At 49.3% G+C, this 142906-nt stretch overlaps 2 protein-coding genes across 5 annotated transcripts in view; one reads left to right on the top strand and one right to left on the bottom strand.

The window, feature by feature from the left end:
• Window positions 1–31088, bottom strand: part of LOC142000726 (protein-arginine deiminase type-1-like) — a 40065-nt gene extending 8977 nt beyond the window's left edge. Inside the window, exons 1-10 of the mRNA XM_074975214.1 lie at window positions 31000–31088; window positions 17356–17536; window positions 15984–16056; window positions 13762–13823; window positions 12143–12260; window positions 7435–7560; window positions 5261–5439; window positions 3351–3454; window positions 2455–2578; window positions 1450–1557 (exon numbers count right to left, since the gene is read on the bottom strand). Of these exons, the coding sequence (XP_074831315.1) occupies window positions 1450–1557; window positions 2455–2578; window positions 3351–3454; window positions 5261–5439; window positions 7435–7560; window positions 12143–12260; window positions 13762–13823; window positions 15984–16056; window positions 17356–17536; window positions 31000–31088 (1164 nt within the window). The remainder of the gene's footprint in view (window positions 1–1449; window positions 1558–2454; window positions 2579–3350; window positions 3455–5260; window positions 5440–7434; window positions 7561–12142; window positions 12261–13761; window positions 13824–15983; window positions 16057–17355; window positions 17537–30999) is intronic.
• A 44695-nt stretch (window positions 31089–75783) lies between these two features.
• LOC142000809 (protein-arginine deiminase type-2-like) lies at window positions 75784–140328 on the top strand. Of its 4 annotated transcripts, XM_074975393.1 has the most exons (17): window positions 90256–90519; window positions 91091–91148; window positions 92970–93153; window positions 94174–94246; window positions 104993–105054; window positions 107989–108106; window positions 110454–110579; window positions 115667–115845; window positions 118785–118888; window positions 120145–120256; window positions 122050–122157; window positions 130250–130401; window positions 131296–131440; window positions 133842–133935; window positions 136612–136697; window positions 138619–138747; window positions 140071–140328. In XM_074975393.1, the coding sequence occupies exons 3-17, from the start codon at window positions 93118–93120 to the stop codon at window positions 140302–140304; spliced, it is 1758 nt and encodes a 585-aa protein (XP_074831494.1). In that variant the 5' UTR covers window positions 90256–90519; window positions 91091–91148; window positions 92970–93117; the 3' UTR covers window positions 140305–140328. The 4 variants fall into 4 exon arrangements, with proteins under 4 accessions (XP_074831493.1, XP_074831492.1, XP_074831494.1 ...); XM_074975392.1 differs by lacking the exons at window positions 90256–90519; window positions 91091–91148 and adding an exon at window positions 75784–75987 and having other exon boundaries at window positions 133845–133935; XM_074975391.1 differs by lacking the exons at window positions 90256–90519; window positions 91091–91148 and adding an exon at window positions 75784–75987.
• Window positions 140329–142906: the final 2578 nt, after the last annotated feature.

Here is a 142906-nt window from a genome sequence, read left to right as displayed (position 1 = left end):
ACACACACATACAAATTCATCACACACTTCCCCCCGCTCTAATCTGAACTAACACTTGCATTGGCTTGATGTACCTAGCTTGTTGGAAATCAGCTTTATAGTCCCTTGACTCCACCCCCTTTTTAGTTTTATCCAATCATCCCCCTCCAGTGGAGCTTCCCCCCCCCCCCCCGGGATCCCCTCCCCTACCTTTTTTAAAAAAGTGCTTTTGTTTTAGCCATCAAAACAAGCGGCCCCCTTAGCGGCCCCAGGCGAGGACAGAATATGGAGCCCCCAGCACCAACCGCCCATGAACACAACAGCCAAGAATATGAGACCAAATCAATCGAAGGTCAGGCAGTTTCAATGTGGGGCTGTGTTCCTGGCACAGGTGGGGTGCTGTGTGGGAGGGTATAAAGATCCGTAGTCACAAGCCCCCTTCCTCCCATCCCAGGACGTAGAAAGTTAGTCTAGTCTCCATGAGCAAAATGCACCTGGCGGCATCGCAGAACACGCCCACCAACTTCCCCCGCAGGTCAGAGTGGCCAGGCCTCTGCTTTGTGTAACGTAAGTGCGAAAGGAAAGAGCAAAGCAACTCTGCAGCCGGATTCTGCTTCTAACTTTGCCCAGGGCTTGGTCTTGTGTTCAGCAAAGTGCCATTTGGATTGATCCTTGAACAGCCGGGCTTTCTAGCCCTTTCTGGAGGATGGCTCCGTTGCAGTAAGACGGAGATTTTTTTTCCAGCGAGAAGCCTATGCAGAAAGGCTGGGGGGGGAGGAGGGGCGGGGGGGGGGGGACATAGTGGTTGATGGTTGGCGTTGTTTAGAACCAGCCATCCAGGGCAAACTCTCCTGCTGAGTCTGTAGGTTCAGGCCTTGCAGGGAGTGAAGCCAGATGTAAAACACGAGTGATTCCGTCCTCTGGCATCAAACTGGGACATTAGAGGCTAAACTGGGAGTGATTCCACTGTAGTCAGTGCGGTTGTGGCCCTGTACAATGGAGGTAAGCAAAAGGAGACTGCTGCCCTGCGTTTGATTGTCAGACTCAGCTATTGCAAGTGGCAGGTTTTTTCTGAGGGTTAGAGCAATGGTGCTTTAATGGATGCTAGTTGCTTATCGGCCGTGTGCTGGAATTAATGTGTGCTGAATGGTGCTTCTGCATTTGAAGCTTTTAATCTGCACATGTTGGACACCTGACAAGTAAACTCACCAAAGTCAGAAGGAACCCGCCAAGCAGCCCCCAAATGAGCAACAGCCCCTCTCCAGGGCGGTGAGCTCCAAGAGACTCGATGAAGTGAGCTGTAGCTCACAAAAGCTTATGCTCAAATAAATTTGTTAGTCTCTAAGGTGCCACAAGTCCTTCTGTTCTGTTTAAGAGACTGGATGACACTGAGCGGCCAAACCTCGCCCCAGGATCAGGAACACCCTGGAGAGAGTCTGTTCTCGGCCGTTTAAAAAAATAGTTACTAACCAGAATCCTTCTAAAAGCAAAATCCTTCAGGCCTCTGTCCCGGGGGGAGTCGAAGACCACGGGGAACATCTTGTGGGGAGCCTCCACGTAGCCAAACTCCATCTCGTCCTGTTGTGGGGAGAAAGCGGGGAGGAGGTCTCTTACAGCAGCAGTGCTATCAGTTGCTGACTAGCGGGACCGGGTGGTGCGGGCTAAGCGTGCATGGGGGGTATTTGGGTGATGGCTCCCCTGGTGGTGGACACGCCGGGGATTGAACTGCAGCTCTCCAGAGCTGCTACGACGTGAGCTTGCACACGTAGCTGGGGGCTGCAACAATTCCAGGGGGGCCTATAATACCTGCTCACCAGTGGCTTACGCTTGTATACACCAAACCTTACTCTCTCCTCCTTCAATCCCATCCTTAATCCATGCTGTTCCTGCAGGGCCTATGAACCCTCGTCCTTCCCCTTCAGGCTGCGTTAACTAAGCAGAGGATCACAAGTATGAAATAGGCCCCCCATGACAAGGGGGCGTGGTTTTCCTTTCTCCCCCAGTGCCTGCAAAATGATGCCTTGGGTAATGCCAGCTGAGAGAGTCATTGCTGAGACAGCGAAGGGGCGGTTGGCAGGGTCTAGCTACCTATCTGGCGTCATTTGTACCGTCCCGATTGCCGTAGTAGCCAACCGCTGATCAAAACGCCACCTACTGATGAACGTCGCCAGTTTTATTTATGTGATTCTGGCCCCATATAAGGCTCCTAGTCCCTGTTGGCTCGATTTGGGGTTTGAGGAAGCAGTGTTGACACAGTGATGGGCTACGCAGTGTGTTCTAATGGCCTGAGCAGTGGCCTGGGACTTGAAAGACCTGGGCTCTGTTCCCAGCTCTGTCTCTGGCCTGTTGGGTGAGCTTGGGCAAATCACTTTGCCTCCCCGTTCCTCAGTTTCCCCATCAGTAAAATGGAGATCATGATAAAGCGCTTTGGGATCTACTGATGAAAAGTGTTAGGTAAGAGTCATGTATTATTACCTGGATCCAGCGGTCGTGTCGGTTTTCGACCTCAGGGCAGACGGTCAGCTTGCAGTTGGCTTTCCTCACCAGGGCTCTCAGAGCCTCCAAAAAGTCCCCATTAGGGTTTGAGTCTCTTTCCATGCTGGAAGGAAAATGAGTAAAGAGAGGGACCTAAATGGAGCAGAGGGGCCAATTCGTTATGGGGAATGGGTCACGGGGACCCAGCCAGAAACCAAACCGTGCCCTGCGCTCCCCATTCACAGGCTGCTCTGTTTGTTAAATGTTGTGAGTTTAGCTCGCGTGGAAGGAGGAACTTTGCAAAACGGCAACATGACAAATGGGGCCTTGATGCTCAACCTATTTCAATGGATGCCAGTGGCAGCAGGTCCAGGTTCTTCAACATTTGGACCGGGGCACCTGGAGAACAGGAGAGCAAGCCTGCAACACGGCTTCCCCTGCAGTCTGGGCTAGATTGTCCTTGGGGAGGGAAAGGGAAGAGAGGGGAGGGGACGGGGGGCAAGACTCAAGGAGAATCTTCCCCTGGGTGCCACGGACAATTGCAGTTTCTGCTGTCACGAAGCTCAGGGACTGTCCCTTCCATACATCCCCAAGGACACAAATTGCCCCACAAACAGCAGATGGCCGGATGCAGGGAGGGGAGCCGACTGTACCATCCTAGGGGCACCAGTATGGTTTGAATCTGCATCCAGGCTTCAGCGCCGTAGCACACTTGAAGTAAAGGAGTAAGTCTGTAGTTGGTAGCGGTAGAGGGTCATTGTACCGGGACGCTGTGTGAGTGTGATACACATGTTCCCACTGTGCTCCTCTGAGCCATGGAAGCAGCGTGACTCCACCCCACCCTACGACAGACTGGTGACTGAAATGATCAGTCGTATGACTTGTATCACTCTCACCTGCAGGCAAAAACCTCCAAAGGCTGCAGGGTGTTGGGCGTCATTATCCATGGGGCCACCCGGAAGACCACGGTGTCTGTGAAAACCGGGGTGTCTGGCGCGTTCTACAGGCAACAAGAGATGAAAATCACTGAGCGCCAAGCGAAAGCAAAACCCGGTCTTTGAAGGGGCAAAAGGACTCGCGTCCAAGATTGCTGAGCACCTAGATAGATGCCCCATTCACGGCTGCTGGCTAACAGGATGGCTCCAAAACGAAGGACTCAGAAGCCAACTGTGCGCCACTCTCCACTAGGCGCACCGCAGCAGTGACAGGACTTCCGGGAACTGAACTGCAGAGCAAGCTGAGCAGAAGACGGAGAGCTCCTGGCAAGAAACGCCTTTAAACTGCAAGTGTGCAGCTAAGGAGGGCCACCCAATGGTTAGATCCATGGCTGCCACTTCGCTTATGACGCCATCTCCACACAGGGTGCAGGGGGCGCTGGCCACTTTCATGGCTTTTTCTTAACCCCTTCTGTTACCCACGGAAGGGAGCGGTCTTCTCCAGTGCCACTCAAAGCCCCTTCCCATGGGAAAAGAGGGTGAAACCCCAGTCTGAGTTTTGGAAGGGCTCAGCAGGGAAAGCTGAGTTGGTTTAACATGTGCTGAATGTGGTTCCTCTCTGTTGGGGGGCCTGGCTAGCCTAATTACATAGACGTGGTCAGGAGGTCCTGTCTACACTGCACAGTAACGACACTTTGTCCTGGTGTAACTGAGCTCATCTCTAGCCCTGGCAATGTCGAAACACGAATGTGGTTAGGAGCCGGGCCTTAACTGCCGCGTGTATACCCGGGACCCCTCCATCACATCTAAGGCTGCGATTTAATCCCAGGTATTTTTAGCAAAAGTCATGGACAGGTCCCGGGCAAGAAACAAAAAAATTATGGCCCGTGACCTGTCCATGACATAAACCATAAATACCCTTGATTGAATCTCGGGAAGGAATCCCAGGGGGCCCGTGGCACCAGCTACAGGGAGGGAGCCCTGGGGGGCCCATGGCACCAGCTGTGGGGCGGGGGCCCAACTGCCGCTCCAGCCTCCGGGGGGGGGAAAGCCCTGGGGGCCTCGCTGCCACTCCGGCCACCACCGAGCGGGGGAAGCCCCTGGGGGCCAGCCACTGCCCTGGCCGCCCCGAGATCGCTGCCGGGAGCCACAGAGCTGCAGTCGCTCCCGTGACAAACATGACCTCCGTGACTTCCTGCAACCTCTGTGACAAACACAGATCCCTAATCACATCACAAGCTGGCAACAAACGCAATAAAACATTGTAGTGTGTACGGCCCTTTAAAACGATGGTCATTCAGACGCAGGGTTCAGTCAGCAGCCCCATCCTTTCAGCCGGAAGAGGGCTCGAGGGGAGAGCCATGGATAGCACCAAACTGTCCAGGGGAAAGTTATTGATTGGGGGTACAGCAGGTTCTCTTCACGGAGACCCCGATGGGTGCCAGATTTGGCTGCAGAGGGTAGATGAGTGTCACAGGCCAGCCCACCTCATGGGGCATCTGGGAGAGGCTGGTTTAATTGACTTTATTCTGTCTTATGCTTCCTGATGTGCTCAAAAAGTGCTCCCAAGGGAAGGTTCCTCTCTGAGCAACTGACCAGAAGCTCAGGTTCTGGGAACCCTTGTTCAACGCAATGAAAGCCATAGCCAGAGCTGGAAGGCTGGAAATTCAGGGTTGTTTCTGATTTGTCTGAGCCTTTTGGTCTTTCCGAAAACCTCCTCCGGGGCAAGGGGACTACGCTGGCCTGGGGAACCCCGTGAGGGCAGTGTCCTTGAGCCTTGCCTCCCTATGTGATCATCCTTCCACTGGCTGAAAGGCGCTGCAGTTAGAAGCATCTCTCTGTACTGCCCATAGTCCAAGAGTGTATTGTACCTTATCGGAGACCTCTAGCAGGGTGACGCTGAAGGAAACCAGCCCTGAGAAGTCAGCGTCCGGGAAGGCTAATCCCTCGACGTAGAAGGTTTCCTCTTCTTGTCCACTGGGACGATCCACTACGTAGGAGAGTTTATCCGAACCCAGCACATGCTCATACTGGGCGAGTGAGCCGCTGCCTAGGAACACAAAGGAATGCACACCACAGTGTGACCGGGACATTTCACACACTGGAGTGGATGGGGCAGCCAGGGGAAGGTGGTGTATACCAAAGGAGAGAGTCTCCTGCATTATCCAGTGGATACAGTTAATATTCCTTTGTATACCCTGGAGCCAAAACTTTCAAGTGTGAGTTGTCTAAAGTTGGCTCCCTAAATCCATGGCCTCATTTTGGATGGGAGCTGCAGGGGCTCTGCACTCAGCCATGGATTTAGGTGTTGAAATAAGAATCTGTTTGCCCAGCGAGGTACCCAGCTTTGATCTAAGTGTCGTGCCCAAGTTCATGCAATAAGTCAGTGGCAGGATTAGAACTTGGGCAATCTTGGATACTAGCCTTGTATTTGTTCCCCTGGGTCACACTGCCCCCCTCTGAAGTTTGTCCTGCAAAAACTGACTTGCATCATGATTTGGTGGGGTGGGTGGGCTGGCAGTCATATTACAGAGCAATGCCCACCACTCTTATGTATTTGGGCTCTCCAGGCAGTCAGGCCTGCCCCAGGCGCGCTTAGAAATGCCTAATGGAACGTCAAACGCCGTTCATCATTGGAGACGAACTGGTGTGAGAAGCAGACCTTGCCCTCTGAAATTTCAAACAAAGCCTTCTTCTTCTTTTTAATAACACTAACTGTCTTGTAACCTGATCTTCTAAAAGGGCTAATGCAAGGGAATGCAGAGATGCTCAGAGGACAGGAAATACCTTTGAAATCGGAGGACATCAAATTGTACAGGAAAAATGAGTCGATGGAACAGGAAAGTAAAATGACACAGACGCCTAAATTATCAGGATGATTACAAAGCCAGAGAAAGCAGAAGTAGAACGATATTGACTGTTGAGAGCTGTAGAGTTATGCTCCAAGTGTGTTGTCAGATCACTGGACGTCGAGACTGCCATGGAGGAAGGATGGTCTTGTAGCTAAGGCTCCGGAGAGATGGATTCTGTTTCTGGCTCAGCCACAGGGTACGTCTAGACTATGCGCTAGGGGCGGGATTCCCAGTTCATGCAGAAATACTTGTGCTAGCTCTTGTCTGAGCTAGCTTGCTAGAAGACAGGAGCGTAGCCATGGCGGCTGGGGGGAGCTGCCCGGTGTACGTCCCTACGGGTTTGTACTCGGGCGCTGAGCCCATGCTTCTGCCCATGCTGCTGAAGCTACACTGCAATTTTTAGCATGCTAACTCAACGAGGGGGAGCGTGAGTCTGTCTGTGCGAGCTGGCAGTCACGCCCCTCGCTCCTAGTGTATACATTCCCACAGACTCCTTGTCCCTGAGCGAGGTAGCGGGGTCAGCGTTAAACCCCTTGCTCACCCTGCTGATCAGTTATTCACACAAGAAGGGGGACTGTTGGCAGCGTAAAGCATTTCCCAGTCTGGTCCTTAATTTCTAAGCGCCTCCGTTAGGGTTGGTACTTTCCTGCTTCGTGCTGATATCGGAAACAGACAGTGGAACAAAGTCTTAGGAGTTGAACTGGGGGGACATTTTTGGGCCAAAACTGTTTTCCAGCAAAAAATCCAGATTGGGTGACACTGAAGCGTGTTGCCAATTTGTGTCAATTTTCACTGAATTGTTTTCGGTCAAACAAACCCGCACAGTTCCGGATTTTGACCTTTTCAAAATGAAACTTTTCAGTTTTCTGATTCAAAATGACTTTTCTGGTTTGAAATGTCCTTTAATTTTATTTCAAAGTTTTTTCCAAACGTTAGAAAATGTTCAAAAATGAAATAAACATTTTATTTGGGGTTGAATTAAACATTTCATTTGACTCAAATCTATTTTTTTATGTTTAGCAATTTTCAGCAAATCAAAACATCTGTTTTTGGTCTAGTTCTGCTTAGCCATCCTAGTTCATTTAGGCACTCAAGCAAATTCCAGCTAAACTCATTAATATATGTGAGTGGCTCGATTTTCTGGTGATGGGGCCACCCAAGCCCCTAGATAGACAGGAAGGCTAAATGCTCACCACTGGCATGGAAAACTCTCACTTTATCCACATCGGACACAGAAACATGAAGAACCAACTTGTAGTCAGCAAAGATGGCACTGGGTCCTTGGATCCTCAGGATCATAAGTGACATGTCTTGAAGATCTTGGAAAGAGAAGATATCGGCATTAGCCGCTGTTATTATTTGTATTATCATAATGCCTAGACGCCCCAGTCATGGACCATGGTGCTAGGAGCTATACAAACACAGAACAAAGAGACGCTGCCTGCCCTGCAAAGAATTCATAGTCTAAGTATGAGACAAGCGACCACAGATGGGTCAGATGGGCGGAATACAAGCAAACAATGAAACAACATTGGTCATAATGACAGGCAGTGATCTCAGAACACCAGCAGCCCACCCGTTGTCCAGTTTTCTGTAGGCTTTCTGCCAGAGGGGAGTTTTAAGGAGGGTTTGAAGCAGGAGAATGAGTTAGTTTTGAAGAAAGAAAAGGAGTACTTGTGGCACCTTAGAGACTAACTAATTTTTGAGGATGTCTATAAGGACCTTCTCTCAAGCGTGAGGGGGCTGCCTGGGAGAAAGCATGAAGGTGCTGGTTTGAAAATTTAGCAAGTGGGTGAAGGAGGCTGGCATCATGGGCTGATTGGAGGTGGGAGTCAACCTTTTGCTATTGGATGAGAGATGATGGGGGGGTGGGGGGGGGAATATGTTGTGAACGGCCTTGAAAGTGAAGACAAGTAGTTTCTTACAGTGACCTGTTGAGGTTTTCAAGCTCAAGCCTTGAAACTTTGACTTTCCCAGTGTGTGTCCAGATACAGAGTTTATACTGAGCTTATACCTGGGTGTCAGATTATACGGCACGCCTGCTATGTTTTTATGTTCTTGCTACTAGGGCTGTCAAGCGATTAAAAAAATGAATCCTGATTAATCGTGCTGTTAAATAATAATAGAATACTCTTTATATAAATATTTTTGGATGTTTTCTGAATTTTTGAATATATTGATTTCAATCACAACACAGAATACAAAGTGTACAGTGCTCACTTTACATTTGTTTTTTATTATACAATAAAAGCTGTTTTATCCGGCACTTCACCAATCAGAAAGTTCTATAAACCGGCATTTCTGATCTTCGTTGAAAGTCCGGTTGGCGCAGGACTGGCAAGGGGCTGGGGAACGGGAGGGGGTGTGGAGTGCGGGCTCTGGGAGGGATTTTGGGTGCAGGAGGGGGCTCGGGGCAGCAGGTTGGGGCATGGGAGGGGGTTTTGGGGTGCCGGATCTGGGGGGCGCTCACCTCGGGTGGCTCCCTGCAGGCGGCGACCTCTCCCAGCTGCTCCTAGGTGGAAGCATAGCAGGCAGCTCTGTGCCCTGCCCCCGCCCCGCCCCGAGCACTAGCTCCACAGCTCCCTCAGCCAATGGGAGCTGCAGGGGTGGCATCTGCAGGCGAAGGCAGAGCACAGAGCCACCTGCTGCGCCTCTGCCTAGGAGCAGCAGGACAGGTCGCCGCTTGCGGGGAGCTGCCCGAGGTGAACACCCCCCGGATCCAGCACCCCACACTCCCTCCCATGCCCCAACCTGCTGCCCCAAGCCCACTCCTGCACCCAAACTTCCTCCCAGAGTCTGCACTCCACACTCCCTCCCATGCCCCAGCCCCACACCCCTGCCATGACCCAAACTCCCTCCCTCTTAGTTAACCAGCATTTTTCACTTACCAGTAACCCCCATTCCCCCATAGCATTTTTCAATTCACTTAATACAAGTACTGTAGTACAATTTCTTTATCATGAAAGTCGAACTTACAACTGTAGAATTATGTACCCAAAAAAACTGCATTCAAAAATAAAACAATGTAAAACTTTAGAGTCTACAAGTCCACTCAGTTCTATTTCTTGTTCAGCCAATTGCTCAGACAAACAAGTTTGGTTACAATTTGCAGGAGATAATGCTGCCCGCGTCTTGTTTAAAATGTCACCTGAAAGTGAGAACAGGGGTTCTCATGGCACTGTTGTAGCTGGTGCCGCAAGATATTTACATGCCAGATGTGCAAAAGATCCATATGTCCTTTCATCCTTCAACCACCATTCCAGAGGACATGCGTCCGTGCTGATGAGGGGTTCTGCTCGATAATGATCCAAAGCAGAGCAGACCAACGGAGGTTCATTTTCATCATCTGAGTCGGATGCCACCAGCAGAAGGTTGATTTTCTTTTTTTGGTGGTTCAGGTTCTCTAGTTTCCTCCTTGAAGTGTTGCTCTTTTAAGACTTCTGAAAGCAGGCTCCACGCCTTGTCCCTCTCAGATTTTGGAAGGCACTTCAGATTCTTCAACCTTGGGTCAAGTGCTGTAGCTATCCTTAGAAAATCTCTCACTGGTACCTTCTTTGTGTTTTGTCAGATCTGCAGTGAAAGTGTTCTTAAAATGAACAACATGCTGCGTCATGATTCGAGACTGATATAACATGAAATATCTGGCAGAATGCGGGTAAAACAGAGCAGGAGACATTCAATTCTCCCCCAAAGAAGTTCAGTCACAAATTTAATTAATCATTATCTTTTTAACGAGTGTCATCAGCATGGAAGCATGTCCTCTGGAATGGAGGCCAAAGCATGAAGGGGCATACGAATGTTTAGCATATCTGGCACGTAAATACCTTGCAATGTGGCTACAAGAGTGCCATGCAAACACCTGTTCTCACTTTCAGATGACATTGTAAATAAGAAGCGGGCAGCATTATCGCCTGCAAATGTAAACAAACTTGTTTCTCTTAGCGATTGGTTGAACAAGAAGTAGGACTGAGTGGACTTGTAGGCTCTAAAGTTTTTCACTGTTGTTTTTAAGTGCAGTTATGTAACAAAAAAAATCTACATTTGTAATTTGCGCTTTCACGATAAACAGATTGCAGTACAGTACTAGTATAAGGTTAATTGAAAAATACTATTTCAGAGGCTCGTTCACCTGCACATCTACCAATGTGATTTATGCCATCATGTGCCAGCAATGCCCCTCTGCCATGTACATTGGTCAAACTGGACAGTCTCTACGTAAAAGAATAAATGGACACAAATCAGACGTCAAGAATTATAACATTCAAAAACCAGTTGGAGAACACGTCAATCTCTCTGGTCACTCGATTACAGACCTAAAAGTGGCAATTCTTCAACAAAAAAACTTCAAAAACAGACTCCAACGAGAGACTGCTGAATTGGAATTAATTTGCAAACTGGAAACAATTAACTTAGGCTTGAATAGAGACTGGGAGTGGATGGGTCATTACATAAAGAAAAACTATTTCCCCATGTTTATCCCCCACCCCGCCACTCCCCACTGTTCCTCAGACGTTCTTGTCAACTGCTGGAAATGGCCCACCTTGATTATCACGACAAAAAGCTTCCCCCACCCCACCCCCACCCCCGCTCTCCTGCTGGTAATAGCTCACCTTAAGTGATCCCTCTCTTTATAGCGTGTACGGTAACACCCATTGTTTCATGTTCTCTGTGTATATACATCTCCCGACTGTATTTTCCACCGAATGCATCCGATGAAGTGAGCTGTAGCTCACGAAAGCTTATGCTCAAATAAATTTGTTAGTCTCTAAGGTGCCACAAGTACTCCTGTTCTTTTTGCGAATACAGACTAACACGGCTGCTACTCTGAAAACTATTTCTTTTGTTTATCATTTTTACAGTGCAAGTTTTTGTAATAAAAATAATATAAAGTGAGCAGTGTACACTTTGTATTCTGTGTTGTAATTGAAATCAAAATATTTGAAAAGGTAGAAAAACATCCAAAATATTTAATAAATTTCAATTGATATTCTATCGTTTAACAGTGCGATTAAAACTGCGATTAATCTCAATTAATCTTTTTAATCGCGATTAATTTTTTTGAGTTAATTGTGTGAGTTAACTGTGATTAATTGACAGCCCTAATTGCTACTGTTTGTATAGTGCCAAAGATCTGCGTGGGGCAACAAACAGAGAAATGATAGGCCCTCGCCTTGGGTCCAAACCAGACACAACCCACCATTTTGCAGAGGAAGGGAACCTGTCAATCTTCTGTCATGAAGGGGTCAAAGGTTGAAAATTGGAGCCTCTTTTGAAGCCATGAGGATACAATATTAGACTCCCGCTTCTGTTTGTCTACTCGGTTTGTTTTCCCAGCCAGGATAGCATCTAAGGGTTTGTCTACATAGGGGAAAAGTCCCCCACAGTTAGTGCAGAATAGCCAAATAGCTGTTCCAGATGAGTTTCCTGTGTGGACACGCCGATTCCACACTCTGAGTGCCGTTGTGCAGATTAGGTCAGTACACTTCCAAAGTGGATTAAGCCACACTGCGTAAAAGGCACTGTTTGTGAGGAAAAGGAGCATCTACATGAGGAGTTAATGGAGAATAGTTACTGAACTTAAATTCATACCCTCGTTAGCTGTTTTTCACTCACTTCCCTGTGTAGATGAGCCCTAAGAGGGGAGGGAGATGTGCAGAGAAAGGGGGATGGCCCCCCCACAACAAAAGATAAGTAGCCGTGGTTGGAGACATGAGTCGAGGGACCGTCCGATCCCATCGCCAGGTGTTATGCACTGAAGCTCACTTCCCCTGTGTTGGAATCGTAGTGGTAGCACATGAGAGTTGGCCCATCTAGTTCCGGCCTGGCCTGGCTCACGGTCAGACTTCCCCCTGCACCTGTCTAACGCTTGGCCCAGAGCAGAGGTCTGTTCCCAGCGAGTACCTGCGTAGGACTGCACATACTGGTAAGCACTATCCATATGCTTGGCACCCGGGCTGTCCCTGTCGCAGTTCACTAGCAGCACGGCTCCCTGCCCGTCAGGGCCCCACATCCATTTCGTCTGTAGAGGAAACACAAAGGGATCTGGAACAAAAACTAACCAGGCCAGTGAGCCTGAATTCCATCTTCCTCCTCACTTGGAATCTACCCTTCCTCTCCTCCCTCCGAACAACCCTGGCAATGATCAGGGCATGGGGCCACACCTGTGATGGGGTGTGGTCAGGCGTGTACAGCAGATGTGCTGAGTCAGCACATCTGGATCGCAGCCTCCAGCAGAAACGACAGGTCCATCTGCGACGCACGGGGAAGGTGATTGCCGCAGAAGGAGACGTTCCTGAGAGCAAAGCTAGCTCAAGAAACAATCGCTGTGAAGCCTCAGCAGTTGGTGGCTGCATGGACTAGCCCTGTCTGGACAGGACTCTCGGTGGCCACTCACGTATGTACCCCTGGGTGGGCGGAGCCAGCCATCAAACCTCCCAATTGCAGTGCAGACATACTCTAAGGGTGCCCCTGGCTGGCAAAAACCCAGAGCCATGTCTACACTAGGAAAATAGATTTTAACATGTTAACAAACTAATGTGCTAAAACCCTAATATAGACAAGGGAGTTAGTTGTAGTTTTAACCCATTGGTAAGATCTCAGCCCCATATTAAACTCACATTAAACCTACAGCTGCCGGGTCTACACTAGCATTTTAATCCAAATTAGGCCATGTCTACACAGAGATCTTACAGCGGCACAGCTGTACCGATGCGGCTGCACCGCTGCAAGATCTCCCGCGGAGAGACTCTCCCGTCAACATAATTAAACGACCCCCACCGAGTGGCAGTAGCTATGTCAGCGGGAGAGCGTCTCCCACCAACAAAGCGCTGTCCACACCGGCGCTTCTGTCAGTGAAACTTATGTCGCTCGTGGAGTTTCACACCTGTGAGCAACATAGGTTGTACCAACGAAAGTGCTAGTGTAGACATAACCTTAGTTAACCCATGGGGTTTTTTTCTAGTGTAGACATGGTTTGACGAAAAGCAGAAGCTACTTGCCCTCCCCTGGGAGAGTCCCTACAGGAGAGCAGCTGGGGTGAATCTATCCCTGTACTGTTCCATGAAAAAACATTCCCTGGGAACTTGGGCATCTGACTCTTTAACCTAGGCATGGAGCAAGCTGGGACCCACAGCAAATACACAGATCCAGGACCAAAGGGATAGTTTCTTTCTTTTTGCACAGCCCAATGGAAAAAGACAGGGAGCCAAATTCTTTTCTCTGATGCTACTTCTGCTCTCCTGACCCCTGACTCTGCACTGGAGAAGCAGGGAGGAGAATTTTGTCCAGGGCCAATGCCATGGTTTCATAGTGGTAGGGCATGGAAAAACAATACCGGGATTAGGCTGGCTTCTTCAGAGATCCAGAAAACAGCCTGTCTCCACTCACAACCTTTGTCACTGTCAGCTTCTGGTGGCTAGTGCCCTTTAGGAACGGGAATGGAAGTGGATCCACCCAGTGTGTTTCAATGCCAAATGCTTTACCTTGCTCCTTGCTTACAAATATGAACTAAGTCTCATTACCTTGTTGGTTCCATTGCTCTTCACCATCCCGCTGCGGTCCGTGTCGGCATCCAGAGAGACATCTGAAATCACAAAGGGAGAAGGAAGCCCTGGTCTCAGATGGCAGGAGAATGATCACACTCAAATCACTGATGTCTTGGGTGCTTCCTTAATGCTATCCATCCATACCTGGACAGCACCAACTCCCCCTCCCCTCCCCCCCGCCCCAACACACGCAACAGGATAGGGCTGTGTGAACAGGACTCCCCGGGTCTCCATTCAGAATCTGTATGTTCCAGCCTTTTCCTGCCACTTCCTATGATTTTCATGTGTCTACTCCCCTCTTTGGTCCCTTGAGCAGGAAAGCACGGGTGGAAATAGTTTCATGGATGCACTTTTACCTGTTTCCTTGATATCTGTCTTTTGTTGTTGAATGAAAATTAAATGCAGTGGAAGCAGGAAGAAATGTTTCCAGAATATGGGCATGTAAACACCAAAATATTTGCTTGCAGTGATGAAATATTTTAAAGGGGCCCTTCGTAAGCAAATGCGCCTTCCCCCCGCCCCCCCAGGTTTCTGGCACCTTACTGGACCGCTAGTCAATAGTAGACATTAGGTGGTTCTCTGTCTGGTAGTCCACTGAGCTGATCAAAAAAGACAGTGGGAGAAACAAAGTGAGCATCGTTAAGAGGGTATGGGAATGGAGGAGGAGGTGGCTACTTCTCTGAAAATCAAAAGGCAGGTCACAGTGTAGAGTGGGGTCAGTATGTTGAAAACTGTGTTAAAATGAGATGCCATCACTTTAATTTACAAGGGCCTTCCTGGTCCTGCTTGCAGGCTCAGAGGATCTGCAGGGAAGCTTGAAACCTGGTCTTTCAGCAGTCAGTCTGCAGAGCCACCCTGAAGTACGGTGGGGTGAGTTGTGCCTCTTTGTTTTAGGGAGCAGCCTGCTTTGTCTAACTCTGGTTTTGGGTTCTTTTGTGTTAGGGTTCTGAATGCTAAGATATAAAGTAGTGTTACACTGCAACCTTCCAGCAAGAGAGTGCTGTGTTTATCTAACTTCTCTCTGTGTGTGTGCTGTGAACATTACATAGAGAAGCTGAATCACTTTGTGTGCCCTGGTAGAATTGGAGACTAAGGGAGTGCCTATACGTGCCCAGAGTTTGAGCCCAGGGCAAACATTGGGTTGAGAAGCCAATGTCCATCGCCCGACTTCCTAGGGTGTACAGTAGAACCTCAGAGTTACGAACACCTCAGGAATGAGGTTGTTTGTAACTCTGAAATGTTCATAACTCAGAACAAAACATTGGGGCCATTCTTTCAAAAAATTTCAATTGAACATTGACTTAATTCAGCTTTAAAACTTTATTATGCAGAAGAAAAATGATGTTTCCCCTTTTTTTTAGTAGTTTAGGTTTAACACAGCATTGTACTGTATCTTTTTTTTTTGTCTCTGCTGCTGCCTGATTGTGTACTTCCGGGTGGTTGACTGGTCAGTTCGTTACTCTGGTGTTCGTAACTCTGAGGTTCTGCTGTATGTGCCTTTTTTGAAAATCCCGCACCCAGTTTCCTTGTGCCCCTTGCTAGCCAGCCAGATAGTCGTATTGTTCATAGGAAAGGGGGGTAGAGCACCGGGTGGTTAGGGCCATGACACAGCAGATGGATTTGCTGGGGTGGGCAAGATTAACACTCTAACTTTCTATTTCTTGCATTCATCCACTTAATTATAAGCTGTTCAAAGGGAAGAGAGAAACGTACAAACCTCCCTGCATTAATATATATATGGTGAGGGTGTGGGTGTATAATACGTTTATATCAGTGGGTTTCAACCTTTTTTCATTTGCAGACCCCAATAAAATATTGACTGGATGCGCAGACCCCTTTGGAAATCTTCGACTTAGTCTGCGGACGCCCAGTGGTCTGTGGATCACAGGTTGAAAACCACTGGTTTCTATTATATACACTGCATATATATTAAATATACACGTAGACACAAACATTTTTTCTATTTGAAAGGAATGTTTGTACATATTATATTTAATATATACACATACACATATCTTATATATATTTAATGAAGGGAGGCTTATCCAGTTCTCTCTTCCCTTTGAATAGCTGATAATGAAGTGGATGGAAAAATAGAAAATATTACAGTATTTATACACGCACACAAACTAATTCCCATTTGCTGAATAGGTTGCCTGTCTCGAGTGTATTTAGCCAATTGTTTTCACAATACTTACTGACACAGGTGAGGTACAACCAAGCCCCCTCTATAGGTGCATTCTCTTTCTGTCCATAGTACGAAATCCTAACCTGTGAAGACATTGCCTGGTCACGACCAATTCCAGCAAATGTCCATCTCATGCCATGCTCCCGTTGTCGAACGTGATCTCTTCACTGCCCTCAGAGAGGCATGATGCCCGATATCTGCTGAGGTTGGGTGATGGGGGTATGGAAACCACCCTCAATAAATCAACTGTAGGACCATCCTGCATGCTCATGGCAGTTGATGATTCAGTGGGGGGTCATTCATTCAAATAAAAAACCAACTGTCCAACGGGCCTCATTCACGCTAAGGGAAGTTGGGAAAGGTCTTGGCAATGGATTTATACCCCCGGGCAATTGACCAATGGAACAGTGGGTGGGGAAGCCCATTCCATGGAATCCTCTGTGTCGTTTCTGGGCTCATGGCGCATGTGTCCTCAGCTCACGGCAGCGAGCCTCCCGGCCTGGGTTAACAAATTAGGGCTAGCAGGGCTTGCGTTCGCGCTCTAAACAAAGCTGTGTGTTCAGTGCTTTGAAGTAGTGGGTTGGCCTGGAGCTTGTGTTCTGAAGTCCACTGCTATTTTTAGAGAATCTGCCGACCCGGGCTGGGAGGCTCTCTGCCCCGGGCTATGCAGACCAGCGGTGCGCAAGCTTTTCCAGTCACGCTCGCACACCCCTTGCCATTCACAGAATTTGTCACCGTCACCGTCCCCGTCCCCCCCCTTACTTGTAATCTGAAGTAATCCCTTACTTCTGCGCTGCTGCTGACGGCGACGCTGCCTTCAGAGCTGCACAGCCAGAGAGCAGCGGCTGCTGGAGCGGGCATTCATGGGACCCGCGGGATCCCAGTTTCTTTTCGCCCTCCCCCGCCAAACCTCTTGTGCACCACCAAGAGGGCGCCCCCCCAGTTTGCGCACCACTCATCTAGACAATGCCTATGGGCAGTTAATCTCCATTGGGAGTACCAATGTGCATTGCACCAGCCAGGTGAAAGAAAGGTTTTCCCTTCTCTTGCACCAGCTCCTGAGCGTCTACCACCAGACTTTTCAGTCATTGAATTTCCAGCACGTTAACCCTTCCTCTCTCCATTATTTGGACAACCTCTCTCCCCTTCACACACACCCTTACTCACTTCTGTGTCTTTTTGTGGCTGTTAACGACACAGATTTAACTAGGAATCTATTCTTTAGAAGTTGGGTGATCGCTGTGCTTCTGACATACAAGCACTCTGCAACTGAGCCACATCCTGTAATTAAAATATCCCCTTTCCTCTGATGCTGCAAAGGATTGACCCCATGTTTCCAGGAGTGATCATGTGATTCTTTCAAAGCCCAGCAATCCACGCACCTTGCTATCATTGACAGTACTGCTTGGGATGTCCATGGACACTATGACCTCCACCTGAGAATTGAGGGTCCATCTCGATGCACCAGCAGGTTTCTTCACATCACTAGGGTTGTAGACAACATAGACCCTCACTCCAGAGGTGCCACGGGCATCAAATGACGTGGCACCCCTTGGGATGGATCTGGGACAGAAAAGAGCGCTTGGTTACTGTCATAGAATCATAGAATATTAGGGTTGGAAGAGACCTTAGGAGATCATCTAGTCCAACCCCCTGCTCAAAGCAGGACCAATCCCCAACTAAATCATCCCAGCCAGGGCTTTGTCAAGCCGGGCCTTAAAAACCTTAAAGGATGGAGATTCCACCACCTCTCTAGGGAACCCATTCCAGTGCTTCACCACCCTTCTAGTGAAATAGTATTTCCTAATATCCAACCTAGACCTCCCCCACTGCAACTTGAGACCACTGCTCCTTGTTCTGTCATCTGCCAACACTGAGAACAGCTGAGCTCCATCCTCTTTGGAACCCCCCTTCAGGTAGTTGAAGGCTGCTATCAAATCCCCCCTCACTCTTCTCTTCTGCAGACTAAATAACTCTAGTTCCCTCAGCCTCTCCTCGTAAGTCATGTGCCCCAGCCCGCTAATCATTTTCGTTGCCCTCCGCTGGACTCTCTCCAGTTTGTCCACATCCTTTCTGTAGTGGGGGGCCCAAAACTGGACACAATACTCCAGGTGCGGCCTCACCAGTGCCGAAAAGAGGGGAATAATCACTTCTCTTGATCTGCTGGCAATGCTCCTACTAATGCAGCCCAATATGCTGTTGGTCTTCTTGGCAACAAGGGCAGACTGCTGACTCATATCCAGCTTCTCGTCCACTGTAATCCCCAGGTCCCTCAGAGTTGTCCCTCTCACTGTTTATGTATACGCATAAAAGCACTAACTAAAGATCCCCATAGACTCAGGAAACTCCCATAGATGCTGTGGGTCATCAGTGAAATTGGCGCAAATTCATTCACGAAACATTTTGATGTTGCCAAATCTGCATTTATTTTTCGTGTGGAAAAGAAGTTGTCTGAAAAATTTTGCCCAGCTCTAATCCTGACGAAATGGGATTTTTATGAGGCTAAAAATTAATGATTGAGATTCTCAGATAAAAGGTGGTATTTAAATGCAAAATCCAGTCCATCTGCAAGCAATAATTATTCTTTGCACGCAGCATATATGGCACGTCACGCTTTCAAAGCACCCTGTGAACATTAATTAACCTATTAACACCTAAATGTGCTGTGGGGAGGCATTTTTGTCTTGCATGTGACTTGCATCCCTCCTTTCCTTTCCCAAAGAAAAGGGATGAAGTTGTAAACATTAACCATAAGAAAAATATTTCAGGGATTTATTCCCTGTTTCCCTTTGCATGAGTATGTCAGTGCCTGAAGCAACTTGTAAAGAGAGAGATTAATCTATCATCACTCACTCACCTCCAGAATTTTAAATCTACCTATAAACCTGTGTAATAGCTTCTTGCCTTCTGGTGGGTACTGCTGAAGTGTTAATGTCAGATTTATCGCATGCCGCCAGAACTCGTACATGGCTTCTGGGGCCACTTTTGGAAGACTGGCGAAGTGCGCGTGGGTTTATCGGCATGAAGAGAACAGCCATAGACTTTGTGTGAGTTACTTCCAGGCGTGGTACTTATGTGGTCCCTGTCATTGCCGTATCTGAGCGTCTCATAATCTTTCATTGGCTGAGCAAAGTGGAGTCTAATGTTCAACTCAATGGTGTTTGTCTGTAATGTGCTAACTTTGGGATGCCACGTCCCATCAACCCCTCACGTTTCAGGGGACATGGGCACACAACTACTGATTTTAATTTAAATGGGACCACTGAGTCACAGGAAATCGGGGCCTCCGGGCTGCCTTGTGCAGCCGGCAGAGAAATCTTTCTGCAGCCCCCTACTGCTGCCTACTTATATCAGAGGCAGCAGCTTCATTTGCTGCACGGAGACATTATCTGTAGCCTGGACTTAAGACATAAGAGAGCCTTATAGGGAGGGTTTGTAGTGGGAGAAGTGGGGACCTGATGGGGGGCAAGCCAAGGGAGAGGAATAGGGAGGCTGGGGCTGGAGGAGTGGACTTGGCAAGGGGGAGCAGGGACCTGCAAAGGAATGAGGGGTTGGGGGAGTAATGGTGATTGAAAAAAGCAGGAACCCAGAGGGGCATAGGTGTAGTTTCACTTCTATATTTGGGGGCGGGGGCTCCAATCAGGCCAATAGGGCTGCGCGTGGGGGGGGGGAGAGGGAGAAATTCCATGCCTGACAATAGGGGCGCCATTTCAGATTCGGGGGGGGAGGCAACTTTAACTGTGATTCCAGGGGCTAATCAGGCAACTGAAAACTCCAGTGTTTTTTGAAGATAATAACTTAGAAATATCTGACAGGAGCACTGTATCTAATTCCTATATCAAGAAAGAAAATTAAATATATATTAGACCCACTCAGCTCTAATACTGACATGTTCTGACATGTTGTGGCAAGTCACTTAAGGGACACTGGTTAGTTTAAAATTGTAATGTCTATTCGTACTCAGATACTCTTATTAAAGCCAGAAGGACCATCATGATCATCTAATGTGACCTCCTGCACGCTGCAGGCCACAGAACCTCACCCACTCCTCCTGTGGTAGACCCCTAAGCTCTGGCTGAGTTACTGGAGCCCTCAAATCATGGTTTAAAGACTTCAAGTTACAGAGACGCCACCATTTACACTAGTGTAAACCTGCAAGTGACCCGTGCCCCATGCTGCAGAACAAGGTGAAAACCCTCCAGGGTCTCTGCCAATCTGACCCAGGGGACAATTCCTTCCTGACCCCAAATATGATGATCAGTTAGACCCTGAGCATGTGGGCGAGACCCACCAGGCAGATTTAAAAATTTGATTAAAGTTAATGTTTAAAGTCAAATTTACACAAGTTAAGAGGGAAGGTACTGTACATCTGGGGTCAGGCTTGGGTTATGAGGGATTACAAGTATCAGTTACAAAGTTCACAACATACATACATACATAGCACATAACCAGCATAGACCCAGACTGGGGTGTGGGAGTTTTTAAAACATCAGTGGTTAAGTGATCTTGGGTGTGCCACCCATAGAATGTATTTAGAGTCCAAGTCAGTATTGGTGTAGTGAATAAGTACATGGGTGGGGTGCATCCCTTGGTTCATCAGGAAAGGAATCATAGAATCATAGAATCATAGAATCATAGAATATCAGGGTTGGAAGGGACCTCAGGAGGTCATCTAGTCCAACCCCCTGCTCAAAGCAGGACCAATCCCCAATCAAATCATCCCAGCCAAGGCTTTGTCAAGCCTGACCTTAAAAACTTCCAAGGAAGGAGATTCTACCACCTCCCTAGGTAACGCATTCCAGTGTTTCACCACCCTCCTAGTGAAAAAGTTTTTCCTAATATCCAACCTAAACCTCCCCCACTGCAACTTGAGACCATTACTCCTTGTCCTGTCCTCTTCTACCACTGAGAATAGTCTAGAACCATCCTCTCTGGAACCACCTCTCAGGTAGTTGAAAGCAGCTATCAAATCCCCCCTCATTCTTCTCTTCTGCAGACTAAACAATCCCAGTTCCCTCAGCCTCTCCTCATAAGTCATGTGTTCCAGACCCTTAATCATTTTTGTTGCCCTTCGCTGGACTCTCTCCAATTTATCCACATCCTTCTTGTAGTGTGGGGCCCAAAACTGGACACAGTACTCCAGATGAGGCCTCACCAATGTCGAATAGAGGGGAACGATCATGTCCCTCGGTCTGCTCGCTATGCCCCTACTTATACATCCCAAAATGCCATTGGCCTTCTTGGCAACAAGGGCACACTGCTGACTCATATCCAGCTTCTCGTCCACTGTAACCCCTAGGTCCTTTTCCGCAGAACTGCTGCCTAGCCATTCGGTCCCTAGTCTGTAGCTGTGCATTGGGTTCTTCCGTCCTAAGTGCAGGACCCTGCACTTATCCTTATTGAACCGCATCAGGTTTCTTTTGGCCCAATCCTCCAATTTGTCTAGGTCCCTCTGTATCCTATTCCTGCCCTCCAGCGTATCTACCACTCCTCCCAGTTTAGTATCATCCGCAAATTTGCTGAGAGTGCAATCCACACCATCCTCCAGATCATTTATGAAGATATTGAACAAAACCGGCCCCAGGACCGACCCCTGGGGCACTCCACTTGACACCGGCTGCCAACTAGACATGGAGCCATTGATCACTACCCGTTGAGCCCGACAATCTAGCCAACTTTCTACCCACCTTATAGTGCATTCATCCAGCCCATACTTCTTTAACTTGCTGACAAGAATACTGTGGGAGACCGTGTCAAAAGCTTTGCTAAAGTCAAGAAACAATACATCCACTGCTTTCCCTTCATCCACAGAATCAGTAATCTCATCATAGAAGGCTATTAGATTAGTCAGGCATGACCTACCCTTGGTGAATCCATGCTGACTGTTCCTGATCACTTTCCTCTCGTGTAAGTGCTTCAGGATTGATTCCTTGAGGACCTGCTCCATGATTTTTCCGGGGACTGAGGTGAGGCTGACTGGCCTGTAGTTCCCAGGATCCTCCTTCTTCCCTTTTTTAAAGATTGGCACTACATTAGCCTTTTTCCAGTCATCTGGGACTTCCCCCGTTCGCCACGAGTTTTCAAAGATAATGGCCAATGGCTCTGCAATCACATCCGCCAATTCCTTTAGCACTCTCAGATGCAACTCGTCCGGCCCCATGGACTTGTGCACGTCCAGCTTTTCTAAATAGTCCCTAACCACCTCTTTCTCCACAGAGGGCTGGCCATCTACTCCCCATGTTGTGATGCCCAGCGCAGCAGTCTGGGAGCTGTCCTTGTTAGTGAAGACAGAGGCAAAAAAAGCATTGAGCACATTAGCTTTTTCCACATCGTCTGTCACTAGGTTGCCTCCCTCATTCAGTAAGGGGCCCACACTTTCCTTGGCTTTCTTCTTGTTGCCAACATACCTGAAGAAACCCTTCTTGTTACTCTTGACATCTCTTGCTAGCTGCAGTTCCAGGTGCGATTTGGCCCTCCTGATTTCATTCCTACATGCCCGAGCAATATTTTTATACTCTTCCCTGGTCATATGTCCAACCTTCCACTTCTTGTAAGCTTCTTTTTTATGTTTAAGATCCGCTAGGATTTCACCGTTAAGCCAAGCTGGTCGCCTGCCATATTTACTATTCTTTCTACACATCGGGATGGTTTGTCCCTGTAACCTCAACAGGGATTCCTTGAAATACAGCCAGCTCTCCTGGACTCCCTTCCCCTTCATGTTAGTCCCCCAGGGGATCCTACCCATCCGCTCCCTGAGGGAGTCGAAGTCTGCTTTCCTGAAGTCCAGAGTCCGTATCCTGCTGCTTACCTTTCTTCCCTGCGTCAGGATCCTGAACTCAACCAACTCATGGTCACTGCCTCCCAGATTCCCATCCACTTTTGCTTCCCCCACTAATTCTTCCCTGTTTGTGAGCAGCAGGTCAAGAAAAGCTCCCCCCCTAGTTGGCTCGTCTAGCACTTGCACCAGGAAATTGTCCCCTACACTTTCCAAAAACTTCCTGGATTGAAGTGAGTGGGTTATTTCTCTGACCAGCGTTCTTCTTTCCCAAGTAACTGTCAGCCTCCTCATCTAGTGTCTTGTCTCCAGCCATTGGGGATTTTTGCGACAGGCAGTCGCCGATGGGCCGCACACCATTGTAGGTGGTCCTGTCATACCATCCCCTCCATAAACTTATCAAGCTCAGTCTTGAAGCCAGTTAGGTTTTTTGCCCCCACTGCTCCCCTTGGGAGGCTGTTCCAGAACTTCGCTCCTCTGATGGTTAGAAACCTTTGCCTAATTTCAAGCCTAAACTTGTTGATGGCCAGTTTATATCCATCTGTTCTGAGGTCCACATTGGTGCTTAATTTTAACTTCTCTCCCTCCCTGGTATTTATCCTTCTGATGTATTTATACAGAGCAAACAGATCTCCCCTCAGCCTTCTATGGGTTAGACTAAACAAGCCAAGCTCTTTGAGTCTCCTCTCATAAAGTAGGTTTTCCATTCCCCAGATCATCCTCGTAGCCCTTCTCTGCACCTGTTCCAGTTTGAATTTATCTTTCTTAAACATGGGAGACCAGAACTGCACACAGTATTCCCGATGAGGTCTCACCAGTGCCTTGTATAATGGTACTAACACGTCCCTGTCTCTACTCGAAATACCTCACCTGATACATCCTAGGACTGCGTTAGCTTTTTTTCACAGCCACATTACGTTGACGGCTCATAGCTAGCCTGTGATCAACCAATACACCCACCTCTTTCTCCTCCACTGTCACTTCCAACTGATAAGTCCCCAGTTTATAGCAAACATTCTTATTGTTAGTCCCTAAATGCAGGACCTTGCACTTTACACTATTAAATATCATCCCATTTCTGTTACTCCACTTTCAAGGTCAGCCAGATCTTCTTGTATGATATTCCGGTCCTCCTCGGCATTGGCAATATCTCCGAACTTTGTGTCATCTGCAAATTTTATTAGCACACGCCCACTTTTTGTGCCAAGGAATAAAATGTTAGATAAGGTTGGTCCCAAGACCGATCCCTGAGGAACTCCACTAGTAACTTTCCTCCAGCCTAACAGTTCACCTTTCAGTATGACCTGTTGTAGTCTCCCCTTTAACCAGTCCTTATCCACCTTTTAATTCTCATATTAATTCCCATCTTCTCCAATTTAACTAATAATTTCTCATGCATCCGATGAAGTGAGTTGTAGCTCACAAAAGCTTATGCTCGAATAAATTGGTTAGTCTCTAAGGTGCCACAAGTCCTCCTTTTCTTTTTGCAGATACAGACTAACAGGGCTGCTACTCTGAATCATGTGGAACGGTATCAGATGCCTTACTGAAATCCAGGGAGATTAGATCTGCTGCATTTCCTTTGTCTAAACAATCAGTTATCATCTCAAAGAAAGGTAACTTTCGTTATTACCTCTTGAATACAACAATTGTAAACTACTTAGTTTTTGCAGTTCACCAAACTTGGAACAGCTCATTTAACTTTAGGAAACACCCTCACAGCCCTTTCTTATCTTAATCACCAGTTAATCACTCTATTTATAAACAAAATTCTGACTCCCTGCCTCAAGGGCGTAAACTGGGAGCAGCTCCTGACAAGTCTCTTGTCTCCTCTGCAGAACTCTTACATTGCCCACTCAGGCTGCCTGTCTGAGGCTTGCAGTTTGGGGGGGGGCAATGCCCTCCCATGCCCCCCCAAACTCCACCTATGGGGCGAATTGGGTGGATGGGCAGGCATGGAAGCGGGGACCCAGAATGAGGGAGGGGAAAGCCCCCTGGGGGGAAAGAGGTCGGGAAAGTGGGGTTGCATCCTGTGACATCTTATTCAAGCTGGTTGAAATTTTGGTTTGAAGCAATTTTTCAGCAAAATATGGCCCTTTCGCCAGACCAAAAACATTAAACAAATTTCACAAATGTTCTAGATTTTTGTCAAAACTCAAAATTTTAAATTGCCTGATTTTGATTTTTTAACCCCCACCCCCTTCCTTTTTATCCTTTTATTCCTTTCACAAGGTTAGAGAAAGTGTAAAAAGTTACAGAGTAGCCAATGGAAAGCGGTGGGGGGAGGGATGAAAAAATGGAAGAAAGAATCCTGAACGTCATTCATTTAATTGCATTCAACAGCACCAATGAGGAAGGGAGGGCCTGGGAGATACATTTAATAACATCTAAACATTTTGAAAAAGTTTCACGATTTTTTTGGAGGGAGGGGGGGAAAAAAGGAAAAATAGTTCCATTTTGGAGCCTGCAACACAGAAACAACGTAGACCATACCAAATTGTTCATGACAGCTTTTCCGTTTTTCTGCTAGCTCTACATTTTGTGCCATTACATCAGCTGATGTAAATGATCGTAGCTCCTTTATAGTCATGAGGATCTGGCATGTTATGTACTCAGAGCTGTATCCTTGTAGCAGGGGTGGCCAACCTGGGGCTCCGGACCCACATGCGGCTCTTCAGGAGTTAATATGCGGCTCCTTGTCTAGGCACTGACTCCGGGGCTGGAGCTACAGGTGCCAACTTTCCAATGTGCCGGGGGGCGAGGGGGGGAGCTCACTGCTCAACCCCTGGCTCTGCCACGGGCCCTGCCCCCACTCCACCCCTTCCCGCCCCTTCCCCTGAGCCTGGCATGCCCTCGCTCCCCCCCCACACCAGCATCCTGCACACCATGAAACAGCTGATCCGTGTGGGGAGGGAGGGGGAGGCGCTGATCGTGGGGCTGCTGGTGGGTGGGAGGCGCTGGGAGCAGGGGGAGCTGATGCGGGGGCTGCTGAGGTATTCCTGTGGCTCTTTGGCCATGTACATTGGTAAATTCTGGCTCCTTCTCAGGCTCAGGTTGGCCACCCCTGCCTTATAGGTTTGGGGGCAGATGATTTACTGAAACTAACAAATCGTTTCATAATTTCTTGGAGGAGTTGGGGGAAAACTCGATTATCTTTGGACACGTGGTTGATTTGTATGAGTAGAGTTGGACCAAATTCCCCTCAAATTAAGATGTAGGGTGAGATGACCCATGTAGGGGAGAGAAAGAGAGAGATCCTGGAGCCCTGGGCCTGGTGCAAGACCTGAGGTCTCAACCAGAGGCTCTGCACCAAAGTGAGGCCGTGTGTTCAAATGGATGCTCAAAAATTCACAGTCCAATACATGACCTTGGCAAAAGTATTGCTACTGAGAAGCAAGAGATACTGGGTATGTGTGTGATTAGCCCAGGGACCTCCTGACCTAGCACCAGATAAGAGGGTTTGACAGAAGTGATGAATAGGGATGTTTTGCCCCAGACACATGGAGCCAGGGACAAGGGGACCAAACAAACCGATGTCATGAAACCTGTAAGGTGGTATGTAAATTGTTTGTCTCAACCTATAAATGTGAGGGTACCTCGCCTTAACCCTTTGTGCAGCCTAGGGGACAGCAGAAAGTCCTGCTGTTGAGCTGCTCCTTGCCACAGGGCACTCGTGTTAGCCAGGGCGCTGGGATGGTAAACCTGGCCGAGAGCCTTTGTCGCTGAACCGTGCCACTGGTCATTCTTTCTGGGTAGTGCTATCGAGGCCTGCTGAACCTCCGATCTGCACAGGGCTGGGACAGCATCCAGAGAGCACACACCTAACTGACAACAGCCACTTGGAAGCAAAGTCTGAAGAACCCACTGATGTTGCTGATGTTGCAATCACACTGACCCCTAAGTAGCAAATGTAGCCATGGTCTCCATCGCTGACCATTCTAAAATCAAAGTTGGATGTTTTTCTAAATGATCTGCTCTAGGAAAAAAATTGGGGCAGTTCTCTGGCCTGTGTTATCCAGGAGGGCAGACTAGATGATCACGATGGTCCTTTCTGGCCTTGGAATCTATGAGTGACATCAGCTCTCACAGAACGCAACTCTGACCTTGGTTCACGTTTAAAGATTCCAACCCAATTTTTTGTGTGCGTGTAAAAGAACTATCTTTGCTCTAAAGCTAAATGTTTGTGGCTGATTCCGGTCCCCTGACCCTCTCTGCTGCTCTGGTGGCTGCACAAGGATCAAGGGAAGAATTCCTGCCCCTCCCCACAAGCACATGAGCAACCTAGAGCCCCCCACCCCACTCCAGGCCCTTGCTTAGAGGGGATGCCAGGCTGGGAGTGGGTGGATGAGGAGTTGTATTCATATTGCTCAGTGCTACAAGAATTTTAGGCTACAGCACAGCCTCTAGGCAGCCGTGGAGAGGCTGATGTAAGTTAGAGCAGCCCCAGGGCTGCTCTAATTTATGCCAAAGGCCATTTTGACCTCTACATCAGCACTGAATTCAGGCATCACAAATCTTTGTCCCTGGACTGCATTTTCTATGCTGTGTCTTTCAGGAGATGCAGCCCAGAGCCTGCCCCTTTATTCAATAGAGAGGACCCTGTTCCTGGGACCAGCCTGGTTTGATTTTTGTTTATAACCAAAGGTCCCCAGCATTTCCAGCAAATCAGAATGCTGCATAGAAGCAAAATCGCTGTTCCGCAGGGAGTGGGGAGGCCAGGAGAGGCAGTTTAACAGACAGGTTGACCCACTCATCACTGGGGCTCACCAGCTCAGCCACAGACTGTACCATGCTTCTCCTGCAAGTGGGGACCACTCCGAGAGGGAGGAAATACCTTGGCCTCGGGTGCATCTCCCAGGCTCTGGCCCAGCGCGGGGGCTGGGATGGATTCGCACCACCCCAAAGCAAGCCTGGCCGCTGCTACATACAGAGTGTGCTCCTCTCTGAGGCTAGTACAGCGGGAGCTGGGACATGACCCTACAGCCTCTTCCCTCTTCTGGCATGGCTTGTGTCCACACAGACACTAGCGGGGAGGGCAAGGGCCATAACTGGGCAGCCCTGTTTGAGGTCTGGGGGGGAAAGGCTCCGTACACCCTCCCCTCCTTGTGGACCCAGACTGGGCTAGGGTGACCCGATGTCCCAGGTTTTATAGGAACAGTCCTGATTATTTGGGGCTTTGTCTTATACAGGCACCTATTTCCCTCCACCCACCCCCCATCTCAATTTTTTCACACTTGCTCTCTGGTCCCCTTAGCTGGGGCCGTCGAAAATGTTCGCCAGGTCACTTCCAGTCGGCTCCTTAATTCTGAATCCGAATGGCCTGCATGGGATTTAAATACACCCACTCCGATGGGAATTTGCTTTTGGGGCAAGTGACTTGATCCACCCAGAGCTCCATAACCGCTGCGAACGGGGATCATTGACACCTTCCTCCACAAGACTCCTTCGCTCACTTCAATCCAGGGCTTGTCTGCACAGGGAAGTTGTGGTGTTTTCACCTCACATGTGACTTTAAACCCATGTCATTAAACCCCCTTTTCTTTAGGTTTGATTTAATTGGATTCAGAACAGAGTTAAGTGAACGTAGCAAATTTCCAATGGGGTTGGAAATTCCCATCTGTCACCTGGCTCCAGCAATCAGCCTAGCTGAGATGAAGCAGTAGGATGATGTGGTTAGAACCCAGGTTGGCCTCACCTGCTCTTGCCTTTAAGACAGGGGTGGGCAAACTACGGCCTGCGTCCAGCCCATCAGACCTTTTAATGTGGCCCTCAAGCTCCTGCTGGGTAGCAGAGTCGGGGATTTGCCTCACTCCATGCGTGCTGTGGCTCCACGCAGCTCCTGGAAGCTGTGACATGTCCCTTCTCCAGCTCCTACGCATAGGGGCAGCCATGGGGCTCTGCGCACTGCCCCTGCCCCAAGCGCTGGCTCTGCAGCTCTGATTGGCCTGGAACTGTGGCCAATGGGAGCTGCAGGGGCGGCGCCTATGGACGGGGCAGCACACAGAGCTGCCTAGCTGGCGCCACTCCTCCATGTAGGAGCTGGAGGGGGTATATGTTGCTGCTTCCAGGAGCTGCTTGAGGTAAGTGCCACCCTAAGCCTGCACCCCTGACTTCCTCCCACTCCCCAACCCCTTGCCCCATCCCTGATCCCCCTCCTGTCCTCCAAACCCCTTGGTCCCAGCCCAGAGCACCCTCCTGCAACCCTAATCCCCAGCCCCACCCCAGAGCCCGCACCCCCAGCTGGAGCCCGCACCCCAACCCCCTGCCCCAGTCCGGAGCCCCCTCCTGCAACCTGAACTCTTCATTTGTGGCCCCACCCTGGAACCCGCACCCCCATCCCAGAGCCCAGACCCACTCCCACACCCCAACCCTCTGCCTCAGCCTGGAACTCCCTCCCATACTCCAAACCCCGCTGCTCCACCCCCAGCCCACAGCCCCCTCCTGCACCCAAACCCCTCATCCCTGGCCCCACCCCAGAGCCCACACCCTCAGCCAGAGCCCTCACCCCTCCTGCACCCCAACCCCCAATTTTGTGAACATTTATGGCCCGCCATACATTCCATATGCAGCTGTAGCCTTCAGGCCAAAAAGTTTGCCCACCCCTGCTTGAAGAGGTGATTCTCAGACCAGTACGTTGCTCATGTTCCCTTAGTCATATGTTCTCAATGTAAATCATCCTGATTGGTTTACATTAGGTAGTAACCATGACAATGACTCAAGGGAATGGGGAAAGGAAGGAGGAGGGTGACTCCCTGGTTACACGGGGAACCACGTCCACCCCTGGATGGGTCCGAGTTGTTCTATTATTATTTTTTTAATTCCGTCCCGAAGTCTGAGGCCGTGGCTGCCAAAGGACGTGGCTGGAGATGGAAGAGAGGAATCGAGGCTTGGCGCCAGACGTGTGTGTGTTCTCCTGGTTTTATTGTACGTGCTTGGGGGAGAAGGAAGTCGTCTATTGACTTAGGCCTAAATCCTCTAACACAGCGAGGTGCCTAACCCCTGCTGCTTTCAATGGATCTGGGCCGCAGCGCCTGTCAGGCAGCAGGACCGAACAGTGCCGTGATTGTGAAAGGCAGAGTAGGGCTGCTAGTGAGGGTGGAAGCTCCCAGCCAGCCAGGGCCTGGCGCCCCACCCATGCTCGATCTTCATAGCCAAAAACTATCGTTAACCCTTAACTTCCACGCTTACCTCCAACCCTGCAGCACCTGCAGTCAAATTCTCACCCCCACAACCTGGGCTCCTGCACCACCATTGCTCTTGTGTAGCAATAAGGCAACAACAGGTCAATGTTGACCTTTAAATGACGACCATTGTGTTACCTAGACAGCAACGACTTTCGTTCTGTGGTTGTACAGCGCCTAGCGCGGTGGGGTCCTGGTCCCAGCCGGGGGCTCCAGTCATAGAAATGCTTTTAATAATCATGTGTAGAACAACATCTAGGAAAATAGGTTCCCAGCGTGGTTTGCCTGTAGGCACTATATCCGTTCAAATGTCATTCAACATAATAATGGAACAGCATTAGCAAATACAGCCTCACTTCTGTACAATAAAGTAACTCTTGGTCTTTGCACAGGAAAAATCTTCTTTTCCTTAGGTTACCCCTTAAAACTTTCTCTGGCATATTCATGTGTTTTTATGCGCTTAGAAGAATGCATATTTATTCTTTCATCCAGTTTAATTCTTTACAAGTTACTCACCCAGCAAGGTTGCTGCCTAGCACTCTGATGGCCAAAAATAGCATCCATTTAGCAGGGGTGTGCACTGGCTTTAGTATCTGCAGTTGTCTCAGCTGTCTGTGTTTGAATCTATGCATTTCAGAACTGTTGTAATACCTCACGTAGCCATTTAGGGGACACGGTGATGCAAGGCCGTGGTCTCCTTCCAGCAATGGAATGGACGCAAGGAGACCAAGGGAAAATTTCCAAAAGTGCCTAAGTCCCATTTTCAAAAGTGACCTAGTCACTTCCCTTGAGTTTCAGTAAGTGTTTGATTCCCTTTTGAAAATGGGAGCATTTCACCCCAGATCTCTCATTATACTAAAGCTTCATAGGAAGTTGGGATGGAGGGCCAGAGACGGGATCCAAATTTCAGCGAGGGAGTTTAGATCCAAGTTTTTCATTGGCGCTCATCTGTAAAATAAACACGAAATACTAGAGGCTGCTCCCCACCCTATGGCCTCGGACAGTCGAAACGGATTAGAGAAAGTGACAAAGATCGGTAAATCTCCCGGTATTAAAAATGAATGTCTTACCCATAGATGTCTATAGAGACCTCTGTGCCCACCACACAGACGGCGTAGCTGGGACTCTCGGTGGACACCCGGACTCTCCGCTGCGTCATGGTTGGCCTTGGACCATAAATGTGTATGAAGTGAGCGGCTGTGCTCCCGTGCTGTTCTGTTTTTACAGGCAAACCAGCATGACTGGATTACAAGGCATGGAAAATTTGTTCCACCCTCCTCCCTTCCCTTTCTGAACTGACTAGCTGGAGGCACAGTCCCTTCCCCCTCCAAGGTCTTTACCTACTTCTGTTTTGGCTTTATATTAGGGGGTGAGGGAAGAATGGGCCGGAGCTGTGTTGACCCAAGTCCCAGTTGGAGTTTGTCACTTCCAAGCATTGACTGCATGGTAGAGACAGGCTCGCGGCAAACTCAGGTGTGGAAGATAGGACATGGGCATTTGCATGGTGCGTTGCTCCTGGGGATGATCATATGGAGCACTTCACATGGGCTAAGGGCTTTATAAGGTTACTTGATTCTTAAAACCCCCTCTTGGGGTAGACAAACGGGAGGGTTATAGGAGGTGGTGTCCAGACCCAGCTCTGGGTTCCATTCTGCCCATAGGTCTGGGTTCAGGTTCAAGGCTGAATCGAGGCTATGGGTAGGATCAAATGGTGGCGAAATCCCATGCCATTTTTGGCTTCATCTGAGCAGAGCCGGCCTTAGGAAAATTGGCACCCTGGGCCAACTTGTATTTTACCATCCCTGGCCCCCGCTGCCTCCCGCTCCATGGCCTCCTCCCGCAGGCCCGCCCTGCTCTGCTCCTTGCATCATGACTGTGGCGCCTCCCCTGACTACGGCAGTCACCCCATGTCACTCACCCGGAAGGCCAGCCCTGCATCCTTTTTGTTCTGTGTTTGTACAGCACCTAACACAATGGGGTCTTGCTCCATGACTAGGGTTCCTAGGCACCACCACACTACAAATAATAAATAATATTAGCAAGGTCCTTCTGCTGACCCCCTGCGCAGGGTGGAGTCCATCCTGTCTGACGTTGCACCAGAGGGGAGAAAAGAAAGTCCTTTTCACTTTGCATAGTGACTCTGGATCTCTGACCCCAACTGAGGTGGCTCTGTTTTACCCAGTGAAAATATCTGTTAACTTGGACTGGGGAGAAAATGTCTTCCCAACAATCTCAGGGGTCGGCAACCTATGGCATGCCAGCCGATTTTTAATGGCACGCTGCTGCCTGCCGCCGGCCCCGCTCAGCCCGCTGCCGAACCCAGGCAGGGACCCCAGCAGGCAGCAGCGAGCCATTAAAAATCCTGCCCGCCCTGGCCCGCTCTTCTCCGCCCCCCCCCCCCACCTCGGGGCAGTGAAGAAGCTTGGTCCTGCCGGCTGCTGCTGCAGGGCAAGCAAGGTCCCCCCTCCCTCACCTCTTCCCCCGCCATACTGGGTTCCTGCCCCTCGTCCTCTCCCTCTCTGCCGCGCATCAGCTGATGGCCCTTGCTGGGGAGGGGGAGAAGGGGGTCTTGGGGAAGGGCGGTGGAATCAGGGCATAACCCCTCCAGCCCCCTGCCATGAGCTGCTCTGGGCAGGGGGCTGGGAACACCCCCACGACCCTAGCCCACACCCCCAGCCCTCTGCCCTGACCCCTGCACCCCCCTCACACACCCCCAGCCTCCTGCCTGACCCCTGCACCCCCCCACACCCCAGCCTCCTGCCCTGACCCCTGCACCCCCCTCACGACCCCAGCCTTGACTCCAGCAACCCCACACACACACCCAGCCCTGACTCCAGCACCCCCAGACATACCCAGCCTCCCCACACCCCATGCCCTGACTCCTGCACCCCCTTCACATGCCCCCAGCCCTCTGCCCTAACTCCTGCACCCCCACACATACCCAGCCCCCCAACACCTTATGCCCTGTCTCTTGCACCCCCCACACATTCCCACCTGCACCCCTCACACCAAATGGGAGCTGCCCAGGTAAGCACTCCACACCCAAACTTCCTGCCCCAACCCTGAGCCCCATCCCTCATTCTAGCTCCTGGCCAGACCCTACACCCCAAACCCCAGCTTGCTCCTTCACCCCCAGCCCTGTGCTCAGTGCACTCCCACCCTCAGCTCAGTGCAGAGAGAGGAAGAGAATGGGCTAGAACCAGGGAGAAGGTAGGTACCCACTGTATGTGGGCAGGGCCAGGATCCCAGACTGGCAGCAGGCTGAGCGGGGCCGGCAGCCAGGACCCTGGCTGGCAGGAGCTGGCGGACTGAACCCCAGACCAGCAGCGGGCTGAGTGGCAGCGAGTTGAGCCGCTCAGCACACTGCCGGTCTGGGGTCCTGGCCGCCGGCCCTGCTCAGCCCGCTACCGGTCTGGGGTTCTGGCTGCCAGCCCCGCTCAGCCCACTGCTGGTCTGGGGTCCCAGCTGCCGGCCCCTTGCCAGCCGGGGTCCCAGCTGCCGGCCCCGCTCAGCCCACTGCGGGTCTGGGGTTCTGGCTGCCGGCCCGGTCAGCCCGCTGCTGGTCTGGGGTTCTGGCTGCCAGCCCCTTGCCAGCCGGGGTCCCGGCCGCTGGCCCCACTCAGCCCGCTGCCGGCCTAGGTGAACTGAACCCCAAGCAGGCAGCGGGCTGAACGGGCCGGCAGCGTAAGATCTGCATTTTAATTTAATTTTAAATGAAGCTTCTTAAACATTTTGAAAACCTTGTTTACATACAGCAATAGTTTAGTTATATAATATATAGACCTATAGACAGAGACCTTCTAAAAAACATTAAAATGTATCACTGGGACACGAAACCTTAAATTAAAGTGAATAAATGAAGACTCGGCTCACCACTGCTGAAAGGCTGCCGACCCCTGGTCTAGAATGAATCAAAATAAGTACTGGATACCAAAAGGAGCCGACGTACTCATAGACTTTAGGACTAGAAGGGACCATCAAGGTCATCTAGTCTGACCTCCTGCACATCGCAGGCCACTGAACCTCACCCACCTACTCCTGTAATAGATCCAGAACCTCTGGCTGAGCTACTGAAGCCCTCAAATCATGGTTTAAAGACTTCAAGTTACAGAGAATCCACCATTGACACTAGTTTAAATCTGCAAGTGACCCATGCGGTAGAGGAAGGCGAAAAGACCCCAGGATCTCTGCCAATCTGAGCTAGGGGGAAATCCCTTCCTGACCCCAAATAAAGCAGTCAGCTGGACCCTGAGCATGTGGGTGAGAATCAGCAGCCAGACATCTGGGAAAGAATTCACTGTAGTAACTCAGAGCCCTCCCCAACTAGTGTCCCATCTCCAGCTGTTGGAGATATTTGCTAACAGCAACCACGGATCAGCTCCATGCCATTGTAGGCAGTCTCATCCTACCATCCCCTCCATAAAGTTATCAAGCCCAGTCTTGGAGCCAGTTTGAGGATCTTCACAAAGCTTGTTCCAGAATCACTGGCCTTTTGCTGACAACCAGCAAACCCTCCCAGCGTAGGTGCAGCTTATGCTGGCATAAAAATGCTTCTGCAAGCATAGCTGATACCTGTTCCCTGGGAGACACAAGCTGTACCAGCAGAAGAACTTGTATGCCTATGTAAGCGTTTAGGGCTTATACCGACACAACCATATGTTGGTTAAAAAAAAAATCACACTTGTAACTGACATAGTAATGCCAGGATAAGTTGTAAGTGAATACCGGCCATAGTAAATTTAGTTGAAAGTTCTTTGTTCAGGGGTGTGATCTTTAGACGGGTTTCATTGTAATGCCTGTTATAATCCCTGTGTTTTCCGGTTGCCTTTTCTTTTTAGAAATATTTTAGTTCTAGAGCCATTTAATAGATACATTTTCTTCTCTCGGTTGGTCAGTTGCAACTCTGCCTGCTTCAGGAGCACTGACTGAGGTGTAGACACTTTTTACATTAGCGGAAGAGGTTTTTCCATCAATGCAGGTCATCCACATTTCTGAGAGGCCGAAGAATTCTTCTGTCAACCTAACTGTATCCACAGTGGGGGTTAGGTTGGCCCCAGTAAGTCACACTCTGAACTAAATTCTGCACAGCCCTGAGCGACATAGCTAGGGTGACCTACGTTTTAGGCATAGACCAAGCCCAAGGCACCTTTATACCCAAAGAACTCCATCCACACCGTATAGGGGGTTGTGCGGCTTTAATTACACTGGTAAAGTGGTACTACTTCTGTAGACAAGCCCTTAATGCCCGTGAAGGAGTTGGTCATGGGAAGCTATGACAGAAAAACTGCTCACAGCCATTTAATATTTAAATGTTTAAAACATTTTAAAAACCTGCAGTTTGCTGGGTCTGATCCTGCCCCGTTGAAGTTCATGATTTCAGTGAGATTAGGGTCAAGGTTATAAAGAACCAAATTTCATGGAGGAGTGGTACTGAGGACTGCACCTTTAAGGGCTGAGCTTCCCAGACAGAGTCTGGGTGAAGTGCTGGGATAGCTCTTGTTTAACATGGAGTCTTGTTTGCACAAACATATTATAAGCTTTGACTGTATATACACTGATATACTTTAAACTGCACAACCACTGCAGTGTGGACACAGGTGTAATAATACTGTACCTACCTCACAGGGCAACTATGAGAAGGAATTCTTATTTGTTATCTGTCGTGAGATCTGTGGCTGGAAAGTGCTATATATCCGTGCAAGTGACATTGTCACTGCTTATCAGTGAGCTCCTGGCTTGAGCTGGGCGTAGTGCTAGCTTCCTCAGGTTGTTCTGGCATCTGCAGACCAGTCCTGAGCCACCCGCTGTCCCGATAACTCCCCTCATTCCTCTCCCACAGTGCCCTGCTATTCCAGTCCACAAGCTGCAATGAGAAATGAACCAAGATCGAGAACCTTAGAATCATAGAATCATAGAATATTAGGGTTGGAAGGGACCTCAGGAGGTCATCTAGTCCCACCCCCTGCTCAAAGCAGGACCGATCCCTGACTAAATCATCCCAGCCAGGGCTTTGTCAAGCCTGACCTTAAAAACTTCTAGGGAAGGAGATTCCACCACCTCCCTAGGGAACCCATTCCAGTGTTTCACCACCCTCCTAATGAAAAAGTTTTTCCTAATATCCAACCTAAACCTCCCACACTGCAACTTGAGACCATTACTCCTTGTTCTGTCATCTGTTACCACTGAGAACAGTCTAGAGCCATCCTCTTTGGAACCCCCTTTCAGGTAGTTGAAAGCAGCTATCAAATCCCCCCTCATTCTTCTCTTCTGAAGACTAAACATCCCCAGTTCCCTCAGCCTCTCCTCATAAGTCATGTGTTCCAGTCCCTTAATCATTTTTGTTGCCCTCCGCTGGACTCTTTCCAATTTTTCCACATCCTTCTTGTAGTGTGGGGCCCAAAACTGGACACAGTACTCCAGATGAGGCCTCACCAATGTCGAATAGAGGGGAATGATCACGTCCCTCGATCTGCTGGCAATGCCCCTACTTATACATCCCAAAATGCCATTGGCCTTCTTGGCAACAAGGGCACACTGTTGACTCATATCCAGCTTCTCGTTCACTGTAACCCCTAGGTCCTTTTCTGCAGAACTGCTGCCGAGCCATTCAGACCCTGGTCTGTAGCGGTGCATGGGATTCTTCTGTCCTAAGTGCAGGATTCTGCACTTGTCCTTGTTGAACCTCATCAGATTTCTTTTGGCCCAATCCTCTAATTTGTCTAGGTCCCTCTGTATCCTATCCCTAACCTCCAGCGTATCTACCACTCCTCCCAGTTTAGTGTCATCTGCAAACTTGCTGAGGGTGCAATCCACACCATCCTCCAGATCATTTATGAAGATATTGAACAAAACCGGCCCCAGGACCAACCCCTGGGGCACTCCACTTGATACCAGCTGCCAACTAGACATGGAGCCATTGATCACTACCCATTGAGCCCAACAATCTAGCCAACTTTCTATCCACCTTATAGTCCACTCATCCAGCCCATACTTCTTTAACTTGCTGGCAAGAATACTGTGGGAGACTGTGTCAAAAGCTTTGATAAAGTCAAGGAACAACACGTCCACTGCTTTCCCTTCATCCACAGAGCCAGTTATCTCGTCATAGAAGGCAATTAGATTAGTCAGGCATGACTTGCCCTTGGTGAATCCATGCTGACTGTTCCTGATCACTTTCCTCTCCTCTAAGTGCTTCAGAATTGATTCCTTGAGGACCTGCTCCATGATTTTTCCAGGGACTGAGGTGAGGCTGACTGGCCTGTAGTTCCCAGGATCCTCCTTCTTCCCTTGTCAGGGTGTCGAGGCCTGTGGTGTAGAATTTGCTCCCATGTCACGGGAGCTCCAATGTTTCTGTGGCTTAATCTCCAACTACAACAGATACCAGCATGTCACACCTCCTGCCGACACAGCTATGTCAACGAAACCCCCAGTGCAGATGCAGCTATGCCAACAGCTAATGACATTCAGGGAGGTGCCAGCAGAAAAACTCCTTCTGTTGGTGCACGCTGCGTCCATACTGGGGCAGAGGAGGAGAGATGGAAAAGTACCATGCCTGTGGGTACTGTAGCTGGACCCCTGTCTGTTTACGGCTCTCTGTGTCATTAGCAGCTACATTACGGGGGTGACCTCTAACAGTTCCTCCTGTTAACACACACAACGTCCCTTGCTCGAAAGCTACACCCACCTCTTCCTCCTCCATCTGCCAGCAGCTAGCACGTGGCTCTTACCTGCCCACCCGGAAGCAGGGGTGCTTCGAACTTTAAATCGTATATTCGGTCACGGCTGAGTGTTTCCTCGTAATTATACCTTGTACCAGAGGCTGCTTATTAAAAGCTTGGAAGACACCCAACTAAGGGTGGGTGGAGGAATCTGGACCACAGAGAGATCAGTGAACTCCCCTCTGTGCTCCGGAGACGGGTTCCCCTGGAGTATAAAGCTCTCCTGTGGCTACTCTTCTCCTGTGGCCCTATCCTCCTGACCTTCTGATGTCTGCAGCCTGTGACCGACACGTCACGGTGCCTCGACACGCTACCGACATGCACGTATCTATTTGGTGGTAGCATTATTTCCCCCCCCCCGTGTCAAACTGAATTTGCTGAGCTGGGGTGGGGCCTGGCAGACTGTAAAGGAGCTGGTTTGGTCAGGCTTGTTTTTCAGCCTGACTCGTTCCCCTGGCTCTGATTACAGCACTGGCCACCCAGGGAAGATTCTCTGCCCCGCCGTAGTTTCGTCTCCTGCGTCATCGTGTTTGAAATGGCTCCTGGATGCAGCCAGGCCTGTGCCAAGAACAAGCCACTGCTCCAACCCCTCAGTGCATCAGCAGCTCTCAGAGGCAGCGGCGTATTAACGCCTGGGCTGAGGCGTAGGGCGGCAAAATTGCAGGGGCAGCAAATTTATAATAGCAGCTGCTTCCCCTGGCGCCGGTTCGCGCCCTCGTCCCCCGGCCCCGCCCCAACTCCACCCCTTCCCCACCCCCTCCCTGCCCGCATCGGTCCTCTTCCCCAAATCCCCGACCCCACCTCCTGTCCTGAGCGCGCCATGTTCCCCCTCTTCGCAAACCTGTTTCGCGCACAAGCTCTGGCAGGGAGCGGGGAGAGGCAGGACCCAGCGGCGCACTCAGGGGAGGAGGTGGAGCCGGAGCGGAGGTGAGCTGGGGTCGGGGGGGGAGCTGTTGGGGCGGGCGGCAATTATTTCAGGGCCTAGGGGCGGCAAAATCATTGATCCGCCACTGCTCAGTGGTATAAGCAGGTGTTTTTTAAAGAGATGCAAGAGGCTACACTAGACACCTGTGCACCCTTCCTCTGTCTAGGGTGGCGCTCGAGAAGCCCTGTGACCGGAAGGACCTCTTCTCGGAAGCAGAGGTTGTAGGAAAATACCTGGTTAGCTCTAAGGCAATGATCTTGCCCTATTGAGAGAGAGGCTAGGAGGCTGCGGGGAGACAGACAGGAACCTGAGGAACAGGGAAGGGCAAGAGGTGGGAAATCTACTCCGTTGACTTTGGGGCTGCCAGAAAAATTCTTCAAGGGCAGCAGCGCAGTTGGGTGCCAGCACAAAAGCAGGTCTCCATGAGAGAGAGCACAGTGTGTATCTCTTCTGACCCGAGCTGCAGCTGACCTGAACCCAAAATGGCAGCCACCTCCGGCAGACCCCGGAACACTGAAAGGTGCAATACACACACACACACACACCAATTCAGGCTGCCCAGCTGCTTGTGACCCAGAATGGATTCACAGCAGAGCTCCGGGATGATTAATTCTGGGGCAGAGGAGAGGGAATGCTTCCTCAGAATGTTTTGTTGAAAATTCATTCCATGTGGTCCATTTAAATATTGCTGTAATTATCATCATTATTTATATTCCTAGAAGGACCCCATTGTGCTAGGCATTGTATGAACACAGAGCAAAAAAATGGCCCCTGCCCCCCAAAATACTGTTTAAGTTCATTTCGATCATGCTACACAAATCTCTCGCAAGGGGAAAATATACTATTTATAACTTTATAAGCAGTATTGCACAATTGGGTGTTGTGAAACTAACATCGCCCTGAAAATCGTGCAGCAGGGTCTGCAGAAATAGAAATGACTGTGTGACTGTACTCTAACAAGGTGGAGCGAGCTGCCTACACATTGGACCTGATTCTTTAATACCCTGGGCCTTCTGGAACCGCTGTCAACTGTGCAAACTGCCTTCTGACTTGCACGGGTGTCAGCGACTCCACACGGCACACGGGGATCGGGCCCATCTTTTCTGGAATAGACTCATCAGACTCAGGAAATATGATCAGGTGAAGCTGCGATGGGGAGATCATCTGAGGAGAGCCACCTTCCGGAGAAGGCAATTCCAGAAATAATTCCATACCAGTTTGGAGTACCTTTCATGTAATTTTTTCATACCCACCAGTCTGGCAAATGGGGTGTAACTTAATCCTGATCTACCCCAGGGTCCTGTGGGTGAATTAGTAGCCAGGCTAGTGTTGGTAGAATCCAAACCTGTGACATACCAAGAGGTCCCAATACAGGCACTCACTGATATGACTTTGGCAACTCCCTGCTCCCACGGTTTTGGAGGGTCCCAGATACAGCATCAACGCTGGGGCTGTGTAGTGCGGGAGTGAGACAGGCTTTGGAGTGTCTGCTCAAGGGGAGTGAGCCCGGCATTGTGTGCTATGACCCCCAGCAATCAGGGCTGCTGCGGATGGTGGATCTGCGGATGCATGGATCCACTGGCCGTACTGCCATCTGCAGCGGAGAGCTGCAGAATCCACTGAATCTGGAATAGTAGCCAAGGAACTAAGTTTCTGGTTCCATGGCCCAGGAAGGAGGCTTTTTCCTCACCCACCTAGGGCTGCGCAGCTCCCAGCCCAGTTACTCATGCTGACAACAGGGTTTGACATGGAAATGTGCACATACTTATGAGCCCTCGCCATATTCTCTGTTCAATGTTTCCCTGATGGCGGTAGTTCTGTCTTTTCCCTACTAGGACCCACCTCCGAGCCAGGATCTACCAATCTCCCGTTTAGCAGCGTGAGTGGAGCAGGTTGGTTACAATCCCTTGATACCTATACATGCCCCCTATTGGGTCGTGACCCCTAGGTAAACAAATCCCTCCCTTATGGAGAAGGGAGTCAGAGCTGACCTGACCCTTTGCTGGGCATATGTTTTAAGCGGCCTCATAGCAGGAAAAGTTTGATAATCTCCCCGAGATGATAATTACACATTATTTATTCCTCCATGTGCGTAACTGAAGGCAGTAATTTCAATAGCCTTGTTGGCTAACTACCTGCAATAAAGAGAGGCATTGAACCAGTCATCGCTTGCCCTTCTTGTTTGCATAAGGATTTATTTAATTAGAGGGGCGACTGTACCATATGGAAAGCCTATCTAATGAGCACAGAACCTCCAGCCAAGTTTAGCAAGATTGTCCTATGTGCTTGTGCTTAATGGGCTGGGAGTGTTAACGCTGAGGTGGTCCTGCGAACCTGCCTTCCTATATGTTGGTAACGCGCCTGACAGAATGGGGCCCCGATCCTGACGGAGGCTACCACGATACAAACCACTGATCGTCATCCTGGCCTGATTCATCAGCTGCCCCCTGCTGGCAGAGCTCAGAAGGGCTATTAAAGCTTCTCTCCTGGTGAAGGTTGGTGCCAGTGTCTACAACGGATAGAATCCGTGAGGAGCAGATGGCCTGTGATATATGGAGATGACTGAACCTCAGTGCAGGATCTGGCTCCTCCCTGGCATGGAATCACACCCATTCCTCTATGTCTAGGTCTTTCCATGAGCCTCAAGTAGACTGGAAGATCTGGCTCCTCAGTGGACTTGTCCAGCTCCTCTGCGTTTAATCTATTCTGCTTAGATTCTTGCAACCATCCTTCCCAACTATCAACTTCTTGCCTGTTCTAAGGGAGGGCAACCAAATGTCTGGTGCTGCTGCCCATGAGAGCAAAAGCTGGGACTCTTTAAGTCGCACAGTAACCAGATATCAAACCACCCCATGGCACCTCCACTCACACCCCTATGGCAAGAAAACAGCTTTGAGCATAGCACAAGGACCTGCAGGATCAAGGTTTAAGAACTAGATGTGTTGGACCCCAAACCTCAGGGAGACAAGTTATAAAGGCAATGATATCTCCATGGCTCCTTTTGGTTTAGCCTGATGTTTCATAATTCTCTTTCTCTCTCTGTGGTGCTTGCTTGGCTCACCTAAGGAGGTTTCCAACCAGAAGTGTTGGCCTTTGTGTGTCTTTGGAGCATGTCTCTGATCAAAGCATGTTATGTTCTCTTCCTTGCTGGCAGTCTCCAGCTGTGACACGCGTTGGGATTTCAGTTGTTGTTTAGCTAAAATTTGGACAAAAACCTATTGCCATTTGAAATTCAGGTAAATCCAGTTGCTTTTCTCATCCTGTGGGTGTCACTTTCCTGGCACCTTATACCAATGGCTACACCTTGGTTGGCTGTGCACGTACGCCCATTTTCCCATTCTGAGTACAAAGGTCAGCTAATGGAAACGCGGTATGTGTCTGTTTCACTTCCCGATCTGTACAGCTAACAGGTTTCAGAGTAGCAGCCGTGTTAGTCTGTATTCGCAAAAAGAACAGGAGTACTTGTGGCACTTTAGAGACTAACAAATTTATTTGAGCATAAGCTTTCGTGAGCTACAGCTCACGTCATCGGATGCATTCAGTGGAAAATACAGTGGGGAGATGTATATACGTAGAGAACATGAAACAATGGGTGTTACCATACACACTGTAAGGAGAGTGATCACTTCAGGTGAGTTACTACCAGCAGGAGAGCCGGGGGGTGGGGTGGGGGGGGGACTTTTGTAGTGATAATCAAGGTGGGCCATTTCCAGCAGTTGACAAGAACGTCTGAGGAACAGTGGGGGGTGGGGGTGAGGAATAAACAAGGGGAAATAGTTTTACTTTGTGTAATGACCCATCCACTCCCAGTCTCTATTCAAGCCTAAGTTAATTGTATCCAGTTTGCAAATTAATTCCAGTTCAGCAGTCTCTCGTTGGAGTCTGTTTCTGAAGTTTTTTTGTTGAAGAATTGCAATTTTTAAGTCTGTAATCAAGTGACCAAAGAGATTGAAGTGTTCTCCAACTGGTTTTTGAATGTTATAATTCTTGACGTCTGATTTGTGTCCATTTATTCTTTTACGTAGAGACTGTCCAGTTTGACCAATGTACATGGCAGAGGGGCATTACTGGCACATGATGGCATATATCACATTGGTAGATGTGCAGGTGAACGAGCCTCTGATAGTGTGGCTGATGTGATTAGGCCCTATGATGGTGTCCCCTGAATAGATATGTGGACACAGTTGGCAACGGGCTTTGTTGCAAGGATAGGTTCCTGGGTTAGTGGTTCTGTTGTGTGGTGTGTGGTTGCTGGTGAGGATTTGCTTCAGGCTGAGGGGCTGTCTGTAAGCAAGGACTGGCCTGTCTCCCAAGATCTGTGAGAGTGAGGGATCACTTTTCAGGATAGGTTGTAAATCTTTGATGATGCGCTGGAGAGGTTTTAGTTGGGGGCTGAAGGTGACGGCTAGTGGCGTTCTGTTATTTTCTTTGTTAGGCCTGTCCTGTAGTAGGTGACTTCTGGGAACTCTTCTGGCTCTATCAATCTGTTTCTTCACTTCCGCAGTTGGGTATTGTAGTTGTAAGAATGCTTGATAGAGATCTTGTAGGCGTTTGTCTCTGTCTGAGGGGTTGGAGCAAATGCGGTTGTATCGTAGAGCTTGGCTGTAGACATGGATCATGTGGTATGGTCTGGATGAAAGCTGGAGGCATATAGGTAGGAAAGCTTTCTCTTGCGCTCCCTCGTGACAGGAGTTCGTTGTGGGCCTAGATATCCTGTGTGTCATTCAGTGACATAAGAGCACAGACACATGAAGGCAGGCCAGTTTTAAGCCAGATGGTCCTGGCTTTAAATGGTTTGTCCTGGGTCCAACACCGATCATGCCGGTGGAGGTGCAGGCGTGCTAGCAGGGGCAGCCCCAAACCATTCCCAGCAGTGCTGGAATGTACAATACTCGGGGGATGTGTGAGTGGCCACCTTAGAAGCACAGGATCAGTTCACCAAGCAACACTTGGGTCTCATAAGTAGCACACGGGAGCTAATTCAGCAAGCAACTGTTGCTGAGCCATTTTTTCATACTGACCACGATATAACTAGGGTCAACCTCCTCGGGGGAAGTAGCGTACCAACGAGTGACACCGTGACGCTAAACTTTAAAAAGGGAGATTTCAGCAATGAGAGAGGATGGGGAGGTGGAGGCAGGGAAGCTTAGCAAACTTCAAACAGCAATTGGACATTTCTCATGCTTACGAAGGAGTAAAGGATGTGCGAGTTTGGGGATTTACTAGCCCATTTATCACTGGCCTTATAAAACGCCATGAGCCCGCTGGACTAACTTTGATGGTTCACTTGTGGCACCTTAGAGACTAACCAATTTATTTGAGCATGAGCTTTCGTGAGCTACAGCTCACTCCATCGGATGCATACTGTGGAAAGTACACAAGATCTTTTTATACACGCAAAGCATGAAAAAATGGGTGTTTACCACTACAAAAGGTTTTCTCTCCCCCCACCCCACTCTCCTGCTGGTAATAGCTTATCTAAAGTGATCACTCTCCTTACAATGTGTATGATAATCAAGGTGGGCCATTTCCAGCACAAATCCAGGGTTTAACAAGAACGTCTGGGGGGGGGGGGGTAGGAAAAAACAAGGGGAAACAGGTTACCTTGCATAATGACTTAGCCATTCCCAGTCTCTATTCAAGCCTAAATTAATTGTATCCAATTTGCAAACGAAGTTCAATTCAACAGTCTCTCGCTGGAGTCTGGTTTTGAAGTTTTTTGTTGTAATATTGCAACTTTATGTCTGTAATCGCGTGACCAGAGAGATTGAGGTGTTCTCCGACTGGTTTATGAATGTTATAATTCTTGACATCTGATTTGTGTCCATTTATTCTTTTACATAGAGACTGTCCAGTTTGACCAATGTACATGGCAGAGGGGCATTGGATTTGTGCTGGAAATGGCCCAACTTGATTATCATACACATTGTAAGGAGAGTGATCACTTTAGATAAGCTATTACCAGCAGGAGAGTGGGGTGGGGGGAGAGAAAACCTTTTGTAGTGGTAAACACCCATTTTTTTATGCTTTGTGTGTATAAAAAGATCGTCTGTACTTTCCACAGTATGCATCCGATGAAGTGAGCTGTAGCTCACGAAAGCTTATGCTCAAATACATTGGATAGTCTCTAAGGTGCCACAAGTACTCCTTTTCTTTTTGCAAATACAGACTAACACGGCTGTTACTCTGAAACCTTTGATGGTTCAGTATAACATCATTGGTTCTTTTCATTGCCATCTGAGTGGGAGATGGGGTGGCATTTGGAGGGGTGGAGGGGGCTCCTGCCCTCCCCCCGCACCCCCACGTTTCCTACCAGAGGTCTTCTCATAGCGCACGCCCTAGCCCCAGATGGAATGTGATGAGTTCTGTGCTGCTCCCAGCTTCCATCCTTAGGGCAGGGAGTTTGTTTATAAACAGAGGCACGGTGATTAAGATAACAAAAGGCTTGTCATTAAATTAAATTAAATTAAATTAAGGATCTTTAGATGATCCTGAAAGCATTACCAGGCACTCCAGTTAAAAGATAGGAAACAAAGGATAGGAATAAATGGTCAGTTTTCACAATGGAGAGAGGTAAGTAGTGGTGTCCTCCAGTGGTCTTAATGGGACCAGTCCTATTCAACATATTCATAAATGATCTGCAAAAAGGGTAAACAGTGAGGTGGCAAAATTTGCAGATGATAGAAAATTATTCCAAAGCTGACTGCAAAGAGTTACAAAGGGATCTCCCCAAACTGGGTGACTGGGCAACAAAATGGCAGATTTCAGAGTAGCAGCCGTGTTAGTCTGTATCCACAAAAAGAACAGGAGGACTTGTGGCACCTTAGAGACTAACAAATTCATTAGAGCATAATGTTTCGTGGGCTACAGCTCACTTCACCGGATGCATAGAATGGAACATATAGTAAAATATATATATATATATATACACAGATAAGTTGGAAGTTACCATACAAACTGTGAGAGGCTAATTAGTTAAGATGAGCTATTATCAGCAGGAGAAAAAAACTTTTGTAGTGATAATCAAGATGGCCCATTTAGACAGTTGACAAGAAGGTGTGAGGATACTTAACTTAAGGAAATAGATCCAATATGGGTAATGTCCCAGCCACTCCCAGTCTCTATTCAAACCCAAGTTAATGGTATCTAGTTTGCATATTAATTCAAGCTCAGCAGTTTCTCGTTGGAGTCTGTTTTTGAAGCTTTTCTGTTACAAAATTGCCACCCTTAAATCTTTTACTGAGTGGCCAGAGAGATTGAAGTGTTCTCCTACTGGTTTTTGATTGTTATGATTCCTGATGTCAGATTTGTGTCCATTTATTCTTTTGCGTAGAGACTGTCCGGTTTGGCCAATGTACATGGCAGAGGGGCATTGCTGGCACATGATGGCATATATCACATTGGTCGATGTGCAGGTGAATGAGCCCCTGATGGCGTGGCTAATGTGATTAGGTCCTATGATGGTGTCACTTGAATAAATATGTGCACAGAGTTGGTATCGGGCTTTGTTGCAAGGATAGGTTCCTGGGTTAGTGTTTTTGTTGTGTGGTGTGCGGTTGCTGGTGAGGATTTGCTTCAGGTTGAGGGGATGTCTGTAAGCAAGGACTGGTCTGTCTCCCAAGATCTGTGAGAGTGAGGGATCATTTTTCAGGATAGGTTGTAAATCTTTGATGATGCGCTGGAGAGGTTTTAGTTGGGGGCTGAAGGTGATGGCTAGTGGCGTTCTGTTATTTTCTTTGTTGGGCCTGTCCTGTAGTAGGTGACTTCTGGGTACTCTTCTGGCTCTGTCAATCTGTTTCTTCACTTCCGCAGGTGGGTATTGTAGTTGTAAGAATGCTTGATAGAGATCTTATAGGTGTTTGTCTCTGTCTGAGGGATTGGAGCAAATGCGGTTGTATCTTAGCCCTGGTCTACACTAGGACTTTAGGTCGAATTTAGCAGCATTAAATCGATGTAAACCTGCACCCGTCCACACGATGCAGCCCTTTATTTCGACTTAAACGGCTCTTAAAATCGATTTCCTTACTCCACCCCTGACAAGTGGATTAGCGCTTAAATCGGCCTTGCCGGGTCGAATTTGGGGTACTGTGGACACAATTCGACGGTATTGGCCTCCGGGAGCTATCCCAGAGTGCTCCATTTTGACCGCTCTGGACAGCACTCTCAACTCAGATGCACTGGCCAGGTAGACAGGAAAAGAACCCCGAACTTTTGAATCTCATTTCCTGTTTGGCCAGCGTGGCAAGCTGCAGGTGACCATGCAGAGCTCATCAGCAGAGGTGACCATGATGGAGTTTCAGAATCGCAAAAGAGCTCCAGCATGGACCGAACGGGAGGTACGGGATCTGATCGCTGTATGGGGAGAGGAATCCGTGCTATCAGAACTCCGTTCCAGTTTTCGAAATGCCAAAACCTTTGTCAAGATCTCCCAGGGCATGAAGGACAGAGGCCATAACAGGGACCCGAAGCAGTGCCGCGTGAAACTGAAGGAGCTGAGGCAAGCCTACCAGAAAACCAGAGAGGCGAACGGCCGCTCCGGGTCAGAGCCCCAAACATGCCGCTTCTATGATGAGCTGCATGCCATTTTAGGGGGTTTAGCCACCACTACCCCAGCCGTGTTGTTTGACTCCTTCAATGGAGATGGAGGCAATACGGAAGCAGGTTTTGGGGACGAAGAAGATGATGATGAGGAGGAGGTTGTAGATAGCTCACAGCAAGCAAGCGGAGAAACCGGTTTTCCCGACAGCCAGGAACTGTTTCTCACCCTGGACCTGGAGCCAGTACCCCCTGAACCCACCCAAGGCTGCCTCCTGGACCCAGCAGGCGGAGAAGGGACCTCCGGTGAGTGTACCTTTTAAAATACTATACATGGTTTAAAAGCAAGCATGTGAAAGGATTACTCTGCCCTGGCATTCGCGGCTCTCCTGGATATACTCCCAAAGCCTTTGCAAAAGGTTTCTGGGGAGGGCAGACTTATTGCGTCCTTCATGGTAGGACACTATACCACTCCAGGCCAGTAACACGTACTCGGGAATCATTGTACAACAAAGCATTGCAGTGTATGTTTGCTGGCGTTCAAGCAACATCCGTTCATGTGTTATCCTCAGGAGAGTGAGATATAATCCATGGTCACCTGGTTGAAATAGGGTGCTTTTCTTCAGGGGACACTCAGAGGAGCCCATTCCTGCTGGGCTGTTTGCCTGCGGCTGAACAGAAATGTTCCCCGCTGTTAGCCACAGGGAGGGGGGAGGGTTGAGGGGGTAGCCACGCGGTGGGGGGAGGCAAAATGCGACCTTGTAACGAAAGCACATGTGCTATGTATGTAATGTTAACAGCAAGGTTTACCCTGAAAGAGTGTAGCCAGTGTTTTATAAAATGTGTCTTTTTAAATACCGCTGTCCCTTTTCTTTTCTCCACCAGCTGCATGTGTTTCAATGATCACAGGATCTTCTCCTTCCCAGAGGCTAGTGAAGATTAGAAAGAAAAAAAAAACGCACTCGAGATGAAATGTTCTCCGAGCTCATGCTGTCCTCCCACACTGACAGAGCACAGACGAATGCGTGGAGGCAAATAATGTCAGACTGCAGGAAAGCACAAAATGACCAGGAGGAGAGGTGGCGGGCTGAAGAGAGTAAGTGGCGGGCTGAAGAGAGTAAGTGGCGGGCTGAAGAGAGGGCTGAAGCTCGAATGTGGCGGCAGCGTGATGAGAGGAGGCAGGATTCAATGCTGAGGCTGCTGGAGGACCAAACCAGTATGCTCCAGTGTATGGTTGAGCTGCAGCAAAGGCAGCTGGAGCACAGACTGCCACTACAGCCCCTGTGTAACCAACCGCCCTCCTCCCCAAGTTCCATAGCCTCCACACCCAGACGCCCAAGAACGCGGTGGGGTGGCCACCGGCCAACCAGCCACTCCACCACAGAGGATTGCCCCAAAAAAAGAAGGCTGTCATTCAATAAATTTTAAAGTTGTAAACTTTTAAAGTGCTGTGTGGCATTTTCCTTCCCTCCTCCACCACCCCTCCTGGGCTACCTTGGTAGTCATCCCCCTATTTGTGTGATGAATGAATAAAGAATGCATGAATGTGAAGCAACAATGACTTTATTGCCTCTGCAAGAGGTGATCAAAGGGAGGAGGGGAGGGTGGTTAGCTTACAAGGAAGTAGAGTGAACCAAGGGGCGGGGGGTTTCATCAAGGAGAAACAAACAGAACTTTCACACCGTAGCCTGGCCAGTCATGAAACTGGTTTTCAAAGCCTCTCTGATGCGTACCGCACCCTCCTGTGCTCTTCTAACCGCCCTGGTGTCTGGCTGCGCATAACCAGCAGCCAGGCGATTTGCCTCAACCTCCCACCCCGCCATAAACGTCTCCCCCTTACTCTCACAGATATTGTGGAGCACACAGCAAGCAGTAATAACAGTGGGAATATTGGTTTCGCTGAGGTCTAACCGAGTCAGTAAACTGCGCCAGCGCGCCTTTAAACGTCCAAATGCACATTCTACCACCATTCTGCACTTGCTCAGCCTGTAGTTGAACAGCTCCTGACTGCTGTCCAGGCTGCCTGTGTACGGCTTCATGAGCCATGGCATTAAGGGGTAGGCTGGGTCCCCAAGGATACATATAGGCATTTCAACATCACCAACAGTTATTTTCTGGTCTGGGAATAAAGTCCCTTCTTGAAGCTTTTGAAACAGACCAGAGTTCCTGAAGATGCGAGCGTCATGTACCTTTCCCGGCCATCCCACGTTGATGTTGGTGAAACGTCCCTTGTGATCCACCAGAGCTTGCAGCACTATTGAAAAGTACCCCTTGCGGTTTATGTACTCGCTGGCTTGGTGCTCCGGTGCCAAGATAGGGATATGGGTTCCGTCTATGGCCCCACCACAGTTAGGGAATCCCATTGCAGCAAAGCCATCCACTATGACCTGCACATTTCCCAAGGTCACTACCCTTGATATCAGCAGATCTTTGATTGCGTGGGCTACTTGCATCACAGCAGCCCCCACAGTAGATTTGCCCACTCCAAATTGATTCCCAACTGACCGGTAGCTGTCTGGCGTTGCAAGCTTCCACAGGGCTATCGCCACTCGTTTCTCAACTGTGAGGGCTGCTCTCATCTTGGTATTCATGCGCTTCAGGGCAGGGGAAAGCAAGTCACAAAGTTCCATGAAAGTGCCCTTACGCATGCGAAAGTTTCGCAGCCACTGGGAATCGTCCCAGACCTGCAACACTATGCGGTCCCACCAGTCTGTGCTTGTTTCCCGAGCCCAGAATCGGCGTTCCACAGCATGAACCTGCCCCATTAGCACCATTATGCATGCATTGGCAGGGCCCATGCTTTCAGAGAAATCTGTGTCCATGTCCTGATCACTCACGTGACCGCGCAGACGTCGCCTCCTCGCCCGGTAGCGCTTTGCCAGGTTCTGGTGCTGCATATACTGCTGGATAATGCGTGTGGTGTTTAATGTGCTCCTAATTGCCAAAGTGAGCTGAGCGGACTCCATGCTTGCCTTGGTATGGCGTCCGCACAGAAAAAAGGCGCGGAATGATTGTCTGCCGTTGCTCTGACGGAGGGAGGGGCGACTGACGACACGGCTTACAGGGTTGGCTTCAGGAGGCTAAAATCCACAAAGGGGGTGGCTTTACATCAAGGAGTATTTCATGCAGGACTTCACGGAGGGTTCCAATAAGAAATGGTGCACCTAAGTTATTGTTCTTATTGGAACAAGGAGGTTAGCCTGGCCTCTGATTGATACATGGCTAGATCTACCTCGCAGCACCTTCTCTGTGAGTGACTGCAGTGTGACCTAGAGGAATGAGTCCCCTAGACAGGGCAGGAGGCAAATGAGTACAAAACAAATCTGGTCTATTTCTTGTTTTGATCCACTCCATCTATCTTTTACATCTTTGGCTGGCAGCAGACGGTGCAGAAGGACTGCAAGCCATCCACATCTCATGGCTGCTCGGCAGAAGATGGCACAGTACGACTGCTAGCCATCCTCATCTCTTGCCTGCCTGGCAGAAGATGGCACAGTACGATTGCTAGCCATCGTCATCTCTTGCCTGCCCGGCAGAAGATGGTACAATACGATTGCTAGCCATCGTCATCTCTTGCCTGCCCGGCAGAAGATGGTACAATACGACTGCTAGCAATCCGTATTGCCTGCCTGCTCACCATTAGACGGTTCAATACGACTGACTGCAGGACTAAAGAGAATGACCTGGTCAAGTCACCAAAAATTTAGTCCCTGCGCCCATGTCTGCCCAGGCGCTCCCAGCCAACGTGGCCAGGAGCACCTCGGACATGACGAGGACGGGTACCAGTCATACTGCACCGTCTGCTGCCAGAAGGCAATGGGTTGCTGCTACTGTGTAGCAATGCCGTACCGCGTCTGCCAGCACCCAGGAGACATACGGTGACGGTTACCTGAGCGGGCTCCATGCTTGCGGTGGTATGGCGTCCGCACAGGTAACTCAGGAAAAAAGGCGCGAAACAATTGTCTGCCCTTGCCTTCACGGAGGGAGGGAGGGAACGGGGGCCGGACAATATGTACCCAGAACCACCCGCGACAATGTTTTAGCCCAATCAGAGTGCTCCATTGGGCTGCTCTGGACAGCACTCTCAACTCAGATGCACGATTGTTTGCCGTTGCTCTGACGCAGGGAGGGGCGACTGAGGACACGGCTTACAGGGTTGACTTCACGGAGGGTTCCAATAAGAAATGGTGCACCTAAGTTATTGTTCTTATTGGAACAAGGAGGTTAGCCTGGCCTCTGATTGATACATGGCTAGATCTACCTCGCTGCACCTTCTCTGTGCATGACTGCAGTGTGACCTAGAGGAATGAGTCCCCTAGACAGGGGAGAAGGCAAATGAGTACAAAACAAATCTGGTCTATTTCTTGTTTTGATCCACTCCATCTATCTTTTACATCTTTGGCTGGCAGCAGACGGTGCAGAAGGACTGCATGCCATCCACATCTCATGGCTGCTCGGCAGAAGACGGTGCAATAGGACTGCTAGCAATCCATATTGCCTGCCTGCTCACCATAAGACGGTTCAATAGGACTGACTGCCGGACTAAAAAAAATGACCTGGTCAAGTCACTAAAAATTTAGTCCCTGCGCCCATGTCTGCCCAGGCGCTCCTGATCGACCTCACACAGGCGACCAGGAACACCTCGGACATGACGAGGACGGCTACCAGTCGTACTGTACCGTCTGCTGCCAGAAGGCAATGGGTTGCTGCTACTGTGTAGCAATGCCGTACCGCGTCTGCCAGCACCCAGGAGACATACGGTGACGGTTACCTGAGCGGGCTCCATGCTTGCGGTGGTATGGCGTCCGCACAGGTAACTCAGGAAAAAAGGCGCGAAACAATTGTCTGCCCTTGCCTTCACGGAGGGAGGGAGGGAACGGGGGCCGGACAATATGTACCCAGAACCACCCGCGACAATGTTTTAGCCCAATCAGAGTGCTCCATTGTGACTGCTCTGGACAGCACTCTCAACTCAGATGCACGATTGTTTGCCGTTGCTCTGACGCAGGGAGGGGCGACTGAGGACACGGCTTACAGGGTTGACTTCACGGAGGGTTCCAATAAGAAATGGTGCACCTAAGTTATTGTTCTTATTGGAACAAGGAGGTTAGCCTGGCCTCTGATTGATACATGGCTAGATCTACCTCGCTGCACCTTCTCTGTGCGTGACTGCAGTGTGACCTAGAGGAATGAGTCCCCTAGACAGGGGAGAAGGCAAATGAGTACAAAACAAATCTGGTCTATTTCTTGTTTTGATCCACTCCATCTATCTTTTACATCTTTGGCTGGCAGCAGACGGTGCAGAAGGACTGCATGCCATCCACATCTCATGGCTGCTCGGCAGAAGACGGTGCAATAGGACTGCTAGCAATCCATATTGCCTGCCTGCTCACCATAAGACGGTTCAATAGGACTGACTGCCGGACTAAAAAAAATGACCTGGTCAAGTCACTAAAAATTTAGTCCCTGCGCCCATGTCTGCCCAGGCGCTCCTGATCGACCTCACACAGGCGACCAGGAACACCTCGGACATGACGAGGACGGCTACCAGTCGTACTGTACCGTCTGCTGCCAGAAGGCAATGGGTTGCTGCTACTGTGTAGCAATGCCGTACCGCGTCTGCCAGCACCCAGGAGACATACGGTGACGGTTACCTGAGCGGGCTCCATGCTTGCGGTGGTATGGCGTCCGCACAGGTAACTCAGGAAAAAAGGCGCGAAACAATTGTCTGCCCTTGCCTTCACGGAGGGAGGGAGGGAACGGGGGCCGGACAATATGTACCCAGAACCACCCGCGACAATGTTTTAGCCCAATCAGAGTGCTCCATTGTGACTGCTCTGGACAGCACTCTCAACTCAGATGCACGATTGTTTGCCGTTGCTCTGACGCAGGGAGGGGCGACTGAGGACACGGCTTACAGGGTTGACTTCACGGAGGGTTCCAATAAGAAATGGTGCACCTAAGTTATTGTTCTTATTGGAACAAGGAGGTTAGCCTGGCCTCTGATTGATACATGGCTAGATCTACCTCGCTGCACCTTCTCTGTGCGTGACTGCAGTGTGACCTAGAGGAATGATTCCCCTAGACAGGGGAGGAGGCAAATGAGTACAAACAAATCTGGTCTATTTCTTGTTTTGATCCACTCCATCTATCTTTTACATCTTTGGCTGGCAGCAGACGGTGCAGAAGGACATATTGCCTGCCTGCTCACCATAAGACGGTTCAATAGGACTGACTGCCGGACTAAAAAAAATGACCTGGTCAAGTCACTAAAAATTTAGTCCCTGCGCCCATGTCTGCCCAGGCGCTCCTGATCGACCTCACACAGGCGACCAGGAGTACCTCGGACATGACGAGGACGGCTACCAGTCGTATTGTACCGTCTGCTGCCATAAGGCAATGGGTTGCTGCTACTGTGTAGCAATGCCGTGCCGCGTCTGCCAGCACCCAGGAGACATACGGTGACGGTTACCTGAGCGGGCTCCATGCTTGCGGTGGTATGGCGTCCGCACAGGTAACTCAGGAAAAAAGGCGCGAAACAATTGTCTGCCCTTGCTTTCACGGAGGGAGGGAGGGAAGGGGGGGACTGACGATATGTACCCAGAACCACCCGCGACAATGTTTCAGCCCCATCAGGCATTGGGATCTCAACCCAGAATTCCAATGGGCAGCGGAGACTGCGGGAACTGTGGGATAGCTACCCACAGTGCAACGCTCCAGAAGTCGACTCTAGCCTCGGTACTGTGGAAGCACTCCGCCGAGTTAATGCACTTAATGCACTTCTGTGGGGACACACACACTCGAATATATAAAACCGATTTCTAAAAAACCGACTTCTATAAATTCGACCTTATTCCGTAGTGTAGACATACCCTTAGAGCTTGGCTGTAGACAGTGGATCCTGTGGTGTGTCCTGGATGGAAGCTGGAGGCGTGTAGGTAAGTATAGCGGTCAGTAGGTTTCCGGTACAGGGTGGTGTTTATGTCACCATCGCTTATTAGCACAGTAGTGTCCAGGAAATGGATCTCTTGCGTGGACTGGTCCAGGCTGAGGTTGATGGTGGGATGGAAATTGTTGAAATCATGGTGGAATTCCTCAAGAGCTTCTTTTCCATGGGTCCAGATGATGAAGATGTCATCAATGTAGCGCAAGTAGAGTAGGGGCGTTAGGGGACGAGAGCTGAGGAAGCGTTGTTCTAAGTCAGCCATAAAAATGTTGGCATACTGTGGGGCCCTGCGGGTACCCATAGCAGTGCCGCTGACTTGAAGGTATATATTGTCCCCAAATGTGAAATAATTGTGGGTGAGGACAAAGTCACAAAGGTCAGCCACCAGGTTTGCCGTGACATTATCGGGGATAGCGGTCCTGATGGCCTGTAGTCCATCTTTGTGTGGAATGTTGGTGTAGAGGGCTTCTACATCCATAGTGGCCAGGAGGGTGTTTTCTGGAAGATCACCGATGGATTGTAGTTTCCTCAAGAAGTCAGTGGTGTCTTGAAGATAGCTGGGAGTGCTGGTAGCGTAGCTTCAAAAACAGACTCCAACGAGATGCTGCTGAGTTTGAATTAATATGCAAACTAGATACCATTAACTTGGGTTTGAATAGAGACTGGGAGTGGCTGGGTCATTACACATATTGAATCTATGTCCTCATGTTAAGTATCCTCACACCTTCTTGTCAACTGTCTAAATGGGCCATCCTGATTATCACTACAAAAATTTTTTTCTCCTGCTGATGATAATAGCTCATCTTAACTAATTAGTCTTTCACAGTTTGTATGGTAACTTCCAACTTATCTGTATGTATATATATATATCTTACTGTATGTTCCATTCTATGTATCCGATGAAGTGAGCTGTAGCCCACGAAAGCTTATGCTCTAATAAATTTGTTAGTCTCTAAGGTGCCACAAGTCCTCCTGTTGTTTTTAAAATGGCAGATGAAATTCAGTGTTGATAAATGCAAAATAATGCAGATGGCAAAATATAATCCCAACTATACATACAAAATGATGGGGTCTAAATTAGCTGTTAGCACTCAAGAAAGAGATCTTGAAGAGATTGTGGAGAGTTCTCTGAAAACATCCGCTCAATGGGCAGCGGCAGCCAAAAAAGCCAACAGAATGTTGGGGATCATTAGGAAAGGGATCAATAATAGGACAGAAAATATCATGTTGCCCCTGTATGAATCCATGGTACGCCCACGTCTTGAATACTGTGTGCAGGTCTGGTCACCCCATCTCAAAACAGAGATATTAGAATTGGAAAAGGTACAGAGAAGGGCAACAGAAATTATTAGGGGTGTGGAACAGCTTCTGTGTGAAGAGAGATAAAAAGACTGGGACTTTTCATCTTGGAAAAGAGGCGACTAAGGGAGGATGTGACGGAGGTCTATGAAATCATGACTGGTGCGGAAGCAGTAAACAAGGAAGTGTTATTTACCCCTTCACATAACACAAGAATTAGGGGTCACCCAATGAAATTAATAAGGAGCAGATTTAAAACAAACAGAAGAAATTACTTCTTCACAGTCAACCTGTGGAACTTCTTGCCAGGGGATGTTGTGAAGGCCAAAACTATAACAGGGTTCAAAAAAGAACTAGATAAATTAATAGAGGATAGTTCCAACAATGGCTAGTAGCCAGGATGGGCAGGGAGTGCCATATTCTGCATGTTCCTAGCCTCTGATTGCCAGAAGCTGGGAGTGGGCAACAGGGGATGGATCCCTTGATGATTCCTGTTCTGTTCATTCCCTCTGGGGCACCTGGCGTTGGCCACTGTCGGTAGACAGGATACTGGGCTAGATGGACCATTGGTCTGACCCAGTATGGCCATTCTTATGTTCTTATATATAACCCAGTTTTATCTGCCCCCTACCCCACTCCCCTCCCAGAGCCGAGCTGGAACCCAGGAGTCCTGACAGGGTCTCTCTCTCTGCAGAGTTAGTAACAAAGTAAGAATATACATTACAATTTTAAATGTAACCAGGGTCCCTTAAGTGACTTGCCATAAGATGTCAGAACATGTTTGTATTAAAGTTGAAGTGGGTCTAATATTTATTTAATTTTCTTTCTTTTACATAGGAATTAGATACAGTTCTCCTGGCAGCTAATTGCTAAGTTATCTGCCAAAAAAAGTAAAAATAAAATAAAATAAAATAAAGAGAGTTTTCAGGTGCCTAAGTAGCCCCCTCCAAAATCTGAAGTGGCGTCTCTGGTGGGAGAGTAAGTTTTGTTCCCGTATACGCATGTGATGACCTTGCAAGGCTTTCTGAGTCCCCAGTCCCGTCCAGCTGCTACGGGGCCATTTGAGAGAGATCTCCATGAGAGGGGTCAGCAGGGGAAAGGTTCAGACTTGGCGAAGTTATTTTAAATTGTGAAAAATCCCTCCCTCCCCCATGTTTCCATGCTTGTGAGAGGAGCCATGGTAGAGGGACCAACGTCGGTAAATCCGGACATCTGCATAGAGGGAAGTTTTGTCATTCCTCTCCTCTCCCTCTGATTCCTTTGATGGCATTGTGTGTCCTGATTTTTCGACTGATCATTCAGGGTGGACCTGTCCCAGTACAGATGGGCCAGCACAGGGGCCTTTGCTTCATTGAAGTCAACAACTAAACCCCATTTTGAGCTTGTGTTGACCCCCTGCCTGGGGTGAGTCTGGCCCCAGGGTCGCACCCGTGAAACTCAACAGCACCGTGGCTCGACCCCTTGCGCTGCTGAGAAAGGCCGTTGAGGTGCCATGGAGACCAGCCACAACACCATCCTGGCCGCGTCCTGTCTGTACATGCTTGGCAGGTCTGGCAGCAGCCAACGAGATAAGCACTTGTACGTTCAATGCCAGGAATAACAATCCCACTTGGTAACTTCTCGGCTTTTCTCATTTAAAGGAGGGGTTGAGCTCAGGGTGCAGAGCTGGTTTGTTTAGCAACTGGTTGGTTTGGTTTTACATGGCACCTGCTCGGAGGTTCTGCGGGGGGCGGGGCCGAACTTGTTGATATAGGGGGTTGATTGTCCCCCTGGTTTCCTGGCAATCCCCCAGTTGGGCAGATCGGGGCGAGGAGGGGCACAGAAGAGCACGACAGCTGGCTCTGTGATGTGCTCCCCCTTTCCTTCTGATTCCCCCTCTCCCCCCCAGTCCCTCCCCTGGTGCCCTGTGGGGACTGGGCTCTGAGCTGGGAAAGGGGTAGGTCTGGGAGGACAGCTGCTCCCCACTGGCCCTGCCAGGGCTTGTCTGGGCAAGGATCAAAGATCTTGATGATTCTTTGGGGTTCTTGTATAGGCGCTCCTTTCTCTGAGAGAAGCCACCGCTTTACGAGCTACCCATGACTGCCCGGGAGCTCACTTCCTGGTGAGCCACACGGCTGTTTTATGCCTAGGGTTGTCGATTTTGGTTGGACGTATTCCTGGAGGTTTCATCACATGACATGATCTTTAGTTAAAGCCTCCAGGACAATCCTGGAGGGCTGACAACCCTAGTTAGGGCTGGGGGGAGACACAGGGCCTGTGTGCTGATGGCCTCCCTTTCCCAACGTGTCCCAAGAGCAACAGACGAAGCAGAGTGACCCCCGTCCTATCCCCTATTCCATGAAGGAAGGTGTGTGGTGGGGAGGGGGAGTTGTGTCTCACCTCCCCACAGCCAATGAGATTGCTTCAGTGGCAACACCTCGTGGCAAAATGAGACGTGTTTCTCAGCTCTTCTGTGGGCTGTTGCTGCCTACCGGAGAACGGGGCCCGTGGGCACGAAGGTGTCTGAGTGTCCTTGGGCAAAACTGTAAATGTTGTACTCAGATGGGTGAACCAGAGATCCGGTACTCTTTAAGTGCCGTTGGTGGTGTGGGGTCTCCAGGTTACTAGGTGTCAGCCGACCAGGTCTTCCTGGAACTTGGTGTCCATATAGACACCTTGGCTTTCAGACGGGTTTAAATACTCTCTGACTCCTGGCTGAAGGAGCCTTACTCTGTGACCCACCGTAATAACCCAGTTATAAGAGAGAAGTAAAGACCCTTGTGTTGCCCGGGTTCTCTCCTACATGGTTGGGCACAATGGGTTGGGGTCCAAGCTGCTGACACCCCCAACTGCCGCTGAAGTCACTAGCAGCTGCGGGGACTCAGCATCTCTGGGAAAAATCAGGCCAGGTCTCTTCACCTTCGCCAGAAATACAGGGATGATTCCAAAAATATCAAGGGAGGACCCATTACTGCGTGTAAGTGGCAGCATTCCTGCTGAGGTCAGCAAGGAGCGGCAGAGTGTGACTGAAGATGGCTTTGAAGAGTGATGCCTTACCTAAGATAAAGCCATTAAGTGTGCAGTTAAGTGCTAATGATCAGTAAGAAGAGTATTTCCCAGAATTACATAATCATTAATTAAAGCACTTTACGTAAATGACCCAAATGGGGGAGTTGGTGGCCCTAAAGCAAAGCCTGGTGGGTCCTTTTAGCCTGGGCTTTCCTTCCTGTCTCTGCCACTTATCCATGGTCCGACCATGGGCAGGTCATTTAACTTCTCCAAGTCTTTGTGGCCTCTGTGTAAAACGGTGATGCTGACAACAGAAGCGTGTTCTGACATGGTGCGATGTAGGTGACTGAGCCCAGGGGTGGGTGTGAGGAACTCCTGGGTTCTCTTCCCAGCTCTTGCTTACTGACTAGAGCTGGCTGGGAATTTTTCTACTCAATTTTTTTCATTGGTAAATGCAAATTTGTTAAACCATAAGCTTTACAGGGGAAAGGGCCAGTTTCAATGAATTTCCTGTTTCGCAAAAAATTTTGGAAAAAAGTTTTGAAATTGTTGAAACATCCCATTTTGACATATTTTCAAAACAAAAGTGTTCTTTTTTTGGTTAAAAACAACTTTTTCTTTTGGGATTAAGTAAATTTATAGTGTTTGAAAAAAATAAAAAGTCAAACCTGAAACAAAACTTTTTGATCGCACCGATCCAAAAAAGTTTCGATTTTCAGTTTGCAAAATTTTTTTCAGATTTCCACTTTTCATCCCAATTTGGATGGGAAAACAATTCTTACGCATTCTTGTGGGACATAACATTGTTTCCTGCCCCGCTACACTGGCTGACTTTGATCAAGTCGTTTTCCCATCTGCACAGTTGATTGATTGTTATCCAGCACTAGTGCAAATGTGAGCTGCTTTTCTGTCTGGACCTGGCTTCCAGAATGCCTGGGAACATCCTAAATAGCTCTCCTGTATCAAGAGATGGGCCCTACACCAGAACCATTTGCTAGTGGCTGAAATTAGTTGGCCCGGGTTATGCAGGAGCTCAGGTGAGACTATCAGGATGGTCCTTTGGGGCTCTGAAATCTATGAATCACTTTACACCTCAAAATTTTGCAAGTCCCCCCTTAGTAAAAATGTGTCCCCGCTTCAGACCGTCTCTGCACTGGCGTGGAGTCTTGCACCCGCCAAACGTGACTCAGACGGTTTTGCAGAAACAAAGTCATTACGATTATCCCTCTTCCAGAGTAAAGGGCCACTCCCATAACAGACCAAACTGGAATGGGCTGGCGCCCAGACCAAGGCCACGATGAGAATCGTTGTGCATTTGTGCTTTGCCCACCAGCCGAAGCCGATGTTTTGAAAAGCTGTGTCTCGTTCCTGGTGGTCTATCCTGAGACTCTTTGGACCTTAGTTTTTCAGAGGTGATGAGCACCCACAGCTCACACTGACGTCCGCTGTAGTTTGAACTGGCCAGTCTTTTTAACTCCCCATGAAATACGTGACTGAAAACCAACAAAACCCTTAGGTTTTCATCCAAAAACAGAAAAATATTTGTTTTCCAGCTGCAGGAAACCAAAACCAAAACAACACCCCTCTCCCCCCCGCCCCACCCCTTTCTGTTTTGAGGTTTCTGTTTTTTTCAACAATAACCTGAAAATTTTTGAGGGGAATGGGATTTTTTGAGGAAAACATCCATTTGGTCAAAAAGCTATTTTTCACTGAATTTTCTTTCAACTAGCTCCAGTGCTCGGCTCCTCGGAAAGCCAGGCCCCATCTGTCTCTAGCTGACTGTCCCAAAATGCAGGCACTGAACATCAGAGACTGCTTTGGAACTTGTCATCATTTTGCCTTTGAAAAATGTAGCCAAAGGATGTGTTCCGAGAGACTCCGTTAGGGATGGAGGAAGCAAGGAGACCTTGGTGGAGAATATAACCTCAGTGGAGGCCAGGCACCGGACCCTGCGATGAATGACTCCAGACTTACTGCAGTGTAGCCCCCACTGAAGTTGATGGAGTTCTACTAACACAAAGCTGGAGCAGCGTGTTGGAGAATCAGGGCATGGCAGTGGAATGGCTTGGTCTGGCAAGCAGCAAAATCCTTGCTACCATGTGTGACTGGTACTAAGCATTTGGAAAGAATCCTGGCTCAGACCTGACCTGGATAACATCTTCACAAGGTGCAAGGTGGGGAGGAAAATTAATCCTCCCTGGTTGCATCTACACGGAGACATTTCTGAATATTCTCCCACTGTCGGTCTAGCAGAAGTCCAAATTCCCAGGTGGTAGCAACAGCAGGGATGCCCATGTATAGTAACTGCTGGTGTTTCCAACTCCCGGGTTGTCTAACCCTGCTTAGAACAGATCTAGATGGCATGGTGATAAAAGCCTTGCTGGCCAGTCTACACCAGAGCTCCTGCCATTTTGGGTGTGTTATGGTGGTGCCTAGAGGCTCTGAGATCAGAGCCATATTTCGTTAGGCGCTGCACATGGAGACAGAGAAGTCCCTGCCTCAAAGAGCTTGCAGTCTAAATGGAGATGACAGACAAATCACGTGTAGGTCCCATCTCTCTATACAGGCGGGGTTTATCTGTGTGACTCATGGGGACCACAGTGGCATTGAGAGAGTAATTTGCCCAAAGTCATGCAGCAGGTCTGTTATACGGACAAAACTGCACAGGATCGTTCCAGAGGACAAGACAAGATGTCACGTTTATTATAATAACACAATTGGATTTAAGACCAATAACTAATATCTAATATCTATGCACACACACACACACCCCAAATGTTCTGCAGCTGCTGTATAGTTACCAGTCCTGAATGTAGCTTGAGTTCGTGGCTTGGGTTCGTAGCTTGTGGCGGCTAACTGGCCAGGAAAGCCGGGCACAAGGAAGAACTGGGTCTCTGTTGGGCATGCACTGATGCCCTTCCATGTTGGCAGCAGAATGTTACCCTCCAAAGTCTTCCATCTCACTCATTCTTTTTATAGGCTTTAGTTTGAATCCAGAGTCTACAGGTCTTGCTGTGTCACGCGGCCTCTGGGTTCGGTGTGATTGATCACCCATCAATTGCAGACATGATTTTCAGCCTGGGACCTGGCTTTGATGTTTCTTCAATTGTACTTTTGTTCTTTTCTTTTGAGGGTGGACTCTTCTTGCTTTGTCAGGGCTGCTGCCTGCATCTTCAGTGGTTGGTGTTTACACTTTATTTCATCAGGACAGCCTGGGGCTGGAGGTTGATTCCATCATTCATACATACCTCATTCCCACATCTAAGCTACACTAATCAGATTACAGCAGGGTTTTAAAAATGAAGTGACCATTTTAAAATGGAGTTTGGGACAAGTTACAATGGAGTCTGAGTTACAATATGGACAAGGGTAAGGAATGGCAAACAGTGAGCAGAAGTTACAATGTTGAAACAGTGCAAATTTCAGCAATTTCAGCAGCAATTGGATTGAAAGTGAAACTCAATTAGCCAGTTATTGGGGTACCTGGTTTTATGAATGAATGTAGTTTCATTCATCATACTTTACTTATGAAGTTATATTAATAAAGTGAACAATTAAAAATAATTTCATTGATCAGTTCTACAGGTCTTTATTCCAACCTGTGCCTAATGACAAGATCAACCATCTTCTCGGTGGTGGGGGGATTTCAGGAAAAGCCTCAAGGCAGCCAGAGCCCAAGCAGAGCTGGTTTGTGGGGAAATTTCACATTTTTTTTTCCAAATTCCTCCCCCCTTCCTCCCATTTTAGTTTTGAAAGTTCAAAACCTGTGCCCAGCTCCAGCCCCAGGAATCAGCCCCTCCTAAAGATGGCACCAACTTGAACAAAAGGGATGCCCGAGAGGTGCCGTCTGGGACACATAGTGGCAGGTTCGGCCTCACTCGTAAGATCAGCGATGAAACCGGTTTGAACACTAGGAGTTCTCCCCCGATTAGTCCACTGCAGGAGCTGTGCTGGGGGAGCTTTCAACCAGCACCAGAGGCTGGGAACAGCGGATTGAACAATGCCAGAGCTGAGTGAGGTTTTGGTGATGTCAGGGTTCCTTCCCCACTCTGAACTCTAGGGTACAGTTGTGGGGACCTGCTTGAAAGACCCCCTAAGCTTATTCTTACCAGCTTAGGTTCAAAACTTCCCCAAGGTACAAACTTCGCCTTGTCCTTGGACCCTTGAACAGGAAAAGAGCCCACTTGGAGACGTCTTCCCCCAAAATATCCCCCCAAGCCCTACACCCCCTTTCCTGGGGAGGCTTGAGAATAATATCCTAACCTATCTGTTACAAAATCATCAAAGATCCAAACCCCTGGATCTTGGAACAATGGAAAAACCAGCCAGGTTCTTAAAAGAAGGATTTTATTAAAAAGAAAAGAAAGGTAAAAATCATCTCTGTAAAATCAGGATGGAAAATACTTTACAGGGTATTCAGATTCAAAACTCTGAGGATCCCCCTTTGGGCAAAACCTTAAAGTTACAGAAAACAGGAATAAACCTCCCTCTTAACACAGGGAAAATTCACTTAAAACAAAAGATAAACTAATCCGCCCTGCCTGGCTTACCTATACGGGTTGCAATATTGGGGACTTGGATTAGGATGGGTTGGAGAAGATGGATTTCTGTCTGGCCTCTCTCAGTCCCAAGAGAGAACAAACACCTAAACAAAGAGCACAAACAAAAGCCTTTCCCCCCTCCCGCCGCAATATTTGAAAGTATCTTGTTCCTTTATTGGTCCTTTGGATCATGTGCCAGCCAGGTTAGTTGGGCTTCTTAACCCTTTACAGGTAACAGGATGTTGCCTCTGGCCAGGAGGGATTTTATAGCACTGTATACAGAGGGGTGGTTATCCTCACTTTATATTTATGACAGGCTAGCTTTTCAAACCATGCATCTCCCAGGATGAAACGCATGCCTGAGCCGATGTGAGTATAGCACCCAGTCATATGGGTGCTGAGAGCCATCGATGCCTGGAGCTAGCTTAGCAAGGAGACAGACGGGACCCTGAAGCTGAAGCCTTCGATGGCAGGTGGAGACAATGTCTTGGCCACCTCTTCGAAGGGTCTTCCCTTTGTGCCCAGCATCACTTTGGTCTTGCCAGGGCTCAGCTGCAGCCAGGGGCTCTTCACCCAAGAACTGACTTCCTGTGGACATTCTAGCAGTGACCATGGCTGTGTCAGCTGGGAATAAAATGTACAGCTGTGTGGTGTCAGCATCCTATTGGCAGCTGAACTGGGGGGGGTCTAAGATAGCTGGTTTGGGGGCAGGGGGTTATGGTTCATTTTATCATATAATATATGGTGATGCACTCTTGGCGGAGGGTGGGGTCTGGACAGTGGACAAACAATAGGAATCCCACAACTGAACTATAAATAATCCTCTTCCTTCCCCACCAGGCCTGGTAACCCCCTCCTCCAAGGACCCCCTAGCCATGTCCTCCTGATCCCCACAGCGCTCAGTCCCTAAAGCTCTCCCCGCTCCCCTCCTTCACCCTACAGCAAAGGGCCTAGGGACACCTTCCTGACGGGCTGGGCAGCAAATAGAGAATTCAGTTCTCCCATCTGAATTGTGTCACATCCCAGCCGGTGCTGAGAACCGTGATGTGGTGCCCAGACGACACCTAGTGGCCACTGGGGGGCTGGTGGCATTGCTAGCATGTTTCCCAGCACGCACAGGTCAGGGTATTTCCCAACCTGGGAAAGGCTATTGTCAGGTGCCCCCGCCCCCCAATCTGCTGACCCCAGAAATATGTGCTCCATCTCAGCCAGGAGCACACGCTATGGGGGGCTCTTCGCTCCAGATGCAGGAACTCTGTGTGTTGAGCAGCTAGGAGACCGTTTTATCCTCCCCCATATTCTGGGTTACCATTTTCTCTTTTATAATCCCAGTTTCTTCCTGGTGCACACACACACACACACGGAGCAGCTCTAGCCCAGTGTGGGGTCCGTACTACGGAGCAGCTCTAGCCCAGTCTGGGGTCCGTACACCCCCTCGCAGGGTTGTCCTCAGACATGGTCCGAGGCACAGGGGGTCGGATAGAATTAAGACAGACAAATAACCTCTTTCCAGACAAAGGAGTCACAGTGTTGACAGCTGTGAAGACTCTGAGCTGCCCCTTCGATTTTAAGATTGTTGAGAGGATGTTTAAACCCATTCAGACTGTTTCAGCAGTACTAGATCCAATACTACCAATGAGAGAGCCCCAGGGCAGTCCTTCAAGCCCAGAAGAGGGGACAATAGGAACTATGTTGGGCCAGATTTATCCCTTGGGTAACGCAGCCAATTAAAACACCTTGGCCCCACAACTCAGGCCTTCCTGGATTTTCCAGCAGTGAAATTCCTCCCCTCAGTCAGAGAATCGTTCCTGGCTGTAAAAGTTCATTAGAGGGACACAATCTCTCAGGTCATTGTACTGGAACTGAATGTGGTGGTGAAGAGGTTGGCCCACCAAGCACCAGGCCCACCCTGTGAGAAGGGGGCAGGCAAACACAAGGGAACTGGATGGGGACACCAAGCGGAGAACCCCAGACAGCACCTGCTGCTCCATGAAAGTGTCCAAGGAGTCAATGGATGCTGCCCAGAGCCAGTGAGGGAACAGAAGTAGACCTGACCGTAGCACGGAATGTCTCTGGAGAACTTCTGCTTCCTGGATTGGTAGATGGCATCCTGGCCGGTACCAGGAAGAGGTTGGCGAAGAGGCCTGTGGGCTCTGTGGAGCTCCAGATGTGGGGCGTGTTCAGGAAAAGCAGAGCGAGAACCTCAGCATCAGGTTCTGGAGGACCTGGAAGAGGGGCTGCGACCTGGTGCACTGAGGGTAGGGCACTGGGATCTCCTTGCTGCAGGAGGGCCAGGTGCCTGGAGCCTGTGCTCCACAACCATGCCCATGCTCATGGCTCCATTCAGGGGGGCTGACTTGAGAGCCTTGGGGAACAGCAGCCTCCTTGTAGCCATAAAACAGGTACAGTCTGGACAGTAGCAGTCGGATCTCCCCACCAATGAACCTCAGCCGTGTCCACCAGTGCAAGAGGGGGCGGCTTGGTCTGCACAGCCCTTCAGTTCTTAACCTGGCTGCTGGGACTGCCACTGAATGGGGTGCTGACCTGATACCTGTTCAACTAGCAACAGGACCCATTGGCCACTCTCCAGCCATTCAGCCTGGTAATCAGGGATGAAAGTAAGTTAGAGGACTTACCGGTACGCCGGAGTCCTGAGCAGGGGCGTGGCCTTAACCGGAAGAGGCAGGACCTTAAATCCCCGGGCTCTTTAAATCTTGTTTTAAAGGGCCAGGGCTCCAGCTAAGGGTCTGGGGCTCCGCTGTGGTAGCGGCTGCCAGAGCCCTGAGCCCTTTAAATCCCCGCCTGAGCCCCGCTGCCGTTGCTACCCCAGGGCTTGGGCAGCAGGGCTCAGGCGGGGATTTAAAGGGCTCCGGGGCAGTAGTGGGGGCTGGAGCTCTGGGGCCCTTTAAATCCCCGCCAGAGCCCGGCCGCCGCTACCCCAGGGCTTCGGCAGCAGGACTCAGATGGAGATTTAAAGGGCCGGGACGGTAGCAGTGCCTGGAGCTCCGGGGCCCTTTAAATCCCTGCGGCAGCCCTGCCACTGCTACCCCAAGGTTTTAAATTGCCTTCTGGGAAAGCTGGTACCGGTACGGCGCACCAGCTCTTACTGGTATGCCATACCGAGGCGTAGCGGCTTACTTTCCCCTCTGCTGGTAATTAATGTTTGGTCCTTCCCGAACTAGGCTGGATGTAAACCAGCCCCTTCAAACTGAAAGGCTCCACAGCTCAGCGCTGGTCACATGAATCACCAGCTGTTCAACCAGGAGGTTTCTTTAGCCACTTCTGCTTTTGCTGCATCTGAAGAGGAAATAACTCATCAGGCCTCATTCCCACAGATGGGCACCTGTCAGCTACACAGCTAGAAAAACTTACCCTGCTGCAGGGGCATTCTGTTAGAGTCGTCCCCTGGATTAGGGGTTCCTGAGGCTGCTCCCCAGACACTTACAAAGACCACAGCTTGAAAGTTAAGAAGGGAAGAGTCTAGCCAGTAGTTAGTTGGGACACGGCCCAGAAAAACCCAGCTGCTACAAGGGCAGAGGGTCGTGATTCAGTAGATGGCGCTCTTCTTCTTCTTCTTCTCCTTCAAGCGATGGTCCCTATTGTATTCCACTGAGAGTTATGCGCATGCGCTATGCACTGCAAGTCTGAGCTTTTGAAATGGGGAATGAAAGATCCTATGGCCCTCTTCACAAGGGTGGGGCTGTTAGAATCATAGAATCATAGAATATCAGGGTTGGAAGGGACCTCAGGAGGTCATCTAGTCCAACCCCCTGCTCAAAGCAGGACCGATCCCCAATTAAATCATCCCAGCCAGGGCTTTGTCAAGGCTGACCTTAAAAACTTCTAAGGAAGGAGATTTTCACCACCTCCCTAGGTAAAGCATTCCAGTGTTTCACCACCCTTCTAGTGAAAAAGTTTTTCCTAATATCCAACCTAAATCTCCCCCACTGCAACTTGAGACCATTACTCCTTGTTCTGTCATCTGCTACCACTGAGAACAGTCTAGAGCCATCCTCTTTGGAACCCCCTTTCAGGTAGTTGAAAGCAGCTATCAAATCCCTCCTCATTCTTCTCTTCCGTAGACTAAACATCCCCAGTTCCCTCAGCCTCTCCTCATAACTCATGTGTTCCAGTCCCCTAATCATTTTTGTTGCCCTCCGCTGGACTCTTTCCAATTTTTCCACATCCTTCTTGTAGTGTGGGGCCCAAAACTGGACACAGTACTCCAGATGAGGCCTCACCAGTGTCGAATAGAGGGGAACGATCACGTCCCTCGATCTGCTGGCAATGCCCCTTCTTATACACCCCAAAATGCCGTTGGCCTTCTTGGCAACAAGGGCACACTGTTGACTCATATCCAGCTTCTTGTCCACTGTAACCCCTAGGTCCTTTTCTGCAGAACTGCTGCCTAGCCACTCGGTCCCTAGTCTGTAGCGGTGCATTGGATTCTTCCGTCCTAAGTGCAGGACTCTGCACTTGTCCTTGTTGAACCTCATCAGATTTCTTTTGGCCCAATCCTCCAATTTGTCTAGGTCCCTCTGTATCCTATCCCTACCCTCCAGCGTATCTACCTCTCCTCCCAGTTTAGTGTCATCTGCAAACCTGCTGAGGGTGCAATCCACACCATCCTCCAGATCATTTATGAAGATATTGAACAAAACCGGCCCCAGGACTGACCCTTGGGGCACTCCACTTGATACCGGCTGCCAACTAGACATGGAGCCATTGATCACTACCCGTTGAGCCCGACAATCTAGCCAGCTTTCTGTCCACCTTATAGTCCATTCATCCAGCCCATACTTCTTTAACTTGCTGGCAAGAATACTGTGGGAATACTGTTAGCCCTGGAGAGACTGGCCTGAGTAGAGCATGTCAAGCTATGGCTGCAATCTAGAAGAATCTCTTCTAGCGCTCAAGTGGAACTGTGTTTTCAGAGTGGAAGATCACATTCAGTTCCTGCTCTGTTGACCTCTAGGCTATTAATTGGCCAGAGTTCCCTGCACACATATGCAGCCATGGATTCTAAAGTGGATCCAGTATGTCACGCCTGTTTCTAGCCAGGGCTATCAGTCTCTCACTGTGAAGTCTTGAATTCTGCCTCTTGGTAGAGAACAAATGTCTCAGGGTTGAATTTGTAAGACATGTGTCTCCCCTATAAATATATGTATACTTTGACTATGCTGTTTAACCATTCTATGTCTCTGTGAGCTTTATAGAATTTCCAGCAGGGTGGCATCCCTGGTACACAAGGGAGACAAAGCTGGGACGCAAGCTGTGTAGAAACCTATTTGTTTGTGTCTAGAGTTTGTACTTTTATTTACCAAATGCCTCTTGTTTAAGACTCACTAATTTCATATTTCATAATGTTCCTGTAGTAAGATGAGGTCCTGAAACATAAGTCCTCGTATCAGAGGCCTGGTATGAAGCCTAAGGCCTGAACTATAGTAATGGTCAAGACTTTGCTAACATAAAGCAAAGTTAAGCTGTTAGCCAGAGGCAGGCCCTCCCCTCAGAAGCTGGCAAGAAGAAGGCTGATATTGCACATATACACATACCTAAAAGGTACTAAGCACAAGTAATATAAACATGTGCCAGGATGGTACCAGAACATTCCACTGCAAGCACATTTCACATAGATAACAAGGAACAGGCTGACCCATCCTAAAGACGGGGCAGGAGAGTAATAGGATAGAGTTGTTTTGTTCAAACCAACATGTACAAGGTGAGAGGCGGCACCTTAACACGTAGAGGGGCTGCACCTCTATACGTTGGGAGTGATGTGTAACTTGGTTGTACCTGTGTATAAAAGAGTTGTCTTTGTCTGGCCTAAGGGGCCCACCACTGACTGAGCTGGTCCATTGTCAGGGAGCACATATGTACTAGCAGAACTGCAGACATCTGATCCGGGGAGCTAGAGACTGTGTTTTGTTTGGCAATAAACCTGGCCGGGTGCCTTCGTACCGTATCGGAGTCTGTGGTCATTGGGGGTTCTCTCGGGGTCTGATGTGTCAGCAATCTGCGGAGCCGGGACAGCACACAGAGGGAACACATGCACGCAGCTGACTGTTATCAACATTGAATAGAACAGAGCACCACACCTGACAACAGTTCCTGAATACCTAACAGTGGGAGGATTTAGTGTGAGAAGCTGTGGGGTTTCCTCCTCCACAGGCTCGTGTCAATGGATTTTACAACCATTTTAGGATATAAAAGAATACCACCTCACTTCCCCCCTAGAACTGAAATCAACCTACAGAACATAAGAATGGCCACACTGGGTCAGACCAATGGTGTGTCTAGCCCAGTATCCAGTCTTCTGACAATGGCCAGTTCCAGATGCCCCAGAGGGAATGAACAGAACAGGGCAATTATCAAGTGGTCCATTCCCTGTCCTCCAGTCCCAGCTTTCAGCAGTCAGAGGTTTAGGGTCACTCAGAATGTGGGGTTGGCTAAAAGCCATTGATGGACCTGTCCTCCATGAACTTATCTAATTTTTTTTAAAAACCCAATTATACTTTTGGCCTTCACAACATCCCCTGGCAATGAGTTCCACATAGGGTGACCAGATCACAACAAAATATCGGGACACATTGGGGTGCCGTCAGCCCCGCCTACAGTCCACCCCTGCTCCTCCCAGGCTCCGCCCCCACTCTGCCCCAGGTCCTGCTCCCTTCCCCCCACCGCACCCTTCCTTATCCCCCGGCCCGCCCTGTCTTGCTGAGTCCCTCCTCAGTCCCCCACCCACTGCTCGCCTCCTCACACCCCCCGCCCGTTGCTGGCCCGCCGCTCGCCTCTTCACCCCCGCCGCTCGCCTCTTCACCCCCACCGCTCGCCTCTTCACCCCCCTGCCCGCCACTTGCCCTGAGGCACCAACTTCTCCTCTGCCCGGTGGGTGCTCGCCCACCCCCCCGCCTCTTCCCACCCCTGCACCGCCCTCATCCCTCCCCCATTCCACCCCTGTCCCCCAAGTCCCCGCCCCTGCCCTGCCTCTTCTCCGCCTCCTCCCTTGAGCATGCCATGTCCCCACTCCTCCCGTTCCCTCCCAGAAAGTCCTAAGTGCCGCCAAACACCTGTTAGGTGGCGGAAGCACTGGGAGGGAGGGGGAGGAGTGGGGACGCAGCACGCTCAGGGTGGGAGAAGGAGGTGAGGAGCGGGGAGCTTGGCTGCCGGTGGGTGCAGAGCACCCGCTAACTTTTTCCTGTGGGTGCTCCAGCCCCAGAGCATCCACGGAGTTGGTGCCTCCCTCCCTTTCGCCTCCTTACCTGAATATCAGGACAAATGGGATCCCGATCGTACATCGACTGGGACGTGGGACAAAGGGTTAAATATCGGGACAGTCCCAATTTTATCAGGACATCTGGTCACCCTAGGTCCACAGGTTGGCTATTGTGTGAAGAAGTACTTCCTTATGTTTGTTTTGAACCTGCTGCCTATTCATTTCATTGGGTGTGCCCGGTTCTTGTGTTATGTGAAGAAGTAAATAACACTTGCTGTATTCATTTTCTCTACACCGTTCATGATTTTATAGACTTATATCATATTCCCCTTTAATCATCTCTTTTCTAAGCTGAACATAGAATCATAGAATCTCAGGGTTGGAAGGGACCTCAGGAGGTCATCTAGTCCCACCCCCTGCTCAAAGCAGGACCAACCCCAACTAAATCATCCCAGACACGGCTTTGTCAAGCCGGGCCTTAAAAACCTCTCAGGTCCCAATCTTTTTAATATCTCCTCGTACAAAAGTTGTTCCATACCTCTAATCATTTTATTGCCCTTCTCTGTGCCTTTTCCAATTCCAATATATATTTTTTTGAGATAGGGAGACCAGAACTGTACATGGATGAACATAGATTTATACAGTGGCATTATGATATTTTTCATCCTATCTCACCCTTTCCTATTGGTTCCTAACATTCTGTTGGCTTTTTTGACTGCCACTGAAGATTGAGCAGATGTTTTCAGAGAACTATCCATGATGACTTCAAGATTTCTTTCTTGAGTGATAACAACTAATTTAGATCCCATCACTTTGTATGTATAGTTGGGATTATGTTTTCCAATGTGCATTTTTTCGCATTTATCAATGTTGCCAGTCATTCAGTTTTAGGAGATCCCTTTGTAACTCTTTGCAGTCAACTTTGGACTTAACTATGGTGAGTAACTTTGCACCATCTGCAAATGTTGCCACCTGACTGTTCACCCCCTTTTCCAGATCATTTATTAATACATTGAACAGCACTGGTCCCACTACAGATCCTTGGGGGACACTGCTAGTTACCCCTATCCATTGTGAAAACGGACCATTTATTCCTCCCCTTTGTTTCCTGTCTTTTAACCAGTTACTGATCCATGAGAGGACCTCTCCTCTTATCCCATGATAGCTTACTTTGCTAAAGTGCTTTTGGTGAGGGACCTTTGTCAAAGGCTTTCTAAAAGTCCAAGTACACTATATCCACTGGATCACCCTTGGCCACATGCTTGTTGACACCCTCCAAGAATTCTAATAGATTAGTGAGGCATGATTTCCCTTTACACCTGCCTGCTTATAATCAAAGAGCTAAAAGTGGGCAGTGAGCGAGCCCCACTAAAATGAATCCCTTTTATAACTGTTAGGTTTGCTTAAAAAATTGTTCTTGCAAAATTATGGTGATCACACGTAAAAATAGCTTTAGCCATTCTGTTTAGGTGTTTATCTGGGCCTCTTCATGGCAGTACTTATCACATTCATTCCTGAATTTATCCTCGCAACAGCTCTGTGAGGTGGGGAAATATCATTAGCACCTCCATTTTCCAAAAGGGGAACGGAGACACAAAGGCTGCGTTTACATTACAAGCAAGGGGCATGGCTCCCCTGCTCGCAGACACATACTCAGGCTAGCTCTCATCGGGCTAGCTTGACTATAAATAGCAGTGTAGCCATGGAGGCTCAGCTTAGCCATGCTGAGCATGGACCCACTGGTTTCGGGCAGGTTGGTGCTTGGCATGGCTAAGCCACGCCTCAGCTGCCACTCCCCATGCTACCGAGGCTATGCAGCTATTTATCCTCCTGTTCGCCCAATAAGAGCTAGCGCTGGTATGTGCAAATGGACTCACACCCCTAGTTTATAATGTAGACATCGCCAAAGCAGTGTCAGGCTAGATCTCTGAATGAACTCCTAGCATTCAGGCACCTATTGTGTCTTGCGCTTCTGACACAACAAAAATCATGTCAGGAAATCACAGAGGCACCGTGGGGTCCCAAACAACTGTGTTTGCTAACTGCGCATAGCAGCTCGATATACACGGCTGCTGAGGCTGCCTTCGGGTGGGTTCTAAGACACAGCACAGAGTGAGCACCACGAGATGGTCTCGGACTATTTACAGGGATATTGACCCTAGTGCTATCTGCCAGAGAGCCAAAGGGAAGTGACTGCATTTTTAGACGTGCTCAGCACCCAACCGTTCTTAATGAAGTGATGATATCAAGGCTGCTGAGTTCTTTTGAAAACTGGCTTTGTGACTTGCCCACACCCATCCCTCCTGAGTCCCAATCCAGTACCTTAATTGCAAGACCATCTTTCCTCCCCACACCCCCCAGGTCCTCTTCCTGGGGACCTCTGTATTAGTTAACAAGAGCAGATGATCCAATTTCTAATGAAAATCCCATCAAAATTCCCAAAACTCCAGGGCCTCTGAAATCCCCCAAAATCCCAAAGCTCCAGGGCCTCCCAAAAGCTCCAGGACCTTTCAGGGTCACTTGAAGACTTTTTGGTTTCCATGAAAACCACCAGTGGAATTGGAACCCATAGCTACAGCACCGAGGAGGATATTCCCGATATGAATAGCCTCTCTTTAGCAATGCTGAGTATTTAATCTCCTCGGAAGAGACAAATGTCCTTGTTACAGCTGATGAAGCAGGGGCTGGTCAGCAAGTCTCTGCTGGCATCACCTCTTGGCTGAGAAGGGTTAAATGGAAAACAAAAAAAGTAAATGTCGGCTGGCCATCGGTGTATTCCATACTTTTATGGCTAAGCTGCTCCCTGATTGGCTGAATTGCACTAATCTTGTGCCCGAAGCCAATCAGAATGTAGTTATTCCTAAACAGTGCACTGTGCATGTCACTCCCCAGAAGCGACATCCGCCAAGCGCAATGAACAATGACATCTCCCTCCATTGTTGGCCTCATTGTAACAGAATGTTGTCAAAAGAGCAATGATCCAGCTATGCTTGGGCATTCTTTTTCCATAAATGCTCTGGCTCTGGCTCTGCATTTCATTGCTATCAACCAAGGACCGTCCCTGTCGCAGGGATGTGCATAATTTTGCATTTATCAACATTGAATTTCATCTGCCACTTTGTTGCCCAGTCACCCAATTTTGAGAGATCCTTTTGTAGGTCTTTGCAGTCTGCCTGGGTCTTAACTATCTTGAGTAGTTTTGTATCATCTTCAAATTTTGCCACCTCACTGATTACCCCTTTTTCCAGATCATTTATAAATATGTTGAATAGGACTGGTCCCAGTACAGACCCCTGGGGGACACCACTATTTACTTCTCTCCAGTCTGAAAACTGACACCCTTTGTTTCCTATCTTTTAACCAGCTACCAATCCATGAGAGGACCTTCCCTCCTATTCCATGACTGCTTACTTTGCTTAAGGGCCTTTGGTGAGGAACCTTGTCAAAGGCTTTCTGAAAATCACGATAGTGATAAGTACACTATATCCACTGGATCCCCCTTGTCTACATACTTGTTGACCCCCTCTAGTAGATTGGTGAGGCATGATTTCCCTTTACAAAAAACAGGTTGACTTTTCCCCAACAAATTATGTTAATCCATGTTTCTGAGAATTTCTTTCTTATAGTTTCAACCAGTTTGCCGGTACTGAAGTCAGGCATACTGGCCTGATATTGCCAGGATCACCTCTGGAGCCCTTTTTAAAAATTGGATTCACATTAGCTACCCTTCAATCATTTGGTACAGAAGCTGATTTAAATGATGGGCTACAGACTACAGTTGTTAGTTCTGCAATTTCACATTTGAGTTCCTTCAGAACTTTTGGGTGATACCATCTGGGCCTGGTGATTTATTACTGTTTAGTTTATCAATTTGTTCCCAAACCTCCTCTAATGACACCTCAATCTGGGGCAGTTCCTCAGATTTGTCACCTAAAAAGAAGGCTCAGATCTGGGAATCTCCCTCACATCCTTAGCTGTGAAGACTGATGCAAAGAATTCATTTCATTTCTCTGCAATGGCCTTATCGTTCTTGTGTGCTCCTTTAGCATCTCGATTGTCCAATGGCCCCACTGGTTGTTTAGCAGGCTTCCTGCTTCTGATGCACTTAAAAAAATTTTGCTATTACTTTTTGAGTCTTTGGCTAGCTGTTCTTCATATTCTCTTTTTGGCCTTCCTAATTATATTTTTACACTTCATTTGCCAGAGTTTATGCTCCTTTCTAGTTTCCTCACTAGAATTTAACTTCCACTTTTGAAAGGATGCCTTTTTGTCTCTCACTGCTTCTTCTACTTTGCTGTTTAGCCACGGTGGCACTTTTTTGGTTCTTTTACTATGTTTTTTTTAATTTGGGGTGTACATTTAAGTAGAGCCTCTATTATGGCAATTTGTCAATAATAGTGTAGCTGTGACACGTTTTTGTATTTTTATGACTGATTTTGTAAGCAAGCAGTTTTTAAGTGAGGTGAAACTGGGGGGCATGCAAGACAAATCAGACTCCTGAAAGGGATACAGTAGTCTGGAAAGATTGAGAGCCACTGCATTAGATCACTGGGGCTAGGGCATGGGTATCCAGAAATTAAATTGACTAAAATGTCACCCAGGGACCCAGACTGTAAGCTCTTCAGGACAGGGACTGTGCTTTGCTATGTGTTTACACAGCATCTAGGACCAAAAGGGGTCTCCGTTCTGACTGGGATCTTTGGATGTTTCTAAAATTCTTTCAGGTTTAATCATTTAACGCTGGTTATCTTGTAACCCAGGGAAGACATCTTCTTTTTAAAGCATGTTTCAAAAAGATATATTTAACTTGAGCATTAATAAATTCATCAAATGAGACACTATAACAAAAGAAAAATCTATATACATCTATAAACATAGTGCATTTTAAAGGATTCAGTGGTGGATGAATTACGACTGCCCCACACATCAGAGAGATTCATCTTGCTGCTTTTTCCCCCTACACACAACTTTTAGCTATGGCACTGTCCCTTTAACTTTAGTGTTAAAAAATGTGACAGTTGTGAGAGAGAGACTTCTTCAAATCATCAGACAACTGTCTCTGCTTCCTAAGACCAGCAGCACACTGGAGGAGGAAGGAAAGAGATGGCAGCTGATTTGAAAGCCCCATAACCTGCCCCCGGCTAAGGACTCTCAGTGGCTCACCAGGCCATACCCCCTAACACGGGCACCCTCGTGCAGTGGGGCTTGCCCTGCAGCCAGGGACTGTGCCAGGTTCAGGTTTCCTCGGTGGTACTTGTGCCGCAATTTCACCACTGAGGAAGATCTTGGGCAGGATTAAAGGGCTCTAGCGGCCCCGGATGTCTCCCTGGGCGGCCTGGGGCAGAGTGTGGGGCCGGGAAGGGGGGCTGATTGCATTGGGATCGGTTTACAGATCGGCCGGGTCTGAGTTTGGGACAGCGGGGGGAGCCCCTTGTCTGGGGGCTTGGAGCTGTCTGGGGTCTGCCCCCCAGCTCATGTTCATGTCCGCTGTAGTGTGGATGCAGCCCCCGGGCTATGGGGGACGGGACTGGGGGGTTGCACTAGGGGAAAATTGTCCAGAACTTCCCCCTTCCTAAATACAAAGGCGAGGCCCCACCCTGGTCAGTTGGCTGCCGCTGATTGGCTCCCTGTGGGCCCACTGGGGCGGAGGGGCGTGTCTGGGGCCAGGGGGATAAGCCGGGGCTCGCTGCCGCTGGCGCCGCTGCTGGCTCGGACTCACCTGGCGGCAGGTGGGGCAGGAGGAGGGAGCGGGCGGCCGGCCGAGGGCTGGACAGCGCCGGGCGCCGCTCAGCGGGGAGATGCTGCGGGATCGGACTCTCCGGCTGCAGTATGGGAGCCGCATGGAGGCGGTGTGTGTGCTGGGCACCCAGATCTCCGCCGACGTGTATGGGTGAGTGTCGGCCCCCTGGGCAGCCCCCGGGCACCCTGCCCCAGCCGCACCCCCCCCCACTGTGCCCCCGGCACCCGGGCACCCTGCTGCACCCCCCCCACTGTGCCCCCAGCACCCGGGCACCCTGCTGCACCCCCCCCACTGTGCCCCGGGCACCCTGCCCCTGCTGCACCCCCCCCACTGTGCCCCCAGCACCCGGGCACCCTGCCCCTGCCGCACCCCCCCCACTGTGCCCCAGGCACCCTGCCCCACCCCCCCCACTGTGCCCCTGGCACCCGGGCACCCTGCCCCTGCTGCACCTATCTCCCCCCATACTGCACCCCGACACTGAAGCACCCACCCACACACTGCCCCTGCAGCCTTCACTTGGCACCCTCTCACTGCTCCGTCTGCACCCTGGCACCTTTCACCTCCTTCCCTCCTGAACTCAGCCAGCACTTCCTGCTCCTCTGCAGCCAGGCATTATGTTTCCTTTGTAGGTGCCTGGTCTGTAATGTAGCCCCCCCCCCCCCCTTCTGCAGCTCACCTGCCCTGTTAAGGGTTTCCCCACCCTGCCCCTTTGCACCCATCTCCCCTCCCCTAGGAAGCTCTTATTTAATGAGTGTGCTCACTTAAACAGTGCCTAGGGGATCAAAATCCAGCATTTGACTCCCAGGGAGAGGGGCATGTGGGTGTCAGTCACGGCCCCAGGAGCAGCGGGTGCGGGAGTCAGATTCAGTCCTGAGCCCTGGATTCCTGCACTTCTGATTTTATGGCTGCTTGTGCTGGGGCAGGAGGTGGTGGAGTGGTTTGCCGGCTCCAGAGCAGGCCCAACCCAACCTTGCAAGGTCCCTGGGACTTTCGGTGTTGTACAAGTCTCTTCACTTGTATTTTAGTGGCCATCGGAGATGCCTTGGGGGGTGAGATCTGTGTCAACGGGGTGGTGGCTGTGGGGTGGGGTTCTTTCTGGTAGAATGTAAGTAGCAAGGCACCCAAAGATCACAACACAGTAAACCTTGGTGGAGATGCCAGTTGGCATTACACGCACACACACACACCCCTCTCTCTCTCCATGGAGCGCTCTGTTCCCACGGGTGTCGCTGGCTGGTTGTGCTTGTTCCCCATTGTTAAACGGAGCTGTGTGCAGGGAACGCAATCTCTGCTTCCCTTTCCAGGACACTGACGCCAGCCACTCCTTAGGTTGAATGTGGCTTAAGGAAACACAAGACTTTGACCTTGGCAACATTAAGGAAATTTGCACCTATGCAAACAGATTGATGCAGTTACCCCAAGGCAAAGTCTTTAACACAAACACGCTGCAGTCACCAAAGCAAACAGCGCTGGCATAAACCCCCTCTTTGTGCCAGTGCAGCACGTCTCTACGAGAGGGTTGCATCACAGCAGTGACTCCTTAACCTAGGGACAGCCTTATTGTCCTGTCAGGGGAATCTCAAAGCCCTTCAAGTATTCATTAATACCCCCCCTCACAGCAGCTCCTAGCTCTGTGAGGGGGGTATTAATGAATGAATGAATTAAATTTGTTAGTCTCTAAGGTGCCCCAAGTCCTCCTTTTCTTTTAGCTCTAATCTAGTGCTCTTCATCAGTGGATCTCAACACACTTTATAAAGGAGTTTGGTATCATTATCCCCATTTCACAGATGAGGAAATTGAGGTACAGGGAGGGGAAGTGACTTGTCCAAGGTCACACAGAAAGCTAACCGCAGACCTGAGAATAGAACCCAGGTCTCCTGATTCCCAGTCCAGTGTTCTGTCCACTAGGTCACACTGCCTCCCTGAGGCCAGCGTTAATCCTCATTTGCCAATGGTTACGCTGAGGGGAGACCTCTCAGGCTGACCAGTGCTTTCATTTACCTGGGTGCGGGCAATACACCACACTGTGCAGGAGCAGGCTAAAAAGACTTGTAGATGCTTTAAAGGTGTGCACTCAGCCAGCCTCAAATTTGTAATTATGGCAACAAAATTCAGATCCAGCAATCACTGACACCCCAGTGATTGGGGGTGGTTCAATACGGGATTTTGGTTCAGCTCTTCAGCGTATAGGCAAAGCCACAAAATTCAGATCTGGGGGGTCCAGGTTCTGTTCATTGCCTCTGAAGCTTCTGGTACTGGCCACTGTTGGAAGACAGGACACTGGGCTAGCTGGACCATTGGTCAGACCCGGTATGGCCATTCTCATGTGTCCTATCTGATGCACCCCTGTCTGAGGATTGTGCCCTGCCTTTACAGGTGGATAGACTCAGTGATCTGAATGGTCCGCCATCCATAACGCCTGTGATCCTTATGGAATTCTGATGACTTTATTTATGAGTTACATATTATTTCTAGGACGATGTCATGCAGCTGGTAGAGCTGCTCTGCAAAACTCCTGGTCAGCAGGTGGTAATCTGGGAAGGGAATAAACATTTAGCTGTCACTTTCTAGTCCGTGAGATATATTGTCTATATTTTTAACAGCCAGCCATCAGCTATGAGCTCTCTTAATCCAATATAAACCACTGTTGTCATTGTAAACTCTTATTTACAGCTGATGGTGCTCCGTTGCTCCTTCAAACACAGCACTTTTCCTGGCCCTCTGCCTTGGTGCTGGCAAATAGTCCCTTGGGCTTTAAAAACCGGGCCCGTGTGAACCCAGGGGAAGCAGAGCTTTAAAGACTTGAGAGACATATTTGCATCCGTGCTGGGCACCATCTGTGAATGGGTTAGATTTACAGACCCTTTGTGTGGACGGTGGAAATGCGATATTCTCTGTCAGAAATGGACCCATTGTGTCCTGAAATGATCAGGGGAAAATGTGGTCCTACAATAACGCTCTACATCACATTGTAAGCAGCTAGAGGATAATAGGGTGATAAATAATAGCCAGCACGGATTTGCCGAGAATAAATTATGCCAGATTTTCCTTTTCTGGTAGGGATACTGGCCTAGAGGAATGGGAGGAAGCAGTAAACATGATTTATCTCCACTTTAATAAGGCTTTTGGCTCAGTCCCGTGTGCAGTGTTGTTGTTGCCGTGTTGGTTCCGGGATAGCTCTCTCCAACAGGGGTTGGTCCAATAAAGATGTTACCTCCCCGACCTTGTCTCTCACAGTCCTGTGTGATGTTCTCATAAGCACACTAGGGAAATGCAGTCTAGATGAAACTACTATAAAGTGCATGGACAGCTGGTTGAAAAACTCTACTCACAGAGGAGTTGTCAATGGTTTGCTGCCAAACGGGGAGAACATATCTAATGGGGTCATAGAATATCAGCATTGGAAGGAACCTCAGGAGGTCATCTAGTGCATCCCCCTGCTCAAAGCAGAACCAGTCCCCAATTTTTGCCCCAGATCCCTAAATGGCCCCCTCAAGGATTGATCTCACAACCCTGGGTTTAGTAGGCCAATGCTCAAACCACTGAGCTCTCCCTCCCTCCCAGAGGTCTGTCCTGGATCTAGTACTGGTCAATATTTTTCCTAACGACTTGGATAATAGAGGGGAGAGTATGCTTCTAAAATGTATGGATGACACTGAACTCGGAGGGGCTACTCGCACTTTGGAGGACAGGATCCAAAATCAAAAAGACCTTGATAAATAGTAGAATTGGTCAGAAATCAACAAGGTGAAATTCAATAAAGACCAGTGCAAAGTACTGTACTGGAAAGGAAAAAATCAAATGCACAGCTACAAAATGGGGAATAACTGCCGAGGCAGTAACACTACTGCAAAGGACCTGGGGGTTCTAGTGGATCATAAAGGGAATCTGAGCCAGCAAGGCGATGCCGTTGCAAAAAGGCTAATAAGGGGGATGTATTAACAGGAGTGTTGTATGTAAGACACAGGAGGTAACTGTTCCACTCTGTTCAGCACTGGTGAGCCTCAGCTGGAGAACTGTGTCCGATTCTGGGCACTGCCCTTTAGGAAAGCTGTGGGCAAATTGGAGAGAGTCCAGAGGAGAGCGACAAGAATGTTAACAGGTTTAGATCTATGAGGAAAGGTGAAAACCCTGGGCACATGTAGTCTTAAGAAAAGAAGACTGATAAGCCTTCAGGTATGGCTGTTCCAAAGAGGATGGTGATCAGTTGTTCCCCGTGGCCACTGAAGGTAGGCCAAGAAGTTAATGGGCTTAATCTGCATCAAGAGATTTAGGTTAGATATTGGGGAAAAGCATTCAAACTTTAAGGATACTTAAGCCCTGGAACAGGTTACTTAGAGAGGTTGTGGAATAGCCATCATTGGAGGTTTTCAAGAACAGGTTGGACAAACCCCTGTCAGGCAGGGCCGAATTAAGGCATAAACTAACTAAGCTACAGTTTAGGGCCTCACAATATGGGGGGGCCTCTAAAAAAGAAAAATCTGACTCTATTTCAAATGTTATCAAAATCGGTTGATAACTAAAGGAGATATGGGTGGGGGGGGGAAGATTCTTTCTAAATATAGACATTTTCAGTCAAATATGACAAAACTATACACATCTGGCTACACCAATACCCTTACCTGTCACTAATTGTTCATTATTGACAGGTGGGAGGTCAGGGCTGAGAAAAAATGATAATTGCACTTGTAAAATCAGTATTTCTACGAATAAGTCTGCTATCGGTCTCCTAAGGCAGCGTTTTGTTGGCCAGCTGCTGCTGGTAAAGTTCGGACTGTGCCTTCAGATCTTATTTCAACAAATAGATAATCTCACTGCTGATAAACCCGGGAAAAATGGGAGCTCGGAGACGGCAGTGTCATGAAACAATCCTGCCAAGCTCATGCTCGTACGGGACTCATCTGAGGAGTGACGTCACGTATCACGTCCCTCGTGGCAGGTAATAGCCAGAGGGGCGCCGTCTTTTGTTTACGGTCCAGCACACTCAGTCGTATAGTGCCTTCCCTCCTGTTTTTCTTCATTTTTTTAAGGGTCCGTGTGATCTTTCCTCTTCTGATCTGTTCCTACGGACAATTGTGTGTGTTAGTGCGCACGCCGCTTTCTGCTCCGTGCGCTGTCTGTGCTTCACGTGATTGAATTCGCAGGTGATCGTCTTATGGACGTGGGTCGAGTGGATTTTGAGGAGGATAAATTTGTGTTGGTTTCCCTCCGTCAGTTTCGGGAACCTTCACAGTAAATATCAGAGTGCTGACGAAAGAATAAATAAAGGGTTTGAGAGAAGTGAAGGAAGATATATATTCTGAGTACTTGGTGAGCAAGTTATTCAAACTATGTGCATCTATGATTTATAGGCTGTTAAAGTCTATAATATTCATTATATTTGCTTGAATATAGGCTAGTTTTTCTCACTTTTTCAGTGCCTGTCTAGAGATTACCAGTCTCTTTTCTGGTAAATTCTTTTTCTTTCGCACATATAGCTTGTTGTCACTCTGTGTGCCTGAGGTGTTTACTTGAGAATAATTAGTGGTCCTGGGGGAGACAGAGGGTAGAGAAGTGAATGCGAAGAGAGATCTCTGCCTAGAAAGTGCTGTGAGAAAAGCTACCTGCCCTAAGCATTCTGTGCATCAAAAGTGACAAACTCTGTAGCTTATCATTCGAGGACATCATCAGTGATTTTGCTCTCCAAAAATCCCGACAGAAAATGTTTTCAATTTCAGTGTTAAAATTAATGTGATGTGCAAACAGACATACTGCAGGTTGCTTCCATTAAGTAAGCTGATCTGTGTAACTGTAATTGCTTTTGTGTTCCTGTAGATATAAAGTTTTCATATCTACTAATTAAAAAATCATAGATGAAAATATGTTACTTTGAAACTATTTTATAATGCAAACAGGCATCTTGCAAGATGTGTTTTAGTTAGATGATTATTCTATTTTTACAACTTCGCCTTTGTATATATGCAAATATAAAGCTTTCGTGTTTATATATTCAATGTCCTTTCTGTGAAAATAATACATTATTTTTACACTTGACATAGTTTAGGGCTTCAGAATGTCATAATCCGGCCCTGCCAGGGCTGGTCTAGGTATACAAGTGCATCCTAACGATTAATGGATTTTTTTTCCCCTTTGCAACACTCCATGAGGTAGGGGAAAACTATCAGGTGAGACTGAGTGACTTGCCCAGCATCACACAGGAAGTCTAAGGCTGAGCTGGGATATGAGCCCAAGTCTCCTACATCCCTGTCTGCTAGACCACACTACCCCATCGAGTGAAGTCGGCAGGAGCTGTGTGTGTGTGTGTGTGTGTGTGTGTTTACTGGGGTCTGAGGCTCTTTAAAAGATGCTAAAGAATGGGCTTGGGATCCTAGATACTGAGAGGATACCAAGGGGTTGGTTTGAATTCAGTCCATCACTATGCTGTTGAGAATTAAAAAAAGAAATACCAGTACTTTACTGTCCATATCACAGGCACTGACTCCGTGGGTGCTCCGGGGCTGCAGCACCCACGGGGGAAAAAATAGTGGGTGCTCAGCACCTACCGCCAGCCCTGCTGATCAGCTCCCCCCCCGAGCCCTCCCACCTGCTGGGGCCCCCCCAGATCACCACCTCCCCCTTCCTCCCAGCACCTCCTGCCTGCCTCAGATCAAGTGTTTGTTTGTTTAGCGGCATGCAGGAGGTGCTGGGGGGAGGGAGGAGTGAGGGCGGGGCATGCTCAGGGGAGGGGGCAGAAAGGGGATGGGAAGAGGTGGGGCAGGGATGGGGCCTTGGGGGAAGAGGTGGAGTGGGGATGGGGCCTGGGGCGAAGCGGGGGGTCGAGCACCCATAGGGAAAGTAGAATGTTGGCACATATGGTCCAGATTCTGGTCTGAATGAAGTCAGCGGACGTTTTCTCATCCGCTCCAGAAGGCTGGGCCCTTTGGTTTCTAAAGGCTTTTCACACAGTAGCTCCCATGAAAGCCGATGAGCGGAACTTTGCTCTCATTTACAACCGCCCCAGCCCGCTCCAAGGTCATGTCCACTCCTTGGAAATCAAGGGCGTCACCCCAGCGTGTAGCAGAATCCAAGCTGATGGTTTTCACTCCCCCTGCAGTCTGTGCAGCAGGAGCCCAGCCGCTCGCAGGGCTCACTTGCACCACTTCTCTTGGCAATGCTGCAAAGAGGGTTTTTTTGTTGTTGTTGTTTTTGCACCACAGGGCACAATGAACTCGCTGCCGCTCTATTTCTGCTCCATTGGACATCCTAAGTCAGTGGGGAGAAAATAATCTGTTTGTCAGAGGAGGGAGTTTCTATAGCACTTTTGTCTATTGGGGTTATTACAAACCCATGGTCAAATGCGCATGGTGAATTTTAGGATTTGACTGGGGCTGGCAGCCCAAAGAAACAATTAATGCAAGCACCTCTCTAAAAAGGCTACTCTTCTCCTTGCCTTTTCTCGCTTCTCTTTTGCATCTCTGTCTGCCCCTCCACATGGTATCGGCCGTCAGGTGAAACTGCCGGGGGTCGTGTAGTATGTGTCTATTTCATGACCCAGACACATAACTGACTTTGTGGTTTTAAAAGAGAAAAAACAAAAGCTTTGTTGACACTACCATTCCCTCTAGTGAGAGCCTGGGGTGGGGATTTTCCCCTAAAATCCCTGAATGTAAATATTTACATCGCCACAGACCAGGGCCCCATTTTGCCCAGCACCTAGTGCACACAGAACAGAAAGATGGTCTTTGCCTGAAAAAGCGGACAATCTCTGTGTCAAACAGGAGACAACAGGTGGATAGGAGGCTAGGAGACAGGGTTTCTCCACAAAGTTCGAGGGGACTAGTCCAGTGAGCTGGGTTTGGCCCAGGATGGAGGTTAAGGATCCGGCAGGTTCTTAAAACCTGTAGAGGGGCCAGTGTGTGGGCAGAACAGTCTCTGCTCTGAATGTTTCTGAAAGGCATCATGCACCTCTAAGCTTGCTGAAGGCCCTGTAGCCTATTTACTTGGAATTTCCATACACCACCTTCCTGGAGGCCACGACCTGGGTGTCCCGAGTCTCTGCCTGTCCCTTGGCGAGCCAGCGAGAGGGCTTTCTTGGTGAGCATTACAGAGGGATTCTGGCCTCCGGCGACTCTCAAGATAATGAAAACTCATTTGTTGAGGAGTTGGCACCGCTGCTGCCCTAGTATTTATAAGCCAGTAGCTAGCAGCTGGAGCTGCCTCTCCAAACTTTCACGCTGCTCAAGAAAGCATCGCCCCAGGGCTTCTGTAATTGCCCGATCACAGTAAGCCAGCTTTCAGTGCGTGGGCCTGCATTTGCATGTGAATTTCAAGGGCATAAAGGATCACTCACCTATGCTACCTGTTTACGATACAGCTCGGGCACCAGGTGATGTTCTGTCAATTGTCACAGCCCTGTAGTTATAATATTAGGTTGTTTGGTGGGTTGTTTGGTTTTTTTAATATTTTTTTTAAAAAATCAAGCAAAATAGCGAAAAGGCCATTGCAGAGGGAAGACGGGGTGGGGAAGAGGAGTGAGGGTGGGTGAAGAGTTAGTGCTGGGGGCGGGGGGGCTTTTCAGTGTACAGGAGTTTGGGCAAATGACATTGATTTTTATGGCGACTCCAGGTCCTTGCTACAAGGACCAGGTTCTCGGGAGTGAAGATTCAGATGCTGGAAGTAATGCGGGGGGTTGGGAAGATGGTACTGACGTTGGGAGGAACCCTTAAAATGCTATTTTTCCTTGGAGTGTGTTCCAGGAATTTTCATGTCCTCGCTTGCCTTGATTCTAGTCTTTGGTGACGGGACATTCGGATCAACTCCGAGCGCAGAAATGGAAAGCTTCCCTTTGCACTGGTGGCACCAAACTCTGCTAGAAACTGGTGTTACTGTTAACTTGGCCTGCTTTGCACAAGAGTTAGCACTAGTATTCCTATACTGATGGCTGGAACTGGGGCAAAATCCCATGGTCACCGAGGCCTAAGCTGCTAAAGACCCTTTCCCTCTGCAGTTCCACCTTTGTGAGCACTCAGCTGGCCTCCGACTCTGCCCAAGGTTCTAGAAATCTGCACCTGACCTGGTTGGTCTCTCTTACCGAGACTGACTGAATTTCCCCAGTAAATTGTAAGTGGAAAAGAGATGTCCTCAAAGGGACGGTCCCAAGCTGAGACCTTTCCAACAGCAGAGCTTGCTGAGAAGGTCAGAAGGACGTGCTGAGGATTGACAGACAACTTCATGAACCAATCCCCTGCCCCTCTCCTGGACGAACCAGAAAATGTTCCTTATAGGGTATCGCGACTCAAAAGAAATGGTGTCAAGATGCCTAGCCCCAGTTCTTGCCGATCACCCAGGACTCCTAGAGATGTGCAGGGCATCTGCTTGGGTTTTGTGGTGCTGCCTCTTTCTTGGCAACGTCTGCTCTGTTGTAAGGCCTCACAAGGGGGTGGAGGAGGGGAGGGTCCGTGTCATTGGGGAGACAAGCTACATCGCCGCTTGCAATGAACAGGGCTGAATGTGTCTGAAAGCAGAGAGGCTCCAGTTACTAGACATGAGCCACAGGATTAGTTGCTTTGGTAACTGTGAGTTTCTGGTTACTTGTTGCACCACCGTGGGCTGGTTATAGGATTATTTCGCAGTGACCCGCAGCAGGTGAGGGATTACAACAAGACCCGGTACAGCTGTGGTCAAGCTTCATGCTCTCCTGCAGCAACAGGATGCGTGGTGCAAAATCTAATCAGCACGTCCCCCCAGGTTGGCTTTCTGAACATAACAGTCTCTGTATTAATGTTCGGAGCTAGTTTTTGGAAAGAGCCCATAATAACTGCACCTGGAAGCTTACGTTGCCAAAGCAATCAGCTCTTTGGTATTGTGAAATCTGGCCCATTCACTTGCTAAGGGGATGGGAAGCCACAGTGCGGTCAGCAAACAAGACTTATTCTGGTAGAGGTGAAACCAAAAGCCCTGATTCAAACATGCACTCCCCCAGACGTAGGAATTCATAACCCATATCCAGGTATCCTAGCTGCCCTGTGTCTTTGTAATGGGCTTGACCAAAACCCAGCGCCTGCACACCTAACACCTGGGAGGGGTTTGCAGTCTGACCCAAGTCTGATCCAAATTTTGCAGCTGGCCCTTATTTCTCCAAGAGGCTGACCTACACCCCCACCCCCACCCCCCGTGCGTTTAGGAACAGGTGTTCAGAGTTTACATGTTCTTTTGTGAATTTTGTAGCCCTGACACATCTCATTATAACAGATTCCAGGTCCCACTGAGCAGGGCGGCAGGTAACATCTTGCAGAAACACCTCAGCCACACCTGTGTATATTGACTACCACTTATGACGGTGTAATTGATGTCGCTGAGGCGGGTGGAATATTCTGACCCCTGACTGACAGCAGTTTTGCTGACATAACTGGTAGTTTTCAGAGTAGCAGCCGTGTTAGTCTGTAGCCGCAAAAAGAAAAGGAGGACTTGTGGCATCTTAGAGACTAACCAATTTATTTGAGCATGAGCTTTCGTGAGCTACAGCTCATCCGATGAAGTGAGCTGTAGCTCACAAAAGCTTATGCTCAAATAAATTTGTTAGTCTCTAAGATGCCACAAGTCCTCCTTTTCTTATAACAGGTAGTGTAGACATGGCCTCAGTTTCCCAGACCTGAAGAAGAGCCCTGTGTAAACTCAAAGCTTATTTCTTTTGGGCCAATAACAGATATTACCTCACCCGCCTTGTCTTTCTAATGCAGGGACGGTATTTTTGAAGTGTTGGCCCCTGGGGAAATAGTGTAGACTGGTTTGAGCTGGTTCAAGATGGCCAACCGACAAAGGAACTAGAACTGTCTAAAGCAACAGCCCTGACCTAGGGCCGGTCTCCAGGGTATGTCTACACTGCAGTTAAAAACCCGCGGCTGGCCCATGCCTGCTGACTGAGGCTCGCGAGGCTCAGGACCCTGCAATGTGGGAGGGTCGCAGAGCTCAGCTGCAGCCGGAGCCCAGACGTCTACACTGCAACTGAACAGCCCCATTAGCCCGAGGAAGCTGGCACCGGCCAGCCGCTGGTTTTTAACTGCAGTGTAGTCTAGACACACCCGAAATGACTCTCCCCTGTTGCCGGGTTTCAGAGCCCAGGCTTCAGCCTGAGTGGGAATGTCTACACTGCTATTTTCAGCTCCACAGTCCAAGCCCCGCAAGCCCGAGTCAGTTGACCTGGGCCCTGAGACTCGGTGCTGCGGGTATTTCTTTGTGGTGTAGACGAACCTTCACACGCTCACTCCGAGAACTGACATGACCCTGTGACCAGAGACGGGCCCCGGGAGAGGATGTGAAATACTTTAAAACCTGCCAGAGTTTCCACCTGGAAGCTGGTGTGACAGGTGCTGCGACCCCATCTTTGGGGACCATCGTGTGAATTTAATGAACGGTTTATGTGTGACCATGTTCTACTCTGGGGGGGAGGAGTCCTGCAGCTCCTCCAGGAGCTAAAATGGGGGGAGAGGGAGGATTGCCCTGGTACTTTAAACAGCTCCAGAGAAATTCCACCCCAGGCCATGCTTTGCGTAGACTGGTTAAAACTGGGTTTTCCAGTGACTGAGAGACAAAGGAAGGGGTTTTGCTGTAAAAGGTTGAGGACCCGGGTGTGCAGACCCAGCAAGGAGAGTGGGTCAGAGCCAAAGTCCCACTGTGACTCGGGTGCAAGCCCTGTCATTTCGCAGTGTGGAGTCAGAAGAGCTGCGTAGTGCAGTGTGGACGCATTAGCACAGCTGGGAGACCCAGCTCCAGCACTTGTTAGCCCAAGTCTACAATGTAGTGCGGATGCGCAAGTGCAGGCTTGGAAGTGAGTCCGCAAGCCCAGGTCCCAAAGACCCGGGTTTACACTGTCATTCTCACATACCCACAAGTTCTTAAGCTAGCTAGCCACCGGGTCTTAAGTCAAACTCTCAGGAAAAATAACCATGAAGCTATTTGCAAAGAAGGGCAAGCTATTTTTCCATTTATTGTGGCACCCTGTCCAGCAAACCGTCTGCTGTTCGGAAACGTCTCCTGCCAAGAGAAGATGACTCCCCTCTAGCCCAATGCAAATATGCTACGTTTGATCCTGTATTTATTAGACTGAAAGGAAATTGAATCTGTCTCCACTGGTATCGCCCATCTCTTAGATTGTTGCCCTGGGGTTATTTTAGCAATAGCGAGGATAAGGCAGCTATGCTGGGCATGTGAAGAGTTCCCACGTGTCAGGATTCACCGGCATAAGCTGGGTTGACATGTGTCTGCTGCGATAAACCCGCCCACGATATTGACACACAGAGCGTTTTGCAGCTCAAGCTGGGCGTCTCGCAGGTTCACCGCCGCGTACCCAGGCCTGGTTGCGTGAGGTGCTGGGGAGCAGGGAGGCTCTGTGCAGTTATGAGGCAGCTGCTTGACACACGAGCCCACTCATTACATGCCTGAAGGTGCAGGGGGCTGAGATCTGCACTCCCACGGGAGTCAGTGACAAGATCGGGCCCTATCTGAAATAACAGACAGCTCAACAGGTTCTGGGGGTTCCTGCTTCCAAGTGATAAGGTCAGACCCAATGTTGGTGTCCTGGATCTGATAGTGCAAGTGCTCCACCCCAGGACCTCCTGCAGGATCAGGCCCCTGACACGCAAAGTTTCTCCAGGGTTTGCTATCGTGCCTGTCAGCATGGCATCCCAGTAAACTAGATCTGCTTGGTGAGGACCCTGGTGGCCATCACGAGTTTTCTCTGTTCCCCAGCGGAGGGGGCTCAGCTTGGGATGGTCCGACGTCTTCTGGAGCTCGTTCCGCAGCCAGCTGTGCCCTGCAACAGAGAACAGTTTGCGTCTGGGGCTTTCGTTTTGTCCTAGGCTTTGTGAACCTGCTTTGTCCAGAGGACTGCAGAGGTCTTGGTGGAACGCAGACTGAGATGCGACCGCTGCTGGGAGCTAAGCGCTGACCCTCTGATGGTCTCCAAGATCAGGACATGGGCCCTGACCTGGCAATGGAAGCAGCCAGGCAGCCAGTGGAGGGATAGAGGGGCGATGAGCTTGCATCTCACTGACGAGCAGGCTGCTGCTTTCTGCATGTGCTGGGGCCGCCACGTTGCTGGCCCCTTCACACCCAGATGCAGCGAGTTGCAGTTAACCACACTGGAAGCAAGGAACATATGTGTCGTGCTGGGCTCATCCTTGTCAGGCAGGAAGAGTTGAAGTTTCCTAGCAAAGGCAGAGGTGGAAGGGGGCATTACGTTGCTATCCAGACTAAATGCGGAATTGAGTAGGTTCCCGAGGCTTAAAATAATGCACACATCCTTATCTAGTGCTTTCCATCAGCTGATCTCAAAGCGCTTTACAAAGGAGGTCAGTCTCATTATCCCCATTTTACAGGTGGGGAAACTGAGGCACAGGGTGAGAAGGGACTTGCCCAGGGTCACTCAGCAGGTCAGTGGCAGAGCTGGAAATGGAATCCAGGTTGCCTGAGTCCCAATCTGTTGCTCTTGCCATTAGGCCACATTGCCTCTTAAACAGGGGGCAGAAGCCCTCGATGGAAGGGCAGGACAACCACCTGGCTAGTTCTCCAAGCATTTCCTGATCAGCATCACTTCAGCCTTGCCAAAGCTGAGTTCACGCCAGCAGCTCTATATCCAGGAGCTGATCTCCTGTAAGGACAGAGTCATCTTAGAAGAGGCAGGGATTGCATTGGTGGAGAACGAGCGATACAGCAGGGGGACATCAACAGAATGTGGCCAATCGCTCAGTCAGCTGGCCCGTCGCTACTTCCAGAGTCCTGTGGGGAGGGATGGCTGGCGCCAGGCAGAGCACCTTCTACTCCTGCTACGTCACAGAGGCAGGCCAGCCGCACGCTGTGTTGAAAACAGCCGAGAGGTCTCGTCATCTTAGCATTGAGAGGTGACCTCCCCAGATTTGTCAGCATGCTTACAGGACGCCTGTCCCCACGGACCACCCCAGACTTGCTCAGAGCCCAAAACGACTTCCACCACGGCCCTGGTCTCATTGCTATCAAAGGGCACAGGATGGGCCCTGAAAACACACAGTGAAGCCTGCGTGAGTCAGTGGGGCCAACTCCCACGTAAGTGGCAGTATTGCCTTTGACTTCAAGGGTAACACGATTGGGCCCAGGTAACTACTGTAAAGAGAACTTCACTTCGCTCCAGAGTCAGACCAGCTCCCGGGCTGCAACCTCGGCTCTTCCTGCAGCTGCTTCCCTCCTTGGTATATATGTTTTCCCTTTAATTTCCTCCACAGGTAGCTGCAAAGCCAAAGATTCCAGGGGGAGGAGGGGAAAGGAGTGAGGACAGCCTGGATCCTGTTTGCTCACACAGCAGACAAGTGCCAGCAGGCTCTGGCCGCACTACGGCAAATGGGTTCCTGGAAAGATTTCCTGCTATGATCTCCTCCCCCCACCCCCATTTTAAAAAATGTGACTTTCACAGGACTGGGGCTCGTGCCAGCTGTATTGTTGTATTCACATTAGCATGGGGCTGCGAGGCTGGGCATGGGGGAGCCACAGAATGCCTTGTACATAGAAATGGGTGAATGCACTGAACCTCCTCTGGGAGGTTTTTCAGTGAATTCGCTCCAGTTTCAGCCGCACCCTGTTAGCATTCCCTTGCAACTCCTATCCTAGCGAGCGCAGGAGCAGCACATCGTTAGACAGACCGTGAGGAGTGTTCGCAGAGAGGCCATTTCCGAGGTATAATCGTGAGTATTCACGCTGATCCTAAAGGTGAGTCTACACTGCAAAAAAAAAAAATATATAAAGGAAACGAAGGTATGTTCCTAAGCCAGGTTAAAATAGCAGTGAAGACATGGCAACTTGGGTTTTAACGTGGACTGGCAAGTCAAGTTCAACCCCAGGCTGCCCTGGTGGCTCGAACTCAAACTGCTCACTGGAGTACACGGCTGAGTCTTGGCTGCTATTTTCACCCGAGTTAAGACCACCCCTTTTTCTGCAGTGGAGATCTACCGTGTTCAGCCAATCAGAACAGAAACAGGGTTCAAAAAGAACTAGACAGCCACTGATGGACCTATCCTCCATGAAGTTATTAGCCAGGATGGGCAGGGATGGGGTCCCTAGGCTCTGTTTGCCAGAAGCTGGGAGTGGGCGACAAGGGATGGATCCCTTGATGATGACCTGTTCTGTTCATTCCCTCGGGGGCAGCTGGCACTGGCCACTGTCGGAAGACAGGACACTGGGCTAGATGGACCTTTGGTCTGACCCAGTCTGGCCGTTATGTTCTTAAACATATCTAAACTTTTTTTAGAAGAGACTCGGACTCCAGTGGAAGCTGAGGGCCTTCAGCCCCTTGCAAGATCATTGAAGTGAGTGGGAGTCATATGGCTAAATCTTCTGAGTTGAAAATCTCACCCAATGTGTGTGTTTCTTTGGGTGCACTGGGAAAGCTGTGTGTTTCCTCAGGGATTCATTCCACTGGGTTTAAAAGGCTTGCGTTTGTAAGTGGTGGGTAGGCCAGGACATTACTGTCACGTAGCAATTTTAACTGGCACTTGACATGCCCATGTCGGCTTATGGAATAGATCTGTGATCCATTCATTGTGATCAGAGAAGTTAAAAAGGGATTGACTGGGTCCTATAACTGGAGGGAATGTTCTCCAGCGCTCAGTTTTGTTGTGATTTGGGAGGGGTCGTTTTTTTTTGGGGGGGGGGGTGTTGATTGGTTGATTTTTTTGTCAATTGCTTGAAGGGGTGAAAAAATGTGAAATAAACATGTTTGTCAAACATCGCTCTGATCACTCTATTAGAATGTCGTCTGCCTTTTCCCCACCCCCTCTTTTGTCTGTTTAGATTGTACGTCCTTGAGGACAGGGACTGTCTCATAAGTGTTTGTACAGCGCCTGGCACAAAGACTGGGGTCTGTAAGCTGTCCTATAATATTAAAACTAGCCATCAGTTACAACTAGCTGACATTCCAGTGTTGATCCTTTTCTAGACAGAAGCCTTTAATTGTGAGAAACTGGCTGGATGTCTCTTTAGATTTCCCCCATCCTAAGGATCTTTGGGGGTCTCCAGCTATTCATGCAATCTTTGCCTTCTGTAGTATGTACAAAATGTCCACGAGTCATTCCAAAAAGACGCCTGGCATTTGTCTAAGATTTCAGCATTTGAGCCGCATGGCTTGTTATAACTGGGGCTGGCTGGAAGAGAGGTCATGATCCAGTTCACGTGCATAGCATTAAAAGGCCTGGATATTAAGGATCAGGTTGGTTAGTGTTTTCGAAGAGCTCTCACAGCTAGTTCCCATCTAGGAAATCCCTAGTTTTAGCCAGGGATCTGAGAGCTCTTGCAAAGGTGGGAAAATATGACTCTCTTCATTGTGCAGATGGGGAAACTGAGGCACAGAGGACCAGATTGTAAAGGTATTTAGATGCTTAGTACTCTTTGAAATCAGTGGGATTTTGGTACACAGGTACCTTTAAAAATCTGGCCCCAAGAGGTTAAGTGACTTCTTCAAACTAACCTAGCCAGTGGCAGAGTGGGGGAATAGGACCCAGGGCTCTTGGCTCCTAGTCCCTTGCTCCAACCTTTGGGGTAGGCTGCTCCCATCATGCACTCAATGGAAGGTCTGATCTTTTCTTATCGGGGGCAGCAAGAGTCGAGAGTTCATTTTAACTGCAAAGAAGGCACCCTGCTTAGCCAGATCTGTGGGCAGCCGGGGAAGTGAAGGGCTGCACCATGCTGGCGTCAGTTGTGTTACGTGGGCTGGTCAGTATTTTCAAACTCGGGTGCCTGAAACTGGGCAGCTAAATCCATGTTTTGGCGCTTGAGTGGTCTGATCTTTGGTGGTGCTGAGCAGGTGCTTCTCTATTGACTTCAATGTAAACTCAGGAGTGCCCAGCATCTCTTCCGGTGCCACTTCTGTAGGTGCCTTCATAGGGATTTAAGTGCTTAGCTGTAGCACCCGCCACCTCTGTTGATGGGAGCTGCGGGCGCTCTGCCTCTCTGAAAATCAGGTCACTACGTATGAAAATGCTGCCGGGATACACTCTGCAGTGATCACTGAGCCACTTTTTCCTCTTGCCTAAGGTCAGGGGGTCAGGGCTGCCGGGTAGGGGACAGTGAGGCATCTCCGATTCTTCTCTCCACAGCCCTCTGACTGATCCCCTTCCCTTTCTCTGTTGCAGAGCGGCTCCCGCAGGTGCTGTGTCTTTCAGCGTGAAGCACACAGCCGGGGTTCAAGTTGAAATAGTTACCGATGACCAATCGCAGGTGGCCCCCGCAAATGGAGGGAAGCAGTGGCCTCTCGACCACGGGACAATCCTGAAACTCAGCATGAACAAAGCCAGCACTGAAGCCAATGACAACAAGGTAAAGGAAAGCCCAGTGAGAGTTCTTGTATCCTGGGCACTCACTTGGCTTGAGACAGGAGCAGGGATGAGGTAACAGTAGGTAACCACGTGAGGGGCACCTGACACAGGATTTTGCTGTACTAGGATGGGCCCAAAGCCAACAGGGTAACACCACTCTGTCCCTTGATGAAGGGTCAGTCTGAGGACATCCGACTGTAATGCTCCACTCGCTGTACTTTTCACTCAGGTCACTCAGTGGCCAGGGGCAGAGACCAGCATGAAAAACTCCCAGAGCTGAGCATTCCCGAGACACTGCCACGTTCGTTGGCATCCACGGGAGCTGGCAAGCGTTGGATGGCCACAATCTTGTTAGGAGTTGGTGCTGTTCTCATGTTTTAAGTGTTTCACTCACCCAATGAGGAAGCCGTTAAAATATCCTGTGACCTACGGAGATGGTTGCACACCAGGACCGGTTGTTTGCTGAAAACTCCTCGGCTGAAATTTGTTTTGTTGGTCTGTTCATGAACAACTTGCAAATGAGGGGGTGAACGGGCCCAATCGATCAGATCAATTCATTGCATGGGATCCTCTGTCCAACTCTGCAAGCTAGCTAGCAAACTTGGGGAGTTTGGGCTGGGCTGTGAAATAGATGCACAATCTGGCTGTTGGGATCGTGAAACTAAAAGGTTTTTAACTGTAAAATCCTTGTGCTTAAACGCCTGCTGTTCTCATGGCTCCCTATCTGAGGGGAGAGCTTCCGGGAAGGCAGCGACCTGGTGGCAGCTAATTGTCGCAGCAGCAATTTGGATGGATGTGAAGGGAGCAAAGTTGGCCAGAGAGGAGCAGGGGCAGGAGTCACGGCAGGGACAGAACCAAGCCCAAGGCAGGGGTTGGAGCGCTAGCACTGGGGCAGAAAGCGGCACTGGGAGAGTGGCACAAAGGATCTGGCACTGTGTCGCTCTCCGGTTACCGGGTGTAAATTGCCAGGCCCTGTCCTGCCCACCCCTCTCACTCACTAGCCTGCATTGTGTGTTTCCAGGTAACGGTGAACTATTACGGCGAGAATGGAGGGCCTCCCATAGACCAAGCTGGCGTCTTCCTGACAGGCATTGGTAAGTGCAAGTGCTTTCGGGGCAGACCAAAACCTATAATCTTGTGTCACTTGGGTTTTATGTTGCAAATGAATACAGCTTTTGTGAGCTACTTAAAGAAATCAGCTTAGACCTGGGAACTCTGGAATGAAATGAACGGCTGGTCCTGCTTCTGGCAAGCACGGGGCCAAAGACCAAGCAAATCCAGCAAGGCTGAGCTTGTAGTCAAAGCGATGGCCCATGCTTTGCCTGCAAGGAGTTACCAAGCTGCTCTGGACCCACGTAAGAGTGACGGGGGTTCTGGCCTCTTTAGGCTGCTGGGCTTAGCAGAAACGGTTCCAGTTTCCCTTTGGGTTCAGTGGCTGTGCTGCGGAGAAAGAGGGTGGCCTTGGAGCCAGGAGACCGTAGTTCTATTCCCACCTCTGCCATTGGGTCGTCTTCCAGCACGTGGCTTGTGACAGCACAAGCACCGAATTAGCGGCTGGGTAAGTGATGTAGCCACCCTCCCACAGCAGCAGCATCCGGAGACATCAAGCCCGTCCAGCCGCCGTGTAGATTACGAGCGCAGTCCGTAACCAGAGGGCCCAGGGTTTGTTCTTGAGCCCCACAAGCTTTCTCCTTTCCCCACGGGTGCTCAAGCCCTGCTCAGTCCCAGGCCCTGCCCCCACTCCGCCCCAACCCGCCCCACCTCTTCCTGCCTCCACTCCACCCCCAAGTGCGCCCTAGCCCCACTCCGCCCCCTCCTCCCAGCACCTTCTGCATGCCACGGACCAGCTGATCGTGGAGGGCGTGGGAGGAGGTGATCATCAGGGCCGCCAGTGGGCGGGAGGTGTTGTGGGGGGAGGAGGGGATGCTGCTTTCTGGTGGGTGCTCCTGCCGACAGTGCGCTGTTCACACAGGCACTTGTCGTGGCAAAACGTTTGTCTTTCATTGGGATGGGGGGAACACCTCTGAAAGACATAAGTTTTGTCCTTCAATTGCCAGTGTACACAAAGCCTTAGAAAGTTTGTGGCTGAGGTACTGTCTGAGAGGCACAACTCTTTCAGAAACGGGGCCTCTTGATTTTAGTCGGCGGTTTTGATGCGTCTTTGAGATGAAATTGGGAAGTCAGCTGTCTTGCTAGTCGGCTGCATGCAGTAATGTGGCCAGGGCCCACTGGGAATTTTGTTCTGACCCACTGCTGTGTCTTTGCCTGGTGCCTGCCTTCCCAGTCAAAGAAGCATCTGAGCTGGAGAATTCTTAGCAACAGAGGCACTTATGTGGGTGCAATTGTCCCCCACCCCTCTATTGTGTCTGAGAAATACACCAAGGCTCACTCAACCCACAGATACAGCTGTGGAGACCATTACCGCTGGTGTTGGGCTTAGCAAGGGCAGGAAGAGATTTCAAACGCTAGTCCATTTAAACCCATTTTTATCTTTGTCAGAAGCTGGGTCTTACATCAGGGTTTGTCTCTACATTGATACGTAGTCATTCTCCATGCTAGGAGCGGTCTGGACATTGGGAAGCCCTGAAGTACTGAGCTAATGCTTTGCTACCTGCCTGATACTAACTGGAGACAGGTTAAACCTGCCAAATTTCAGTCACAGTTCCAAAATCCCGAAGTGCAGTGGGATTGCTGGGGACTTTGCTCACCTTGGTATATAGGTGTAATGCCGACAGACCCCAGTCATCAGTGGGCGGAATCGAACCTGGGACTTCTGGAGCGAAATGCATGAGCCTCTGTTGCATGAGCTAAAAGCCACAGGGCCCTTAGCTAAGGCTGTAGCAGACTCATTCATCTCCAAGTGGTCTCAGTGCCACTAGAGGGGCCAGAGCACCGCACCCAGGAGCTGTGTGGGTTACATAGGTAAGAGATATGGATATGGGTCCAGGATTGGATCATAGAATCATAGAACCACAGGGTTAGAAGGGACTTCAAGGGTCATCGAGTCTAACCCCCTGCCAAGAGGCAGGATTTGTTGTGTCTAAACCATCCAAGGCAGGTGGCTCTCCAGCCTCTTTTTGAAAACCTCCAGTGAAGGAGCTTCCATGACTTCCCTAGGCCGTCTGTGCCATTGGCCTCCTGCTCTTACAGTTAGGAAGTGTTTCCCGAGATTTAATTTACATCTGCTGGGCTGTAGTTTGAACCCAGGGCCGCTTGTTCTGCCCTCTGTGGCAAGAGAGAACAATTTTTCTCCATCCTTTTTATGGCAGCCTTTCACGTATTTGAAAACCACTGTCATGCCCCCCTTAATCACCTCTTTTCCAAACTAACCATACCCAGTTCCTTCAGCCTTTCCTTGTACGGCCTGAATTCCAGCCCTTTGATCATCTTTGTTGCTCACTTCTGGATCCTTTCCAGTTTCTCTACATCCGTTCTATACAGCAGTGACCAAAATTGGACACAATACTCCAGCTGAGGCCTCACCAGCCCCGAGCAGAGTGGTACTGTCACCTCCCGTGACTTGCATGCTATGCCTCTGTCAGTGAAACCTAAAATTGAATTTACTTCCTTTGCAACAGAATCGCATTGTTGAGGTTGTGATCCACCACAACGCCCAGCTCTTTCTCAGCAGTGCTGCTGCCAAGCCAGTTATTCCCCATTATGTATTTGTGTCATTTTCTCTCCCTCTTCCTCTCACTCTCATGCACACACAGCTGAAGGATGTTTGGGTAGTTAAGCACAAATTACCAGAACAAATTACCTAAGAAGGCTATGGAATCTCTGTCCCTGGAGGTTTGTAAGAACAGGTTAGACAAACACCTGTTTGGGATGGTCGACAGATAATACTTAGTCCTGCTTCGGTGCAGGGGAGTGGACTAGATGATCTATTGATTTCCTTTCCAGTCCTACATTTCCCTGATTCTGTGTTCTGATCTGGGGTTACACTCTGGACTCATCTGTAATCCTAACAGAACTGGGGGGTCAGAGTCCAGTGCTGCAATATTGTTATGAAAACACGCAAGCCCAGATGCACGATCTACTCCCTCGGCTTTCCCTTGATGATGGAAAAAATAAACAGGGCTGGGGCTCTTTCTTTTTTTAAGAGCAAGTATTCTGAGCAAGCCTGTCCAGTTTGGCAAACACGGACAGATCTGTGAATGAGCCGCTTGTCTGCGACTCAAGAGAGCTAGGTTCAATTCCTGGCTTGGCCATAGACACTCTGGGTGGCCTGAGCAAGTCGCTTCCGGCCAGGTTTTCAGAAGAGCCCACGCTGAGAATTTCCAGGGCTCGGCACCCACTACAGGCATCGTCGTTTCAAAGGAGCCAGCAGCTTCCTTGGGGATGCAATTGGACGGAGGTTTTTAAAAAGGGCTCCGTAAACCGCATGCGCCCAATGCATGGTGCTCTTTGGAAGATCCAGCTTCTCGCTTTGGTGTCTAAATGGAAGTTGAATGCTTCAAAATCTGGCCCTGCCTGTGTGTGCCAAAAACTTCCAAAAATACAGGCATAAAACTCTGTGCCTCAGTTCCCCCCCTGTAAAATAGGGATCCTTTTCTCTGCGGGTCCTTTGTCTGTTTTGGCTCTTTATACTGCAGGGCCCAGATCCTCAAAGGTATTGGGATGTCTAACTTCCATTGAAATCAAGGATCTGGGTCCAAGCTCCTCCGGGCAGAGAGCATCTCTGAGATGTGTCTATACAACACCTACCATGATGGGGCGCTGATCTTAGCTGAAACTTTTAGACACGTCTGAAATACAAATGCCTGACTTTTTCTGCGTGTCCTGGATGCTGTCCCCGCAGACGCACAAGAGCGAGGAGAAGTCTGCGTTGTTAAACCAATACATCCATTTAGCAGCATTGTTGATTGATTTGCTTCCGAGCCACATCTGTAAAATGGAAATCAGAACCTAGCCCGTAGCATCTGGTTTGCGCAGGGCTTGTGCAGAGGAAATGTTGGTAGTTTGTCTTCACCGTCTTTCGCTGAGCTTCTGCTGCTTTTGGCGCTGGGCCTCAAATCTCTTTTTCTCTTGTAAAATTCACTCGAAAGTAACCGGAGTTGCCCGAGCTGTTTCTGTTGTCGCCTTAGCAGCAAACCAGCTTACGCAGGGACAGAATTGTTTCACATGATGTCTCGAAACGTGTCTGGAAACCCGATATACTGAAGCCTTCTCCCCGGTACCATGCAGCCGTGGCAAAATGACTCCATCGAAGCATGTGTGCAAAAGGGGACTGGTGGCGAAGAAGCTGTGAGTTTGAACGGCAAGGCAGAGAGCAAACGGAAAGGTTGTGGGAGGCACTGGGGCCTTCATTAAACGCTTTGGAGCTGTGACTTCTTAGGAGAAGAATATGGTAATCGGCCCAAATCCATTTGCCTGAATAAAGAACAAACGTATTGAATACTGCTGCTAATGCTGAATAAAATCTAGAGTGTGATCAATGTGACTAAATAAACTAATGCCATGTACAGTGAGCGTGATCTACACTCATGATCTGCAGTTTGATCGACTAATAGACATGGGCTCTCTTATTTGTAATGTAATGCCGTCAGGATTGAGGCCCTATTGCTGTCTGTGTTGTCCAAAAACACATGACGAATGGCAGCCTCTTCCCCAAAGGACACTGCAAAATGATGGCACGTTTAGAGCTGAGATTTTGTGCCAGGCCCGTAGCGACCGCATAGGGCCCTGATCCCGTAGAAGAGTCTTTCTTGACTTCAGCAGGGCTCCACACAGCTGCAAGCGTCCACCCGCACACACCCAATTGCAGGAGTGGCACCTAAGGGCCTGATTCTCCAATGGGGGGGGGGGCAAAGGGGCCATGGGCCCCTCACTTTTAAAAGAGCCCTCCCACTTTTTACTGGCAGTAAGGATGAGCAGCAGGGGGAGGGGCTGTAGAGGAAGGGGTGGCATGGGGTGGGGTCGCGGGGGAAGGGGCAGCATGAGGGTGGAGGCTCGGGGAAGGGGGGGGTGTGGTACCATCCCTTCTCTTCCCCTCCCCCCCCCGGAAGCTTCCACCGCCCCGTTCTCTAACCCTTAGTGGGGCGAGGGGTCTCAGTGGGACTGTTAGTGCAAGGCCTACATGTAAAGTTTGCAGAATCAGCCCTGAGTAATGGGAGTCTTGCAGGTGATGCCAATAGTAAGGAAGCACCAGAGAGGAGTGTGAGGGTGAGATTTTTATCTTCCCAAGCAGGGAGATGACTTAAAGGTTGAGTGACACGCACTCGAAAATTCCTCTCCTAATGTGGGGGTTGGTTTTGCCCTGACTCAGAAGGTGCTGTTTATAACCCCGCAAGCCGCCTTTAAAAAGAAACGCCCTCAGTGCAAATACTGATGACACACCAAGTGTTGAAATAGATAGCTAGTGGCAAAACTAGGTGCTGAAATCCAACACTGCGCACCAACAAACCACTTGGCTTGCTACCGTGAAACTGTTTGGGAAGCACCACCGGACTCAGTGGGTGCCATTCGGACCCACACCTCTGTAAAAGACACTGTTTTGCTGTCACCAGAGGAGCAAGGACCGTTGTTCTGTTTGGTGTCTGTACAGCGCCTAGCACACGGGGGTCCCAGTCCACAGCTAGAGCTCCTAGGTGTTACAGTAATAATAATGGATAGCTGCAGGTTCTGGGAGCAAGTGGCTTGAATCAGGGACTTGGGGCCTGATCCAAAGCCCATTGAAGTCAGTGAGAGTCTTTCTGCCCATTTCAATACATTTTGGATCATGCCATAAGAACCAGATTCTGCTCTCGTTTATACCAGTAGAAATCCAGAGTAACTCCCCTGATTTCTATGGAGTTACTCCTGCTTTATACCAGTGTGGAGGGCCCTCGACCCTGCGCCCCAGAACAGAGCTGAGCCACATGGTATGAGCCCCGATCCGGTGCCCGGGCAGGAGCGCCGGGTCGGGGGGCCTCACCATGCGCCTCGGCCCTGCTCCGGCACTCCACCAGACGCCTGGCAATCCTATAGTGCTATATGAGTGAAAACGAATAGTCATGTTGGGAGCGGTGATTTCAAACCCTGACAGCTTGCTAAAGCCTTTGAACGTGAGCCGAAATGCTGCCTCAGACATTTCTTTATTGAGGATCGGATGTTCATTTTTAAACATGCACACCACTATGTACCCACCCGCCCATATCTGAAAACAAGCATGTCCTCATGGGAGATAACTGGACATGAGATTAGGCTCTGGCTTTAACTGACCATGTGTCTGTTAGAATGCTAAACACCCGGCATGCAGCTTGGAGAAGTTTCACGCCTCTGTTGGGGTCAACAGTACATGCCTTTCAATATTTTCTCCCGGCTTCGGTTTCTTGTGGCACGTTGGAAGAGCAAAGCCACCCTCCCGCCCCAGCTGGTTTGGTTTAGGGCCAGCACTGCACAGTACAAAGCCAGAGATCTGGGTTCTCCAGCACAAGCTGGCACAGAAGACAGCACTATGGAAACGGGAAGCCGCACTCCTGGGCCAGAATTTCACCTCTCGTCGTTCTGTCTGTCCGGGGTCTGTACCACTTGCCTTGTAGCTGAGAGCTTGAGCAGGGCCTAGAGCTGAGCGAGATCTTTTTGGCAAATAGGAAATTGGTCCGAAAAATGCATCTTTCGGGGCACCAAAACTGTTCATGAAGTTGGGTCGAATGTGGCAAATAGTTTTGGCCAAACAAAACCCTCAATTTTCTTGTCAGATAGGTCAGCGTTTTCCAGAGCTGAAGAAGAGAGCTCTTTGTAAGCAGGAGCTTGTCTCTCACCAACAGAAGTTAGTCCATAAAAGATATGACCTCCCCCATAGGGTTGCCAACTTTCTAATTGCACAAAATCAAACACCCCTGCCCCGCCCCATCCCAAGGCCCCACCCCTGCCACGCTTCTTCTTCGAGGCCACGCCCCCGCTTGCTCCATCCCCCCTCTCTCCGTTGTTTGCTCTGCCCCTCACTCACTTTCACTGGGTTGGGGCAGGGGGTTGGAATGTGGGGGGGAGCTGAGGGCTCTGGCTGGGGGTGCGGGCTCTGGGGTGGGGCCAGGGATGAGGGGTTTGGGGTGAATGAGGAGACTCCAGGCAGGGGGTTGGGGTGAGGGCTCCGGCTGGGGTGGGGCCGGGGATGAGGGGTTTGGGGTGCAGGAGGGGCTCCGGGCTGGGGCAGAGGGTTGGGGGGGGCCCAGGATCGGGACAGGGGGTTGGGGTGGGCCGGGTCCTGACAGCACTTACCGCGGCTCCCAGGAAGTGGCCACCAGGTCCGTGCAGCCGCCAGACACATGTTTGGCCAGAGAGGCTCCACACGCCACCCTCGTGCCTGCAGGTGTCGTCCCTGCAGCTCCCATTGGTCACAGTTCCAGCCAATGGGAGCTGCGGAGCCGACACTCTGGCAAGAGGGCAGCGCACAGAGCCTCCCTGGCTGCCCATGCGCCATGGGGCTGCAAGGACCTGGAGGCCGCTTCCGGGAGCCACACGGCGCTAGAGCAGGTAGGGAGCCTGCTTTAGCCCCAAACCCCTGCTGTGTCGCCGACTGGACTGACCGGAGCCGCCAGGGTCCCTTTTCGAGCGGGTGTTCCAGTCAAAAATTGGATGCCTGGCAACCCTACTCCCCCACCTTGTCTCTCTAATACCCTGGGACCGACACTGCAAGCAATGTTTCATTTTGACATTTTCAAAATGAACCGTTTGGCTATTTTGTTTAGAAAATAGCCATTCAAAATGACATTTGAAACATTTCGTTCAGGGGTTCAGTTTCCCCCTTTCATGAGAAAGAACAGGGAGAAAATCATTTTTGGTTTGAAACGAGCTTAACTTTTTTTTTTTTTCGGTTCAGCCACCAAACTGAGAAATCAATTATTCGCTCGGACCCGCAGGCTGACTAGAGGCAGCCGCTTTCCAGGGGTCCGTTGTAGTAAACCAAGGCACGCATGCAGTCTGGAGGAGTGAAATAATATCTGCGGGGGGGGCACAAAAGGAGGAGATTAGGCCTTTCTAATGTGATGGCTGAATCCCTTCCTACCCCAGCGAGCTCTCACGCTTACTAGCTGCACTTACAGACCTTGTGCCAGGGCAGGGCTCTTTACAAAGGTGAGTATTATTTTCATTTTTACAGATGGGGAAACTGAGGCACGGCAGGGCGGCAGCTTACCCCATGTCACACAGCAGAACTCAGACATCCTGACACCCACTCGCTTGCTGTAGCCACTGAACCACCCATACTCCTTGATCTCAGAGTGGAACCCACGAGTTCTGGTGTAATACCGACAGACTCTGGTCATTCGGAGTGAACCTGGGACCTCTGAAGCTTAGTGCATGAACCACTACTGCGTGAGCTAAAAGGCACATGGCTACTAGCTAAGGCTGTAGCAGACTCATTAATCTCTAACTGGTCTCCGGGCCACTAGCTGGGCCAGACCACCACACCCAGGAGGTGTGTGGGTTATACTGGCTCCTTGTCCTGTGCTCTAGCCATTGGGCCATGCCCTACCAGAAACGATGACAGCCTAGACGGAATCTGGCCACCAGACAGCACCAGAGGGAGAGCTCCGGGAGAGCCGGTACTGAAAAGAGACAAGGGGAAGAGAAGAGCCAGCTGCTCCTTAGTTTCTTTCTCTTCTGCTTCTCGGAAGTTCCCTGTGCCCGGTGAACACAATCCTTGTGATATTTCCCCTTAATCTGTGTAGCACCCGGGCAGAGCACATGACAGCGCTGGTTTTATGCTTGTGCGCTGAGCTGTAAGCGAGTTCCTTTTTCAAATGTGCTGTTCAGCAGGGCAGCCACAAAAGAAGATGCCTACACTGGGCGCCAGTGAGCGATGGTTCCAAGGGGCAGTTTACAGGGGGCAGGGTAGCGTAACAGATAGAGCACTGGTCTGGGACTCAGGAGATGTGGGTTCTAGTTCCAGCTCTGCTCTTAGCCTGCTGGGTGACCTTGGGCAAGTCACATCCCCTCTCTGTGCCTCAGTTTCCCCATCTGTAAAATGGGGATAATGAGACTGACCTACTTTCTCAAGTGCTTTGAGATCTAGTGCTAGGTAAGAGCTAGCTGCTAAGATAAGTAGCAGACAGCTAGGCTTGTTGTTAAGGCACAGACATGGGAGTCAGAAGCCCTGCATAGTATTCCAGCATGACCTTAGACATGTTACTTTAATCTTCCTATGCCTCAGTTTCTCCATTTGCCCAATTAGTATAGTGCAGTGGTTCTCAAACTTCTGTAACACCATTATGAATGCCAGAGGCAAAGTGGGGTTTGGGGTGGAGGTTAACAGCTTACGACCCCTCCTCCCCCCATGTAATAACCTCATGACCCCCTGAGGGGTCTCGACCCCCAGTTTGAGAACCCCTGGTATAGTGATACCCATCTCACAAGGGGTCTGTGAGGCTAATTTCATTATGAAGCACTTTGAGCCCCCTGAATGGATAAATTGGAGAAGTATAAAGCATCATTAATGTCTGTGTGATTCTAGGACCCCTACATCATACACACCCACCCGCCCTTCACCCCGCCCAGTGCCAGCAAATCACTGTATCCATCTCCGTCTGCAGCTCTGGTGCTACTGGGCCACTACTGGCTCTGACGTCCTGAGTCTCCGTTGCCCTTGCATGTCAGGATGGCACTTGCACCTGTGCAAAGTGCACTCCATGGGCACGGGCGTAAATGCTTCCACGAGGAGCAACATCAGTGGCACATCGGCCCCTGAATGCCCATCCTGCCCTCTCCCTACTCAGGCAGGTGCACTGCAGCTCCCCCCCCCGGCTTCCCAGCTCACCGAATGCCACGGTCACTGGGGCGTCTTCAACAGGAGACAACAGAGGGGGCTGCGTGCATGAGGAAGCTGCGGGACTCTGGGAGGGGGCTGGATGGGGCCCTGTCTGCATCACTGTGCATAGGGCTCTGCAAACTGTCCTGTCAAGAGGGAATGCTGATACATCAGCACTGGGCATCCACCTCCACAATTTCTCCCGCTCCCCTCTGTGCTACTGAGACAAGGAGCGGCCAGGGAACTCACCAGTGTCTCTTGCCTGATGATGTGATGCCAATACTGGGCCCAGCTGCGCCTAGCGTGGCTGCTCTTAATGAACAGGCCCTAGCGCCCATCCCTGGAGTGCTCCGAAACCCGGGTGAGATTGTTCACCTGAACGAATGCACAGGGGGGTCTCCCCCCTGCCTGCTGCCGATGCAGACTTGGTCTCCCTGCAGATGTTTGCACCCATCCAATTCGCAGGGCTTAACTCACTTGCTTCCCAGGTGATTCAGAAGGGACGCCCACGTTCATGAAGGCTGTTGATACTTTGGGGAGGGATCAGAGGAGAGCCACGAGAACAACGGAAGGATTGGAAAGCACACCATAGACTGAGCCCAAGGAGCTCAGCTGAACAATTTGCCAAGGGTCATGGTGGATTCGCTATCCCTCACGATCTGTAGGTGGAGACTGGATAGTTTTTGAAAAGATCTGTGCTGGGAATTATTTTAGGGACGTTCTCTGGCCTGTGCCATACAGGAGATCAGACTAGATGATCACCGTGGTCCCTTCTGGCCTTACCATCTGTGAATCTATAAAATGGATTTGTTACATTCACTGAATATTATGTTCCATGCAGATTTTTTTAATTGCCTCTTCTGCCTCAATTCTTGTTTGCACTGCATGGCTCAGGGCTTCATAAAATCTCAGGGTTGGAGGTCATCTAGTCCAATCCCCTGCTCAAAGCAGGACCAATCCCCAATTTTTGCCCCAGATCCCTAAATGGCCCCCTCAAGGATTGAACTCACAACCCTGGGTTTAGGGGGCCAATGCTCAAACCACTGAGATGTCCCTCCCCCACTTGCCCTAAGGTTAGCAGTGATCTGTAATAGCAGTGTTGTATTCCTAGGGATCTCTCTGGACGTTGACGCAGATCGCGATGGAGTGGTCGAAAAGAACAACCCAAGGAAGGTAACTTTGCCTTTGATTCCACCGTGCTAGCGTGTGTCAGCAGGGCACTGCAGACTCCGACAGACCTTTCCACATTGTGTTTTTTAAAGGATCCACTTGTTCCTGGCCTCTTAGGACACTTTGTGAAATGTGACTCCTTGGCCCGGGTGTGGAGCCTGGAATGAAATCGCTGTTCAATAAACTTGTGACTTTCCTTCCCTTAGGATATGTGTTTGACCCCTGGTACCTACGTACAGCCATAGTCAATCACAGTCATCCGATGCAGGGTTTAAATTGCACTTTAGGCTGATTGTTCTTCCCCACAGGAAGCTGGGGGCGGCAGAGTTAGAGAGAAGCTATGTTGTTTCCCACAGAGTAACAACATCTGACATAGAACACAACGCGTCTGACATAGCCACTGGTGGCTGCACCCCTACACAGGGCTTGCTTCCAGGAGCTGCAAATCATGTGGCTGAGGGGGAGGTCCGTCCTGTGTGGTAATACACTTGGATGCCTCCGTGAGGGATAGATCAGGGTAGATTAGGTGCTCTCACGCATTGTGACACATGAGGCAATCCCGAGTTTCCACGTCCATCTGTCTGGTGGCACATTTCTTGCTCCATTATACTCTGTTTCCATGACAGTGATATCTTTCTCAATGGTTTTTTTTATATGTCATCTGTTGTGCTCCGCTTTTCCATCTTCCACCAGGTGGTATCCAGTCAGGGACTTGTCTAGGAATCTGCACCATGCCCAAACCACTTCCGCCTTCTTTCTCGAATCATTGTCTCTACAGGCTGGTGGCCAGTCCTTCGAAGCACATCAGCGTTAGTTACTTTTATGCCACCAGTGGACACCATGTATTCTCTGCAAGTATCTCTGATGGAATGCGTTGAGTTTCCTGTTGTGGGCTTCTAGTATTTGCCAAGTTTCAGTCACATATCACAGTGTAGGTATCACCGTGACATTGTATAACTTTATCTTGCTTCTTGTGTGAATCTCCTAATTTTTTCAAATATTAGCCAGTCTCAAAAAAAGCTCCATTTGCCTTTGCAATTCTTGCTTCCATCTCTTTATGGAGTTGGCCATCAGCGCAGATTGTGATCCCAAGGTATACAATCTCATTAACCATGCCGTATTCTACACTGTCAATCACATATATACCATCACTGCTAATTCCTCTTTCAACAGTCCTGACTTTAATTTTCTTTGGGCTGATTGTTAATCCTACTTTGGCAGTCTCACACTTGCAATTGACAGGGGTCTTTTTCATGGCGTCATCATCTGTGTCCAACAGAGCAATGTCACCTGCAAAGTCAAGAACTTGAAGTTTTCCTCTATTCCATATAACTCCTGTATCTTCCTTTGATGTTGCTCTTCACATCAGGTAATCGATCATAATGCAGAAAAGAAAGGATGATAGGATTCAGCCCTGCCATACTCCAATAATGATATCAAAATGATTGGTCTCGCCACTTTCTCTCCATTTTGAACCTTCATACTCATCTTGACCAGTGACAGTATCTTTCTTGGAAGCCCATATTGTCATAAGATCTTCCATAGTGACTCTCTATGAATGCAGTCAAAAGCTCTGGTGAAATCTATGACATTCAAGAGGTTCTCTGGCAGGCTGGCCCTTTCTCAATCAGTTATCTCAAGGTAAAGATGTGATCTGCACACGATCTTTTCACTCGGAAGCCTGCTTGCTCATTACAATTTTTCATCTATGACCAGTTGATGCTGCGCGAGATACATGTCAATGGCATAGCCTGAGCGGAGAGAGGTGCAGTCCAAGGCCTGGATCCTCACCCACATAAATCAGCACAGTGCCACTGATTTCCATAGAAGTATGCTGATTTGCATACATTGAGGATCTGGCTGAGGTCCTGAATGCCCGAAAGGAGCTCAGCACCCAAATCCCTGGCTTAGGTATCTCAGTCACAGGTGCCAACTTCTCCTGGCGCCGATGGGTGCTTGCTTTTAAAAAAAAAAAATCTGTGGCCTGCAGAAGACGAGGCGGTGGTCCCAAGAATGAAGCAATAGAGGACCAGGGGGGAGGATCCATCACCATAGTATGTAAGCACAGATCCCTTCACGGCAGGTTGTTTCCAGCCCTGGTCTCAAAGTCATTGCATCGTGAGTGGCAGACACTTGAGTAGATGTCACAGTCCCCCTGGAAATGTTTCCATAGCTACCTATTAAAACAAATGCTAGAGCAGAGGAATAATGCAAACAGGTAGGGGGGTGTCTCTGTCCTTGTGCCCCCCTCCATCTCACATGAAGCTTTGCTCACACACAAGTCACCATCACAATGTACATGTCACCACAGAACAAGTATAATGCAACCAAGTCAGCAAAGCAAATGCATTTCCTTATCGCCCTCATCAGAGCTGCCTTCTCTCCATTGCGAGAAGGCCTCCACATGGCGCTATCAAGCCACTCGTTCTTGGGTTTAAAAAGCATCCTATCCTTCCGAGGCAACCTATCCTTTCCGGTCTCCACGCAACGCATGTGTAGTTCTCCAACTTGTTCAGAGGGCGCATCCTTTCATTAGCTAGAGATTCCCTTTCCCCCACACATGCCATTTCCCAACACTGCAGAGCAGTTTAGGACCGGAAGGGATGGTAAAGATAGATTACTGTGGTGTCTGACGATTGTAGCAGGTGCTGGGAAGGGGTGGAGGAGAGAGTTTCTCTGCTCACCTAGGCTGCTATGGGTTTTTGGAGATGCTCTTCCTAAAAGTGGCCTTCAATTTGTTTGGCACAAACTGGGGTCGCATGTGTGCAGACACCATTCTTATCAGTGAGGAGTGAATGCACTGAAACCACAGGCCTCCAACCCTGGGAGCTAAAGGAATTATTCTTTTCTTTGAGTAACAGGCTTATAGTCACTGGGGTTGGCCACTAGCGGGAGACGTGGGAGCCCATGCACTAAGCCAGAGTGTTATATTTTCAGGGAACATGGACGTGGGGCCCAGACGGGCAAGGAGCCATCCTGCTGGTGAACTGCGACAAGGACAACCCTTTTATCTCTGGACTGGATTGCGACGATGAAAAAATATTCAGCAAAGAAGGTATAAGCAGACCCCTGTCCTTTATAACTCACAGTTGGGTTAAAAGTCTTTGGGGAGTGTTGGTTTGTTTTTAAATTTCCTTTTCTATGTTGCTAATAACAACGCAGGTTATCAAAGCAGGGAGAATTTTTAAAAGTGAATTTACCTTTCACTTTTCAGGTTTGCTGTCGCATTTGCACAGATGATGAAAAAAGTCCATTTCACTTTCTCGTCGCTTTCACTGTTAAGGTTCTCATGTGCTAGCACCGCGATGCAGTGTTTAAGCTGCAAAAACTGCAAGGGAATGGGTTACTCATTAAACCCCCCCACTGTTTCTGACACGGTATAATTTATCTTTTTTAAAAAGTTTCTTTTCACTAAACTTGTATTTGGGGCCACATTTGACCCTTCAGTGTCCTTTTAAAATGAGGTTCTCTCCTGGAAAGCAACTACATAAGCACTGACTCTGGACTCAGCAGATCTGCATCCCATGTGTTTGAGGCAGGTCAGAGGCAGATCAGTTTAGGGATGAGTAAGTTTTACTTTGCTTAGTGTAGCGGGTTGGTCACCGCACTCCGATTCCGAAGGGGTTAAAAGCAGCCAGGGGAGGCTGGTTGGGTAAACAGCCACCGATGTGGCCACACCCAATTAGGGTCCAGCTGACCCTGATGAAAGGGCAGGCGGAGGGAGTGAGAGAAGACTTGCTCCAGCTGAGGAGCAGAGAAGACCAAGCTGTCTGGAAGAGCAAGCAGGGTACCTGAGGCAGAGCAGAGTTGGGGAAAGGCAGGCTGAGCTGCGGAGCTCTGGCCTGGTGCGTCCCCAGGCTGAGGCCTTGCTAAAGGCCAGGGGAAGTAGTAGGGCTGCAGGGAGGCAGCTGGGGCTGGAAAGGCAGCAGGTCCAAACCCCTTTGCCAATGATGAGTGGCCACTTCAGACTACAGTTTGCCCCTGAGGGAAGGGGCTAGCTGAGGACTGGCAGTGGGTCACTGAGGCGAGGTGGGCTTAGGGGATTGGGGTTCCCCGGGGAGGGGAGATCCGGACTGTGGGAGCATTGTTGTGGGGCAGCACCCCAAGGTAAGAGGCACTGGGGTGTGGGAGGGATGCAGGGCCTGAAGTGCTATAAGTGGTGGAGATCAGGAGGAAGCAGGCCCCACCGGTAGGAAGACACCGGCTAGCAGGAGGCGCTCCGAGGCTGGAACTGAGCTAATTCCCAGATGACCAGCAGGAGGCGCCGTGGTGGTGAGTGCCTGCCGTGCTACACTTAGCAACCCATCCGTGAGTGAGCTGGCTTCTCTTCTGGCTCCTGCATCACAAACAGAATCCTTAACTAAGTTCCAATGGCAGGACCAAATTCCCTTCTCGGTTTGTTACATCCGTGTGAGCCAGTTGCCTCGGTGAGGTCGCATAAGGGTAAAAGGACAGATCCTGAAGACAGTGGAAGTTACGCTGATACCACTGTGGGCAGAATTTGGCCTGCAGAGTCTTTATGACAGGTGCCAATGTGAGAAAAGGGAAGAACCTGGCCAGACTTTCAGAGCCCAGGGGGAGTCTGGGTACAAAGTGCTCGCTCCCCAGTTCTAAACCTCTGCCAGAGTGGAAATTGTTTCTCCAACATATGTGAAGATTCACAGGCCAGTAACAACGGGGAAGGACAGCATCTCCCCTGCACAGCAACCAGAGAACTTGTGAAGAGCAGATGCAACATGCTGGTTCCACTTCCTCCAGTAATAACTGGATGGTGTAATCAAGGGGAAGACCCCGGGTTGCCTATCAGCCGCTGTAGCGCACACGTTGACCTACCACTCACTTGTGCCTCGTTACACTGGACAGATGTTACTGTTTTTATTTAACTGTACAGCAGGCTTCCCTGTGAGCGAGCTACTGGCAGTCTCTCTCTTATTACTGGCAGCTGTTTGCATCAGAAATGCTGAATTATGACACTAAGGCAATGGAGCTGTTGCCCAGGCTAAAGAGATTGGTCTGCCCCGTGTGGTTCTCATCCTTCGTTCTGGGGCTTGGCAGCAGGATGGTCGCCTGTGTGACCATGCGTCTCTAAACCAGGGATGGGATGCACACAGCAGTGTGATCACCACCTTCCTCTCCAGAGTCCTCTGCGCAGAAGCAATCGGTTTGTGAATTCTCTGAAACTTTGGGTGTCTGCAACTGCCCTTTGCCATTGGTCTTTTCATGGATCACCTAGGGAAGGTGCTCTGGTTTTCCCAGTCTGACCCAGGCACCCACCTCCATATGTTTCTTGTTCATTAATTTGCCACACACAGTTGTTAGCTGATAACTTTAATAACCACGGAAGCGGTGACAATGCTGTATCCGATGTCCTGCCTTCATTTGCCTTTGTTGTTGTTTTTTAGATTTGCGGGACATGTCTCGGATGATCTTGAGAACCGAAGGCCCCCAAAGGCTGCCTGCTGGGTATGAAATGGTTCTCTACATTCCTATGTCTGACTCGGACAAAGTAGGAGTCTTTTATGTGGAGAGTAAGTGGTTCCTCTTTTCTTTCTCTTCCCCTCCCCCCTGTTTCATGATGCTTTTTATCCCTCTCTGGTGCTGCAAACTCTTCTTTTCCTTTTCTCTTGTTTCCTGTATGTGCTTTGTTGAAGGTTTCCATGCACATCCCTCCCACTAAAACAATTGACCCTTTGGGAATCACTCACCCAGCGGGCAGTAGTTCACTGTTCCAGCACTTCTCTGGTGGCTCCAGCATTTCCCCCAGAATTTAAAGTTTACTGTCATGTAAAAGAATACCTGATCTTGCTCGGGCTGGTATCAATTAGGAGTCCTTGGAGTCCTTGGACAGACTAGGCTGCGGCCCTAGGCTTCTAGCTTTATAGTTGCAAAGATAGCTTTCCCAATATGGACCCTGAAGCGATGCTGTCTGTCCGATACTAGAGATGTGCCTGTCTCAAAGAGATGTGACAGAAACAACCGTTCTGGGAAGTGCGAACTGCCTCCTCCCTCCCAATGGGGTGTTGACTCTGAAGCGTTATGATGAGCCAAGCAGTGCTGACGTTTACGAGTTTCCCCGCTCGTTAATGTAGCAAAGCTATCTGACTTCTCTCCGTTTGTGGGTGGAGTTTGGGAACAGGCCCTTCCTCTCTCGGTCTCCATCTGACATATTGGGAGCAAAACTAGCACAAGATGTTTTGTTTCCTGGGATCTCATGTCTGCTTTCCGTGAGGGTGGAGTTCACCCTCAATGAAAGTGAGGGCCTAGGGATAACACTGCTGAGAACAGACATGGTGAAGGTCTGTGTAGGATTCCCCCCCACCCCACTGCTCGTACCCTGTAATCTCAAGCCGTAGCGTGGCTGTGCCGGAATCCTCACCACGCCAAGTTGATCTTGTTATTTCACACTTGTGAATGGTGCTTTACACGTCTGCATGGTGCTTTACACAGCAAGGAGACGCACTGACCGTGTCCCAGCCTAAGGTGATCACAAGACAAACCATTGGGGGTAGTAACAGGCAGTGGGGATAGACGGACGGAGGAATGGACTCAGAATCAGGTTATGGGGTCCTTGGGGTGACCAGGTTTGTATTAGGTTTATTCTTGGATGGTTTTGTTTGTCTTCTAAGGGAAACGTGTATGCGCTGTTGAGTCCCGCTGAATACCCAGCATGCTTTGCTATAGCTTGGGGTGGCCAAACTGCAGCTCACGAGCCACATGCGGCTCTTTTACAGGTAAAGTGCAGCTCGCGGAGCCCCCCACTCCTCCAACTACCAGTGTCGGTGGGGAGCTTGGGGCTTCTGCCATACGGTGGTTGGGCTAGGATCTTCTGCCCAATGGAGAGTGGGGTCTTGGCACTTCTGCCCCACGGTGGCACCTGGTGGGGCTCGGGGCAGAATCCCTTGCCCCACCACTCTGCTGCAGGGCGAGAGCCCAGGCAGGCGCACCCCACAGGTCTGAAGCCCCAGTAGGCACTCCCAGCACTTGAACTTCTGAAGATTATCATATGCAGCTCAGAAAGTTTGGCCACCCCTGCTATAGCCTTCGGGTGTTGCTGGGCAGTCTCCCGTCTTCTTGAACAACCAGGCCCTGTGCCGCTTGATGACACAATGTGTCTCCCATAGTCACACAGACGGGGCAATGCCCACCAGGCGTGCTATGCTTAAAGCTGCCAACGACCTTCACTTCCTATTAGAGCTGTGAAATGGTGAGGCCTTTCCCCCCAGGGATGTGTTCTGCCTTAGCTCAGTGCAATGCAAAGCCAGCATCCACCAGGCCAACTACCTGCCCCCCATTGAGAGCTGCCAGGGAGCGAATGAATGAGTGATGAGTTGATCCCACTCCCTTGCCAAAATTCCACTCTGTTTCCCCTGCGAGCTCCCATTGATGTGAGCACTGTGTTCTCTCTCTGGACATTAATTAAATACCTCATGTTACAGAGAGCAGGGCCGTTAGCATCTCTGGCAAGTGCCTTTGGCCTAATGTTTCTCCCAGAGCTGGCCGTTCATACCAGGGCAGTGCAGTCAGTTGCAGATGCCAGAGCATATTTGACTTGGGCTTTGGGCTGATTTAAAAAAAAAAAAAATCAGTGCCTGTCTATGGTTGGGTTCCAATTAACAGCCAAAGAGAGACTTAGCTACCAGATCTTTACCTGCCACAAGCCGTATCACCCAGATGAAATTTTATTAGATTGGGAGAAATAATCAAAGCAAAGAGGCTTTTAGAAAATCATTGCCGGGAAAAAGTCTTGCCAGGATAATCCCTAGCTTTTAGGTAGCACGTTTTCATGCACAGATTTTAAAGTGCTTTACAAAGAAGGTCAGGATGAATATCGCTCTTTTACAGATGGAGAAACTGAGGCACAGAGAGGGGACACAACATGCAAGTCCGTGAAGGAGCCAGGATGAGAGCTCAGGTCTCCCGAGTGCTAGGCTAGGGCTCTAGCCACAAGGCCAGGCTGCTTCCTTCTCAGAGCTTTCGTTCATTGGGACCTTGCTAGGAAGCCAGTGCCCGTCCGTTAAGCCAGGACACATGCATTCTGTTTGAAATGCTCGTCCTGCCTGACCTCAAATTCTCTGATGCTTCTGAGTCGTTCAGACAGGGAGTGAAGCTGGCACAGGTGTTTCGCAGGGTGTTGAGTTTCTTCCATGTGCATTGGAATCCTTTCAAAACAATGTAATAATATAATACATGAAAGGAAAGCTACAGTGTTTTCAAGGCTGGCTCATTGCTCTTAAACTTGCGTTTTTTAAGCACCCTTTCTGGGACATGGGATTTACCCAATCTTTATTATCATTTTTATTTGCTTTAAGGTAAGGCCACTGTGCTGGGGTACACATGTAATGAGTTAGCCGCTGGCCCAAAAGAGAGGATTATTATTCCTGTTTTAATGATGGCAAACCGAGAGGTGAAGTGATTCTTCCCAGGACACACAGTGAAGCTGTGGCAGAACTGGGATTTGATCCCAGAGCACCTGAGTAGAGCTGGGCAAATCACTGATTTTTTTTCTGATTCGGTGGCCGAACCCAACCCCTCTCCCCCAAAATTGTTTTGGGTTGAACGAAACATTTCATTTCAGCCGAGGGCGTTTGTACTCCTTTTCTGTGTTTGTTCATTAAATCTAGCTGTATTTCTAAATGCAATGTTGTGTTGAAATGTATCGTTTTGAAAACAAAATGTTTCAAGGTGGCCTGAAGGTGCATTTTTTGGTGAATAATGTATTCCCCGAAAAAAAATTCACCCAACTCTAGGGGCAGTGCCTTAACCACAGGGCCATTCTTCCTTTCTCTACAGCTCAGTCCAAGATTCCTTAACTGGCTCACCATGGTTGGGTTCAGTGTCCGGATGCTGGGTGGGGCTGATGGCCTGTGATAGACAGAACAGACCAGCTGATCTGGCAGTCCCTTCTGGCCTTAAACTCAATACACTATAAGAGTATTATCCTAAATACCTGAAAGGACAAAATGCACGCCCTGGTGGCAGTGAATTAAGGAGTAGCCACAGCGGCTTCTCTTGGGCAAGAGGAGGCTCTAAAGCTGAATTTTGTGGTGTCATCTGGGACCAAGCCTGAAACCTCGCTGGGATGCGGCTTTGATCCTGCCTTCAAGAGGCCACAGAGCACAATCAAAACCCTAGAACACAAAGTGCCTCTACAACCTGGCAGCCACAATGCTGAAAGAACAGCTAAAACAGAGACGCGGGTTTAAACAAAAATCGTTCTCTGAAGCTTATAGGAAAACCTCTGTATGAGGCTGCAGCTTGTCAGCACATGATCACACCACAGCTCTCCAGCGTGCGGAGAGCCCTGCCTTTCTGGGGCTGAAATCTAAGAACCTGGCTTGGCAAGATTGCGTGGAGCCATTCCCTTAGCTCAAATGACAGTGCACTGGTCTGGAGTGCTGGATACTTGGGCTCATAACCCCTCCACTTAATTAACTTATTAACTGGCTATTTAAAAGACTAGTGACAGTCTCCGCTTGTATCTGTGGAGCACAGTGATTTACTCCTGCGGGAATTCTGCTCCATAAAATTAAAAATTCTGCGCACAGTATTTTAAAATTCTACATATTTTATTTGTCAAAATAACACAGTATAATCACGCCAGTTTCAATTATTTCAAAATACCTGTCAGCCAGTATGTCTGTAACAATACAGACAAAGAGAAAGATTCAGGAAATGTTTTTTTGATAAATAGATTTCTTACTAGGCATATTAATACAGAACTTTGAATTCATTTAAACTACAATACAGAAACGTATTTCCTGCACCCCTCAGAAGCAGTGCAAAGGCTTGGGGGAGTCCGGGTAATGGAGGAGCTGAGGGAGAAGGAAGTAATTGCTGGAAAGAAGCCTGAGAGTGAACCTGGAGGGTTGTTGGGTGTGGGTGGGAGAAGTATGGAACAGGGTGGGTTTTTTTGGCGGGGGGGGGGAATTGTTAGGGAGGTGAGGAGCCTCCCCCATGCAGACCTGGCAGACCCCTAGCCTCTCCCATTCAGTATGGCACATCTACCCCTGTCCTCATGTGGTCCTGCATCCCCACCTCCCTGTCCCCATGTGGCTCTGCAGCCCCCCTTCCATTCAGCCCCTGGCTCAATGCTGTCACCTCAATAGCTCTTGAGCCCACGCCCCAGTGTGTCTCCCCACTAGCCCTTCTGAACCCCATTGCATGATCCCCCAGCAGCCCTGTGTGCCCCACTCTATCTGTCCCGTGCCTCCTCACCTGGCCCCACTGTGAGGACTGCAGCCTCTCTGCTGGCTGGCTGCCCTCGCCTGTGGCACCACAGCGGCCTCTGCTGGACGAAAAGTGTAACTGGAGCATCTCTCCAGTAGAATCTATATTCTGCAGAGGAAAAAAAATCTGTGGGGACATGAATTCTTTGTGTCTGCAGTGGTGCAGAATTCCTTTAGGAGTAACAACTGGTCTCAAATTATGTCCTGGAGCCACCAGTGATCCCCAGAGTTTTGTCATGTGGGCCATAGAACTAAAGATGCAAGCATGGACCTCTTAAGGGTGAGAGGGGAAGGGAGCCCCACAAAATTACATAGCTGGAGAGAATGTGCTACAGGAAAGTCCCATTTTTCTAAACATTCCTTCTCCCCAACACCCTTTTTTCTTCTAGATCCTTTCTTTGGTCAGCGTTACATCCATGTTCTGGGTAGGAGAAAGCTGTATCATATGGTGAAATACACAGGTGGATCTGCAGAGCTGGAGTTCTTCGTGGAGGGTCTCCACTTCCCAGATGACACCTTCTCTGGGCTGGTCTCCATCAACATCAGCCTTCTAGAGTCATTAACTGAGGTTGTTGGGCATGGTAGGGAGGGGAGGGCATGATGTCACCTGGGAACAGGATGTTTAATTGCATGGGTTTAGCAACACTATGGACATAGCAAGCTGTGAAATATCAGTCGACTGGCATGATCCATCCTTAGGTAACTCAGCTGACATCTGGGAGATTAATTTATTTCAGTAACTATTGGAAGCCCAAGAACAGGTCAAATGTGCTAAACCCAGGGATGTTTGTGAATTACATTTCCTTCCAGATGGGCTTTTGTGCCACTCTTGTCTTACAATAATCATTGCATGGGGACTGGATGTCTCAAGGAATCAGTAAGGCGATATGGAGTCTTTAGCCTGTAGGTTGCTCCTTCAAATCCGGTCCAGGTCGGTAGGGCCTGAAAGGTGTTACGCAGACTTTTCAGAGTCTCATATGAAGTGAGTTTGGTGGGTCTCAGTTCAGTTTTTCATGAATAGACTCCATATCACATATGTCACCATAGTTGGCACTGGTTGGCTCCCTCACTGGCAGACTCACCAGAGAGGCCAAGGAGTGAATGAGCCATAGACATGAAGTCGCTGGTATCCCAGCCTTGAAGTGATCATTCCAACTGAGCGTTAAAGCACATGGGGTGGACAGCTTGTGTTTATCACTTTAGACCACGGCCTTGCACCGTGTATCATCATTTATCCCCCAGATAAAGCAGATGCAAAATGCTACCAAATCAGGATTTGATTCTGACCACTACCCCCCCGGGTAAATCAGGAGCACTTCCACTGGAGTCTTGCCAGTGCAAAACTGGCGTGAGTGAGTGCAGAATCAGCCCCCAAGAATTCTCTGCATCCTCACACCAGCGGCAGAGTTGTGCAGTCACTTTGCATGAGGGTAAGTGACGACACAAGGTGGGCACCAGTCAGGTTTTCAGTCTCCATGGCTGCTGTGTCCTTCAGCACTAAATTCTCACCTGGGCAAAGCAAATAATGTCTCCGCAAAGCAAAGGGCTAAATGTGTAAATGTAACATAATGAAATCTGTGGTGGGAAGCGGAGCCTGCACCGGTTCTTAACGCTCTGCTGTGTGAGTGTTTCTGTTTTAGAGGGAATGATGATCCATGCCAAGCCCACAAGGGATTTAATGTTCCATGTCTCAGTGGGGTTGCAACAGGCGTGGAGGGAGATATATAACCTCTCTCTCCTGGGGCTGCACCCCAGTAGTAAACTCCTCCCACCCCTCCCTTTGAGAATTACAGGCATTCAGGTTAATTTGGGGTCTTCCCCAGCGGGGTCCAGCTAGAAGCTGGTGCGAGCCATCGTCTTCCCCATTAGAGCTGTTATGTAACAGAAGAAGGAGCTGGTGATGTTAAAGCTCAACACGTCACTTAGCACATCTAATGTGCCAGCGTTAAATTGGCCCGGGCCTGAGATATTTATTTCAAAGTCCTTTTTGTGTTCTAAGTTGTCAGTGTCTTTTTGGAGCATGCTGCACCTGGTTTCTGGTGGTTTAGAGTGAGCTGAATTTTATGGAGACACAGACCACCGACCTACCGCTGAGAGGCTCAGCCTTTCTCTGAGACCAGAGTATGCCGCTGCATGTAATATGACATGCATAGGGGGTTGGCTCTGTGATCTCCCTGCTAGGACCTGTCTGGGATGATTTAGTTGGGGTTGGTCCTGCTTTGAGCAGGGGAGTGGACTAGATGGTCTCCTGAGGTCCCTTCCAACCCTAATCTTCTATGATTCTATGACCTCACTGCTCACAGAATTGGGTTTACAGAACACAGCAATCATGGGTGTCTTTCTGTCAGGAAGTTAGTAGAGAAGCGTGAGGTTAATTCCACTAGGGATGTAAAATGTTAACTGGTTAACCTGTTAACAGGTAAGCATTAGTTTTACCGGTTAACCTGCCTTAACTGTTAACCCCTGGGCTGGCCAGCCCGCCAACCCCAGCAGCCCTGCGTCAGCTGGAGCAGCCCCAGCCGTGCCAGCCCCAGCTGCACCAGCCGGAGCAGCACCAGCCGGCCGGATTGGCCCTGGCCCGAGCTGTGCCAGCCGGCTCTTTAATCGGTTAACCGTTTAAACAAAATATTTGTAATAGTTTAAAAGGTTAACTTTTTAAACGATATTTCCATCCCTAAATTCCACTGTTTTAAACCATATCTACATTCTAAATTCCACTGCCTACATTCCAATTTGTGCAAATCTGAGGTGCTGCAAGCCAGCTGGACCTGGGAAATATATCCCGAGAAATGTGCACTTCCCCGGAATCTCAGTACCCAGACAATATCCGTGCAGAGCGTACTGTAGCTGCATAACACAAATAAGCAGCCACCTATGGAGTAAGGAATTCCTAGAATGCAACATAAGATCCCAAATTAAAAGGGTACCCATGACATCCCTGCATCTCTTCGCCTCACAGCACATCTCGTGTCCTCATCTCAGTCATTCAGCTCTCCACTGCTTTTGCTTTATGGCTACACTGACCCTTCCAACTTCCAGGTTATGTTAGGACAATTTCCACAGTTACTCCATGGTTCCTGGAGATAGGGTCCAAAGGAGCAATGGAGTACGGTTTGAGATAGTCCAAAGGCCAGATCTGCACCTCGTGTAAATTAGTGTAGCCCTGTGGAAGCCAATATAGCTGTGCCGATTTACACCAGCTGCGGATCTGGCCCATTGACTCCTCAGGGTTGGAAGGGTGCCTCATCTCACTGTACCGAGGTGGGGTTGAGTGAATTACTCTGAACCTATCCCTAGCAGATGTCTCTCAACTCTGGGAGTAAGAGTTCAGCGCTCAGCAAATCTTGGTTGACCTGTTCAGCTGCCGGTTTTACCTGCGGCTGAAGGGACGCCGGCCTATACATCCATTGTCTACCCTTACTGTTCACCCACCCATGCGTTGTTACTATTGAGCTTTGCAGCCCTATGAATGTGCTGACTGTGTGCAATGCTCTGCTTCCCCTCCAGGGGATTCCACGGGCTCCGATTTTCACAGACACGGTAGTTTTCCGAGTTGCTCCGTGGATAATGACTCCAAACACCTTGGCACCAGTGAACGTTTTTGTATGCAGGTAAAGAGTCAGTGAAGACGCCTCCCTGTACACTTGCCAGCTTGTTGCTGGCATCTCTTGGGACACGAATGATTGCAGGGCATGGTGCAGGCCAACAGATTTTGTTGCCCTGTGCCTGTCTATATACCTATTAGAAACCCAACCTTCTAAAGACTTGAGCTGAGAGCAGTCCCATTGATTGTTAATCGATTAAGTATTGAGAGTCAGGATGGCCAGGCTCAACCAGCTGACTCAAAGTGAAGGATGATGGGAGCTCCAGTCCACAGTTAAGGAACACTCATGATGGGAGCTCGAGTACAAAGTATTGCACAGCAATTTCTTATTCTGAGGATCTATCCACTAAGGCAAAGCTACTGGACCTCATGCTTTCCTGCTTTTTCCAACTTTTCCTGCTGCAATTCCACTGAAGTTGAGTTACACCAGGGATGATCCACTCAATTGACTATATAAAGTCAAAAGGAGGTTAGAAATACTGGCATGGTTGGTCCATAAACCTATTGTCGTGTCCACCTGGTAAGGAATCTGGGCGTGGTTATGACTGGATCTGTGCAAATATCAGAAATGTTCTGAAATGTTCCAGGGCCATTCCCAGCCCAGAACTCTTTGTGCTTGGCATTTTTGGTGACAATAACCGTAGTCCCATTCAAAAATGTGTGAGATTTCAAACGTCACATGTTTTCAGTAGGAAACGAGTTTTCACCTGAAAGCAACTTGAAATATTGAAAATCATGATGTGTCCTCTCTCAAGAACAGGTCTATGTAGGAGTGAAATCTAGACAAGAAAAGGTATAACACGATCCAGTGGCTGAAATCTGACTCGTGATCAGCTAGTAATACTCGTAGATCAAGAAGTCATCCCCTTAATCTTCTCTTTTTTATGCTAAACAAATAGAGCTCTTTGAATCCATCACTGCAAGGCAGGTTTTCTCATCCCGTAGATCATCCCAGTATGGCAGAGTTCCCAGCCCAAAATCTAAACCCATCCATCAGAACCCAGCTCAGCAATATGCTGCCAACAGCAGCCTAGCCTCATAGCTGTGGCCAGATCCATACATGTCACCACTGACAGCATTTAACTCCCAGCTTCCGTGCCCATCCCAGTAAGAGTTTGAAAGGGTATATTTGCCAGAGACAATTCACTTCTGAAGCCTGGGACGAGGAATGTAATTTTCGGCCCCCTCTCCTTTCTGTGAGCTTCCCCCCCACCCGCCCCGCCTCCTCTTCCAATGTCTTCCCCTTTCCCTTTGTTTTCACAGTGTGAAGGATAATTATCTTTTCCTGAAGGCGGTGAAGAGCTTAGTGAGCAAAGCCAGTTGCGACCTGAAGGTCTGCTTTGGGTATGTGAATCGTGGAGACCGCTGGATGCAGGTGAGGTGGCGTGGGAGATGGCAGACGATACAAAGACTCTTCCTTCCTTTAGTACATTAAACAATTCCAATGTTAGAACCTGCCAGCCAAAAGCCGTTGTTAAATGAAGTTGGTTTGTGTTAGTCTCCATGGCAAGGCTTGCCCAGTCTGGCTTCAGACACTGCCTCCGTTTCCCCTTCCTTAGCGCTCTCCCTCCAGACTCATTCTTTGCAGCCCTCCTAGCTGGGGCTTCTCACCTCCTGCTCCTTTGCAGGTCTCTTTCTCCCATGGGAGCTCCAGCGAGTTCTCATCTGCTCTCTTCCCAGCAGCCTCACCATCTCCTTGGCCTCGCTCCCCTTCCTAATACCTCCCAGCAGACCTAGTTCAATCACATGACATCCTTGTCATGTGATCCCCTAAACTCGTGCCCATCACCTGGGAAGCTGGGCAAAGCCTGGCACGGATGCAGCTGAGCCCCAACCCCTTAAAGGGCCAGCTGACCAGAGACTGAATTGTATAAACTACAAAGTTTCGCTTGATGATGGCCAGTTCCTTATTGGCATTACTGTAGCTTCTTGGCGCCCCACGGGTGGACAGGGCCCCGTTGTGCCAGCGGTGTACAAACACTGAACACAAAGATGGTCCCTGCCCCAGGGAGCTTACTGGGATCATCTCTGCTTTGGGTGGGGCACTCTGGGGATGGGGGAGGGGGCTCTGAATCCTAACAGAGGCTTGCTGGCAGATCTGTTCAGGGTGCTGCAGGGCTGGATTGAGGGGCACTGTCCAAGTGGGGAGGAAGGCTTGCACAAACCAGCTGGCTGGAACTGGGGGTGCGCCGCTTCTACAAATCAGACACTAGTTGTCTCCACACGTTGAGGGCCCGCAAATGAGCGGATGCTTGTGAAAACGTAACTCTTCCCTTCTCTGCACCCCTCTCCCCATCTGTAAAATGGGGCCGATAGTTGCCAACAGGAGCTTGGGTGAAAGGCCCTCAGGCCCACATCCTCCACAGTAACTAGCTGCCTAATTCCTATTGAAATCCGTGGAAGTTTGGTGCCTAAATATCTCTGAGGATCTGGGCCTCAGTCAGTGCTGAGTATAGGGTACCCACCCATCCCGAATTGCGTGGGACAGTCCCAAAATGCAGAGTTCTAGTCCCGGTCCTGGGTTGAATGACTCCAGGACAGCATTTGTCCCGGATTCCCTGCGGCGCCGCTCCACGCCTGCCCAAGGCTCAGGGGCAGTGCCAGCCTCTTCCTGGTGGGGTGGCGGACTGAGATGGGCCTTAGCCCCCCCTCACGATGAGGCCCCCCCCCCAGCTTCTCCTCTTCCCCCCACTCCTCCCCCGAGGCCCTGCCCCTGGCCAGGCCAGAAGCCGGAGCCAGGCATTAGTAAGAGCTGCCCAGGGAAGCCAGGCCACTGTGGGCAGCCCTGGAGTCCCAGACCCTCCACTTGCCTTGGGTGGCGTGCCTAGGCGGGGTGGGGACACAGGCTGGGGGTTGCTATCGAGCACCCTGGCCCCCTGCCCAGGGCAGGTGGAGAGTCTGGGACTTCAGGGCTCCCCACAGCAGCCCGTGCTCCCTGGGAAACTCTTTCCCGACCCGGTTCCACCTTCTGCCTGGCCAGGGGGTGGGGCCTCAGGGGAAGAGGCGGAGTGAGGGCGGGGCCATGGATGGGGGCAGGGCTCCTGCTTGCGTCCTGCTTTTGCCTTTTGAAAAGGTGGCCATCCTAGCTGAGTATGAGCGTGGTACTAGAGAGGGATAATTCTTCTCCATCTGCCTGTATGTAATAGATGGTTTTTCTCACTTGGACAGGATGAAATTGAGTTTGGCTACATACATGCTCCTCACAAATGCTTCCCTGTGGTTCTGGACTCTCCCAGAGATGGGGGCCTGAAAGACTTTCCCATCAAAGAGATTCTGGTAAGAGCAGCCTATCTGTTTTGCAGACATGTTTGGTCTCTCTTGTATTGTCTCCTGGCAGAGGGAGAGGCTTGTGGTTATCAATGAGCATCTTCTAGGCCAGGTGACAAAAGAATAGGAGCCAAATCTTGAGGCCCCCTGTACATGCAAACTTCTTTTGAAGACTACAGGAATTTGCTTGAGTGAGGGCTGGGATCTGCCTAGCCTAGAGTCCCATGGACTTCAGGGGTCTGTGTCATGGATCCTGAAACAGGACTGGGCCCTGTGAAAGCACTTGGTTATTTCCCCCATAGTCTGGTGTTGTATTGTGCTTTATCTCTACAAAGAGGAATCTGATGCTTAACCCAGTTCTGGGTTTAAGATCTGTTTAGACCTTTCTCCAAAGGCTGCTCCCAGCTCAACTTCCCAGTGTGAAAGAACATAATTCTGTAAGGGTAGTTCACATGGTGTCAACATTTCCTGCTTTCCCTGTGACCAGAAAACCTGTCTGATTGTTTCCAAGCCTCAATTTCAAATAGCTCTTTATGCTAAATCTGTATTGGTAGTTAGATTCTCGGATTTTAATTTATTTTGTTTTGATAATGACAAAACCTATTATAATATTAAATGTATACAATCTTAAATATATGTGATATTAAATATAATCTTTTAAATATAACATATCATAATCAATGTTTTATAATATAAAAGTCAAAGTGAACTGAAACAAGAAAGGCCGAATGAAAAACTCCATTTCAATTTTGAATTGTTTCAGTAATTTTCCTTTGGAAAATTCGTTGAAATCAACACGTTCCCATGAAACATTTTGATTTTGCTGAAACCGCTTTTCCTGCTGGAAAGCTGTTTCCGTCTAAAATTTGTCAAACAGTTTTGCTAAGAACCAAGAGCTAAATTCTCCTCTGCACTGTGACCGTGCAGCTGTATGGATTTCACTGGACTCCCAAAAGCACAACAGAGAATGTGGCCCCAGTATTTACTATTTCAAAGAAGTAGAGGAAATGCGTAGAAGAGAAACTGCGGAGGCTGGCAGGGAGACTCTGGAACAAATTGCTACAAGATGAGTTTTTAATACCATTTATTTGCTGTGCAGGTGTCCGAGAGAGGCAACTATCCCCCTGTGTCCACTTCCAGCTTGCTGAGGCTTTTAAGTTATAGGTCATAGTTTAGTAAAGAATCAGAATTGTAGGACTGGAAAGGACCTCGAGAGGTCCTCTAATCCAATCTCCTGCACTTATGGCAGGACCAAGCCATCAAGGGAGATGTCCCATGAATCACCCTTTCTGCTAAATCCTTCCTGGTCCAGGGACCAGCTCCTCTTCTGCTTCACAGAAACGTTCTGATTTCTCCAGCTGACCTTTAAGCCAGAAGGGGAGGGAACATCCCCAGCTCTCCTGCCGAGGCATCCCAGATCAATGGGGTCATGGGATAGCCCTAATATCTATTTAAATTGAGAGGCCACAGTCATGTTTTCTTGCCACCATTCCAGGGATTCCTTGATCCTGCTTATTTGAGGCCAAGGGCTTTTTTGTGCCCCTGTAAATGTGCGGCATCCCCTTCATAAGGAGAGGAAAGGACAACCTACTAGGAGTCACTTACCCACTGGACCCGGAGCAGGAGGGAGGATGCAGCCAGCTGCCACGAGGTTGTTTTCAGGGCTTATCGCTGCTGAATGTAAAGGGCCAGCTCTCCAGAAGTTAGGCTGGGAAAGGTTCCCATCAAAGCAGGGACTCTAACCTGGGGAGCTAGAGTAGAGAACAGGCAGCTGTGTGTGCAGAGAAGGGCTTGAATGCAAGGCATCTGGTTGAGAGCCATCCCCAGGCTTTACATGCTGGAGGCCGGTGTCTTTTTTTTTTATTATTCATATAGGTATTCTGGTTCTGTTATAAAAATGGTATCCCCCTGCCTCTCAGTGTCCTTCTGTGGAGCTCTGAACCCTGTGACCAACCTCCCACAGCCAGATCCATCCAGAGATTGCAACAGACAGCTCCAGCTGAGGGCAGGCAAAATCCTTGTCGGCATCTAGCAATGCTATGGCATAGGGAGGGGTCAAGCAGGGAGCTTTCCACAGCCATTTACTTCTTGCTCGGTGGTTGGATTCCTATTTGTTCTATAGAAGGTGCCCAGATCTGAGTTCATGGGGGGCGGTTTGGATCCCAAGCCAATGGCGGTAGCCCATCTCTCGGCGCAGCTGGTAACCGGAGAAGGGAGCAAGGTGCCACAGAACTAACACAAGCGGCTCCCTTTGCTATGTGTCCACTCTGAGAAGGTTAATCGCTTTCAAATGCGTTGAAATATATCATTTACCGTGCCTCAAATGAGTACAAGCAGTCCTGGAGTCGTCATGCAGGATGGGAATAGCACATTGACCGTCTTCTTTACAAATAAGCCAGGCAACTACTTATCTCTGCCCCCCTTGATAAATTCTTTCCTTAGTATTTAGAGAAGTAATTTCAGCCTTGGGAGTGCTAACATATTATATTCCAATCTTGTGCTCTGAAGCCTCACCTAATCCCCCTTCTATCTCCCCAATCTCATTTTCCAGCTGGCACAATTTAGCCCCACACACTTTTTCCCCCCGCAGCATGAAAAAGAGATGCGAGGGAATTAGCCTCTTGAAGTGAAACTGAGCTTTGCTGGAGCTGATAGGGCTTGAATGCTCCCATGGCATCAGGGATGAAATGGCCGTGGGGAGAAGAACGAGGGTGTATCGGAGATTGGAGCCTTGCGGGCAGCCTCCCTCCCCATTGTGCATTAAAACAAAGACGGTTAGCATGTCTTACAGACCCAGTCCCTTCCCGCAATAACTAGGCAAGGCCTTGAGCAATTTCATCAGGGTGAGAGAGGATGGCGTTCCCTTCCCCTCTGCCCAAAGCCACAGAGCAGGAGTTGAGCCACCCCATGGTCACTACTCCAATCTAGGACCTGGGGGAAGATCCCCACCCCACAGCACTAGTGTGCCCCCCTTTGGCAGGGAGGGAAGAACTAAATGAGCTACCTGGTGGTGGATCATCTGCCCTGGCCATCTCCAAACAAACAGTGTACAGGCAGCCGCAAACCCTGTCCCATCCCACCACCCCCACAAAGCAGATCTGTGCTGGTTCTGCTGCAGGTGGGGCCCTCTGAACCAGCTGTATTAGCCCCTCATTCTCTTGTGCCATTTTAACCCACAGCTGAGACTCACACAAGAGTCAGGAGCTGCAGATCTTGCAGCACTGGGTGGGGGGGAAATACCCAGAGCACAGCTGAACACAAATGGCCTTATTAGTCTTGTCTTTCGTTCGCTGAAAACCCACTTCCTTCCCCTGCCAAAATCAGCTGCTGACTCCTTTGATTGGACCCGTTGTGAAACAAAACAGATGTGCAGGTGATTGAGAACAGTGACTGTGCCCCACACAAGGGGTTTTTTCCAAGGAGACTCATCCAGGGCATATTTTTTTCTCCACTGTTTATATTTTAGAATTAGATTTTCACTCGGCAATCTGATAACCTGCCATGTACAGTCATTGCCAACAGGCTAGAGCCATATGCCTGTGGGCTCTTTGCAAGCTGCGCCCATAGGATCAGCTTTGACCAGAGACAGCAACACCATGCGGCATCTCTGCAGTGTTCCAGCTGCTGGGATAAACCACTAATGGTATTTCAAGACCGTTCAGTCTCGGGAAGTTTCAATAGCATAGCTGAGATTTCAGCAAAGCTTCCCTCCTCATTTCAGCTCCCTTTTATAGACCCCATGAGAGACCTCTTGATCCACTAGCCTCAGTCAAGCAATACCCATTACTGGGGGCATCAATGGGCCTTCTGCTCCCCCTCAAAAATGCAAATCTAAGTGAGGTTGTAAATAAGGATCTGGCAATGACCAGTGCTTAGAGCACAGGACTGGGAGCAGGGACTTTGAGGTTCTGTTCCTAGTTCTGCCACTTACTCATTTGGGATAAAACATTCAAATGGCTGCTGATTTTGGCTGCCTTGTTATTTGTCTGTCCAACTTGAGACATCCAGGGTCTGATTTTCAGAGACACTGATCCCCAGCAGTTCCCATTGATTCCATTTGGAGCTAGGTGCGCTCGTAAGCTTTGAAAATCAAGCACTGGGGAACAGATAGTCCAAAGAACTTAGCTCCCATTTAGGGGCCTAAATAAAGAGGTGAGATTTTCAGAAACACTCAGCTCCCTGCAGCTCCCTTGGAGAACAACAGGGGGTACCAGGTGCCAGGCACCTATGAAAATCGGGCTGCTTAGATAAGGCACCTTAATGGGAACTGAGCTCTTTTGGAAATCTGGCTCAAGGCGTCTCAGGTTGTGGAACCAAAACCTTGTGGCATCCCAAACCAATAGCCCCTTTGGCAAATGTTGGTCTTAACTTCTCTGTCTGTTTCCCCACACATAAAATATATTATTTCCCAACCTTGGTAAATCACCTTGAGATCCTCAAATGAAAGGAATGGTTGGTGCCAAGTGTTATACAAAGCAGTGGAAAAGCTAGTAGCTGAGCAGGTTATGAGACCATGGTTCAGACCAGTGATCTCAGTGGTTCAGGAGCCAAATTAGCAACCGACATGACCCAAAAGAGTTCCAGTCATGTGAATTAATTGTTTCATTTACTATAGTACTGTTCATATTTCCTCTCCATGGATCAACACCTTGTAGTGGTGGAGAGGCTTGCGTGTCTCAATGACCCCGAGAGCGATGCTGCCTGGAGTGATGTACTCCCTTAGGGCTACCCATGGCAGAAAGGTCAAGGGCGAGGTTCCAGACAAAGTGTGATCCAAGAAGTCCCTAATGGCAGAGCAGACGGAGGATAACTGTTGTGTTCTGTTACAATGGCTGTGAAGGTGGACGTAGGCTGCAGCAGATAGAGGATCTCCAATTGTCACAGTGCCCAGGCCATTGGTTTCAAGTCCTCTATCTGTCAAGGATAGCGTGGTGACTATTGTGCACCATCTCCCCACTTTAAAAGAAGTCCCGCACAGGCATCTTCCAGTTTTGGGGAAAATAACATTTGCACAAATCAAAAGTCTGATGGCAATCGGCGAGTGGCAACAGGAACAGGACAGCGAAATCCGGAAGTTCCTAGTTACAGAACGACACACAGGCGGTGGGTGTTGATACAGTGATCTTGCTCGAGGATCGAAGTGGGTCGAGCATCTCAGCAGCTGCACCCACAACTGAGCAGTCCTATTTAGGATCCACTCTGCTCACGCCACATGAGGAGGGGGTTAGAAAAGGTACCCTAAAAATAGTCTTGCCTCTGTTTTTCCTGGCTGGATAGGCTCATCTAGCAAGATCATCACCTCAGCAGTCGAAAATGTAATAAACTTTTCAACTTTGGAACTTGGAATGTACGTACCCTGATGGACAACTCAAACAGCGACCGACCAGAGCGACGTACAGCCATAATTATTTGTGAATAGAGTTGGTTTAACATCGATATTGCTGCTTTGTCCAAAACTAGAAGAGCTGATGAAGGGCAGGTGAGGGAGGAGAAAAGAGAATACACCTAATTCTGGAAGGGAAAATCTATGGATGAAGCCCAATTGCATGGAGTGGGCTTTGCTATAAAGAGCAAGCTCGTACGGTGCCTCTCTGAGGTACCAGTTGGCATCAATGACTGCTTAAGCAAAAATAAAGCCTGAGCTCCCCCAGGGAAATCCTGCAAGGGAAGGATTTCAGGCCCTTTCAGAAAAAAAAAGTCCAAACAACTAATCTCTGGAAGCTGGCGAGAGGATGGAAAGAGAAAGTGAGATCTTCTTCCCCATCGTATAAAAGCAGGCTCCCTTCTCGTGCCTCTAGAGCTAAATGAGCCCAGAACATTCGGAGGAGTAAGCAGAAACCAACCTGTTAAACCGACACCTCCGCATTCTCGTATAAATCATTCTAATGGCCCCCGCAGAAATGGGGCCTACTGTGCGCGTGAAGGGATCCCTTTTGGCCAAGTGTGTCTCCCGGGCATAGTGTAAACAAGCCTGTGACCGTTCCAGAAAAAGAAAGAGATCCCGGAGGCCCATGTCCAAGTGCGTATCCCATTATAACCAGCCCCGTCCAATGTGTCCTCGTCCGCTCGTTCAGACAAAGGCTTCCGAACTCCAGACGGTGTCGCATGTCCTTGCCAAGTGCCCACAGACTTCTTTTGACGGCGTCCACCTGGCTGATGACGACGCCATCAAATGGCTGGGCACCTTGCGCATAGGCTGATATGCACTTGTGGCAGTGAATGCAGAGCACGCCTCCTGGTTTAATGTGAGAGTAGAATTCTGGATTGGCAGCATTTTGCACGGGTGTAAATGAGAACACAAGATGCAAGGTAGTGGAGAATCAGTCCCCCCCCCATTCCCTTCCCCCCAGCTGCACTAAACTAAGTGGCCCAAATTTATCCCTGGCACAACTAGGCTGATGTCAATGAAGTTGCACAGCGGCCTGCCAATTCTGCCTGCCAATTCTGCAACATTGCAATACATTTTCCCTTGCTAATGCAACTTCTTTATACCCAAGCGCGAGCAGCCTCTTCCATTGTCAGCTTTTCCCTTTCCCCTAGAATTTAAACCATAACGTTGCAAATCAGATTGTTACTCACACATCACAGTGTGAAAGCAATGTGTATGCACATCAATGGCTTCTTGTGTTGTCTTTTGTAAACCACTTGCCAGACACTCTTACCATACCTCTGGGACGGCAGTGAACGGTTTTGCTGCACTGTTAGCATTTATTTCCCTTTTCAATATTGCCGTGCAGTTGACCCAAAATGTCAGCAAATTATTGCGGGCAATGCAGATAGTGTGAAATTCAACTCCTGCAGAGCATCACCCCAAGACCGCTTAAGTGCCACTTCCAGTAAGCCCCCTGAAAATAAGACTTAAGTGGGGCATAGTCCTTGGCATGACTCTGCACAGGGGTGAATTTCATCCTTTGTGACCACACTGTACGATGAACATTTGCCAGCTTTCATCAAGAACTGCTCATTCACAGGTTTCCCTCTGCTAATGCTCTTGATATTTTGACCCTCCGGAAGTTGGAGCAGTGTTGAGTTGAGGAGGAGGACGTTTTCCCCTCTGCATGTCTGACTGTTTACTGTAAACCATTCCAGCTGCCACTTTACCCTCCTACCTATTCATTCAGCCAGCAAAGGGTTTGTGTAAGTCAGACAGTGATCTTCCGATAATTGCATTGTGGGTGGGGATATGTGAGCCTGCAAACATCAAAACACCTGTCAAACAACCAGGGTGGAACCGGGTGGGATGGGGAGGAAGGGGTTCTAATGGGACGTAGTGCGTCCCAAATGGTTCCTTCATTTTTCTGTGAGCGACAGCTGATTTGGGTAGTCAGTAAAGGAAATCACAGCCACATGTACAATATGGAGAGCCAGTCTGGTTGCACACCACCGCATGAAATTTTGACCAAAAAAGAGATAAATGCAGATGAGTTCCTGAGCTTTTACCCCAATGTGTTCTGCTTCCTCTGCTTCGATGTTCTAGTTCATCTGAGAGTATCACCAACACTTACAGAAACTCGGGGTCATGGCCTGCCCTGGCAGGGACACTAAGAGGACATGCTGCAGCGTGAGTCTCTGAAGACTCAGCCAGATTTCCACCTGGCAGCGCAGCTCCCAGGGAAGATATGCTGCAGAGGCAACTCCACCGCCCTAGGACGGTGGGCCGCTTGCACTTCCTTCCGTGCCTAAACAGATCTGCTCAATTGTGCGGAGAAGAGTGAGGGCATCACATGGAGAGAAGGGAGTCCCTTGCCATGTAACCCCCTCCTCCTGAACTCTCATCATGTATCCAAGGACTGTCGGACACAATCAAACCTTCAGGCTGTAAGGGAAGCAATTAAGCCATTGTATCTATGAGCACTGTGTGTGTCAAATGCCAAAGACAGAGCAGGTCCAAGGGTGTTGCTCCACCATTAATCCCTAGTGCAGCACTAGCCCAATCTGCCTACTGCTCTAGTTACATAGCAATCTTGGTAAACTAATTTTATTCATCTATGCTGAGTTCAGGAACTTTAGGCAAAATGGGTGTGTCTGGTAAAGACCACATGGGTTGGGGCAAGGAAGGAGAATTCACTATAAACACTTGTGCTGATTGCTGTGTTCCCAGGGCCCAGACTTCGGCTACGTGACCAAGGAGCCTCTGTTCGAGGCTGTCACCAGTCTCGACTCCTTCGGCAACCTGGAAGTCAGCCCTCCGGTGACCGTCAACGGGAAGGCATATCCCCTGGGGAGGATCCTCATTGGAAGCAGCTTCCCCACGTAAGAGAGAGTTAGGAAGATGGCGTGTTTCAGAGCAATCGGGGGTCGTAAGGATACCACTGTTCTCTGTTAGCTGCCCATCTGTCTCCACACAGCTGGGTATATGGTGTGTGTGTGTGTGTGTGTGTGTGTATTTCTAGCCCGAGCAGTTCTCGATCCCTCTTGTAGGGTGAGCTGTGGTTGTTGACACCTCGTCAACAGATTCAGGGGATTTGTTTGGCCCGTCATAATTTTCCATCACTGGCATTTTTTAAATCAAGAATGGATGTTTTTTCTAAAAAATCTGCTCTAGGTTCAAACACAAATTGAGTCAGGGAAGTCCTGCAGCCTGGTTTACACAGGCCATAGCAGATTGTTACAATGGTCCATTCTGGCCTTGTAATCTGTAAATCTACGGAGGGGTGTGTGCAAAATCCAATTTGCAATTTAGGTTCCAATCGTCCCTCACAATCCCCTCTAAAGATCAGCAGTGTCTGGACTCCTCTCCAGTCGTGAGTGACTGTGGTTTAGCAAGGTCACGGGCTGACTCTTCTTAGCTGTTTTGGCCATGGCAATCGTTCGTCACCAACAATTTACTATGAAATTTTATCAGCATCACCTTGGGATGGATGTTAAGTGGGTCATGCACTTAAGCTGTCTGTCCGCACAGGAGCAGAGTGACCTTCATGAACGTATTTGTTGGTGTCTTTAGGAAACGCCAGTAGAAAAGGAATTGTTAGCATCACCACAATCTCTGTCTCTGCCGGGCTGGATGGGGATTGACGGGACAGTCACGGTTTTGGTTGCATCGCTTTTTTCTTCAAACCATCGTCATTGTCACTTTGTCTCCCATCTAAAATGTTATTTTCTTCTTTTTTTTTTTTTTTTTTTGCCCTTTGGACAATCAACCGCTAGATCTGCTGGGAGGAGGATGACCAAGGTGGTGAGAGAGTTCCTCTATGCTCAGCAAGTCCAGTCGCCTGTGGAGCTCTACTCTGATTGGCTGACCGTGGGTCATGTGGATGAGTTTGTGACTTTTGTGCCCCTTCCTGACAAAAAGGTGACCTACCAGGTGGCAGTTTTCCAAAGGTTACAAGGGAAAGGAACAAGCTTCAAGCCCCTGCTAGGTTTTTGTTGGAAATTTATCAAGCTCTTTGGGCATAATGTTTGCCCCATCTTTGAAAAAATGAAACTGAAATGGAAACCTGCCCCTGTTGTCTCAGGGCAGGGAAGGAGGCCGTTCGTTGATCTATTTGCTGTTAGAGGCATGGGCTGATATTTGCAAAAGCACCGATGGGAGTTCAGTCAGAGTTGAGTGTCTAAGGCCAGGCCTACTCTACAGGGCCCACGTTGGTACTGCTAGGCTGGCAGACACCACCAGTAGGCGTTCTGCCCGCGTAACTACACCACCTTCTGGATGACGTTCAGGGGCGGCGAGTTATATGGGCCCGTGGTCCCCGTGCTCCAGCAATATTCAGGGCCCGGGGGGCCCAGCTCCAACAATGTTCGGGGCCGGGTCTCTGCCCCGGCCCAGCCTGCCGCCCCCGGGCGTCCCTGCCTGCGCCCTCGGGGGCTGCCCCCTGCAGCTCCATGCTCCGCTCTGTGCCCGGCATCAACTGCCACCGTTGGGTCCTACCACCCCCCAACCACAAGTGCCAGGGCAACCTGACCCTGACCCTGCCCTTCTGCCTCGGACGGACAGACGGACCCTTCCCTTTTCTGGCAGGACCCTCCAGCAGCAGAGAGGGCCCCCCTGCCCGCAGTCACCGCTCCTGCCGCACGCTAGGCATGGGGCAGCCCCATCCCCCACCCCCAGTGAGGCTACAGTGAGGGGCAGCAGCAGGGGAGGAGGTGCACACGTGATGGCAGCCCTCCCCCGCACCCAGCACCCACCACAGGGGAGGCGAGGGAGCTTCCTGCACCTGAGAGGGGACAGTGGTGCGGGGTGAGTGTGCTGCCGAGGGGGTAGAGGGGGCTCCTCTTCTGGAGCTCGCTGCTGCCGGCGGGGAGAGGGCTGGTGGGAGTCCTCCTCTCTGGCCCCAGCCCCGGGGCAGCCTGTCTGCACCCCAAACTCGTCATCCCCAGCCCCACCCCACCCCAGAGCCTGCACCTGCAGCCAGAGCCCTCACCCCCCCCCCCGCACCCCAACCCTCTGCCCCCCCTCCTACACTCCAAACCCCTCATCACCAGCCCCACCCCAGAGCCCTCACATTTTTACGTTATTTAAAAAAATATATATCGGCTTACAAGGCAGGCTGGGGGGGTTCCAGGACTTGGACCCGTTCTGGGCACCACCAAAAATGATACAACCCTGCTGCCCCTGATGACATTAGTGTTGCCAACAGAAGCACTGCTCTCTCATCGTCATCACATCTACGCTGGGGGGGGTTTGCCAGCATAGCTGTGTCGGCTAGGAGGTGTGATTTCCCCCCCCCCCACCCGTTCCATATTCCTAGCTGACACAGCTATCCTTGCAAAACTTTGTAGTAGAGACCAGGCCTTTGTCCGCTAGATTCCTTTGATCATCCCAGGCCTTGTTCTGCCTGTGAGGCGCTTCGAGGCCTCAGTGATGTGAGACAGGTGCAAAAGAAAACTCAGCCTGCTCATTTCTGAATGAACGAGAAAGGTCTAAAATGTGGGCGACTAAAAGCAGCGAGTAGCTAAAGTGGCATAGGGTTAATTTAGCATTTCCTGCGGGCAAGACGGGTTCAGTGGGTGCTGCAGCTGCTCCTTACCCCTCAGGATGCAGCCCCGGAAGAGAATAGTTTGACTGCCGCGCCATCCCAAGAACTAGATCATTGACCGACCGAAACAAAAACAAGCCCGGTCAAAAACAAATGGCCAGAAATGTTTGCATCTAGACATGTATTAAATTCTTCTGCCTGTGAAGTGCGTGCCCTAGTGGAGCGGGTTCACTGAATTTCCCTTGCTCATTGCACAGCCATTATAATGGACAGTTCAGTCCTCTTTGCCACAGCTGCTAAGCAAACACTTTCTTAGTCCTTGTTTTGACAGAAGCGGCTCGTTGGCCTTAAGAAGATCTAGCACAGCTGGTCCTTACCGATGGCTCTTGAGAGCTTTGTAACCAGTGTCAGCGATTCCAGGACATGGGAGTAAATATATAGGGTTCAATGCAGGGTGAAAGGCGCCGGGTGCTTCTTAGGTTGGGAGGATCCGAGAAACTGCACCAGCGAGCTGTGGGTTTCCAAATCTTGATGAGGTACAATAGGGAGGCCGTGCCCAGTGGAATAAGAGGGAGTTATAGTAACCTGCCTCTTTCCCATTAGCTCCCTTGGCTCTTAGGGGCGGTCCCTGACCAGAAGGAGTTTGTGTTCAGTGTGGTGGACCAACTGTGCGTTTGTTACTGAGTTGTAAATTATTATGGCTGCTCTTGATTATAGTTATTTGGTGCTTTCCTCTTCGCGAGTCCCTTACTCCCTTCCTCCCCCTCTTTCTCCCAGCAGTTCCGGATGCTCATGGCCAGCACGTCGGCCTGCTACAAGCTCTTCCGAGAGAAGCAGAAGGAGGGCCATGGAGAAGCCACCATGTTCAAAGGTAAGTTACTACATACCTGCTTCCTGGCAAAAAGAGGCAGTCAGTAAGGGGAGACAGTATGGCCTAGTGGTGAGAGCAAATAAGGGTGATAGACGACCTGAGTTCCATTCCCCACCCTGCTACTGACTCATCCCAAGTCACTTAGCAGCTCCCTGCCTCAGTTTCCCCAACTATAAAATGTGGCTTCAGGTATTGACCCTCAGTGAATGGTGCAGAGCCATATATTACTGCATACCCCCAGACTCAGGCAACTCTGACTGTAACCCAAAACTGAAACATCGTGTCATCAGATAGGCCTTTCTGTCTGTGGAATAATTACTTTGAACTGGACATTCTATCTGAAGTGTTCCAAAGTATTTTTTTCCCTACAGATGCATCTGATTTCATGTCTTTATTTTCTTTGTGCTTCAGGACAAGCCAAAGGAATTAGCGCCCCTTTACAAAGAAGGGGATCTACAAAATGTTGAGCTGGCACATAGAATGTACTTATGTTTTCGTTTGAAATGTATCCAAAGTACTGTCATTTTCATCAGATGGGAGAAATTGATTAGGTCTCCGAAAGGGGCATCTAAAGTGCTGGGGGTTTTTTCCCAAAGAGAAGAGAAGATTTGCCAAACTGGATGAGGTCATTTGGTCCATCAAGTCAGACGTCCTGCCTCAAGATGCATCAGTGGGAAAAGCCCACGATGCACCTGGCCAATTCATCAATGATTTCCAAGGGGGAGTAAGAAAGGAATTCTTCCCTAATCCCGGAAGTGATTGTCTTACACTCGGAAGAATGAAGCTGATGTATTTTCGTTGTCAGCAAGCATGCTGGTTGTTAATTATCATAAGTTATCCAGCTCCCGGTATTTGACTGTCTCTAACCCCTACAGCAGCTGATCCCACAAGATAACCACCTGCTGAGGGTGCAATTCACAAATGTCCCACTCAAGCTCTATTTTGAGAAGTTGCGTGGGACTTCAGTGATGCATATGGTTTGAGTTGGCCCTCTGCATAGGGGTGAATTTCCCCCGGGGTGAAATGCCATTAAATCTCTGGGTTACTGTGTAACATGGAGGCCGTGAGACAATGATATATGGACCCACCAACAGTAGATATTTTAATGCTTCTGTTGACAGCTCTTGAAACTTGGTCCATAGTTTGCAAATTGCAGATTTTTTTTTTCCAGCAGCTTTTCTCCCATATAGGGCCTGACGTGCCATGATTTATTTTGTGCCAGCTCTGCCAGGGACTTAATCTCTCATTTAGAAAGAGGAAGATTACCGAGATAGTGCAGCTGTTGAATAGCGTTCATGAGCAGTAAAGGTGTTAGATGGCTCATAGCACACAAAGCAGCACTGACATTTCAGATTCTTTGGACTGAACAGTTGGCTTGGACACCTTCTGATTATGAGTTCTTCCCTTAGGATGAAATTCCCCCTAGTGTCAGGGACAAGTGCACCACTTAAACTCTTCAGCCCATCTCTGGTGCAGGCCTAGGTACTGACACAGCTCCCATCACCATAGTTACTGAGAGCTTCGTCCTCACAACCCCCATATGAGGTAGAGAAGTATCATTAGCCATGTGAGGCCCAGAGGAATTAAGGGCAACATTCTCAGGATGAGCACAGCTTTTAGGTGCCTCTGGTTTTGAGGACACAGCTTTAGACCATGCTCACCTGATTTTCCACAATCGTTGAGCCCCTACAGCCCCAGATGAAGTCCACAAGAACCCTGGGTGCTCAGCACCCCTGCAAATGAGCGTCTCCAGTCGGGCACCCAAAATCACTGGCCGTGGTTAGGAACTTTGGCCTAGTTGGTTATCTACATGCGGGGGAAAGCCCAGAGCCGCCAGCATGTGCTAACTCCCACGTGAACACTTTGGAAGTATATTAAGTTAAAGTGCACAAAGACACTCTTAGTGCGGAGCAAGAGTGTCCACCCAGGGAGTTAATTTAGAGTAGTTAATGCACTTTAAAGTCACACCCTATCTGACTCCACACTAACTTCCCTGTGTAGACAAGCCCTTGATGACTTGCCCAATGTAACATAGTGTGACAGAGACAAAGCTAGAACTCTCGTTACAGTGTGTACGGTAACACCCGTTGTTTCATGTTCTCTGTGTATATAAATCTCCCCACTGTATTTTCCACTGCATGCATCCGATGAAGTGAGCTGTAGCTCACGAAAGCTTATGCTCAAATAAATTTGTTAGTCTTTAAAGTGCTACAAGTCCTCCTGTTCTTTTTGAGGATACAGACTAACACGGCTGCTACTCTGAAAGCTAGAACTGACTCCCAATCTCCTTAGCTGCCGCGCAGTGCCTTGACCACGGGACTTTCCATCCTGATTCCAGAAACCTCTGCTTGTATCAACTATTGTAAAACAGAAGGTCTGGCTCACGCGTCACTATGGGCCTGCTCCAAACCCACAGAAGTTGGGGAGGGGGGAGTTGTTCTGTTGACTTCAAGATCAGGCCCTGTGTCCTTTATAATTATTGATGGACCTGATGTAAATTCAAAGTTCAGGGTGTTCTGATCCAGGGCGTTGGTTTGACTCAACTTTATTCATAATTTTAAGTACCTTGATCAAGGCCCCTGAAACTCCAGCATGAACTGGAACGTTCTAGTATAGGGTGCTTGCTTTGGCTGTCATTTCATTAATCAGATGGCTGATTTTGTTTTCTCTGTATAGGTTATTCTGGGGCAGACACAAAACGGGTCACCATTAACAAGGTCCTGTCCAATGAGGTCATGGTGCAGGAGAACCAATACGTACAGGTAAATAGCTACCGAGGGCTGACTATGGGGCTGTGGCATGCGGAGGACATCCCAAAAGGCGCTTCGCTGCTGCTGGGGAGGGCAAGGGGGAAAAAGGAAGATGGTATTGTCCCATTGAATAAATATGTGGCACAAGAAACATAGCTGGCAAGGTTAAGCTAGTGGAAGCACGGGGGGGGGGGGTCATTGTAGGAGCTAAGAGTTTGCAAAGGCAGCATTTTCATTCCCTAGTGGGAGGACTGATGAAAGGAAACCTTCCTACTCTCGTGGCTGGCGGGCAGTCACTGCAACGGGGTGAAACTGAATGTCCTGCAAAAGACAGGAGATCAGAATGGATGATTCATAGAATCATACATTAGGGTTGGAAGAGACCTCAGGAGGTCATCTAGTCCAACCCCCTGCTCAAAGCAGGACCAACCCCAACTAAATCATCCTAGCCAGGGCTTTGTCGAACCTTTGTTAGAGGTTTTTAAGGATGGAGATTCTACCACCTCCCTAGGGAACCCATTCCCGTGCTTCACCACCCTCCTAGTGAAATAGTTTTTCCTAATATTCAACCTACACCTCCCCCACTGCAGCTTGAGACCATTGCTCCTTGTTCTGTCATCTGCCACCACTGAGAACAGCCTAGATCCATCCTCTTTAGAACCCCCCTTCAGATAGTTGAAGACTGCTATCAAATCCCCCCTCACTCATCTCTTCTGCAGACTAAATAAGCCCAGTTCCTTCAGCCTCTCCTCAAAAGTCATGTGCCCCAACCCCCTAATCATTTTCATTGCCCTCCGCTGGACTCTCTCAAATTTGTCCACATCCTTTCTGTAGTGGGGGGCCAAAACTGGATGCAATACTCCAGATGTGGCCTTACCAGTGCCGAACAGAGGGGAATAATCACTTCCCTCGATCTGCTGGCAATGCTCCTACTAATGCAGCCCAATATGCCATTAGCCTTCTTGGCAACAAGGGCACACTGTTGACTCATAGATTCTAAAGCTGGAAGGGTCCATTATGATCATCTAGTCTGACCTGTGTATAACACAGGCCAGAGAACTGCCCCAACATAATTCCTAGAGCAGATCTTTTAGAAGAACATCCAATCCTGATTTTATAATTGCAAGTGATGGATCCACCATGACTCTTGAAAACTTGTTCTAATAGTTAATTACTCACACCATTAAAAATGTACACCTTATTTCCAGTCTGAATTTGTCTAGCTTCAACTTCCAGCCATTCGATCAGGTTATATCTTTTTCTACTAGATTGAAGAGCCTGTTATTAAATATTTGTTCCCCATTTAAGTACCCTGGCAGGTCAAGTCACCCCTTAACCTTCTCTTTGATAAGCTAAATTAATTGAGTTCCTTTAGTCTATCACTGTAAGACATGTTTTCTAATCCTTTAAGCATTCTCATGGGTCTTCTCTGATGTATTGATCCCTTCTGGCCTTCAACGCCATGAATCAACACTGGGACAAGGGAGTGAAATAAGCAAATCTTCAGGTCTTTAAGAGGGACCTGGGCAATAAATCTCCAGGCTCTTTTGGGGTCTCCTGACCTGCTTCGAGAGTCGAGGATGAAGATAAATGTGGTGATCCTGTGTGCCAGCTGCCTGGAAGTTTTCACGTTAGCCTCATTCCTTGAATTTCCTGTGGGGATCTTGCACTGCTAATGCAACTGCACCTTAATCATGCTAGAGAACCAAGCCAATTTCAGTGGGAGCCGAGATTACCCTGTCATCAGATAATCATAAAATTGTAGAGCTGGCAGGGACCTCAAGAGGACATCTAGTCCATCCCTCCGCACTGAGGCAGGACCAAGAACACCTAGACCATTCCATACTGCTGTTCCACTTGTTGGACCAACTTGTGCTTGCCCATATTAACCCTCTGATTATCCTCCTTCTCTTCACCCCTCACCCACTCCCAGCGCTGCATCGATTGGAACAGAGACATCCTCAAGAAAGAGCTCGGGCTGACTGAAAAAGACATCATAGACCTCCCGGCGCTCTTCAAGATAGACAAGATGGGCAAAGCCATGGCATACTTCCCCAACATGGTGAGAGAGGCCCCTCCCCTGGGACCGGTTGGCTCAGGGCCCCACCCATTCTGTTTCAGTGTTTCAATAGGGTGCCTGTCATGATCGCTGCAGGTACACAGGCAATATAAATTCCACGATATGTGCCAAGTGTCCACAGCCGACGCTGAAATGAACTACCAAGCCCAAATGACCCTTCTCCTGAGAACAAAGCCTAGGGCCAACGTTTCCTAAGAGACTCCCTGGTTTCTGGGGGGCCAATTTGGGACTCTGTGGGTCTGATTTTCAGAGCTGCTAAGTACCTGTAACTCTCACTGACTTCATTAGACGTCACAGGTGCTCAGCCGTTCTGAAAATGGGGCCCCGAGGTGTCTCCTGTTGGGCACCCAACATTTAGTGATTTTTCTTTTTTTTAATTTAGGCCTAAATAAATAGACTGACCTGGCCTCTTGCCCACAAGCCCAGCAAACGTAGGATCTTGCAGACCAAGGAAAGGGAAGCAAATCTCAGAGTTAAGAGCCCCCTGTTCAGAACACTTTAGCCTTGAACTCTCAGATATTCAAACCCAACTTGAGTAGCCCAGCTGATCCACTGTCAGGGTAAAGCGCAAAGGAAGGGACAGAGCAAAAGATACCATATCTGTGACCTGAACCATAAAGTGCTAGATTTATAGTGCTAGATCAATACTGCAGCTGGTTGGGAATTTTCCGATGGAATTTTTTTTAAATCAGAATTAAAAAATGGTCCATCAATTTGTTGAAACCGAAACTTTTTGTAGGAATGTAACAGTTTCTACTCAACTTTCATTGGGAAATGTTTCTCATGTCCAGAATGGAATTTCTGGTCAAAACCAGAGAGACAGCCGAATTACCAACTGGTTAGAACAGGAACTTTTCCCACATCCAGGTGAGTGCTGTAGCCACCAAGCTATTCTGGTCTCTTCTGTTTTTTTGCAAACCATTTCAAAAGGTCACAGTTTCATCCTGACCCTGAACAGGAAAAAAATTTAAATCGTAAAAATTTTCACAGGACAGGAAAACCGTTTCCCACCCATCTATCATCAGCACCTTGCATTGCACCCAGAGGCCAATGGAAAGCAATGCAGTCTCCAAAGCACATGAGCAATGTGCTCCATGGATGTTTGTTGTGACCTGTAAGTTCCTCAGGGAAGTCATGGAGGGACAGCAAGACGTCAGTTTTACCTTTGCTTCCTACCTTGGTTACTAGCCTTACTATTCTATATGTTAAGGTGACATTTCAATCAAAACATATTCAAAACCCCATACATGCCTTGGCATTGGCTCCCCTGAAATGCAACCCTGGATCTCCTCCCTTATTACACAGGTGAACATGATTGTCCTATCTCAAGACCTGGGAATCCCAAAGCCATTCGGGCCAATCATCGAGGGAGATTGCTGCTTGGAAGCACATGTCCGCTCTCTGCTGGAGCCACTCGGGCTGATGTGCAGCTTCATCGATGACATTTCCTCCTACCATAAGATGCTGGGAGAGGTCCACTGCGGTACCAATGTCCATCGCAAGCCCTTCTCCTTCAAGTGGTGGCATGTGATTCCCTAGCTGCCAAGCAGGTGGAGATTCCTGCAGTCGAAGCTCACGTGGGCACTGCTTTTTTTGTTGGTTGGTTGGTTGCTTGCTTGAGCTTGGTCGAGTTAATCGCTAGAACTTTGGTATGGAGTCTCGGTGCTGTGCTTTGGCGCCTCTGTGTGTGATGTGTTTCACCCATTAGATGGGAAGGTCCTCCAGCCACACGCCTTTCTGGTTTGCATGCTGCAGGTCCCAGCCCATTCCATTCTGGTTTTTTTCAAGCCCTTGGAGATTATGGCAGCTGGAGGTTGAACTGATCAGCGGCATTCTACCAAAAAAAGATTGATAGAAACTATGGTAGCAAAAGCCATCTTCTGCTGAGTTCTGATGGCAATAATTTGTAATCATGATAATAAAATGGAAAAAGTGTGGAAATCTCTTGGTCTTGTCTTTAAATACGCACATCCTGGCTGCACTAGTTCTCTGCACTGCATTGTTCAAGGTGTAGTCTCTTCATTAGAGGCAGAAACCAAGATTTCAGCTACCAAAAGGTGTGAGTGCTGATCTACCAGGTATATTTCACAGCACACAAACAGAGAAGTGAGATAAAAACATAAAATGCTCTTGCTGGGAGGTTGCAATGTAACACGACTTTATTTCTGAGAGTTCAGCATGATAACACACAAGAATGCAAAAAACAGAGAAAGACAAAGCAGGCTGCTGCCTACGGCAGTGAGGCACAACTCATCCCACCTTAGTGTAGGCTGGCTAGCTGCAGAATGACTGCTGCTAGACCCAGCTCACATACTTCCCTACAAAATGCCCTAGCAAGGAGGACCAGGAACCCCTCCCTCCACTCTTAAAGTGATACCTTGCAATTCCAACACAGTCCACAATACACCACACTAATCATCACTTCTGGAAATTTGGAAAGCAAGGTGTAAAGGGAAAAGTAATTAAAGGATGAAAGGAACGTAAATTCTTTTATAATCTGGCAATGGAATGTAACTTTTTTTTTAAACTTTAAACTGCCAGGGAACACACTAATCTGCCGAAAACATGGTTGCTTCTGGCATTCAGCAGTATTCTTATGCTGTGAAGGATGCGCAGGGCAAATGAGCTGATCTGTTTCCAATTTGGGCTATAAGAAGTCCCTGCACAGCAGTTAACCAATCACCATTTATTTCAAAAGTCTAATTTCTTCCCTTTCTTGTTCCATGGAATCCAAGACATTGTTTTACTGGGTTTGAAAGTCTCAAATCTGCTGCTGAACATTAAGCATCAGTGGCCAGACTTATTCACAGAAGTCATTGGAATCACAGCAGGGGAGAATATGGTCTGGTTTTGTTCAAAAGCAAAATTTTGTTTATAAGCTTTCCTCTATGGAACCACCTCCCTCAAGGCCACCTCGGTCCCCCTGTCTGTGGCACATAATAGTTTAGTCTCCTGTGGGCTGTGATACTTTGGTCTGATTTTGATTGTTGGGTTCAGTGTGTGGATGCTGGGGGGTGTTGGTGGCCTGTGATCTACAGGAGGTGAGTAGATGATCTGTTGGTCCTTTCTGGACTTAAATTCTATGGCTTTATGTCTAAGTGGACAATTTAGGGATTGCTTCCATCATCCAAACAAACAGGACATTCCTGCATTTCAAGTAGATATGGAAGACAAGCTTTGTTTACTCTCTGGAATCAGAGTTCAACCCATGTGAAGTGACCCCTCGATTAAGAGGAATGTCTTGTCCATGTATAAGGCTATCAAGCTGCCAGACTTGGACTGGACATCAGCCCAAAAGCTCTTGAGTCTCACACCTTCTGTTCCATGAATTCATAGAAATTAGAGTTAGAAAAGCCTAATAGATCATCCATTTAATATATTCCCTTGCTACTGTAGTATTGTTTTCAGCATTATGTTTGGTAGTATTTTTGTCGAGTCTACTTTTAAATCCCATGAGACGTGGTTTCCATAATTTTCCTTGGGAGATTATTCCATAGATCTCGCTGTGATGGGTTCCCCCCAGGGTGCCATCTGGAACTTGGGTATCACTGAGCCCTCTGACCCACCAGCCTGGGCTCCCTCTCACACTGTGCTGCTGTGACAAGTTGCAAAGCCCTCCAAGCTTGCACTTCCACCAGCATTCACACAGGTAGGGTCACGCCCAGCTGCAGTCACATGCGGGCTCTCTAACCACCAGCCGAGGACCCCAGAGCAGTACCATCCTGCCCTAGTCAAATCTGGCCAGTATATGAGTTTAATATCCGGACCGCCTCTCCCTCAATGTGACAAGGACCATGCACACTTGTGGTAACCAAGCTGAGTTTTTCCCCAGACACCTTAGTCAAATGCACACTGGTGTGGATTAAAAGATAAAATAAGTTTATTAACTACAAAAAGATAGATTTTAAGTGATTATAAGTGATAACAAACAGCTCAAAGCAGATTACCTAGTAAATAAACAAAACTGCAAACTGAGTTTAACATACTAGATAGGATATGAATTAGCAGATTCCCACCCGGAGTGATAAACAGGCTGGCAGATTCTTAAGGCACAGGCTGCCTTTGCCTTGCAGCTTGGGTTTTCCAGGTTTTCATACATGGGTTAGCAATCCCTTAGCCTGGGATCATCACTTCCCCCCTG

The sequence above is a fragment of the Natator depressus genome, chromosome 18, assembly GCF_965152275.1.
Source record: "Natator depressus isolate rNatDep1 chromosome 18, rNatDep2.hap1, whole genome shotgun sequence".
Lineage (NCBI taxonomy): Eukaryota > Metazoa > Chordata > Testudines > Cheloniidae > Natator > Natator depressus.
This window is presented reverse-complemented; position numbering and strand designations above follow the sequence as displayed.

Excerpts from the sequence above, each read along its gene's own strand:
- LOC142000809 (XM_074975391.1), top strand. The coding sequence starts at position 75,896 with ATGCTGCGGGATCGGACTCTCCGGCTGCAGTATGGGAGCCGCATGGAG. Across the intron at positions 105,055-107,988 it reads AAAAGAACAACCCAAGGAAG|GGAACATGGACGTGGGGCCC; the intron begins GTAACTTTGCCT and ends TTATATTTTCAG. Across the intron at positions 133,936-136,611 it reads AGAAGCCACCATGTTCAAAG|GTTATTCTGGGGCAGACACA; the intron begins GTAAGTTACTAC and ends TTCTCTGTATAG.